A 144,179-nucleotide genomic window follows, 5' to 3' on the forward strand; every position below is an offset into this window, starting at 1 on the left:
TTATGTTAGCATAGTGATTTTGGTGAAAAATAATTCATGCAGCTGAACTTAAGACAGATTGCAGTGGAAAGAGAAGGCTTGCCGGCAGACCCATGAGGAGCAGGTTGCCATAGTCTAAGCAGGAGGAGATGAGAGAATGGATAAGGGTTCCGGTAGTTTGTTCAGAAAGGAAAGGATGGATTTTGGCAATGTTATAAAGAAAGAAATGACTCGTTTTAGCAGTGTTTTGGATTTGCGTAGAGAAGGAGATAAACACAAGAGACAAAGGTAAAGGTAAACAGATGATACACAAGAAACAGGACAACACAATCAAATAATCGATTAATAAACTCCTCTAACCAATGCCTACTAGGGATGTGAATCATTTTTGAACAATTAAAATTATCGTCAGATAATTTTAAAATCGTCCTAAATAGTTAGAGTGCAAGATACAATAAAAATGCCCCCGATTTATCGTCCTAAATTGTTAAATAGGGCACTGGAATTATTTGGGGGAGGGCGGGAAAACCGGCACACCAAAACAACCCCTAAACCCACCCCGACCCTTTAAAACCAATTCCTTACCCTCCCCCATTCTCCCGAACCCCCCCAAAATGTTAAATTACCTGGTGGTCCAGTGGGGGGGTCCCGGCGCGATCTCCCGCTCTCGGGCCATCGGCGCCATTTTGGCTGCCACTAATTAAAATGGCGCCGATGGCCCGATTTAAAAAAAAACAAAAAAAAACCCACCCGACCCTTTAAATCGACCCTCCTTAGCCTCCCCCACCCTCCCGACCCTTTTTTTTTAGGGAGGCCCACGCTGCTAAAAAAAAAAACAACCCTCCCGACCCCCCCCCCCACCCCCAAAACCTTTTAAAATTACCTGGTGGTCCAGGGGAGCCTCGGGGAGAGATTTCCCGTTCCCAGGCATCAGCTGTTCTAAAAAAAAATGGCGCCGATGCCCCTTTGCCCTTACCATGTGACAGGGTATCCGTGCCATTGGCCGGCCCCTGTCACATGGTAGGAACATTGGATGGCCGGCGCCATCTTTACTCATCAGCCCCTATTATACTATACTCTATAATAGGGGCTGATGAGTAAAGATGGCCGGCGCTGTGAATTGGAATTGGAAACGATTCCAATTCACATATCTTAATGATCAGATCCCCCCCCCCCCCCCAGCCGAATCTGATCATTAAGACGATCTGGCACACGATTCACATCTCTAATGCCTACACCTCCAACTACTCACCAAACTCCTCTCCTTCTCTAACTCCTGACACACCCTCAAAGAGGCAGCTGCAGGAAACCGGTAAATATAAACAAAGAAAATAACTTTAAGATAGCCTCTACATTCAGTAGTGTTGCTGCATTCCAAAATTAGCCAGAAAACTTTATCCAGCTAACTTTGCTATCTGGACTATGTCTGACTATGTTCCTCAAGCTTTTCACAGAAACATCTTCCTACAGATTCCCTGCTTTCTCCTTTCTCATAGTGTCACTAAGGATAGAGTAGGCAGATGATAAATCTGTTCACTTAACAAAGTTTCAAAGATATGTATTTTTTTCTCTTGATATAGTAAGAAAAAAAAAAAGATTCTTCATGCTTGCTGTAAAAGTTAGATATTATCAACAGCTTAAGCATATCCCAGATACCCATTAGAGAGACAAGCCAAGGAAAGATATGTCTATATAGCCTGTCTGGAGAACGTTATATAAGTGTCCAATCTTAACACAGTTTGGTGATCTCTGGTGAAGGGTCCAGCATGGAATCCTCTCTACCACTGTGTTTGTGAAGCATTAAAATCCCAAGGTATGAGAGATCTGTCCTTGCAACTCAAATAAGGAAACCATCTTTCACATGTTCCTGCAACATTCTAGGTTAAAATCAGAATTTTCTTATATGGAGTGCATGTTCTTCTTATTTGCTATACATTTCCACACTGTATTTATATTTCGGATTCATTATCAGTCTCAAAAGAGAGATATTGTGTGTCTTGCAAAAAAAAGCAGGGAAAAAAACCATTTCTGGCTCAGGACTGGAGGAATGCTCTAGCTTTTTTCCATTTCTTGTTTCAAGAATTAAATTAGAATATAAGCCTTATAAAATCAAACAATGACACTAAAAATGTAGAGCAAAATGGGCTGCAAATAATGTACTTTGTAAAATTGTGAATGGTTCTTTTTTTTATTGAATTTGTAAATATTTTTTCTTATACTTATAGAATTCTATATATACTATATATATTTTATTACTTTGCTTTTGTACTGAAATAAAATCATTTTAAGTCTCTCTCCTATCTATATCTATGTATCTATAGCTATAGCTATATATATATATATATATACACACACACACAGTATATATAGTTTTACACTTGCTTAAAGAACTTTTTGCATGTTTTCCATGCTTACTATATAATAGTATTAGAGCACTGTTTCCGCAGTATTGTAGTAAGTCTCAGGTACGGTGGTGGCCCTGTTAGAAGAAGGGACATATCGTTTTGATTTGCCAGCACTCTTTACTGCACATTTCTGGATTTCCACCTCTAATAGCACCTGTCCTTACTCAGCCAAGGCAGCATGAGCTGTCATACACAGCTTCCTGCGCTTTCTTCCTCCATTTCTTGTATGCCTAAACAGTCACTATAACTAACAAAAAACAAGAAAAAAAATCACTTATCTTTTCCAAAAAAGGCTAGAGCAACGAGCTCATCAGCTCAGCTCAGCCAAATGCCCGACACCGCTGGTGTTTCGAAAGTTTCTTCTTCAGGGGCTTTGAGCACTAAAAGATGAAACACAAGCCATATTTAGTTCAAAAAACGCCGGCATTCAAATTATGCAAATTTGCAAACATTAGCTTACATGTCCAGAGTTGAAAAACAGATCATCTGTTGTACGGCATAAAACACTGTTCCAGTGTAAATGTATAATTGCTCAAATATGAGGGTGTACCTTATTCAATTGTTCGCGTTAAATATATGTGATTTTTTTCTTGTTTTTTTTAGTTATATTTCTAGCACATATCTCACCAGTTTTTTTGGAAAAGATAAGTTCTTTGTCCTTTCACTAAAATTGAGTTGAAGTTATAAAGTTTTTTATAAAAAAGTGTTCTAAGCAGAAGCTTTTCAAAAAAAAAGTCTCTTCAAAAAATGTTTTTCTTGTGATTTAAAAAGACGGCATACTTCAACGTGAAATAAAAAAAAAGGTTACCCATGATTAATATAAATGAGCAGGCACGTTTGAAATAAGTGCATGAGAGTTAAAACACTGTTCCAGTGTAAATATATAATTGCTCAAATATGAGGGTGTACCTTATTCAATAGTTCGCGTTGAATGTATGTGATTTTTTTTTCTTGTTTTCTGTTATATTTCTATCACATATCTCACCAGTTTTTTTGATATTGGTTAAACAGTCACTATAGCAATGATCTTCAATGGAAAGACAAGGACCACCACAATTCCCTTTGGAAACTAATACAAGTGAACTCTGAATCCAGCTGGTAGGAGTGACTGATGCTAACTGACTGGGACTTCCTCCAAAGGGCTGTGGGCATTGACCCATAGCATCCCCAGCTCTGATTATTATCCCAATCAGTCAGGAATTGGATCTGAAAGTTAAACCTTCGATTCCTGCATGGCAGCATATAACACTGGACCATAAACCTGCCCCTCCCCCTTTTTTAATATATGTAATAAGGATGTAATCATTAATTGATTTTTAGCTGTTCAGCAGGAGATGATGTATTGGGTTTTTGCACCTTCAGATCTTATTGGGTTTTGCAGTTTTGTTGACAGTGGAATCTGAAATTCTATGCAGCCTGATGTTTTTTGAAAATTCTGCATTTTGGGCATTTTTTGAATAGGCCAAAATTTGACTTTGTGCCACAATACAAATTTCTAAAGAAGCCATGAACCATAACAAATCTGTATTGAACAGAATTTTCAAGTCCACTTAAGAATATTCTGAATTAACTGATTCTGGAGCCAGTGCTTGGAAATGAGCTGGATCACGGCTGAGTGCCAAATAGGCCTACGTGAATAGCATGAATGTTAAGTCAAACCATGGACACATAACCAAGGTCCCTCATTTTCTGCCATTCTATGGCTGCACAGTTTATTACGTAATCAACCCACTGGCTGAGCATCTTTCCTTTTTAACAAGTTCATATTAAAATCTATTTTCACATTAAAATTTGTGTAAAGAAAAATTAATGAAAATAGTCCACATTCAAAAGCATTTTTAGATAGAAATCACATCGTATCCTTTGATTACTGTAGACAAGTTTAGCACAGATATCAATACATTGAGCAGGCCTATCGATAATTATTATCTTAATGGGATACTGAAAGATGTTGTTTTCTATATAACTAGCCGTTAAGCCCGTAACAACGGGCTACATTTAAAAAATGTTTTCGGTCCATTTCCTTCCCACTTCCTCCCCTCCCCTCCCCTCACTCTCTCCTCCCTCACTCCCCCTCTCTCAATCCCCTCCCCTTTCAGCTCATCCACAACCGGCAGAAGGGGGTGTCCCTCCCTCCCTCCCTCGCACGCGCGCCGCCGCCGCTACTGCTCCTCCCTCCCTCCCTCGCACGTGTCGCCGCCGCTGCTCCTCCCGCTCCTGCTGCTGCTTGTTGTCATTGCCGCCGCTGCAGCGACTGCTCCTCCTGCTCGATGCTGCTGCTGCTCCTGCTCCTAAGGAGCAGGTGCCATTTTTTTTTTTTCGGGCACGCTCCGCTCTGGCCGACGTGCTCGCCCGCGCATGTGCGGTAGAGTTGCTCTCTACTGCGCATTTGCGGCACGTCGGTCAGGGCTCCCTTATCTAGTAGATATTTAGAAACAGAGAAAATTGAGCATAAATGCTTGCAGGGATGGTAACTTTCAAACTGGTGCACATTTACATGCATATGTTGGCCCATGACCAGGGACACTGCTATTTTATAGCTTGTACGCGTCTGTGTGCATGTTATAAAATAGCCTGGTCGAACGCACATGTCTGCTGAATTTTAAGTGGGTGTGTGCATAGGCATGCATATCCCACTTCTACCGCTTAAATTGGGGATTTTAAAAGGGGTGCACGCCGTCGCCATTCCCATCATTACCAGTTCATCCCCCAGTTAGCCCCGATCCTTAAAACCCCTCAGATCTGCCTAACTTTCTTTATTTTAGAACTTACACCTCCTCCATTGCAGAAGTAAATTTACATGGCAGGGCACTTTGATAACGCTGGGGCATGTAAATATTTACTTGCGCATCTCTGGTCCGGCCCCAAAATGCCCATGTCCCGCCCCTTTGTGAAACTTTGGAGATGTGCGTGCTGTGGGAGATATGTGCGCATCCGGGCAGCATTTAAAATCTGCTAGGTGCATGCGAGTTTAATTTATTCACACATCTCCTACTTAATGCGTGCGCTGGGCTTTTAAAATTCATCTTTGAGAAAGTAGATGAATGGAAATCAGGATTTAAAATAAAACATTGCTCAAAAAGGGCAGGATTTTAAAAAGCTTACACGCGTAAATCTGGAGGATTTATGCACGCTGGGCCTGTTTTTAAAAGGCCTGGCGACGCGCATAAAGCCCTAGGACGCATGTAAGTCCCAGGGATTTACTAAAGGGGTGGAGGCGAGGTCAGGCTCCCGGCACAGCGGCCATATTTGCGGCTGTGCCGGGGATTGTGCGACGGCAGTTGGCCGGCGTGCGCAACTTGCGCCTGCCCAGAGACAGGCGCAAAAGGTAAAATAAAGGTCGGGGGTGTTAGAGTAGGGCTAGGGAGGGAAAGGTTAGGGGAAGGGGTGGGAAGATGAGGCTGGGGGAACGGGGGAAGGCAGCGTGGCTTGGTGCACCCCCTTGCACGCGCCGACCCCTGATTTTATAACTTTTGTGTGCGCCCATGCGCACAAGTTATAGAATCGGGCGTACATGTGTGCGTGCCGCTTTTAAAATCTACCCCTGTGTGTTCAACATGAGTTCTGAGCATTTAAGGCCGGGTGAATATGGATAAGTTAAGCCAATCTGCTTTTATTGGAGATTTTGTTTAAATATTTAAGCAGTGTTCCCCAATACCAAAAGGAAGACATTTTAAAAAAGATCTATGCCAGGTTGCCATTATTTAAAGATAATATAACAGCATTTTTTAAAAATATCAAATAAATTAATGGAACATTTTCTTTCTTTGTGCAATATCTTTCTTCATTATCTATGCAACAATATGGGGTAGATTTTATAATGTGCGCGGGCTTCCTGGTGCGCACATACGGACACGCCGATTTTATAAATGTGTGCGCCGGCGTGCACGTGTTATAAAATCCGTGGGCCACGCACACATGTGCACTGGGGAGGGGACTTCTGTAATTTCCGCGCAGCGACGCATTCCGGCCTTCCCCAGTTCCCTCCCAGTCCACTACAATTAAGGAGCGGACTGGGAGGGAACTTCCCTTCCCCCTTTCCCCCCTACCTAACCTTCCTTCCCCTCTCCTCTCCTCCCCACCCCCTAAACCCTACCTTTTTCTTTTTTTATTCTTTGTTTCACATCTTACTTCAGCTCGAGAGCTGAAGTAGGTTGCGTGCACCAGCAGCCGGGTCTTCGGGGACAGCTATCAATGGCGCTGTTCCGGCCCACCCCTTCGAAGGAGCCTGGCACTTGTGCGCATACTGGGCTTTATGAGCATGGCCAGGCCCCTTCGAAAATTCACTCGGTGCATACAAGGCCCAGCCACACACGTAAAGCCCAGATTTTGCGCATGCAGGGCTTTTAAAATCCAGGCGTATATTTGCATTTTTCACTGTAGACATTTCACAGAACTGCTGTAAAATGCCATACTTTCAGCAAAATCTGCCCTCTGACTGCGGCACACCACCCAGGTCTTTGTACAACATATCTGGCTATTCATTTGCACTTCACATTCATAGTCTCATGTCAATATGCCTAATATATCATGAAATTTGCCTTTTCATTTATTTCACCAATATTTTGTGTTATCAAGTATTTTTTTTTTAAATGAAATACGAGTCTTGGAAGGATGGTTTTCTCAATCAAAAATTCATATATTTGAACAGCCTCCCTAGCAAATAATTATCAGAACAGTAAAAGGCACAGTTCCCATCTGCCTTGCAGCTCAGTGTTTCTTCCAGACTCTGGGAAGTCTGTCAGTAAACTGTAATATGATCTTGCAGTTAGATTGACTAGCAGAGCTCTTTCAACTGCTGAACTGATAGCTAACCATCTGGTCAGAACATGTCTCCTGAGTTTTGGCATTCACTGCCAATGAACTTGCACAAGTCATGTAAATCATCCTTTCTGTTAATAGAAACAAAAACATTTTAAAAGATTCACAAGAGCAGTCTATACATCATTGTATAAGATCTCTATGCTATGCCTGCCATGTTAGTTTGGACAGCCTGGGCATTGCAAATACCTCTGAATATTCTATATTAATCTTCTCTTTAAAATATATAAAACATTTATTTTCTCTTAGGTTTAGTTCTGTGTGGGTGTGTCTAGATATAGATATAGACAAATAGTATAGAACCATAGAAAAGAATGTTCCAGCTTTTTCTCCCATGGACTTCAATTCACCCCCACTTATGTGACAAAAATGTGTTTGATGCATTGTGAAAATTAAAAATAATAGGATCCTACACTTGAAAAAAGGTAGTTGAGAGGTTCAGCATATCTTAGAATAGTCAAATAAACCTTCTTTATGCAGATTTTTAGCTCAGCCCCTACTCTCCCTTGTGTGCTGCCATATCAGGCTCATTACTATATACTATAAATGTGTATGGGCCTCATTATCCCTTTTGAAATATGTAAAATTGCTCTTCTAATGGCACTATCATTTGGAATAGGGCAGAGGAAGCAAACAGAGCACGTTCATGAAGTGATATCAGTGTAGACTAAAGGGCAAAATGCTAAAAATTATTGCCAATACTTAAATCACCACTCGGCTGGATTTAATTATGCTCTCAAACAACTATGCATCCCTGCTCCATAGGAAATAATAGGGAAAAATTGAAAACAAACATACAGGTCGATCCAGTAAGGCCGCGGTAGAAACAGTGCGGTAGTGTCAGGTAGTGTCAGGCGCACCCTTCCTCCCCGCACGCACAGTTCTCTTCACTAACTCCCCGATACTCTCCTCTAATCGCATGCAAATGCATGCCGCGGCTTTAAAGCGGTAGGGAAGGGTTATGCCCGCGTAACCCATTTTACTGTATAGGCGTTTAATACAGCGCCTATACATTAACCTGGGTGCGCTGGTACCTGTCATTTCAAATGACATTTGAAATGACAGGCACCAGGAAGTGTAAAAATCAAAATTTTTAAATACCTGTCGGAGGGCCGCGTGGGTCCAGGCGGCCGGCGGGATCCGGGGGGCCGGTGGTCGCGTGTTAAATCTAGGCCGCGGGCGGGTGGGCGCCTGTTCCGGGCGGCGGGGGGCGGGTGGACGCGCGTTAGTTTCAGACGGCCGCGTGGGTCCAGGCGGCCGGCGGCGGCGGGAGCCGGGTGGTCGCGTGTTAAATCTAGGCCGCGGGCGGGTGGGCGCCTGTTCCAGGCAGCGGCGGCGGGGGGACACGCGTTAGAGACGGCCGGCGGGCGGCAGGTGGTCGCGTGTTAAATCTAGGCCGGGTCCGCACAGGCGCGCATTCATTCATCCAGGCGGAGGAGCCGGTGGCGAAAGCAGCCGGCTCCTCCGCCTGGATGAATGAATTCATTCACTGCCGGTGGGGGCTGCCTCTCCGGCAGCCCCCACCGGCAGTGAATGAATGAATGTGCGCCTGTGCAACCCCTGCGATTTGGCGCTCAAGGCAGTCACATGCCGTGACGTCACGCCTTGAGCGCCGAATCGCAGGGGTCGCACAGGCGCGCATTCATTCACTGCCGGTGGGGGCTGCCGGAGGCAGCCCCCACCGGCAGTGAATGAATGCGCGCCTGTGCGGACCCGGCCTAGATTTAACACGCGACCACCCGCCGCCCGCTGGCCGTCTCGAACTAACGCGTGTCCCCCCGCCGCCGCTGCCTGGAACAGGCGCCCACCCGCCCGCGGCCTAGATTTAACACGCGACCACCCGGCTCCAGCCGCCGCCGGCCGCCTGGAACCACGCGGCCCTCCGACAGGTATTTAAAAATTTTTATTTTTTCTTCTGACAGGTTTTATGTGTCCCACATCATTACATTTTCTCGATCATCTCTGTATCGCTTTTTTTTTAAATTGTGTTTTCTTGTTTTTGAGTATCTTAAGCGGTGTCGATGGATTTGTTACTAGACTCACAGTCCTAACTCCTACTAGGGGGAGGCGGTAAACTAACACGTTACCGCCGCGGCAAAACAGTGCGTTACTAATGAGAGAACCTGAGTGCCCGTTACGGTATCGGAGGGGAATAGCTAATTCCTTCATTATACAGCTAATTCGTTCATTTACATGCCAGGTGCGGGAAGGGTTACGCGTCTGTTTTAAGAAGCGCTACGGACGCGCAAAACTGGAGACTGTATCGCTGGTTTGCCTTAGGCGTCCGAATTGTGCGCAGCGAGCTCGTTACAGACGAGAAATCTTCAACTGAACTTTACTGTATCGAGCTGATACTTAGAAAACCTCTTGTTCCCTGTCAGAAAATACAATCTTAAGCCTGATAATCTACAGTAATGGAAGGCTAGTATACCACGCAAAGAAAAAAGAAACTACTTCCATCTATCTATTTTTATCTTTCTCTCCATTGCTTAAATGCTGCCTTGCCATCAAGATATCATACTGGCTGCTCAGATGGAAAAGAACACCCTTCTCTTGGTCAGAAAAGTAAGCATTGCATCTCTCCAATCCTATTGATAGATCAACACAATAACATTGTACACAGCAACCTAGCACAGGACAGGTAGCGGCTGTCAGAAATAAAACCTCATCTGCCATATTAAGATGGTAACTTTAGTACAGGCATGCCTGCACACAAGTGCATGCATTTGCCAGAGACGCATCCATTTTATAACATACAAATTGTAAATGGACGCCTGCATGTGCGCGCAAATCCCGCATCTACCGCATAAGTGGGAGAATTTTCCAAGGGATGCGCGCCAACACCATAGGTGGTTTTCCCAGCTCGTTCTCAGTTTGTCCAGGTAAGGGATATAGGACTTCCTAACCCCTCTAGTTAAACAGCTTTCCTTCTCCTCTATTAGCTCCAACCCTTAAAATCCTGCTAATCTACCTTTTTCTTTTGGTTTTAGTTCTTGCACGCTATTCACAGCAATAGTAATGTTACGCAGCAGGGGACCCCCAGTGTGCGCCTATGTGCATAAATATTTACGCATACATCTTTTAGCCTTCCCCCGACATGCCCATTCCTCACCCAGACTATGCCCACTTTTAGAAACTTTTGGCTTATGCAAGCTACAGGAGATCAGGGCCGGTGCTAGCTTTTCTGCTGTCCTGTGCAAACTATTACTGTGCTGCCTCCCCGCTCATTCATTCAGTCTCTGTTCCTGTCCCAGGCCCTTCAGATAAAGCCCAGCTCCCTCTTGCAATCTATGGGGGTTATTTTTCAACTCGTGTTATGGCCTTTTCGCATGCGAAAAGCACCATAACGCATGGTGCGATGCTAATTTGGAAAAGGGGGAGGAGTTTGGGATAGGATTTCTGTCAAAGTGGGATGGCTTTGCAGTTTTAACACCAGAAATAGCTACACCTTTTTCTTTGGCATTAAGCTGTGCGATATGGCTGGATCGCACTTTGCGCAAATAGCATTTTGGGTATTTTAAGGAGAGAGAGAGCGAGAGAAAGTGAGAGAGACTGACTAGCTATAAGGCCCTTCTAGTACTTAGGTATTTCTACCTCTATAGGAGGCTAGTGATGTGCAGAGGGACTGCATACATTGCATTCGGTATTCGTATTCGTCGGGGGGCAGATACATTGCATTCGGCAAGGGGGGTCCCCGATACGTTCATGCGTTCATTCTTATCCGTTTCCCAGCTAAAATTTAATTAACTACAACCCCCTACCCTCCTGACCCCCCCCCCCCCAAATTTTGTTGGAGGGCCTGATATAGTAAAATAGTTGCTTTTAAAAAGGAGAAACTGAGAGCGGTCTCTGTGGGCACCTGAATGAATCATAGGCATGTGTTAAGTCTTTTTTTTTTTTTTCATTTTTATTTCATGTTATTCCTTCATGGTGTAGGTATGGCTGTTTTATCAGTTAAGCTCCTACTTAAATTTAATCTGCACATAAAGACATTCTGCAAGCAATTTTATATTTATGCTTTCAGCTGACTACTCATGTCTTAACTACTTCTGTTTAGTATGGAGATTATATGAATCTTTCCCCAGGAACATGTTTTGATAACTGCTCTAAGGATAGTATTTTTAGAGTTAATAATACACCTTTTATGTCAGCAGCCACTATTTTAAAAATATTATCGAGTTCCCTTTTGTCAGGTTCCTACTAAGCTTACTCAGAGGATGGGAAGTCCCTTGGTCAAGGTCATGCAAGTGTCAGAATTCCTTAGTATCCATCTGTAGGATAAACAGCCAGAAGACACTGAAGAAAAGAACACAGGGTTTCCTGGAGATAGCCATACTGAAATTACTGAAGATAGGAACACTACAGTAACTGGAAAGAGCAGAATTGGATTCTGTAGTAGCATTCATTAGGCAGGCTTTTGATGCTGGGAACAATTTCCTGTGGCTCAGTCTGATCTTATGTACAGTTGTCTGCAAAAGTTTAGGCATCCCTGGTCAAACTGTTCAATTCAACCTTTTCTAAGATATAATTACAAAAATCATTGTCTAAACTATCAGTGTTTTGTTTACCTACTTTAGATGATGACTCTTGTGATGAGGTAGTAGAAAAGGTTTCCTTCTAAAAATTCTCCTGTGCAGGTCATTTTTTCAGTAAACATCACTGTACTGTGAACTACTTCAGTGACAGCTAAACTTTTCAGCAGCTCATTTAAAGTGATCTGCGGGTTCTGTTTTATAGATCTGATCAGTTTTCAGGTAGTTCTATCAGAGATTTCCTTGGTCGTCCAGATCTTGCTTTGACTTAAACAGTCCATGTAACTTCCATTTCATAACAATGTTTCCGACAGTTGAAATTGCTAGCTGAAAATATTTAGAGATTTTGTATAGCTTTCTCTTATTTTGGAAGAGTGAATTATCTTCATTTTCAAATGCTCAGAAAGCTGATTTGAGGAGCCCATGGTTGTTGAAAGTGGACAGAACATGTATCACATGGCCTGAGAGGTTGGAAGAGTGTGAGTATTTATTTAACGCGGAATTGTCCTCACCTGATTAAATGAAGTCCTAATGAGTCAATCAACTTTATATTAACAACTTTTTTTTTTAGATAGTAGTAATTAATCAACTGGAAGGGTATCCAAACTTTTGCACATGCCATATTCACTGTCTGACACCTAAGTACATAAGAAAATGCCATACTGGGTCAGACTGTGGGGCGGATTTTAAAAGGAGCGCGAATAGCCTACTTTTGTTTGCGCCTGGAGCGCAAACAAAAGTACGCTGGATTTTAGTAGATACGCGCGGAGCCGCGCGTATCTGCTAAAAACCTGGATCGGCGCGCACAAGGCTATGGGTTTTGTATAGCCGGCGCGCGCCGAGCCGCGCAGCCTACCCCCGTTCCCTCCAAGGCCGCTGCGAAATCGGAGCGGCCTTGGAGGGAATCCTCTAACGCCCTCCCCTCACCTTCCCCTCCCTTCCCCTACCTAACCCGCCCGCCCGGCCCTGTCTACACCCCCCCCTTACCTTTGTCGGGGGATTTACGCCTCCCAGAGGGAGGCGTAAATCCCCGCGCGCCAGCGGGCCTCTTGCGCGCCGGGCCGCGACCTGGGGGCGGGTACGGAGGGCACGGCCACGCCCCCGGACCGCCCCGGGCTGTAGCCACGCCCCTGTACCCGCCCCCAAAATGCTGCCGACACGCCCCCGAAACGCCGCGACGACCGGGCCCGCCCCCCGACACACCCCCCTCGGAGAAACCCGGGACTTACGCGAGTCCCGGGGCTCTGCGCGCGCCGGTAGGCCTATGTAAAATAGGCGCACCGGCGCGCAGGGCCCTGCTCGCCTAAATCCGCCCGGTTTTGGGCGGATTTAGGCGAGCAGGGCTCTTAAAATCCGCCCCCAAGGGTCCATCAAGCCCAGCATCCTGTTTCCAACAGTGGCCAATCCAGGCCATAAGAACCCAGGCAAGTACCCAAAAACTAAGTCTATTCCATGTTACCATTGCTAATGGCAGTGGCTATTATCTAAGTGAACTTAATAGCAGGTAATGGACTTCTCCTCCAAGAACTTATCCAATCCTTTTTTAAACACAGCTATACTAACTGCACTAACCACATCCTCTGGCAACAAATTCCAGAGTTTAATTGTGCGTTGAGTAAAGAACTTTCTCCGATTAGTTTTAAATGTGCCCCATGCTAACGTCATGGAGTGCCCCCTAGTCTTTCTACTATCCGAAAGAGTAAATAACAGATTTACATCTACCCGTTCTAGACCTCTCATAATTTTAAACATCTCTATCATATCCTCCCTCAGTCGTCTCTTCTCCAAGCTGAAAAGTCTTTCCTCATAGGGGAGTTGTCCCATTCCCCTTATTTTGGTAGCCCTTCTCCGTACCTTCTCCATCGCAATTATATCTTTTTTGAAATGCAGCGACCAGAATTGTACACAGTATTCAAGGTGCGGTCTCACCATGGAGCGATACAGAGGCATTATGACATTTTCCGTTTTATTCACCATTCCCTTTCTAATAATTCCCAACATTCTGTTTGCTTTTTTGACTGCCGCAGCACACTGAACCGACGATTTCAATGTGTTATCCACTATGACACCTAGATCTCTTTCTTGGGTTGTAGCACCTAATATGGAACCCAACATTGTGTAATTATAGCATGGGTTATTTTTCCCTATATACATCACCTTGCACTTATCCACATTAAATTTCATCTGCCATTTGGATGCCCAATTTTCCAGTCTCACAAGGTCTTCCTGCAATTTATCACAATCTGCTTGTGATTTAACTACTCTGAACAATTTTGTGTCATCTGCAAATTTGATTCTCACTCATCGTATTTCTTTCCAGATCATTTATAAATATATTGAAAAGTAAGGGTCCCAATGCAGATCCCTGAGGCACTCCACTGTCCACTCCCTTCCACTGAGAAAATTGTCCATTTAATCCTACTCTCTGTTTCCTGTCTTTTAACCAGTTTGCAATCCACAAAAGGACATCGCCACCTATCCCATGACTTTTTACTTTTCCTAGAAGCCTCTCATGAGGAACTTTGTCAAACGCCTTCTGAAAATCCAAGTATACTATATCTTACCAGTTCACCTTTATCCACCTTTTCAATTATTTATACTGTTGTCACCCCTTTCCCAGTAGTAGAGGAAGTATGGGCAAAGCCATATCAGGAAATCATAAACAGGCTGATGCAATATGGATGCACTAAAACAGTGCACAATTCCTGGACACCCAGGCGAGGAGCGGGACCCAGATGCCCAAGTCAGAGATTCTCGCATGGAGGTCCAGGATTTGGCCAATCATGCATAAGGCTGTATATAGCTGAAGTCCCTCTTTCATCACAGACAGAATAGTGGTTTGCAAGCTTAGCTGTTCTTTACGTTCTCTGGGCAAATATCTACTTATTGTTCCATCTTTCAAAGAATGTAGGGGCCAATGCAATAATTGTGCGCAGTGTTGAGGGCCCATTTTCCTAACAAGCGCCCAGCCACCTCTCTTGGGCTCTTAATCCAATATCAGGATGAGGGGGTCATGCTAAAAAGGAGGTGCTAGGGATAAATGTGCATCCCTAGCGCCTCCTCAGCAATGGGCGCACAGAGGTAGCTGTCAAGCCGGTTGGGAAAATACTCAATGTAAGAGTATCCGATTTCTCCTACTACCAGCCTATACATGCACAAGATTCACGACCTGGACCATGTATCTTGTGTGTGTATTGGATGTCCAAAATTTTTTTTTTCAAAGAAAAATGTTTTTTAAAATAAATATCTCTTTATTTGGTTCCTCCTACATAATATCGCTATGATACTATTAGGAGAAATCTCAAAAAGCAGGATTTTTCTTTTTTTCCAATGCCACTTGAGCGTGGGATACCTTTGCCACACTGCAAGGGCGCATTGGCCGCATGTAAAATTTATTGTATCGTGGGGGTTAGCTAATGGCCTCATCTTTATGGATTTCTATGTGATGATTGCTGTTAGCTAAGTGGAGATCTGAACACGCGATTTGGATGCACTAATCTGGATTGGAAATTATGGATGTGTGTCCAATCTTCACGTCCAATCGCATGTTAGGCTGTGTGCAACGGCTAGTGCACAGTATTGAATCGGCCCATAGTCTTCAAACTACAAGGAGAAGAGCATTTGGAATGAACTCCGGCCTGAATTGCATGCCATGGTAAATTATAAACAGTTTTGAAAACATTTGAAGAAATATCTGTTTTAATATGTTTTGTTTTAATACCTAAGTAAGTGTTTTATTGCTTGTAATTACACGTTGTATGTTATATTGTACCCCGCTCAGCAGGAGATTCTATAAATGACAGTAAATAAATAAATAAATAAAATAGGATAGTAACTGCAAGTTTCCCCTGTGCCTTCTGTTTAGGACTGTAACAACTATGTTCATACACTGTATCTTATATGATCTGAATATGAGAAGCCTGAAAATAGCAATAACTCTTGCAGTATGTTCAAAAGGGAAACCCCCCATAATTTTTATACCTTAGTTTTAAAAACTATCAGGAGGATGCATCAAGTCATCGTAGGGCTCTAACATGTGTTAAACAGTGTATTTTGTGCAATATATATGATATTTTGTATATCTCTGCCCAGATTCCCACCCCTATTACAATGAGCTGCATTGTTTGGGATTTGTGTGCATGAATTTTGCAAATCCATGCAAAGCAGCTAATTAATAGGCAATCTGATGTTAATAAATCAATGCAGCCAACCTAGAAAGTAATCAGCTGTGTTCATTTAACACCACCTCCTGAGGAAAATGGTAATCCTAATGTGGGAGCCTCGGGGAGTGGGAAACCCCACTAGAAACCAACACTTCCATGAAGGTTCCAGGGAGGGAATTTAGAGGATGAGGAGGTCACTATAGACCAACAAGGTCTTGGTTGAATTTTGGAACTTGGGGGAGGGGCTCCGGTGGGGGGGGGGGGAAATCTAGCAGATGTGTTTTTATGTGAAGGGTGGAATGGGGGTTACATTGGTTGGGGTGGGGGTTGGGGACCAGTCATTGCGGAACCACCACATATTTACTTTTACAATTGGTTGTCAGGCAGGTTTGATCCCCCCTGTACATTTTTAAAACTTTAGACCAATTTTTTTTAAACAGTGTAGGTCTTTTAAGGCTATGGTGGCCCCATGCTTTGGGGGCCACCATCACACAAAGGGTCAATGCTGCGTTGTTTTGCCATGAGACAAAACAATGCATCAATACAGCGCAATGCTTTTTTCGGGGGAGGGACCCATTATCATGAATACACACTGCCCCCCCTTGTGATAATGGGACCCCCTTCCATGAAAAAACTTAACAGTGTGATACATTTAGGCCTATATTTTCCTTGCACACATGGTATTAAAGGATTAATCCAATAGAGTAAATCCAAGAGAAACAGGCATAGTTTTACAACCAAACAATATGAAGTCTGGGAATTCAACTTGACCACAACCTTACAACAGAAACTCACATCTCAGAGGTTAAAAGCACCTGTTTTATGCACCTATGACAGATTCATAGGCGGCTTTTCAAACAAGCCTTCCCCCAAAACCCTTAACAGCCCCCTTGCCTTTATCGCCCTCCTGTTACCCCAGCTACTCCTCCTTGTACATAGTCATGTTATAATTGCTCTTGCACTGGTTTTTTTACTGTCCTCTAGTTTGTCCGTTGCGATTGTTCTCGCTCTTTCTTCGCTTTTCCTTGGTTCTTTGTATCCCCTCCCCCATTTCCCTGTTTTTTTGTAATTTTCCATTCTATAGTTTCACTGTAAACCGATATGATGTCTCTACTAATATCGGTATAGAAGACTCTTTAAATAAATAAATAAATACATTCATCAACTCCGAAAATTTTTTGATAAATACACACTGGCCACTGTGAATAACGCTTTACGCACCAATCAAACTGATATACTGTAATTGTCTACGCCTCAAAATCTGACAACACTGAATACCTCCCATTCCCACAAAGTACAGCTGCCAGAATTTTAGTAGGAATCAAAGCTCCAGACCACATAAGTCCTATTCTAAGACAGTTACACTGGCCCGGAGTTGAAAACAGAATCCAGCTCATAACTTTCTGCTTTGACTTCAGGTGTGTTAACAGTATAGCCCCTGATTACCTTTCCCGGTTTCACCCCTGCAAGAGAGCTCCATGTTTCCCAAATGCCTCTTCTTTCCTCTCCCTCTCTGCACCAGACCAGACCACGTGCATTCAGCTGTTTTGCCCCCAAACTCTAAAATTAAGATACTGTTTTCCTTACGCCAAGAGACTTCCTGCCTCACCCTCACCGAGCTGCATCTCCAATCTGTGACAAAGCAACTTGAGTCAATAAAGAGAATTCCTGTTATCCTTTGACCACTGGAACTCTGACTTGAGACCCAGCATTATCCTCTATTGACTACTCCTACATAAGGTCTTCTCTGCTGTGGCACTAACTTCCTGTCCCCCTTTGATTGCATTATTGTATTTTTCACTTACACTGTCGCCATTCAGTCCTTTTCCGTTACTACCCTTAATTATCTTCATGTTACCCTATCTAGGTTATGTAGATTATACACTTTGATTACTATAGTTGAATCTAACTTTAATCAGATTATAATCTGCCTTGATACCTTCCTGTTGCAGGCAGAATATCAAATGTGTATAAGTAAATAAATCAATATATACAACAAAATGCATTATTAAAAGCAAAAATAAGCAGCTCATTGCAAATAGACCAATCCAAATTCCTATTACCACCAAATCAGAGGTCAGGTAGTGAAAGAGATCCTAACACATGATCACGTGACAGAAATTCATCAGGTTTGGTCATTATGTGTATGCCCACTGTGATTCCATTGTGAATTTGAAACACCAGAATACATCATGTGGATTTCTTTTGCTCTCCTAGAGTGTACTGACTGTTTTTGGATTGGTTTATTTTTGAAGCTTGCTGTTCACTGCCTTATTTACTACCTGTGCATCTTGCTTGAACTTTGAGTGCCTGCTAATTTAAGTTTGAGACTATTTTTTTTTTTAACATATATCCAGCACTAACTACAGCCAGAAGAATGAACATTGCAACAAATTGACATTTATAATTAAAAACACCACTAGAAGCTTTTTTCTATTGATAGCTGTTTTCCAGCCTAGATTTTCTCCTGAATGTGCAAATTTGTTTGTGTCTAGTAGCAGTTTAGAAATAAGTAGTAGTAGTAGTAGTAATATTTTGCACAAGAAGAAATATAGTGAACAGCAGATTGCGCAACAAAGGGAGAAAAGTAGGGAGAGAGGGGGAAGTTTGAGATGAGATGAGTGGGAAAGCTGGAAGGATAAGAGGGTGTGAAGAAGGGAAGAGGTGCAGCGGTAGGAGATGTGTAAGAAAAGGGGCCACTAGAGGGGTGATAGATGGAGGCTATAAAGGAATCAGCAGTACAATGCAAACAGATTTGGAGAATGGATTGCAGAGTTTGGGGCTGAACTGGGCACATAAATGGGGCCCAGAGACATTGTCAGGGAAACTGCCCTCTCTTGGCGATGCCTGTGTGCTTGTGGAGTAGAAGTGTTTAAGGCTCACTTCTAGTACTGCACCAGGAGATGGCACTCTAAGAGCACATTAGGGAAACTTTAGAACAGTTCAGTGGTTATACCTACAAGAGCTAACTCCAAAGCAGCAAACTGAAATCACATTAACACCAAAAAGCAAGGAACTTTGTTGGAGGCTAAAACTCTTCCAAGATATATATAAGACATTTGTATACAAGTATTCTGTGGGTCCTAAAAAATAGTGTTCTATATACTAAGATCCTAATGTGTATACTAAAAGTGTTTCCAATGATAATATTAGTGTGTACCTGCATTTAAATGTAGGCATATGACATGCTAATTAAGGCAGATGGGAGGGACACATAGATACTATTGTGACCTTTGTGTGTTTCAATGTGTTTTTATACTGCAGTCTACCTGGGGTAGGGGGCTTAAGAGATTTCTATTATTCATGCTTTTATTATTTATTTATGTTCATTTGATGGTTGTTTCTTTTGTGTGTTGGTGATTTTGTGTTGTGGTAGGGCTATTTGGGGTCTGTCTCTGGTTGCTGATAGGTATGTGATTGGATGATTATATATTAGAATGGATTTGACATTGATAATTGTTGTGGTATGTCCTAGCTGAATTATTTGTGTTTTATTTTACAGTGGGTTTTTGGCTGAGATTTTCAGCTGTTTTATGTTTTTATTTGAGGTAATCCATCTTGTTTAGTTGATTGTCATAAAGGATGAATAAAAATCCTAGAAACTAAACTAATTAGCTTTTAAGGGACACATAGAAATAGCATGGTATGCTCTCCTCCATCCATTATTTCCAGCGAACCTCTTAAAACCTAAACTTTCACACCTGCCTCAGACCAGATGTTAAGTTAGCATGTTGGTGAGGCTGACATGCTAACTTGTCACATTGGAAGGAGGCCATTCCCTTGGGGTCTCCCTGATACCAAATTCAAGGTGCCTCTATGGCCCAATCCCCTGCCTATCCTCCTGGCATATGGATCCCCAAGCCCCAATCCTCCCTCTGTCCCAGCCTCCCAGAATATAAAAGAAGGGGCCATCATGTCCTGATCCCCCACATGTGTGAGACAAAGGAACACATGAAATTATCCAGTGCCATTTTGTTTGTCAACTGGCTTTGGGGAAGGAGGTAATGGGGATTTTTTTTTTTTTTAGCACACACACACCCTACTTAATCTGAGTATGTCTGAAGTACTAGGAGCAGGAGGGAGAGAACCCAGGCCTCTGGATTTTATTGCAAGGGGAGGTAAGGACTGGAGCATGGAGGCCCCCTTTTTTTATTAGGAGGATAGTGGTAGAGGTGGGACGTATGGCAGCCTGCCTTTATTTGAGGGAGAGGAATGAAATCCCCTCTATGCTAACTTGCCTTTTAACTTTAGGAGGTTTATATTGGAAACTTCTAATGTGCACATTTTTGTGAGGTAGCATTCATATTTTACTATATACCCGTTATTTTAGTGCATTCATGCAAAAATGTAGAGCATTGTGTATAAAGTGAACATTTAGCCTGTATCTGAAATTGTTATTGCACGCACACTAAAACATATTCTAGTGCGGGCTTCAATGTATAGGCCCCTATATCAGTGTGGTACCTTTGTAGAAGGTCTATGCAGTTAGATAAGGAGAAAGGAACATACCTTCTAAGCCACAACACCTCAGTTTGAGGCTGCTGCAATGGTTGTTTCCTGTATCTTATATAAGAGACAGATCCCTAGAGGAGTTGTGCATTTTTGTGTTGAAATTTTAAGGGAAAGGAGTGTGTTTTTTGCCAGTTCACATTTACCTTGAGAAGCCTTGGGACGCAATTAAGTGGAACAAAAAAAAGGGGGGACTTTCTGGCCCCTCTGCTGCTACCAGGCCTGACAGGGGCCTTCCCTGATTTCTCCTATACCTTCCCTACTCTCTCCGGCCCCCCCATTATACCTTCTGTGGGGATCTTCAGTGAAGAAAAGGGAAGAAGCAATTCCCAGTAACTCTTACCTCGCTGGCCCCCCTTGAAAAATTGTGCCAGCCTCAGTGTTGGCCAGAGCCTTGCTGTTTTATGGCTGTAAAGTAATATGGCCTAAGGCTTGTTTTATGGCCATGTAAAACAAGCCGCATTTGACTGCTTGTTTTATAGTCATAAAACAATATGCTTTACAGTCATAAAACAATGTGCACCCTTTTTTTAAAGTGGCATTTTGGACTGAATGCCTTGTGTTGAATAGCTTGAGGCACTAATTGAAGCTATGTGGAATTGGAACTCTTAATTTAACTTAATTTTTCGAGTAGAGATTAGTTTTGCCCTTTGTTATTTTTTTTTTCTCCCTTTGTTATGATGTAGCCTGAATAGGAAATAATCAGCAATCATTTTCAGGCCTTTCTTCTATCATTTTAATAGAGGCCTATCATTATGTGTTGAGGGATATCTTTTATATTGTCAAATTTTGAGACGACTATGCAGAACCTGCTCTTTATCTGTCCAAACCTGCTGCACTGCCTTGTGGCTGTCAGTATTATCTAAGACATAGCTAAAAACCATACAATGTCAATGGAAGCCCATTTCCCAGTAGGTAAATCTATCTTGGCATTAACACACTTTCACAGCTAGGCAACATCAAAATGGCATGTATTCCTTAATATGGGGAACTGGTGGAGCATAAGAAGTGCTTAAAAAACTGTAAGTCTCACAGGGCAATTTGGTACTTATCTTGCTGCTATTACACATTGCTCTTTATATCTGGTGACCCTGAGCCTTTCTATGAACTCATCCTGCTCTCTCTGCCAGACGCAAATTGAAGGGGTGGGGGGTAGAGCCAGGATGCTCCACCCCCTACTTGCATCATCATCAGCATCTGCCCTCGGGGCTGTTAAAAACAATGGCCCTGAAGGTAGGCCCCTGCCCCTTTGCTGGCTCCTTCACTCACAACTTTGCATGCGCTTTGGACTATACAGTTTATTGTATTGGAGATGGCAACAAATTGTGTTCCTGTTCTTATAAGAGTTTTAAAAAGCATATATCAATTAAATTGAAGGAGGGCTATTATAAACTTCTTACTCTTAGACAGTTGAAACATCTACTTGAACAAAAAGATTTTAGAACAGTACTACAGTCACTGATTTTTTCCAGTATGGACTATTGTAACTCCCTGCTATTTGGTCTTCCTTTATCCACAATCCGCCCTTTACAAGTGCTACAGAACGCAGCCACCGGAGTTTTGACTGGTAGCAGAAAATATGATCACATAACACCTATCCTAATTTCATTACACTGGCTAGCTGTCAAATATCGCTCACAATACAAAACAGCTTGCATTCTATACAAAATTATTTATAGCGAACAAACTGACTGGATAAATGCGGCCATCTGTCTACATACTCCCCAAAAGAACCTTAGGTCAGCCAATAAGGTTCTTTTGGGGAGTATGTAGACAGGAAGCCAATAAGCCAATTCCTTCAGTGAACTCAGCACACCTTAGTCAAGTGAGAGAGCCTGCAGTATCTTTAGCAGGCCTCAAACTCTGGAATACATTGCCAGTCGAGGTGAGATTACAATCCGATACCAAAAAATTAAAGTCAGAACTCAAAACATGGTTAATCTGCTGTGCATATGCAGAACTCGAATGAGAATGGCCTCGTAACCCTTGCTTTTGCCTTTTAAGAGCTGTTTTATCTTTTATCTATACCTTTCATTTTAATTTGTTATCTCTGATTTTTATCCTTCCATTATTTATTTGTTATTTCATAGTTGTATATTTGTTTTAAACCTGTTTTATTGATGCTATACCTATAATTGTATTTTACTCTTTTATATTGTAAACTGTTGTGATGGAATACCCGATATGACGGTATATAAAACTTAATAAACTAAACTAAACAAAACTAATCCCAGACATGAATCATGGCATTGCGGGCCCCAGTGGGTGAGTTGCAGTGTGGCCCAGTCGAATTGTAGGGAATGCTGCTGGAGCCAGAGAAGCTCCAGCACAATTGGGTGAATAGCCCATGGCTATGACATGGAAAGCTATTAATTTCTTTGGAGTAAGCCATGCATACGGTCAACAGTCCTGTGACAAGGGTGGTCCAACCAGGCAAGAGATCCCCATAAATGGAGGAGATAATTAGGGGGGACTTCTTCAGTATGGTGGGAATCTGTAGATGATCTACCAATTCTTTCATCAGGAAGTTTCCCCCAGCACCAGAATCCACTAGTGCTAAGGAGGAGAAATCCTGGTGGTCCATAGTGATTGTCACTAGGAGAGTCAGTTGAGGAACAGATGTTGTGAAACCTAGGATCACCTCCCCACCAGATCCTAGGCTTGGAAGTTTCCCGTTTGAATGGACATTGAGCAAGTTAATGACCTGTGCCCATATAATAGAGACACAAGCCTAGCTGGTGATGAAGCAAGATGGCCATGTCTAAGCTGCATGGGTTTGTCTGTGTGTACTGAGGGGGAAGGAGTTGGCACTAGCAGCAAAAATTGACACTGGAAGCGAGAAGCCAGCATTATGGCCCTACAAGGAGGGTGGACCTCCCTAGCCCATTGTTGGAGGCAGCAGTCGATCCTCCCAGCCAGGTTGATGAACCCCTTTCATGGATGGCCAGCTCATCCTTAACCCTGGAGGACAAGCCTTCAGGAAAATGCTACGGAGGCAATCCTTCCTCCAGTTGAGTTCGGTGGCCAGGGTCCAGACCTCTATGATGTAGTCCACTGGAGAACGGATGCCCTGGCATAGATGTAGGAGGTCAGAACGCATGATGGTCTTCCAGCCCTGCTCATCAAATGCTGTCTTAAAAGCAGATATGAAGTATTGTAGGACTTGGAGGAGCAGATCAAAGCACTCCCATAGGAGAGAGGCCCAGGCCAGAGCCTTACTGTTGAGGAGAGAGAGAATGAAGGTTGCCTTCACCATGTCATCTAGAAAGAATGCTGTTTGGTGGGAGAAATGCATATAGCATTGATTAAGGAATCCCTGGTACTGATTTAGATCTCCAGCATACCAAGATGGAGCAGATAGATGCAGAATGGGGTGACTTAATGCAGCAAGCCTGGGTGGGGCAGCCGGTGGCTGAACTAGTCTGGCTGAGGCTGCATCCAGTTGGGTGGTCACTCGCTCTATGGAAGATGCTAGAAGTTCCAGGAACAGCTGCTCTCTTGGAGCTTGTGAGAATGGCCTGGAGAGCAGTGGCATTTACTGAGTCTATGGTCTTGGCAATCTGTTGCGGGCATGGACCCTTGGATAGAGGTGGAGTTGGCACAACCTGCAGGTCCCTACTAGCTAAACTGGCTGTGGCAGAGGCTTAACTGGAACTTAACCTATACCAGCCCTCGATTCCCTTAGATTGAGCTTTTGGGTGCCGGGGTGAGCAGGACTTAGGCGCAAGGCTCTATAGATGAGGTGGAGATCCATGGAGATGTTTGAGCCACAGGCCAGGGTCCAGGGCAGGCTGAAAACAAGCATAGTCAGAGATTGGCAGCAGTCAGGGCAGGTGGCATTCATGTGTGGTCAAGAGTCAGGCAGTGGTACGAGGCTGTCAAAGTTCAATCATAAGCGAATATCAGACAGTGGTCAGTGGCATGTGGAGTTCAGTCATAGTCAAGTGTCAAGCAGGCCAAAATCAGAACTAGAGATCTATCCAAGGGAAGGCGGGTCAGATATACAGGTGGGGAAGCAAGGAGATGCACAGACGGGCAAGAGGAGACACTGAAGGACTGAAGACTGACCACAAGGACAAAGATGAAGAACCCTGTGGGCCATCAAATGGAACAGTCATTTGTTGGGAAAATAATGTGACAGGTTTTTAATATCTACATAATGTGAATTTGATTTATTTATTTATAGTTTTGACTAATAATTTTATATTTTTTATTTAATATTTAGTTATTGATTTTATTTGTGATTGCTAAGAACATAAGAGCATAAGAAAAAAAACCAAACAGAATGTTGGGAATTATTAGAAAGGGAATGGTGAATAAAATGGAAACTATCATAATGCCTCTGTATCGTTCCATGGGGAGCCCACACCTTGAATACTGTGTACACTTCTGGTCGACGCATCTCAAAAAAGATATAGTTGTGATGGAGAAGGTACAGAGAAGGGCGACCAAAATGATAAAGGGGATGGAACAGCTTCCCTATGAGGAAAGACTAAAGAGGTTAGGACTTTTCAGCTTGGAGTAGAGATGGCTAAAGGAGGATGTGATAGAGGTGTTTAAAATCATGAGAGGTCTAGAATGGGTAAATGTGAATCGGTTATTTACTCTTTCGGACAATAGAAGGACTAGGGGGCACTCCATGAAGTTAGCATGTAGCACATTGAAAACTAATCAGAGAAAGTTCTTTTTCACTCAATGCACAATTAAACTCTGGAATTTGTTGCCAGGGGATGTGGTTAGTGCAGTTAGTGTAGCTGGGTTTAAAAAAGGATTGGATAAGTTCTTGGAGGAGAAGTCCATTACCTGCTATTAATTAAGTTGACTTAGAAAATAGCCATTGCTATTACTAGCAACAGTAACATGGGATAGACTTAGTTTTTGGGAACTTGCCAGGTTCTTATGGCCTGGATTGGCTACTATTGGAGACAGGATGCTTGGTTTGATGGACCTTTGGTCTGACCCACTATGGCATATTCTTATGTTCTTAACTTAGAGAAGGTGACCAAGGACTGCCAAGATGAAGATCAAGGACACAGGAATGAAGACCAGGAACACAAAGTGGCAACTAGCACCACACCAGGTAGGTGACCTTTTGCCAAGGCAAGGAAGTGTTACCAATGTGAACTTTTATAGGCCCATGCTGGTGATTTCATCCTTGGACGCCACTGGCATTTTCCCACCATGGGTCCTTTAAGAAAGATGTCGTCAGGTTAGCATGCACAATAGGAGGGGACCAGAGCAGCAGTGGCGTTAGAAACATGCTGGGCGCGGCGATTTGCTGTGTGGCTGAGGCCTTCCCTAGCATCAGAGGGAGCAGCGGAGGATGCTGTCTGGATGTGCCGGTCTGCTGTATGTCTATACAGATGCCTTCCCCAGTGCAGGTAGAGAGCTTGGGGCTGGAGGTGGCAGTCTGTGGACCTGCCTTGCAGACCATCAAATGAAACAGTCATTTGTTGGGAAAAGAATGTGACAGGTTTTTAACATCTACATAATGTGAATCTGTTTTATTTATTTATAGTTTTGACTAATAATTTTATATTTTTAATTTAATGTTTAGTTATTGATTTTATTTGTGATTGTTTATATTTATTTATTTATTTTTAATTTTTTTCTATACCGATGTTCCTGTATACAATACATATTGCACCGGTTTACATGGAACTGAACTGTCGCCTCAGGGGCGGAATACATTATAACATGCTGTCATAGAACTTTAAAAGGAGAACATTCATGAACAAGATAAACTGAGGCAGAGTACAAAAACTATGTACAAAATCAGGGTATGATCAGGTGATACAGGGTACGCAATCAGAAAGGGTATGAAAGTGATATGGATACCGTCTGACTCTTCATCAGGTTTTAGCTCTCAGGGAAAGCTTGGGTGAAAAGCCAGGACTTTAGCTTCTATTTGAAAGTTGCTATGCAATGTTCTTGGCGGAGGTCTGGCGGAAGCTTGTTCCAAAGGAGGGGGCCTGCAGTGGACAAAGCTCGTTTCCTCAGTGAAGTTGTTGCCGGGTGGGTGTGCAGCATGTTCTGGTATGCACTTCTGATCGGTCTCTTAGAGGTGTGCTGTTGTAGTCGAAAAGATAGGTTGAGGGGAGAGATGTTGTGTAGAGCCTTGTGAATCATCATGAGTGCTTTAAATAGTATCCTGAATTTTATTGGCAGCCAGTGAAGGTTCTGGAGGATAGGGGTACTGTGTTCTCTCTTATTGGTGTTAGTGAGGATTCTGGCCGTCACATTCTGGACCATCTGAAGTGGTTTGATGGTGCTGGCGGGCAGGCCCAGGAGGAGAGAGTTGCAATAATCCAGTTTTGGGAGGATGATGGCTTGTAGTACCAGGCGGAAATCTCGGAAGTGTAGGAGTGGTTTTAATTTTTTTAATACCTGCAATTTGAAGAAGCATTCTCTGGTGGTGGTGTTTATGAACTTGCTGAAGTTGAGTTGGTTGTCTAGGAGCACCCCGAGGTCTCTTGCTTGCAGCATGTGGTCGATCAGTGAAGGGGAGAGTTGGGAAGAAATCGGCGTGTTGAGCAGGGTGCGATTATCTGGAGCTATTATGAGAATTTCTGTTTTGTTGGTGTTTAGTATAAGGTTGAGGCTACAGAGCAGGTTGTTGATTGCTGTGAGGCAGTTGTTCCAGTAAGACCAGGTTTTGTGGAGGGATTCAGCTATCGGGATGAGTATCTGAATGTCATCTGCATATAGGAAGTGAGTTAGCTTGAGGCTGGATAGTAGATGGCAGAGAGGGAGGAGATAAATGTTGAATAGTGTAGGTGAAAGGGAAGATCCTTGTGGTACTCCATGCTTTGATCTGATAGGATGTGACTCTTTGTTGTTAATCCTAACCTTATAGTGCCTGTTTTCAAGGAAGGATTTGAACCAGTTGAGCGCCACTCCTGTTATGCCGATGTCTGCAAGGTGCTGGATGAGGTACGAGTGGTTGACAGTATATAAATCATGATTGTGCTTTTTAGTTTTTATATTGTTTTTATTGGTCCTGATTTTCAAAAGCATTTACCTGCTTAAAATGCCAAGAAGTGCAAAGTCATGCATATGGGGAGTGGAAATCCGAATGAACTGTATTCGATGGGGGGGGAAAGGCTGATGTGCACGGAGCAGGAGAGAGACCTTGGGGTGATAGTGTCTAATGATATGAAGTCTGCGAAACAATGCGACAAGGCGATAGCAAAAGCCAGAAGAAAGCTGGGATGCATAGAGAGAGGAATATCGAGTAAGAAAAGGGAAGTGATTATCCCCTTGTACAGGTCCTTGGTGAGGCCTCACCTGGAGTACTGTGTTCAATTCTGGAGACCGTATCTACAAAGAGACAAGGACAAGTTGGAAGCGGTACAGAGAAGGGCGACCAGGAAGGTGGAGGGTCTTCATCGGTTGACATACGAGGAGAGATTGAAGAATCTAAATATGTACACCCTGGAGGAAAGGAGGAGCAGGGGTGATATGATTCAAACTTTCAGATACTTGAAAAACTTTAATGATCCAAAGACAACGACAAACCTTTTCCGACAGAAAAAAATCAGCAGAACCAGAGGTCACGAGCTGAGGCTCCAAGGAGGAAGACTAAGAACCAATGTCAGGAAGTATTTCTTCACGGAGAGAGTGGTGGATGCCTGGAATGCCCTTCCGGAGGAAGTAGTGAAGTCCAAAACTGTGAAGCACTTCAAAGGGGCGTGGGGTAAACATTGTGGATCCATCAAGTCTAGAGGAGGCATATAAAGAGCAGGTAGTAAAACACTGCACGGAGCGGCAGTAGCCACAGAGGCATTCACGGAGCGGGATGCCAGTGGCCAGTGGTAGGTGTCCACCTTCACGGAGCGGAAGGATGAAGGGCAGCCATCTCCCAATTAAAAAAAAAACAAAAAAAGAAAAAAAACAGGGATGGGTTCATGGGCTATAGGTATTACCAATTATTAGGCTTTTCAATATTTGATGATAGTTAATGTGACTTTCAAGGCATACTTCACTTTCAATGCATATCCAGCATAGCTCCCTGCTTCAACGACAGGGCAAAAGAAAAACTAATACTTCACACATATCCAGCATTGCCCTCTGCTTCATGGCAGAGAGCTATGCTGCCGCTTACCCGACTAATCAAACTTAATATTTCACTTGGAAGCAGCTCCATCACTGCTCTCTACATTAATAGTGGGGGTGAAAGGGAATTAGAACATAAGGTTACTAAGAGCCAAGAGAAACAGATAAGTATGAGAAAAAATAAGTGTGAAGCTTGCTGGGCAGACTGGATGGACCGATTGGTCGTCTTCTGCCATCATTTCTATGTTTCTATGTAAAACTGGGTTTTACACAAGTAAATGCACTTTACCCATGTAAGTAGGCTTTTGAAAATTGCTATGATATATGACATTGGTCCATAGGATTTACCCACTATAGTATGTCACATTTACATGCAACACCCGACACAGCAGGGGCCTGACCACGACAGCAGCAAGGGCCGGCAGACAGAGGCCCGACTCCAACATCGGCAGAGCTCAGCAAGGCAGGCCCCTGATCCCGACGCCAATGACATCTGGCACAGCAGAGGCCTGACCCCAACGCCACCAAAGACCAGCAGACGGAGGCCAGAGCCCGACGACACCAAGGACCAGCAGACAGAGGCCAGAGCCCAATGACACCAAGGCCCGACAAGCTGAAGCCCAACCCCACCATCAACAAAACGGCATAACCAGGATGACAGGACCGCCCCCTGACATCAGAGGAGGAGCCGGGTGAGTGATTCAAATCTACACTCACCCAGGCGCTCCCCCCTCTAACTCCAGAAGACCGTTTTTGGTTAAGCATACTTACCAGCACATGGGGACCAGGACACCGCATGGACACGGTCAGGGCTAGGGCCTTGCCACCTCTGCACCCGACATAGCAGGGGCCTGACCCCGACAGCGGCAAGGGCCGGCAGACAGAGGCCCGACTCCAACGTTGGCAGAGCTCAGCAAGGCAGGCCCCCGATCCCGATGCCGATGCCGACGACATTCGGCACAGCAGAGGCCAGAGCCCGACGACACCAAGGCCCGACAAGCTGAAGCCCAACCCCACCATCAACCAAACGGCGTAACCAGGATGACAGGACCGCCCCCTGATGTCAGAGGAGGAGCCGGGTGAGTGATTCAAATCTATACTCACCACAGGTGCCGTGCACCATGTGTCACGCGCCAAAGGAGCGCATCCAAAGGAGCAGGCCCCTTTGCGTGCCCCTTCACGCAGCCCATTCAATGCTGCCTCTAATCTCCTCAACTAGACTCATTCCCCTTACCTATGTTAACTCTAACAAACCACCTTCACATCACGTACAACCACTAAATTCCCTCTAACAACCCATCTTACAAACAACGCTCACAATAGACTTACAAACAAATGGAACCTCAAACAAAAGACATGAACATGACAAATGAACTTCCAACTCGAAACAAAAAACCCACGCTCTCAAAAAAACTCAGCACAAATGAAGCACACACCCTCTAATCCTCAAAACAAACAAAAAAACCCCAACAAACATCAAAAACAACACATATATCCAATACTCAAATAATATGCTACTCTCATTCATACTCGTCAATGCTCGATCAATAATAAAGAAAATTCCTCTAATCAACAACCTACTCATAGACACTAAACCAGATTTCATCACAATAACTGAAACCTGGCTCAAAAACACCGATTCCATACTAATTAACCAACTAAACAACCAAGAATACAACACTTTCTCAATTCCCAGAAAGAAAAAAAAAGGAGGCGGTTTAATGCTAATCTCCAAAAAAAACTTACAGTTGATACTTCGTCCAACAAACATATCTGCACCCTTTGAAGTCGCATTATTTGATTCTCCCAAACTACAAGTTTGCCTCGTCAACTGTTCACCAGGATCACTCGACAAAAACTACTCCCCACTAATTGAATACATCATGAATAATATATCACTCAACAAACTCATCATCATCCTAGGTGACTTCAACATACACTTTGACTCACTCACCCACTCAAAAACCTGCCATACCATCATTGATGCCCTGTCAACACTACATCTAAAACAAGTAATTGAAACTCCAACTCAAAAAGCAGGTCACACCATCAACCTCATATTCATCAACACTGAAGATTGGCAAACAAACGCAATCCACACCACAGATATACCTTGGTCTGATCACCACCTAATCCAATCCAGCTTATCTATCAACTTCAACCTCAAATCACCTCAAAACACTCCAAATAAAATATCATACCGTCCTCCATTCAACACTGAACTTCTACAGAAAACTCTTCAAAATGAACTAATCAACATAATTCTATCAAACTCCGAATATGCAACAGCATCATGGCTAAACAACACAAAAAAAATAGCAGACAGCATCAACCCCACTGTTACAAAAACAATCAAAACACATCAACCAATGGTATAATGATAACATCAGAGCAGCCAAATGTATACTCCGGAAAAAAGAATGGAGAAGGAACAAAACTGCAGCCATACTAAATATATATCGGAGCTACCTAGCACAATATAAAAACACCATCAACAATGCAAAAAAAGAATTCTTCTCTAACAAAATCACCAAGTTTCATCACAACCCCAGAATGTTATTCTCCATAGTACAAAACATCTTCACCAAAGCATACACTTAAATTCTCCTTACTCTCATCTATGTTCCCCCCTCGACCTTGCTTTTACTAATAGTGTGTGAGTCTCCCCTCTCGACCTGGCTTTTCACTAAAGCATACACCCAAACTCCCCTCCCTCCCTTCTGTGTTACCCTACCCCCCTTCCTATCTCTCCTCCCCCCCTTCTCCTCTCCTTCTCCCCCTCCCTGCACAATTGTTAAATTTTGTTTATTCCCTATAATTGTACATATTGTATATACCTGCAAACTTTGCCTACAATAATTTATTAACCTAACTTTTATCTTCTGTCACTTCCCCCCCTCCTTGTTTCCTCTTTTACCCTTTTGTAAATATGTTATTTTAATTTTAGTTTAAATCTTTATTTCCCCTACCTTTCCTTTCCTCTCTAGTTATAATGTTTCAATATGTTTCAATTGTATTATGTTAAACATGTTCGATGTAAAGCGCCGCCACAGGCACTAGTTTCATGTTACGCTGTGAACCGATGTGATATCATTGATGAATGTCGGTATATAAAACTTTTAAATAAAAATAAATAAAAAATAAATAAAACCTCACTAAAACTGCCCGGGAAACTACATGCACCAAACATGGAAGTAATGACTTTGCAGAATTCTTCAACAAGAAAATATCAAACCTAATACATACCAACTTAATCAACAACAACCAAAGAATCAGACTGAACACTAAGGTAACCTCAACATGGAAAACTTTGACACCGCCTCCACCCTTGAAATTCAATCAGTCATCAAAAAAATGAACCCCACCAACCACCCCCTAGACAGCATCCCCATAGCAACTCTCAAAACAATCGAACCCACCATATCTAAAACTCTCACCAAGATCGTCAATTTATCCCTGACTGAAGGTAATTATCCCAAATGCCTCAAATCTGCAGTAATCAAACCGATACTAAAAAAGAACAACTTGGATCCTGAAATCCTAGCAAACTACTGCCCTATTTCAAACCTATCTTTCATAGCCAAGATCATTGAAAAAGTCGTACACTCCCAACTTGATGATTACCTTGAAACAAACAACATCCTATCACCAACCCAATACGGATTCAGAAAGAACCTAAGCACAGAAACTCTCCTACTCTCATTGAATGACACGATACTAAGAGGATTTGACAAAGGAAAAAAATACCTACTCATACTCCTTGACCTCTCAGCTGCCTTCGACACAGTAAACCACACTATACTCCTAGATCAGCTGACTGAAATTGGTTTAACTGACACTACCTTACAATGGTTCTCATCTTATCTAGCCAACAGAATCTACCAAGAATCAATTAACAACAACCCATCCAAAAAAATTAGCCTCAAACTGGAGTTCCCTAAGGCTCAGCGCTATCTGCCATTCTGTTTAACATATACCTTCTTCCTATATGCCAACTACTAAAAGATAGTGGAATCATCTACTTCCTCTACGCTGATGACATTTGACATTCAACTTCAATTCCCATCCAAAATTCAATTGAAGGAATGTACAAAGAAACCTCTGCTCTACTTGTCTCAATTAAATATCTTCTAACATCCCTGAAACTCATAATCAACATCGACAAAACTGAAATAATCCTCATGGACAGAAAACCCAATCCAACTCCACCACTCCAACTCATACTTTGCAATCAAATGAACCCAATACTCCCTGTCACCCACACCAGAAACCTGGGAATAATTATTGACAAAGATCTTTCCTACAAGAACCATATATCAAACAAAATCAAAGAAGGATATCACAAACTATTAACCCTAAGACGTTTCTTAACCCTTATGATTTCAGAACTGTACTACAGCAACTCATATTCTCAATCATCGACTACTGCAACTCCCTACTGATCGGAATACCTTACTCCAACATCAAACCTCTCCAGATTCTGCAAAATTCAGCAGCCAGAAGTCTGACTGGAACAAAGAGGAATGATCACATAACGCCAATACTGATTTCACTACACTGGCTTCCAATCAAATCCCGAATTGAACACAAATCCATGACCATCATACACAAATTACTACACAATGAACATCAAGGTCAAACTGGATTAAACATAACTCCCCAGAATCCACAAAGAAACTTACGTTCAAATAACACAGGTCTTTTAACAGTCCCCCCCCCCATCAGAGATGCTCACTTGACAGCAACCAGAGAAAGAGCATTTTCCATTGCCTGCCCTAAAATATGGAACTCCCTCCCAGACAATTTGAGAACCCAACCTAACCTCAAAACATTCAAAAAAGATCTAAAAACATGGCTGTTTTACAAAGTCTACATTGACAATCAAGTATCAAAACATCCAAACACCTAACAGAATTACCAACCACGCAAACCACACAAAAACAAGACATAGACCAGCACCAAGCAAACCCATCTCATTAAAAAACGATTTTTTTGTCAGACTTTAAAACGAATAACTTTCCGTTTAACTAATTTCCCCGCCCCTGTAATCCTCCTTTTCCCCACTCTTTCCTTTTCACCCCGTAGCACATCCACCCCCTCCCATCCCCCCCCTTATCTTTTTTCCCTCTCCGTTCCCCTTATCCGCTCATTTTCAAATATAATATGTATCCTGTTATACCCTTAATTCGCTTATGTTAAGATAATACCTTTTGAATCTTGTAAACTGTTGTGATGGCTTCACCAAATGACAGTATATAAATCTCAATAAATAAATAACTCCTTTGAAAATTCACCTGTTAATGTTTAGATTTATGATGTGCTTAAACATTTATGATTGCGAGTTTTTGTTTTCAAGTGGTGTTCTTTGCTTTGTGCTTAGAGGAACAAGTGAGTTACAAGTTTTTAGATAAATATATACATACGTACCAGACAATCACAACAATGAACAATTCAAAATCACACTTGCTATCCAAGTATGGCTTAACGAAATCAAACCTCAGCATGTGTAAATCATGCTTGTGGAGCTCTCTGTCCTCTCTTCCAACTTGCAGATAAAGGGGATTGAAAGAATGATGTAGCCTCCATATTTTGGTTTTCATTCAATTAGTTAATTTTGGAAGCACTATGCTTCAGTGAGCATTAATTAAACGTAATTGAATATGACTGGTAAACTGTAGATAAGCAATGTAATTTGAATTTCTTTTTAAATTTTAGCTTGGGCTTAGCATTTGAAATTAAAGAGTATAGCCAGGCATGACATACATTTTATTTTTTTGTTCTGCTTTACCATTCTTTCTCCTTATCAAGTCAGCATACTTGTCCAAGATAACCATGCCTTTGGCAAGATGTCCAGTGCAATGTACAAAAGAAACAGATGTTTTGATTGAGAAACAGATGTTTTCTCAAAGTTGAAATGCAAAGCTTTTTCTGCATCAGAAAATCTACCTTTTCTATTACTTAATAGGTTGCATGAATGAAGATTGTACATGTACTGTGTGTGTGTGTGTGTGTGTGTGTTTATGTATGTATATACAATCAGTTTTGTCTTCTCCTGAAATGTGGAGGTTTTCCCACAAGAAAACTATAAAATTTATGGCTTGCAGCCCTAAATCTGAGGAAGGAACAGCAAGCTGAATGTTCTTGAATTCTGAGAAAGAAATAGCATCTGAATTGTTTCTAGATTTCTGTTTCATGTTAGAGCAGGGCTTTGAGACTGTCCTTGATATGTTAATAATGTATTTACATTTATTATTCACTTTTCCTAAAGGCTCAAGGAGAGATACAAAAAACAATATATCATTAAGGATAAAATACAAGCCTAGACAAGGATAAAATACAGTTCATAAAATCTAATCATAAAATGAATAAATCAGATTTTAAGTTCAGCATACCTCAAATTGGATAAACAATATGTCCAAAATAAAATATAAAACATTTAAGATGAGAAAGATAATAAATAAAACCAGATATAAAATCTAATAACCAACTACTAGAAATTAAATCAGGAAAGTCATTTTAAAAGCCATTTCTGCAGGTACAACAGTGCCCTACCCACAGAAATGGGCTTTTAAAAATTGTTTGCACTGTATGTGGGTAAAAGTGCCTGCATATGACCTGAAGTGTGAAGAGACATTCTTGTGAATGTGCTTAAGGTGGGGTTTGAAATTGCATGCACACTTTTGTATTCTCAAAAATACGTACGTAATTTTTCTCAGAAAAACTACCAGTATACTTGCAGGGGAGAGGGGAAGTGCGATTCATTTTCCTGGTTTCATTTGCAAAAGCATTTGTCTTAGAGATGCACAGGAGATATGTGGTATATTCATTCACTGTGACTGCTTTTTGCTGTGGTAAGTTTGGCATAACCTACAGGAAGGGTCCAAAAATCCTCACAGATAGCTGTCGGATCTACTCTGGTAAGAGACGGATCAGGAGCTTCACCTATACCAACCCCTTTCCCCTCAGGTTGAGCCTGTGGACTCCAGGGGCTGGTAGGTCTTAGATGAGTCTCTAAGAGGGAAGCAAGGACATAAGTTCAGTATCAGACTAGGGTCAGAGGCAGCTGACAGACTAGAAGGGTCAGTGTCCAGGCAAGGGTCAGTGGCGGGTGGCAGGCAAGAATGGTCAGTATCCGGGCAAAGATTAGAAGGAGGCTTCAGGCAAGGGAGGTTGAAGTCCAGGCGAGTGTCAGAGCCTAAAGTCAGTCAGAGAGCAAGTGTAAGAGACAAGGAGAAGGATCAACATGGAAGGGCAGGAAGGAAGGCAAGGACTGGAGAGACAAGACATGCTGGACTGGAGCTAGGAGGCAGGCTGGGCTGGAGAGACGAGGCAGATATAGGAACAGGAAGCAGAAAAAGCAGCAACTCACTCTACACTCTACAACGTAGGTGACCCATTGCTGAGGCATCTGTTGGTTGCATGTCTGGGGTTTAAATACCCAACTGCGTGACATCATCTCTGGGTGCCTGTAGTAGAGGTTCCTGCTGCGGGGCCTTTAAGAGTAGGCACATGCTATGTGCACATAAATAGGGAAACTCCTGGAGGGAGCACGGCTGTGGCATTCTTGCCGCTGCAAAGAGGAGTGTGGCGTCGGCAGGTCCCAGGGTGAGTGTGCCTGCTCACGGGAACATCCCACAAGCCAGCAAACGTAACACACATTCTTTTTCTAATAACCTGAAGGAAAAGTCCATAACCAGTTATTAGCCAGGTAGACATGGGAAAGCCGATGCTTAAACCTGCACGTCACCTGGCTTGCTGATGCGGTTCTGATAAATATAGAAAATTATTTATTCATGTATAAAGTTGGTGAAGAGCATTGAAGTAGTTGGATGATACCTTTTGTAGTTTTGGTGTAATTGCACACAGGATCGTGTAGTGGCTCTTTGTTTGTTGCATTGATCTAACCTAACATGGCATTTCTTAATGAATATAACAACAAAGCAGAGTTGCTTATGTTTTATAGATAAATTCTGAGATAGGTGTCTACCATACTCAGATGTATCTTGCATGAAGAGAGCAATATCTTAATAGAGATAACATGATCAATAGCAATAGCTAGAGATCTTGCTTATTAATTGATCTTTTTTTTTCATGTGAAATCCTGTTCCCTCTGCTTATGTTTACAATCATATTTGATTTATTAGATTATTCCTGGTTCTACTAATTTTAAGCAACAAATTCCTTTATGCTGTATTCATAAATTTCCTAGAAGCAGACCTCATATGTGTCCAAAATATATGTTGAGTTTGAGGCACAAGAATATACTAACTGCATATCATGTAGAAGAACAAGACCTGAAAACTGTTGAAAAAGAAAGAGATCTAGGAGAAATGTGTTTTGACCATCGGTTGCAGACGGCTGTGACCACTTCTACTTACATCTTGTGCTGCCCTTCTCTCCTCTCTGCTTTCCCCACAACCTTTTTCTATTAGCGTTCCTCCTTTTTTTTCAATCCATATGAATATATTGGTTGCCCTGGCTAACAGGCCACATCCAGTGTTATTTTTGCATTGCTTGCTTTAAAATAAGAAAACTGAGGGTCCCATTTCATATTCTGATTGGATTTTCGGTCTACTTACAAAATACTAGTAAAAAGGTTAATTACTGTTTTATTCTGGTGTGATGATTTTGTCAGGTCTGTGGTGCCACAAGTGAAAGGGCACAGAATTGTGGTGTCGGGGTGACCAGGATGCTGCTTCGTCCCCTACTCAGGCTATGAACCCAAAGATCAATCATATTAGTAAATATAATTTCTCATGTACTACTCCCCACCCCAAGCAATAGGGGTAATTCATAGTCCAGCCCAGGTGGGGGGAGGGCATACTTCCATAGAAAAGGAATTTCAAGAACAATAAGTCATGAAATGAAGTTGAAGGGAGGAAAGTATAGAGGAATCATGTTTTAAGGCAAGCCAGCTGGAGGCTTAGAGCTTGCCCCATTGGTTTGCAGCTCTCTTCATTGAATAAGGAGTTGACTCTACTCAAATTAGAATTACAGAAGCTACAATTAAAGAGGATAAACAGGAATTGGCAACCATCAAAGAAGTCTCCCCCACTTTACTGCATTTAGAGAACCTATCCCACCTCACAGAAAGGATTCAGAATCCCAGAAATACGTGGTTTACAGAGGGATCTGGTAGGATAAGACCTTTGACCCAGAGGCACCCTCTTTCCCCAGTTGTGCAGCCCAGATATCTATGCCCACTTCCACAGAGCATCTAGAAACCTAGGAACAAATGATTACAGTGGGCTCTGGTAGGACAAGATCTGTGACACAGAGACTCCCACTCTCTAAAATAGGGATGTGAATCGTTTTTTGACGATTTAAAATATTGTCCGATATATTTTAAATCGTCAAAAATCGTTAGAGGCGATATACAATAGGAATTCCCCCGATTTATCGTCAAAAATCGTAAATCGGGGGAAGGGGGAGGGCGGGAAAACCGGCACACTAAAACAACCCTAAAACCCACCCCGACCCTTTAAAATAAATCCCCCACCCTCCCGAACCCCCCCAAAATGTCTTAAATTACCTGGGGTCCAGTGGGGGGGTCCCGGTGTGATCTTCCACTCTCGGGCCACGGGTGTGTTTATAGAAATGGCGCCGGCGCTACCTTTGCCCTGTCATATGACAGCTAATAAATATATTGTGACATCGATCTAATTTTTCAATCTTTATTAGTGAAAATATCATAAAACACATCCCACATTTAATCCATAATACCCCACACAATAGATATTATATTTTTATAAAACCTATTACATCATATTCATACCACCCATACATCCTACATACCACTCATACAAATATCATTCAGCCTCATATAAAAAAACAATTTTCAAACATTCAAGTTAAATATCAAATATAAATTCTTCCTCAACACTTAATCAAATGTAGATACAATTTGTTTTATAAGCAGAAAGAGTTACATTGCACATTAATTTATGCGTTACAAAAACGCCAATCCTCTTGATCTCTCTTTATTCTCTCTACATGTTTCGCCTTCCCTCAGGCTTCTTCAGGAGAGCTTTTTCAAACAATCTCCCTCTGCTCATGTATCCAACATCTATCCACAGGGTTATCTGCACGTCCCAAAGAACTTTCCCAGACGTACAGCTTGGCACATCCCCGACTCTTATTTCATAGCGTCAAAAATCCGTTGATTCACTCGATGGCAGCGTTTTCTCTGGTATGAGGTGATGGTGTTTTTTTTGCCTAAGACTAGAAAGTTTAAACATATTTGAGGTGTGGTGTTCCATGCATTTGAATGATTGAGACGCTATGAAATAAGAGTCGGGGATGTGCCAAGCTGTACGTCTGGGAAAGTTCTTTGGGACGTGCAGATAGCCCTGTGGATAGATGTTGGATACATGAGCAGTGGGAGATTGTTTGAAAAAGCTCTCCTGAAGAAGCCTGAGGGAAGGCGAAACATGTAGAGAGAATAAAGAGAGATCAAGAGGATTGGCGTTTTTGTAACGCATAAATTAATGTGAATGTAACTCTTTCTGCTTATAAAACAAATTGTATCTACATTTGATTAAGTGTTGAGGAAGAATTTATATTTGATATTTAACTTGAATTTTTGAAAATTGTTTTTTTATATGAGGCTGAATGATATTTGTATGAGTGGTATGTAGGATGTATGGGTGGTATGAATATGATTTAATAGGTTTTATAAAAATATAATATCTATTGTGTGGGGTATTATGGATTAAATGTGGGATGTGTTTTATGATATTTTCACTAATAAAGATTGAAAAATTAGATCGATGTCACAATATATTTATTAGCTGTTAATTGGTTTGTGATATATGAATAATTTGCCAGGATTGAGTATCCTGTCATATGACAGGGCAAAGGTAGCGCCGGCGCCATTTTGGTTCATGTCCCCCGATGTCACGAGCGTAGGAGATCGCTCCCGGACCCCCGCTGGACCCCCAGGGACTTTTGGCCTGCTCCTGGGGTTTAGATCAGAGGTTCATAATCGTGGTCCTCAAGGGTGGTTTCAGATTTCCACAGTGAGAACTCATCTAATTTGCATGGGTTTGCATCTAGAGCCAGGTTTATTTGTATAAACTGATTACTTGAAAAATCAAATCTGTTACTGCCTTTGGACCAGGATCGTGCAACTCTCCTTCAGAAAATTCACTGTATGGGAAAACTTGCTAAGATAGGTCTAAAGGCAACAACTGTAATTGATCAACAAGAAGAAAATTCTCTAATAGTAGATGTACTATCATCTTTCCTGAGCTGTAGTTCTTTGCTTGCCACTAGCAGAGATTCATTACTATGGCATGACTGATGAAAAATAAAACAAACTACACATGTTTGTTTACAATTAGCTATAATGATTATATTGTAACTTAACTACAATTTGCATGTATAAAATGTTTACAATGTAGATCTATACTCAAGATCTCTCTAATTCTTATTTAAAAAAACAAACAAGAGTAAGACATACTTAAGTTAATTATAACCTTTATATAATAAATATTATAAAAATGTTCTGCATTAGTGATTTAACCATTTAATTTATTCACCAGGACAGTAGATGAGAAATCATGAGATGATGATGCATTATTTTAATCATAAATCCAGCATGGAGGCCATGGGATATTGGATTGATAATTCTACTATTTTGATTAATTGCTATCAATGACATTGTTTTCCCGATGTTCATCATGGTAACACACTCATGTGAGGTTCATTATATTGTAAAGACGTTTGAGTAGATATTTCCTGTGACAATATTGCCCAGCATCTTAGTGGCTCTTGAATTTGCACTAGAACCTTTCTACTCTGGATATAATTACACAGGAAATGAATGGAAGCATTATTGCTTAATTGGCATATGGCAGGAATTCTGATTCTGGTCTATATGTTCTATATGTGGATGAATTGTGGGTCTTAACTGCTATTATGCTCATGATATTGTTGTAAATAAATGAATAATAATATAGTTGAAAACAAATAAATGCTGCCTAGATTGAGTCACTTTGCATTTTTAAGGTATCCACCAGTGATCATTTTAGATTCCATTTTCAAAATGTTTTGAGATGAGCTTCTGTCCAAAAGTTCTACATGAGAAAGCACTTACTGAATTCTTATCTCTGGCAATGAAATTGATAGGCTTCAGTGATGGGTTTGAGGAAGCTCCCATGAGTGCATGAATTTCTGATATTTTCTGGTTTTATAAAATAATGTATCTCACTAACTGGAGCAGAGCTGATAAGAGCCTCTTGAGAAGAAAATGAACAACATATCACTGGCTTCATTGGTAGTTGCTAAAATACCTACTTTTTAAAGTTGGCAGGGCCAGAAGAAGCACTAAGCAGACTAGGCTGCCAAAAGCACCATAGGTTTGGGGGCAGCGGCAGTTGCCTAGTTCTTCTACAGTCCCTGCTCAGATGCTTTCAGGCAGCAGAACTGCATGGCCTCCTACATCCCACCTGTGTGAGCCAGAATAGGAAATGGTATCCAGTAGTCCCACACTGGCAGGAAGAATCAGGTGCATGCACATAGGCCCCTCAGGGCAGGAAGAAAGGCTTAGGCTCCGGTGGTGCAGCTAATAAAAGGAGGAGTCTGCCGTCCAAAGCATTAGGAACAGTGTTAGGTGGGTCCTGCAACTGAAAAGAGAACCAGCAGCATCTATACTTACATTGGGTCCGAAGGTGCAGGAACAGTGTTGGCTTGGCCCCTACAGCTGAAAAGAAGAGAAGCAGCATCAGCAGGCACTGGGGCAAAGAAGCAGGAGCAATGTTGGCTGGGCCTACATGGCTGAACAGGAGGAACAGTGTCTTCCCCGCAAATGGGAGAGCAGGGAGAGAGAGAAGAGATGTCCAGATACTGCATGGGCCGCATAAGGAGGCTACTGCTGCTGAGAGAGAGAGAGAGCGTGTATGTGTGTGTATTAGCAAGTGAAAGAGAGAGCGAGAGAAAGTCTGTGTGTGTGTCTATGGGTGGAGCATGTGGGAAAGAGAAAGTGTGAGTGAGAGCATGTGGGAGAGAGAACGTGTGTGTGTATGAGCATGAGGGAGAGAGAACGTGTGTGTGTATGAGCATGTGGGAGAGAGAACGTGTGTGTGTATGAGAGCATGTGGGAGAGAAAGCATGTGTATGTGTGAGGGAGATAGCATGTGTGCCTGTGTTTGTTTTTTTTTGTGAGAGAGCATGTGTTCATGTGAGTTAAGTGACTGTTAGTGAAAGCAGAGTAAAACCTGCATGCACTAACGAAAGGGGTGTCGATGCAATAGTGGGGCTCCTCCCCTGAAAAAGCATTGTGGCTGCATGGTTCATTCTTTTTGTTGGTTTGTTTGTTTATTAAAATTTCTGAATTGCTTTATGCAAAAGCTCTAAGTGATTTACATAAAAACGTGCATAATAATCAGCAAATAAAATTGACATAAAATTAAACTTAAAAGGAGAAAGTCAAAATTGAACAAAAACAAATATATAAATTAGCAGAATGTAAAAGCCTATAAAACTGTTAAACTATGCCCAACTATTCTCCATAGTAACATAACATGAGGATGGGAACTCATGCTGCACAGACCAATTAAAACTGTATAGAGGTTCTACTAAATAAACGCTTGGTTCAATAGGTATACCTTCAGGTCAGCTCTAAATTTCTTTGAACAGTCCTCAAGCCTTAGTGACAAACAAACAATGATAGCATGTGAGAGAGAAAGCATGTACATTTGTGTGTGTGTGAGAGAAAGAAAGAGAACATGTGTGTGTATGTGTGAGAGAGCATGTATTTATGTGAGTTAAGTGAGTGTTAGGTGAGAGATAGCAGAGTAAATTCTGGATGCACTATTGAGAGGAGTGTCGCCGCAATAGTGGGACTCTTCCCCTGAAAAAGCATCGTGGCTGCATGACGTGTTCTTTTTATCTCGCGGTGAAACACCGCAGGTCAAAAGAGCAAGGTGAGCAACCCTTTAACACGATGGCAGCCCCGACCTCATGAGACGCCATTGCTTTCAAGGGACGCAGGTCCAAACTGTCAGTTCCATCTTTAGACTAGAGAAGATCCTGATGCAGTAATGAAATATAGGACTTTTCACAGGCCCTACGATCACTGACAAGCTACTGCCATCATGCTCTTAGCAATTAGTACTACAAATGGCTCAAACGTTTCTCTCACTGTGAGAAAGAACTTGTTTAGGGGATAGGAGGGCCCTGTGTTCCTAACCTGACTCTCTCCTCCTAATACTGGCCCAGACTACAGTGCTATCTAAAGGCCTGTGTGTGCTACGACTGTTATGAATCCCTTCCAGCCATGGGGGCCTGGTGCAGTCACACCATTCACACCTACCTAAAGATGGCTCTGGGAGGTATAGCTGTAAGTGCATCCTTCTTTCCTGCTTTTTACTTGCTACTTTCTGATTTGTCTGTGAGAAACCCCGAGTGAGTATCATTTTCCCTCATATTCATCCTTGCTGAGACAAGTTCATACTTTGCCTCAAGGAGCAGAAGAAGGCGCAGGAGGAGGATAAAAAAAAGCTCCCAGGAAATAGTAGAAGGATCCTCACCTCACCCATAGACCCTGGAAACCTGAGCCTGACCCCCCTCATTCCAAATCCCTTCAATACATGTCTTCTTATTTGTTGCCATTTGGTATCTTTAGTGGTGAGTGAGTGTGCATAAGTTTGAGGTCATGTGTACAGAGTTGGTCTCAATATTCCACAGAGAGTGACTATGAAAAGAGGTATGGATGTATGTGTGGGGAGGGATGCATGGATAATGTGTTGAGATGCTTGGGTAGTAAGTTGGGTTTGTCAGAGATGCTTTTCAAAAGATAAGCACTGTGAAATGCTGTGACCGTCTCATTACTGTCTCTTTAAAGATGGCCCAGAATTGGACTTTTCTTGAATCTTTTTCTGGAGATCTTTTCCCCCAGTTCTGTTGGAAAAGAGAAATAGGGTGGCATGAACTGATGCCCATAATTTTTCATGGAAGGAAAAGAAAAGAAATACATTTTTCCTCTCATAGGAAATAATATGAACTATATAGGAATAGGGGAGTCAGCTGGACCTATCCTTGTTTTACACTGGAATAAACATAGTTGGAGTAGAGACCTTGGACGGATGAATTAAAAATGTGTATCTAAGGAAGCAAGAGTCATTTGTAGACAAAAGCAAAGGCAGAGAAGATCCTGTCAATGGAAAACATAGCTAGGCTCCACCTCCTGTGTACTAAAACTACCTTTATTCAGGCTCTTATAAATAACTTGTGTAATATTTGAAAAACACAAGAAAAAGTGACAAAATATCTCCTTTTATGATGGTAGCTATTAGGGAAAATCCAATATTTTCTGCTGTTATTCACCTACTTGAGTCCAAAACTGCTGGGCTTGAATAATTTCTTTAAAAAATTGGATCCTTTCGATCCTAAATATATTATAAATAAATACATGGTAATTGTTTTTGCACAAAAAGGGGAAAAAAGTGACAATAACCAAGAAATAGGAAAGCCATGATTCAACAATGGTTATGTTATCAGAATGCTCCATTCTAGATAAGTCATGTTTTCTGTATTTAGAGGAATTTGTATAGCGATTTGTATAGGGTTGTAGATATCCAGTCAAAGTCTCCAGTTGCTGATGGATTCTCAGGTTAGAACTGATTCTATCAGCACACAACAAACCGTTAATAAAATGCTTTGCTCTTAAGAAAACATCACATAGTTTTCTTGAAGCATGGCAAGCAGGACGCAGGAATTATTACCTTTCAGATAAGGGTCCCTAGAGGGGGTTTGACTTTCCTTGAATGAGCACGATGACAGTGTTTGGTAATAGGCCATGACATTGATGTATGTTATCTCATACACCTGTGGACCAAGTCTCGTTCCTCTTTGCCTCTTGTATAGTTAGTAGCGCCCTCCCCATGGACCTGTTGTAGCAGGAATGCCATGGGGGTCATATCATTGGTATTTTAAATACTAGGACTTCAGTTTGATAGGTTGACAGACAACATCATTCTGTGGTCCTTGCTGATCTAGTTAGATGTAGAAGTGAAATTCAGCATAAGAGATTTAGGGATCAGTTTGTTAGTCCAAAAAAAAAAAAAAAGTTTGATCTGCAAAACGTATCACTTCCAACTCATTTGCTTACTTTTGCCATTTTATGGGTTACAAGCAAACTGAAAATAATTCTCCCTGCTATTCACAAATGTGGAAAACCTGGTGTCCCAGTCATGGCAATCAACTGCGTGAAGCTATGAATGTAAAGCCAAATGATTTGCTAAGCTTTCTTCCCATAGACACGGAATGGTAAAAAAAAAAACAAAAAACGCCCGGCTTTAGTGAATAAGGCCCCATTAATTATTCTTTAAGCCCACCACTTCCCTCTGTTTTATTCTCCCCCACACTGCAGTAATGCACATCAGTCCCTGAATAAACCAGACAGGTAGCACTTTAGTATTATGACACAAAAATTAGAATTACAGTAAAGGGAAAATACGATATTAAGAAGGGGGAGGTGGGATGCACCTGTGTCAGAACCGAGCAGGCTGTGTTTGAGGTAAACAGGTAAAAGCCCAGCACTCACAAGACAGAAGGGAGTCTTTATAAATTAGGAATAAAAGTTCAGTCGAGGATCTCGTGTGAAATGCAGTTTAGGAAGTTCCTTTTTTAAAACGATAACTATAAAAATAAGAAAATATGTAGGCTGCAGAGGTATCTTTTTTTTCCTTAAAACAAAAATAAAGTAAAACCTTTTTGGCAACAGCAAAAGTATGTTCCTAAAATTCAAAATGCTTTAATGCATGTCATATTCAAACGTTCTGTTTAGTTAGTAAAAATGTAATGAAATGTACATTGAATTGTCAACCCTCTGGAAAAAATAAAGGCCAAATAGAAGTTTCCTTGTTCATCTGAACTGAAGTCACAAATTCCGCTGGGTAAGAAAAAAAAACAAAAAACATTTCAGTTCAGTCCATGCTCTGAACTACCAGATAGCCATTTTGCTTGGGGTCAAAGTGCTTCTCAGTGTGCCCTCCTTACACAGTTTAAGTGCAGTGCAGGCTCTTACCCGCCATCCCAAGCCCAGATCATGAATGCAGCAGCATTAGCAGCAGCAGCTTCTAAAAACACAAGACTTTCCAGAAGATCTGCCCACTGGCTATCCAAAGCGAAACTTTAGTTTGTATTTGACAGGGTTGGTGCTCTTCCGAGGAACCGCCAATGAAACCTTTGGTTTTGGGGGTACGACCGGAGGCTTTTTCTTTTCCGGAGCGGTGACCGTGAAGGAAAGTTCGGGTGGCTTGGGCTGTTTGATCCTGGGAAGGAAATGGGTGGAAATGTGCTGAGGTCTCACTCTGGGGCTGCAGCCTCTCTTTGCTTTCCCCCTTTTGTTCAGAGCCACGTACCACTCCCTGCCAGTATCTGCAGTCCTGTAAGTTGCTGAGGCATAAGTATTGTAGCTGTTTTCTTGGAACCTCTCCCTGAACTTGCAGTCGTCCGTAAATCTGGCCTGAAATGTAAATGGAAAGCTTGTTAGATCACCGACACCCCGCCTAAAAACATGAACATTTCTCGTAGGACCAATAAAAAGTTTTAGTGTTTAATCCTTCTGTTGTCTTTCATTTGCCCTTCAGTTAATGTCTTAGGCATAACAGACTCATTCCCTCAGTCTGTCATGTATGAGGATGATACATTTTACCTCATTTTCTCTCTGGACCCTTTGATAAGGACTAGAATTCAGGAGGGGGCACTTCAATGGCTAGAAGACCAGAGGAAGAACTCGTCTGATTTTTTTTTATTCAAGTTGGCCCATCTTTGTTAATCATACTCCTGCCAGCTGAGATGTGCCACCTCCGCTGAATACACTCTATACCAGCCTGAAAAGGGAGCGCGTCAAGATCATCTTTCTTTCACTTGCCACATGACAGCTGTTGGTGTCTACTTCAGCGTGTGCCGTCCAGAGGGAAACACCAGGCCATGATCACCCACAAACACTGCTAATTTAGGAAGGATCAAATCCCATTCTCAGCTCCAAACTCCTGACACATGTCAACAGTTTGCACCTAAGGACGGGAATATTATCTCCCCAAAACTAGTCAAGAAATGTATTCAAATATATTATTTTTCCATGTGTTGACCCTTATTTCCCTGCAGCAGTTTAACATAGATTGGAAGCTGAGTGGATCATGCTGCACCCACGTTACTTAGAATGTCTTAGACAATATGGGTTAATGAAATCATTGTTTGCAAGGATATCTGCAGTAGTTATGGCTATGGCCACTCCCAGGGGCTCAGGGGAAGCAGCTTGAAGGATTTCAAAAGTTTCTAAATAAAATTGGTACAGGGTAGTTCAAATTACGTGTGGTGTGGATTTCGGAAATGCATTACCATGTGCAAAAATATAGTTTTGTTCTAAGATTTACACTCAAACTGCTTTGTTGTGGCAGATCAGAGGGCAATGTGTGACATGAAGATCTTTCATGAAATCGTCAGCATAACCTGAGACACTAACCAGTGACAAAGCCGCTTTAACACTGTAGAACAGAGATGGGGATCTCCATCTCATGGAACTATCTTGGCCTGGATATGCTTCAGGGCCATTTCACATTTACATTTTACTAGTGGAAAAGATGAGCAAGCTAGAAGTGGGTTAGGGTCATTCCATGATGGGGTTCAGAAGTATATATGGTAATTGCTATTTTGTAAGAGATATTCCATATATGTATACTTTACTGCAGTGGTTATCAACCTTTTTTCTGTCGGGACACACCTGACAGATGGTTCTCACATGCGTGACACACTGAACCCATGATTGTCACGGGGCTAAATGTAAACATATAGGGGTAGATTTTTAAAAAATGCGCATTTGCGTACTTTTGTTGGCGCACCAGTCGCAAACAAAAGTACGCTGGATTTTAGTAGATACGCGCGTAGCCGCTAAAATCCAGGATTGGCGCGCGCAAGGCTGCCGATTTTGGGCAGCCGGCGCGCGCCAAGCCGCGCAGCCTGCCTCCGTTCCCTCCAAGGCCGCTCCGAAATCGGAGCGGCCTCGGAGGGAACTCTCTTTTGCCCTCCCCTCACCTTCCCCTCCCTTCCTCTACCTAACCCACCCCCCTGGCCCTATCTAAAGCCCCCCCCACCTTTGTCCACGGATTTACGCCTCCCGGAGGTAGACGTAAATCCACGTGCGCCAGCGGGCCGCTGGCGCGCCGAGACGCAACCCAGGGGCGGTTCCGGAGGGCACGGCCATGCCCCCGGACTGCCCCGGGCCGAAACCACGCCCCCGGTCCCGCCCCCGAAACGCCGCGTCCCGCCCCCGAAACGCCGCGTCCTGCCCCCAAAACGCCGCATCGATCGGCCCCGGCCCCGACACGCCCCCGACAAAAAACCCCGGGACTTACGCGAGTCCCGGGGCTCTGCGCACGCCGGCAGGCCTATGGAAAATAGGCGCGCCGCCGCGCAAGGCCCTGCTCGTGTAAATCGGGCGGATTTACGCGAGCAGGGCTTTTAAAATCTGCCCCATATTCTGTTTCTACAGGATCCACCCTGACCCCCCAACAATGGCTACAGAACAGAACTAGGACATTCCCCGTTCAATTTATCATACAAAAAAGATATTTCTGGTCATCTCAGTAACAGCAACATAAACACTCTCACCTACCAAGTGCAATAGCCCTCCTTATGAAAAAACAGAAATTTACCCCCAATGCATGTTCTATTGAGAAAACACAACAAATAATATTGATACAAATGCCTACATGCTAGAAAAATACTTCACCTCGGTCACACAAATAGAATCAACCTTCACCAAGTACAGAAAGACCACAAATTAAAAATATGGAAACAGAAACTGGAATGGAAACCCAAAAAGCCACTCTGCATTCTGTGCAAAACAGAAATATAGCACCTATCAGACTTCCAGGATCTGCAATAATGTACACAAACTAATGCTCACAAAATTACACCTGCATTATGGAACTCAAACAGTAACAATCCTACCTATGAAAAGGCAGCACTGCAAAAATTACACCAGGCCCTAAACAGCAATACACTTCCTATTAGGAAAACAGAACAAGCCAAGCTGCTATAGATCCCTACACAGAAACTACAAGCTCACAGAACACCCTTAGCTGGGTCACACATGCAGAACACAGACATACCCTCACCAAATACAGGATAAAATGACCATAAAGCTAATGTTTTTGTTTTTGTGTTGTTGCACTGCATACAGAGTTTGGCTTCTTGCTGTTCCAGTTCAGTTTTTGTCTCCACATTTCTATATATACATTCCTCGAGAAATATAAAATAATTCTAAAACTAGAATATAATAAATGTTTCAAAACAACTGATAATGGAATAACATCCAAACATTAAACATTTTCAAACACCAATAAAATATTTCTAATAGCAGACACATCACATAATACCCAATAATTAAAATGGCTGCCAATCAAGAAAGATAAACTTAAAAAGCCACCATTACTTACTCTCTCCAGTAACTCTCCTACTCCTTTTCCTTGTAGGCTAATAGCACATACCAGAAGCAGCAAGGGCTGCTGAAGCTCTGTCCTTACACTCTTCTTCCTTAGGGCCCATGACTAGTCTATCTCACATACACACATTTTCTCTCTCACATACACCAGTCACCTCCCTGACCAATCTCTTTCTCTCTCACACACACATACCAGTCATCTCCCTGACCAATATCTTTCTCTCCCTCACACACACCAGTCACGTCCCTGACCAATCTCTTTCTCTCACACACACCAGTGACTTTCCTGAGCAGTCTCTTTCTCTCACACATTTTCTCTCTTACTTACACACACATTCTCTCATACACTTACACACATGCTGGCTCACTCTCTCTGTCTCACTCACTCATCCCCACCCCCACCCACAGCACACATGGAGCTACAGCGCAAGGTAGCCGGTATGTTGCTATTAAAAGCAGAGTCCTGACAGGCTGGAAACTGTAGGAGCAATATGCATTCATTTTCAACAAAATAGACAATGGTAACTAAATTGTCTATTTTGTCTTGTTTTAGGAGTGCCTGAAAATGAAAAAAAAAATTGACAAAAAATTTTGTGAAAATTAGTATTTCTTGTTGGTGCACACTGACATGTAGTTAGTGCACATTACATCCCATTAGTACGCACTAAGTATAGTTTTTCTATTTATGGGCTTAGTGCGCACAAACAGGACTTTGGTGTGCACTAACTAGAAGTTAGTGTGTATTATGTCCTGTTAGTGCGCACTACATAGTTTTCCTAATTTTGGAGTTAGTGCGCCCTAATAGGACTTAGGGCTCACTAACTGGATGTTAGCGCGCACTAACTAAAGTTAGTGCACACTAACAAAAAATGTTACCAATAAGTTAAAAAGTGACAATTGGGGAGCAGTTCGTTAGCTAGAGATATGGTTTTGCATTCCCATTGGCTCTCAAAGCCCAGTTAGTGCACACTAGCTCCAAAATTAGGGAAACCCAAAATAAATACCTCCAGAACCATTTTAAAAATGAAATTTAACAGAAACGAAAATGACACAAAAAAAATCAGTGCACATCCCTAATATCCAGGAACAATTTCCCAGATAACTTTAGACCTGCTGTTAGGTACATCTAGAGTTAGCCAAATAATTTATCTGCCTAACTCCAATATTGGAATTAGCCAGATAAGTTATTCAGCTGTCTCACCCCTGCCACAGCATGCCCCCCAAACACCTCTTTCTTATTTGGCTAAAGCTTAGCCAGATAATAACTTATCCATATAACTTTGAGACAGATAACAAAGGGAATATTCAAAACTTGCCATTTTGATGGGCTCACTCACCCCAAGATGCCACGACTTCAGCGAGCGGTTGAAATGCCGCCATCGGGATACTTGGACGCTGCCCCATTTCCTTCTAGGTGCACGTGCATATGCCTCAGCCAGCTATGAAGGCCCTGTGGTGGGAATAGTGCCATGGTGCCCCACGATGATGAGAGTGTGGCTGGGCATTGAAATCCCAACCTCTCTCCTAGCCGGCAATGGATCCTCCTGCCATGTCTTACCTCCTGTAGTGCATTTGCTACTCCAATCACTTGCCTTGCCTGATCCAGTCCTCCTCCTGGCCTTGCCTCCTCCAGCCCTAACCTCCTCCTGGTCTCTTATCTTCCTCTCAATCTCTTGCTCTCTGCCTCTTGGACTTTGAACATTGCCTGGATACTGACTCTGCCTAATCTCTGCTTGTCCTGACCATTCCCTGCATACCGACTCTTCTTGTCCTCCATCAGACCCAACCTTGGTCTGGATACTCACTCCTCCTGAGTGATCTCTATAGGACCCTTGCCTAAGTCCTGCCAGCCTCAGAACCCAAGGCCTCAATCTCCTGGAGAAGATGTTGGTACAGGTGAAGCCCAGTCCCCTGCCCCAGCTTGAGTGTGTCCACCTGCTGTCAGTGGGAGTCTAGCTGGTTCGTCAGCTGGGCAGTAATTTCACCACAGGGCTCACACTCCGTGACACCAAATAGTGAACAAAGGCAAAATCCTGCAGCTGATTAGTTATAGCCTTTTTTTAATTAACTTACTCAAATAAGCAATGTTTGAAACTACACAACAGTTATTAAAATGAAATTACACTAGATCTAAATTCAGCATCAAAAACAATGGATGGACATCCACCTGTTTCAAACATGAAGGAAGATAACCTTCCCTTAATGATGTTTTAATAATAGACCTAATTCCTTCTTTCATTCCCTCACTGGCTGTTTTTACTAGCCAAGCTGAACAGGGGTCCAAAGGGCTAGAAACATGTAACATGAGATCCAACATATTCTGTTTAATTTCATGAAATTCCAACAGGCTAGTTTCTGGTGCAAAGCCAGATATCTCATCCTACATATTTAATTCCCTCTCTTCTCTTCTCTTTCCTATCTGATTTTAATGTCCCAAGATCCTGTTTAACTTCATTGTTTAATATTCACTGTCTTAAAAATAAGCCACAAAACTATTACAGATTTCCTTAGAATAAGGAAGATTATCTGACCAACTAATTAAGAGTAATAATAAATCTTTAACCTTCTCAAATAACAATTTAAGACTATTTTGGACCTTACCAAGAATCTCTGAAAAAAAACCACCTTTTTTCCTAGTTAAAATAGCCTCTTTCAACTGTTTAGCATAAGTTTTCCAGATATTTTTATTTTCACGAGACGGATCTTTCTACCATTTTCTTTCAGCTCTTTTATTTGACTGCTTGAGAATGTGCAGTTCCTGGGGAAACCAGGGAGAACTTTTATTTCCTGGAACTTTTCGGTCTTTCAGTGATGCAATAAAGGACTGTGGTAGTTCTCAATTCCCACCAATTATTTTCTCATCAAGAGAGGAAACTGCAAAAGTTCTTTTACATCTGGCAGGTTATCAATATGTAAGTAAGTGACTGTTTAGAAGCATTTATAAATTCAAAATTGTTGCTTCCTTGCTCAGCAAAACCCAGTTCAAAAGAAAAATGGTGATATGTAAATAACAGGTTGTAGTTTTTTTGTTTGTTACAGAGGAACAGAAATGTCAAATGTTCTTTGAAAGACAATGGAAGGTATAATAAACTATATTTATAGTGTACTTGTCTTCCCAGCAGGGTTTGCACCAGAGGCTGGAAGCCAGTGCTGTACTATTTTCTAGGCTAATAGTGACACTAAAAGGACATTACTCAAAAAGGGGGATACTAGAATTTGTTATAATTGACTGCTCTCATTTAAGCGGTCGTTTTCCAAAGCGATCGCACGCGAAAAGTCCCCAGGACGCGTGTAAGCTCCGGGGCTTGCAAAAAGGGGGCGGGGAGGGGGCAGGACCAGAGGCCTCCAACACAGTGGCCATTGCCACGCCACGAAGACATGGCAGACAGCGAAAAGGTAAGAACCCTTTTCGCTGCCAATTTCGCACCCAATAGCACCACCTTTTATGATGGCGCTATTGGGTGCGAAAGCCGGCCTGCCCCCTATACCGCGCGATTCAAAGAGCCCGGCGGTATTAGTGAATCTAGGCCTTAGTCTATTATATACTGGTTATATTTGAAATGATGAATGGTATATCTGAGCTGGAGTGGGCGATACCTGCCTGGAGCCAATGAGGGGCAGAGGGTCAATTACTAATGAGCCTTTTTAATTAAGTAAAAAAGGCAAGGTTGTCTTAGTTTTAGGGAGACAGAGGGAGAGATACAGGAATGTTGCTATTAGGTAAAAGATGTATATATAGTTTGGTTGCAGACTGAGAAAAAAAAAAAAGTAAAATAGTTTTTGCTTGATTCTTTCCTATTCTGGCAGCCGCAACAAGCATAGCCCTTCGTTGTGTTTTTTTTTTAACAAGAGAATTAAAGTGATTTTTAGATATATTTTGTTTTGTTTAGACTAATTTAGTACAGGGAAGCTTCAGAAGATTTGTCAGGATTTAATTTAGAACAGAGAGTGTGTGATGAAGTAACCCTATTTCCCCTCTTTAACCTTTATTTACCGTGATCCACCTTAAATCCTACAGAGAGAGGGAGCTCTGTAGGCAGGACCCTGCTGGGAGAAGAATGTGAGCCTAGCTGGGATCAGGAAGCCCCCCATGTCTCCAGAAGTAGGAGCTCCTGACCCTCTCTGGGAAATTGTACTGGAAGTATACTGCAAAGGTAGGCATTTAGGGCCAGATTTTAAAAGGGTTATGCGCGTAAATCCAGAGAATTTAAGCGTGTAACCGTGTTTACGCGTGCTGGGCATATTTTAAAAAGGCCCGGCGACACACGTAAAGCCCCGGGATGCGTGTAAGCCCCGGGGCTTGCAAAAAGGGGTGGGGAGGGGGCAAGGAGGGGGCAGGGAGGGGTCGGGCCCAGAGGCCTCAAACACAGCGGCCACTGCCGCTGTGTCAAAGGATTGCGTGCTGGCAGCATGCCGGCGCGCACAACTTGCGCCTGCCCAGAGGCAGGCACAAAAGATATGATAAAACTTTTCAGGAGGGGTTAGAGTAGGGCTAGGGGGGGAAAGGTTAGGGGAAGGGGTGGGAAGGTCAGGCTAGGGGGAAGGGAATGGGAGAAGGCAGCGCGCCTTGGTGCGTGCAAGGTGCACAATTGTGCACCCCCTTTCGCATGCCAACCCCTGGTTTTATAACTTGCGTGCGCCTGCATGCGCAAGTTATAAAATAAGGTGTACATGTGCACGGGCTGGGTAGTGCGCACACATATACGCCTGTGCACACCCTTTTAAAATCTACCCCTTATTGTTAGTAGTATTTGCTGTTTATGTTAATAAAATTTTAAATTGCATGAGAAAAGACGAGTCCACATGGTTCTTGCTCCAGCCCACAAGCTCCTTCGTGTAGTCTTTTGTGTTTGTTTGTTGTTTTTTTTTCTCTGTGGATTGCTGCATTCATCCTCTTGGCATTGCGTATTCCTTGTATAAATCATAATGCTAGATGTGTGTACTATTCCAATTTGTGTGGGAAATGGAAAATATTCTTCTAGGAGCTTTTACCCAAAAGTCTACACTCCAAAGGCATCTACCCTCTCTATTATCTCACCTACTTTTACTATCTTACCCTCCTTCAATAAACTGTCTCCCTCCTCACTCTTAAAATGTGCATTTTTGAATGAACGCTCCATCACAAATAAAGCTCAGTTTATTTGTGATCTCATTTTACATGGATTCCATATCTTTTTCTTAACTGAAACTTGGCTCAAATCAGGTGATGCTTGTTGCCTCAAACAAGCTTGCCCTCCTAATTTCAATTTCCATCTTAAATCCAGGCCAAGGAAGAAAGGTGGGGGCATTGCTGTAATTTTTCATTCTTCACCTAAAATCAAAGAATTATCCACTCCCTCCCATGTCGTTACTGAATCTCTCTTTCTTCAATTGGATAGTGATTCAAAATTGAATCTCCTTGTGATTTATCGCCCCCCTCCCCCCCTTTAACAGTTCACATTTTCATGATCTGATTGCTCTTGTGAACGACTGTTTCACTAGAAGCTCTCACTTTTTGGCCCTAGGAGATTTCAACTTACACGTGGACAAGGCCCACACAACCTCTTGAATCTATGTTTTTCACAGTTATGTCAGATCTCTCACTTACCTAATAGGTCAACATACCGACTCATGAGGATGGACACACGGTGGATTTAGTTTTTTCTACAGAACATGTTATTCCTTCTGCTTTGACTTTTAAGACTACACAGTTCATATGGACTGACCATAGTATGCTAACCTTTTCCTTATATGGTCAATTTTCACAATCCTTATCATCTAAGATTAGGGTCCCAGTTAGGAAAATCAAAGATCTGGACTAGTACAAGCTTGCCTCTGCTTTGGAATTTTCTTTTGAGTTTTTTGATTTGCCATTAGAAGATAAAATTAATTTGGAATCACATTTTATCCTCTGCTTATGAGCAGGCTGCCCCCATTCATTTTATAACACTAAAATCTACTGGTGATGACACCTGGTATCCCTCTGGTTTAAAAACTTTGCAATGGCAGACACATCAATTAGAAAGGCGTTGGCACAAAAGCAATTCATCTAAAGATTAATTAATGCTGTGAACAACATTAAGAATTATCTCAAGGAGATTAAGTGCAATTAAAAGATCTACTATAAGAACCTCTTGAGTTGAGAATAGATTGAAATTTCCCTAGCAAGTTTGAAGAGAAATTTTGGAGACACAACATTCTGTATCATCACATACAGAGAAACTACTTCCAGAGAATTTTGCATATAGTTTTGAGGACAAGATTAGACATATTCAGGCTGGATTTAATTCAGATTCACCTCCTTCTTCTGCTACCATAGGTTTAACATTATCTTCTACCACAATTAATAACGTTTCTACAAGGAAGCTTTCCACGTTCATCTCAATTACACCCATAGGCTTAGCCTTATTGCTGAAACAGATGAATCCTGCATCATCTATTCATGATTTTCCTTTTAAATCCATTAAAAATGTTGATTTTGGTCTCCTGCCTCCATTAGCAGCAACCATTAATAATCGTCTAGAATTAGGTATCTTACTTCCCAGTTTAAAAGCAGGGACAGTTCAGCCATTTAAAAAAAAACAAAACAACACACAAACACATTTTGATCCTACTAAACGTGAAAATTACAGACATGTCTCCAATTTGCCTAGGCCATCGAAAATCCTTGAGAAAGTTGTACACATACAACTTCTAAATTTTCTTGACCAAACCCTGCTATTACACCCTAGGCAATCAGGTTTTTTTGAAAAGGTTTTTATACTGAAACACCCTTACTGCACCAATTTCGGAAATCAATTTAAATTTGGACAAAGGCTTGCTGTTTGTGTTGTTTTCCTCGACATAAGCGCCACTTTTGACATAATTGACCATCAGCTTCTTCTCAACAGTTATTGGCATTCAAGATTCTTCGATTCTTTGGTTCAAATCCTTCCTAGAACAAAGAATGTTTCAAATACATTGGAATTCGACTTCATCTAGTCACTCACTTACTTGTGGGGTACCCCAGGGATCTGCTCTTTCTCCTACACTTTTCAATTTGTTTCTCTCCCCATTTGCTACATTGATACAAAGTATTAGTTTCATCAGCTACATTTAAGCAGATAACGTTCAGGTTCTTGAAGTAATGATTTTAAAAAGAGAGACTCTCTTTCTAAATTCAATCATTGACTCTCTGAAATAGCCACTTGCCTTCGGTCCTCTAAACTTAAATTTAATTCTGAAAAATCTGAGGCTATTTGGTTCACATGAAATAGTGTTTCCTTGGACTTACCTACTCCTATCATGATTGGAACTCCAAATACCTCTGAAGAATACAGTTACTTCTTTAGGATTCAACTAGATTCTTCATTTAAATTTTCTTCATATGTTTATACTCTAATTCAGCGTTCTCTTATGCTTCATCAGAAGACTCAGACAATTTTTAGTTATTAATAACTTGAAGACGCTCACCTATTCTCTAATACTCAACAAGTTAGTCTATTGTAATGCCATACTACATGACCTCTCTTCCATCCAAGTTTGCAGACTTCAAACAGTACAGAACACAGCAGTGAAAATAATTTTTAGTAAGAAAAAATTTGATCACGTCATGTTATTTCTCATTGAACTTCATTGGCTCCCAGTTTCTTACAGGTATTTAAGTTTTACTTATTTTTATACATGTATTTAAGGTTACTTACTATAATTACTATGATCTGAATTTGTATTTTCATTTTATTTTCTTGTTGTGTTAAGATCCTGAATTTTAATTTGTTCTATCCACTATTAGCTTTAATGTATAGTATGTTTGTTTTTTGACCATGTACATTGCATTGATATACATATGTAAGAAATGTGATTCAGCAAAATTAATAAGTAATAATAATAATTAGGAAAACAGAACAAGCCAAGCTACTAAAGATCTGTATACTGAAATAATTGTAAAACTATACTAATAAATGTTTCAAAACTGCTGAAGAACAGAATAATCTCCAACCATTAAAAACTCATAAAAATTATTAAAAATTCTCCAAATACCAATAAAATATTTCAAAACAGCAGACACATCACATAATACCCAATATTTAAAATGGCAGTGAATCAAGAAAAATAAACTTAAAATGCTACTTTTACTTAGCCTCTCCAGCAACTCTTGTACTCCTTTCCCTTGCAGGCCAGTAGTACCCACCAGAAACAGTAGTGGCTAATGAAGCTTTGTCCTCATGGTCCTCTTCCTTAGGGTCCAACCAATCTCTCTCTCTCACACACACACGCACACCAATTAGACCCCATGACCAATCTTTGTCTCTCACACACCAGTGACCTCCCCAACCAGTCTCTCTCTTTCTCTCACATACACCAATCACCTCCCTGACCCTTCTCTCTGCCTCACACACACCAGTCTCTCTCTGTCACACACAAAGACATCACCTCCCTAACCAGTCTTTCTCAATCACACACATGCTCTCTCTCTCTCTTTCAATCACACACATGCTCTGTCTCTTACACAAATGCTCTCAATCACACACATGGTCTCTCTCTTACACACATGCTTTCAGTCACACAAATGCTCTCACTCACACTTACAGAAACACGCTCTCTCTTACTTATATAGATGCTCTCAATTACACACACATGCTCTCTTTCCCTATGGCTTTCTCTCCATCATGACCCCCACTCCTCCCTAGCACAAATGGCAACTGCAGTAGTGTAGAATTTGAGTAAAATACTTTTTTCTGTGTTCTTAAAGGTCTCTATATTTGAGGGATTGACTATATGGAGAAGCACATGGTTACATAAAAATGAAAAAAACATTTTAGATTTTGCAGCGCTTAGCAAGCATGTTGTGTTCTGAGTTGCTGTTATCTCAAGAAGTAAATGTACTGTTAGATTTTGTTTGGGCACATTGTAGTCAAAATATGGAGCAGGCTATGTGCTAACTTGAAAGGTGGGTTGTGTAATATTGCATCAGACTTGGCAACTGACACTTAGCATGATGTAATTGATGACACCTAGCATGTAAGAAAAATGGATGTGGTTTCAGTATTTGGACTTGGCTGCAATGGAACAATAAATGATTGGCAGCAGAACCTAAATAAAGTTTGTGATTGGAACAATTATGTGACAATAAGGATAATGATGTGGTGTAAAAATGCTTGTCGTCAGGGAATGAAGCATTGTTTCGTTGCATGTCCTGTTAATGAAAAATATTAGAGATGAGCCCTGGGGGCCAAGGGGCCAAGGGGAAGATCAGAGCAACTGTGCCATAGCCATGTAGAATTTTTTTTCTCTTATAAAGTCAATGAAAGATGAAGTGTTGAATATCATTTTTTTCTCCTCTGTGAAATGGAAACTAAAAGTTGCTTGTTGGAGATGTTTAAACAGCCAGGTCCTCCAGCAGCTGTGAATAGGCTGCGAAGTTATTTTTTGTTTGAATCGTTAATTCAACAAATTTGTGCCTGAAACCCGGTCTCGACTTCACTTTTTGGAGCTCTTTATCTGGTCTCATCTCCATATAAGTATTTTTTTTTTTAAAGAAACTTTTATCTAATTGCTGGTTATTTTTTCTCTTCCTGTACCTAAATCCTTTATTATTATCTCCTGATCATACTGTGCTATCTACATTTCTGCTTGCCAGTTTAGATGCCAGGCTAATATACCGTCAAAAGGGGTGACAAGTTGGTGATTTAGGAGCAAATGCCAGGCAAGTTTGTGCTTCATCAGTGGGAGAGGAGTATGAAGTCTCTGGCCCTTCGTTGTTGGTTGCTATGGTGCTAGGGGGAACCAGATTTAGCCAGCTTCTGTTTTATGTTCCTCTCAAGGAGAGAGGAAAATGATTTTATTTCTAGATTGAAGCTAGAAATAGATTTATGAAGGGGGTATGAAGTCCTCCTGATGTGCAACCAAACATACACTGATTTAAGTCTTCGGAAAGTTAATTATAAATGTGATTTACAATCACGTGTACACTGACGGTACAGAAGCTTTTGGTAAAGGGCAATTTGCTGTAAAATCTTGAGTGGTGATTTTATAGATGGACAGTAGAGAGCAGTAGAGGAGAAGATATGAGAAAAGGAGATTTTTTTTGGCTAAGACATGAATTTTTTTTTATTAGTTTGGGTATGATTCTCATTCAAGCCTTTAGGCTATTGAAAAGTACTTCAATGAGACTAATAAATATAGCCACCAAGAAATTCCTGAGTGAGGTAGTAGCCAGGAGAGAGCCAAAGTGAGAGAAGAAGGCAAGTAGACAGGCCAGATGACTATTCAAGGTGAAGCTGCTAGAGATGTGAATCGGAACCGGAATCAGTTTGGATTCTGGTTCCGATTCACATGTGGGGGTTTTTTCATCGGGCCCGATCACGGTTTTGTTTATCGGCTGCGCCCGAGCCGATAAACTAAAAACCCACCCCGACCCTTTAAAACTAATCCCTTTGCTTCCCCCACCCTCCCGACCCCCCCCAAAAACATTTTACAGGTACCTGATGGTCCAGTGGGGGTCCCGGGAGCGATCTCCCGCTCCCGGGCCGTTGGCTGCCACTAATAAAAATGGCGCCGATGGCCTTTGCCCTTACAATGTGGCAGGGTATCCGTGCCATTGGCCGGCCCCTGTCACATGGAGGGAGCACTGGATGGCCGGCTCCATCTTTAAAAATGGCGCGGGCCATCCAGTGCTCCTACCATGTGACAGGGGCCGGCCAATGGCACGGATACCCTGTCACATGGTAAGGGCAAAGGGCCATCGGCGCCATTTTGATTAGTGGCAGCCAACGGCCCGGGAGCGGGAGATCGCTCCCGGGACCCCCACTGGACCACCAAGTACCTGTAAAATGTTTTTGGGGGGGTCGGGAGGGTAGGGGAAGCAAAGGGATTAATTTTAAAGGGTCGGGGTGGGTTTAGGGGTTATTTTTGTGTGCCATTTTTCCCGCCCTCCCCCAAAATGATAAGAGAACCCCCATGATCACTATCGTGGGGTTTTCCTACCGTTTCGGGGGAGCCCCTGATTTCTGACGATTTTGAAAATATCGACGATATTTTCAATCGTCTGAAGCCCGATTCACATCCCTAGAAGCTGCACTGCTCCTGATGATATACATTGGAGGTCTTGCTACCACTCAGCCTTCCTGCCATATCCTAGACTCTCCACATCAGGGGTCTTGATGCCACTCTGCCTTGCTGCTATACTGTGACACTGTGCCTTACCCTTCACTGTACGTCTTGGGGGTCTTGATGGCACTCTGTCTTACTGCCCTGCTCCTGACATTAGAACTTGAGGGTTTTGCTGCCACTCTGCCTTGTTGCCCTGTGCCTGATGCTACACCTTGGGGCTTGCTGCTTCTCTGCCTTGCTGCCATACCCCTAATGTACCAACTTGGGGTTCTTTTTGCCATTCTGTTTTGCTTGCATTTCCCTGATGTACCACTCACCTTGTTGTAATACCCCAGACTCTAAACCTCATGGGTCTTGCTGCCCCATACTCTACACCTTGAGGCGTTCATGCTACTGTGAATGGCTGCTTTGCCCCTCCTATGGTGATTTGGGGTCTTCATGCTGCTTTTTATGCTTTGTTCCTCTATTAGTGCATGAGGTTTTTTTCCCTGCATCTTTTCTGCTTTGATCCCCCTTCATTGTGCCTTACAATGTTCATGCCACTCTTGGTGCCATTTTACTCCTCTCATGCTGCCTTTGGTGGTTCATGCCAGTGTTATTGGTGCCCTCTTTAAAGACTTGGAGTATTCTTGCTACTCTTTCTGCTGCTTTGCTCCTTTAATGGTGCCTTGGAGAACTTGTTAGCACTAGTACTCTTTTGCCCCTTTACAATGCCTTGGGCTAGTCATGCCACTTTAAGTACCACTTTGCCACAATTTTAGTGCCTTGGAGTTTTTGTCCCCCAGTTTCAACAGAATTGATTAGAAAACCTCAATTTTGAAGTTCAAAATAGGCTGCATTGCTCCCCCATTGACTCTAATAGGAAACAAAAAAACAAAGGGAACAAATGTTTTCATGTGAAACAAACCAACCAAATGGAGGTGACCTACAAAACAACCAAACACACCAAAATGAAATTTTGGCCTCTGCTCATCCTTAGATGGTAAACTTTTAAACAGCCATGCGGGCACACTTATGGGCACATTTGCTGGCTCGTGCCTCGGATGTGGCCATTTTATAACATCTATGCTTATATGCATGCATGGTATAAAATAGGCTGTACGCGCGCACATGTGTGCCCAATTTTAACTGGACACGCGCCTATGCACGCAAATACCATGTCTACTGTGTAGGTGGGGGGATTCTAGTAGACACGTGTGCCAACGCAATTACCAGTTTTCCCAGTTCGTTCCTTGTTCACTGAGGTAAGGGATAGGACTTCCCAGTTAAAATACTCTCCCTTTTACTCTGTTAACCCTGACCTTTAAAACTCCACTCACCTCTTTACTTTTTTTGTTTTTCTGACTTGCACGCCGTCCATAGCAAAAGTACAGTTGCGCAGCAGGAGGCCCCGGCAAGTGCTTGTGCACATAAAGTATGTCCATGCTGGTTTCACTGAGAAATTCTGATCGCTCTTGCCCCACCCAGATCATGTGGAAGATAACGCGTGTATTCGGGCGCCTTATAAAATCCACGTGGCACACTTCAGCCCGAATTGTGCATGTATCTCCCTGTTCTGGTGTACGCCGGGCTTTTAAAATTCACCCTTTAGTGTGCGGGTCATAAAAACAAATGGAATGTTAGGAATGAGTTGGAAAGCAACAGAAAATAGGGAATTACATAATGCCCTTCCATTGAACCATGATTTGACCATACTTTGGGGCAGATTTTAAAAGGCTTACGTGCATAGGGGGGTTATACGCACTGGGCCTATTTTCAAAAGGCCCAGCGACGTGCGTAAAACCCCGGGACACGTGTAAGTCCCGGGGCGGGGCCAGAGGCCTCCGAATAGCCGCTGTGCGGGGGGATCGCACGCCGGCAATTGGCCGGTGCACGCAAGTTACGCCTGCCTCTGCAGCTTGGAGAAGAGACGACTAAGAGGATATGACAGAGATTTTTAAAAGCATGAATGGGGTGGAACAGTAACATAGGGGATGGTTATATACTCTTTTAAATAGTACTAAGACTAGAGGAACCTCCATGAAACTAATAGATAGCAGATTTAAAACAAATTGGAGACAGTATTTTTCAATCAACATACAATTAGGCTGTGAAATTTGTTGGCAGAGAATGTGATAAAGACTCCTAACATAGCTGAGTTTAAAAGGGGTTTGGTTAAGTTTCTGGAGGAAAAGCCCATGAACTGTTATTAGGCAGGTAGATTTGAGAAATAGCAGCTTAGTACTGGGTTTTGATGTTTATCCCCTCTCACACAGTAAATTGGGATATTTGCACACTAATCGGTATCTTTTCATCTTTATGGCCTTTGCCCCAACTAGATTTCCTCCAGCTCAGAATACATCCAGGCGGCCTCACCTTTGCATAAATATGTTTTATTATTTCTTGTGAAAGGGCATTTTTTTTCTTTCTTTTTTACATCACCTTGAAAATCAAGGGGAACCAGAATTTTGTTTTATCTGAGTCCATTGGAATGGAAACTAAATCAAAAAAAATGTCTCAAGAAAAAGTTGTGGGCAAAAAGGCTCATTTGGAGATGCTACTCATTGATTTTAAAGATGATGCTGTGATGGCCCCAGCGCGCCGAGGTACTTGTCTGTTGAGAAGCAGCAGTGTTAGTCCCCATCCACTGCACAAGCATTTTAATACACTATCCACATATGCCACCCTCCCCAAACACACGCGTTCATACTTCTCTCTTGCTATCACTCTCACAAGCATACACAGTCTGGATCTACTATGTAAGCCTAGGAAAAACCATAAAGAGCAGTAGGCATCAAACCAAAAGAGCAATCTTTATTTCAGAATTAACAAATATTATATTAAATGTTCCCTTTCCCAGACGGAAGCCAGGAACCAGGTTAAAATGTTTCCAAATGCAGAGGCAAAGTTCAGCGTTCTGCCTCTACTTTTGGCTGGCCTGCTCTTCCTGCTGCTTCCAGAAGCAGAGCCATCAGCAGCTCTGGGCAAGGCTGAAAGAGACAAAAAAAGGACAACCATTCAGATATTCACCCTGGCAGACAAATATGCAAGCATCAAGTGCAAAGCAGGGAAGACGGCAGCTCATACACCTCCAATAGCAGCATTTTTTCCCATTCAGAACAAACCCCAGGGACCATCTGTTGTGCATACATGTATCCACTGGGGTCATGGCTGGTCTGAAGAAACAGTGTTTGAGAGTGTCAAATGCTCTGGATAGTCAGAGGAAAAGAGAGGAAATGGGAAGAAACTCAGTACCAGGGGTAACAGTTATACTAAAAGGCATGAACAAGGAATGGAAAGGCAGGATGCACAAAGGAGAGAAGACAAACTGTATGGGGCCTAAATCACTTATAGGTGAATTTTCAAAACATTACATGCATAAAAATTAGCATATACATATGTAAATAGCATGTACTCGCACACATGCTATTTTATAACACCAAACATACCATGTAAATAAGGGTTCGAGTGCAAATATAAGCATGTAAGAAAGGAGAGGTTTAGAGGTGTTCTTGGGCAGAGCCAATATTTATGCATGTATGTTGCTATTTTAAGAGGGATTTATTTGTGTAGATTTGCCAACTTAACTTGCGTATTTTCACACCTGCTAATTATCTTGCGTGAGTGTTATCAAATGCATTTATTCTGTCTTATTGGCTGGTGGAAGGTCTGGATGAACTGTGGGAAGATCAGGCTGAAGGACCAGGAGGGCCTCAATGACCTGGAGATGGACTGGGCAAAACTGGTGGAGGAAACAGAAACCTGATTAATTTCCTCGATGCACCCATGTTAGAAAATATGCTGACTTGTTTGCAGAAATAGGAACTTACGTGGGTAAATCCTGCTTAAATTTTGCAAGTAAAATCTTTGCTCACAGGGACGGTAACTTTCATACAGGTGCACATATATGTGTGAGCATCGGCGTGCATCCAGCTACGTGGCCATTTCATAACATGCATGCACATACATACAGTATATTATAAAACAGACCCGGCGCACGTATGTTTGTGCCCAATTTTGCAAATCGGGTTTGAGCCACTACATCTCTTGGCCCCGCCTATGCTCACACCCCCTCACACCATGCACAAGCCATGTCCCTTTTTGGTTTGAAGTGAGATATTTGAGCATCAGCATTTACACACGTAAGTGGACACCTTTTAAAATTGGGTGGATGAGTGCATGTGCTACATGCACGCATACCACCTAATTTTGGCACGGGCACGCTTTTTAAAACTACCTCATAACTTTAAAATGGAAAGTAAAAATACACACATTTATTGCTTGTATACACATTTACAGGTGAATATTAAAAGCCCTATGCGTACCAAAGTCAGGAGATATGCAAGTATCTCAAGCCGGCGGTCACTGCGAGTATTGTAAGAAGCTCCTGAGTACATGCATATCTCCTTGCACCTTGCATACCACCTTGGGGGTCTTACTGCTACCGCTCTACCTGCCTACTTGTCAGTCACCTGAAACCACTTTACGGGTCTTGCTATAACATGCCTATCTGCCATACGTCTGATATGCCACCTTAGGGGTCTTGCTGCTACTGCTCTGTATATCTTCCTTTCCCCTGATATACCACCTTGTTAATAAAGAGAAATAAGAAACCAATCTCAAGGGAGGTGACTGATAAAATGAAAGTAAAAAGAACAGCATTCGAGAAATATAAAGGTTCCCAAAAAGAGGAACACAAGGAAGAATATCTGGTGAAACTGAGGGAGACAAAGAAAGCAGTCAAAAAAGCAAAACGTCAGGTGGAAGAAAGGATTTCCAAAGAGGTAAAGAGATGTGGTTAGTGCAATGAGGATGTGGTTAGTGCAGTAAGTGTAGCTGGGTTCAAAAAAGGTTTGGATAAGTTCTTGGAGGAGAAGTCCATTAACGGCTATTAATCAAGTTTACTTAGGGAGTAGCCACTGCTATTAATTGGCTCAGTAGCGTGGGATCTTCTTAGTGTTTGGGTACTTGCCAGGTTCTTGTGGCCTGGTTTGGCCTCTGTTGGAAACAGGATGCTGGGCTTGATGGACCCTTGGTCTGACCCAGCATGGCAATTTCTTATGTTCTAATTTCTTATATAAATGAAAAAAGCAAAAAAAAGGGGTTGGGCATGGGCAGTCCGGGTCTGTAACATGAAATGTGCACATATTTACATGCACAAGTGTGCTAAGTTCCTCTACTGTGTAACTTTACTTTTGCTATGGGTGGCATGTAGAGCTAGCATTTGCACACACTTGCGCACATCCATATAAAGTGACGCACACATGAATGCTCATACAGCCAATGTTATATCATAGCCTCATATTCGCGTGCATGTTATAAAATGGCTGCATCTATTGCCACGAGCTGGCATACATGTGTAAATGTACTCCTATGTGGCTTTTTCAAAGTTACTATCCCTGTGGTTCAGCATCACTTAATTGAATAATTTTCAACTTATCTGACTAAGTAACAGCGTTGGGGGGTAGATTTTAAAAAATTGCGCGATCGCGTACTTTTGTTCGCACACCAGGTGCGAACAAAAGTACGCTGGATTTTATAAGATACGTGCGTAGCCGCGCGTATCTTATAAAATCCGGGGTCGGCGCGCACAAGGGGGTGCACAAATGTGCACCTGCCTGTTCCCTCCGAGGCCACTCCGATTTCGGAGCGGCCTCGGAAGGAACTTTCCTTCACCCTCCCCTCACCTTCCCCTCCCTTCCCCTACCTAACCCACCCCCCCCGGCCCTATCTAAACCCCCCCCCCCTTACCTTTGTTGGCAGATTTACGCCTGCTAAAAGCAGACGTAAATCTGTGTGCGCCAGCGGGCTGCTGGCGCGCCGTCACCCGACCCGGGGGCTGGTCCGGAGGCCTCGACCATGCCCCCGGGCCGGCACCACGCCCCCGGGCCCGCCCCCGAAAACTTAGTATCAGGCCCATAATGTAACCAAGAATGATAAAAACAAACAACTCGACAGATTCTGTACAGGAAACATAGAACAGTTTGTGTCATTCAGGATGATCAGCAGATGACCACACCCAATGTACAGAGAGGAAACAATGCTCCAGCACCCACAGAAAGGAACAACAGGGAGGGACAGAAGGAAGGATTAGGCAGTCTGGAAACATTGGACCAAATGATTTGCATAAACAAGGCAAGATCAATCATCAAGTTTCAACTCAGCATGCCGAACAGAAACAGACACCACATTTCTTCACATCTGGGTCGCCAGTTGTTGTGGTTCTCTGAAAACAGTTGATTAAAGCCAACAGCTGTAGAGAAAACAAACTTCTTTTATTAACATGATACAAAATAGTATAAGGTATACCTTGGAGAAAGAGACAGTGTGCTATGCAAAGCACCAATATAACACTCTCCAGTGATTTTACTGATAGCAAGACTATTTATAGGATTTCTACACTTGTTTTGTCCACCCCTAAGCAGGGCCAGTGCTGTTTTTCTGCCCTGTGCAAATTATTATTGTGCTGCCCCCACACACACCACCTCCCCGCCACTACCAATACCACTACCAGATTCAATTGGAGCCCTTCACGGGCTTCTTTTTTTTTTTTTCAGCAATAATTTTGAGTGTCTTGATCCCATTTATAGGGAGCTGTGATAGCAGGGTTAGAACAAGGCTAACAGATTCCTGTCAGGTGATTCTGGAACACTTGTTCCCTGTACCAGTACTGAGCAAGCATTCATTGGGAGGGACGAGGAGGGGGTTGTCTAGTTGTCTGTCTTCATGGAAAACTGCAGTAATTTACTCTCAAAATGTACTTAAAAGCATAGAGGCTGATATTAAAAAACAGCCAAGCTCCTAAATTTAAGATTCCTAAATTAAATGCTTACTTAGGAGCTTAAGTTCAGTTGAAAATAAGCTTCCTATGTTTTTAGATGAAAATTCACCAAAATTTAGGCCTGCTGTTCATTTGCCTTGACTTAGGATTCTAAATTAGGTGCCTAGAGCTAAAAATCAGAGCTAAGCTCTTAACCTTTTTTTTACCTGCCCCTACTCTGCCCCTGTAGTCATCCACATTTAGGCTCCTTAAATGTAGGATCCTAATGAAATTAAAACCTTAAAAGTCAGTCCCAGTTATTTTTCATAAAGGCCAATTTATGAGCCTAACTCCAAAAGTTAGGAGTCTAAACACTATGAAAATCGGCCTCACAGTCAAAGTTTTAACACAAAATATTTCAGATCCAGTACAAAATTCTCAGGGATGCCAGGTATGTCCTGCACCAGAAAAGTCAAATCAAGTAATATAATTCTGCTATTCCCAAAATGTAAATTCAGTGCAGAATGTCCTGGTCCATTTTGAACTAAGTCCCATAATATTTTACATAATAATTTATGTCAAATAAAATAGTTCCCACCAAAACTCCCCTTCCTTCTTACAACTCACAATACAACAAAGTATTCAAATTTTTGTGTCATCTCAGTAACCGCAAAGCAAGCTCTCTTCTCTTCCAGGTACTCTGTGAAATACAAAATCCTGCTAAATAAACCCACCAGGCACATACATAGCAAACCTGCCTTACCAAAACAACAAAACCTTTACTAGGAAAAGGCAACACAGCAAAATTACACCGGGCCTAGAACACTAATACACCTCCTCCTGAGAATACAGAACAAGGCAGACTGCGATAGATCCCTACACGCTAGCAGAATCCCTTACCTCGGTCATACACGCACAACATGGATAGAATCTCACCAAATAAAGAATAAGTGGCCACAAATATGAAATATTCAGACAAAACATGAAATGGGACCAGGGGCGGATTCCCGATGACGACCGGCCCGGGGATTCGCCGTCCAGGCCGGACCAGGAGATACCACATGGTCTGCCGAGCGCGGCTCTGTCACAGCCGCGCTCGGCAGACCACGTGACTAGAGCGACCGGCCCACTGGGGGATGCTCGATCCCCCGATAGGGCAATCCGCCCCGGAATGGGACCCACAAGAAGCCCAATTCTACCCTGGAGAAATACAAATAGAAATGCATTTTCTCCTGTACTAAAAAAGTAACAAAAATAAAAGACATACACATTCCCAAAACTGACATATTTTAATCACCAAGTGAAAAACAAAATGTTCTGTCTTTGTTTTCTGGACATTTTGGTCCTACTCTCCAGTTTTCTGCTTTTCTCATCTGTCTTCTGTTTTTCCTGTCCATTTTCTATTTCTTCTCTTTCCTCTTATCTTTTTCATTCCTCTCCTACATCACCTGACAATTATCTTTCCCCCTGCCCTGCATCTCTCTCCCACCCCATCCCCTACTCAGCATTGCCCCTCTCTTTTCTCACTTCCGAGCATCTCCCATCGTTCTCTCTCTCCTCCCAGCATCTCCTCTTCCCTCCACAACCACACCCGGCACCTCTTGTCTTTCCTCAACAGACCCCTTCCCAAAATCTCCCATTATTCTCACCCCTTACCAGCATCCTTGCTTTCTCTTCCAAAACCTCCTGTCTAGCATCTTCCCTCTCTCAACAACCCTCTTCCTAGCATCTTCCACTGCTCTTTGCCCCACTTCCCAGCGTCCCCTTCACAATACCCTTGCCCAGCACCTTTCCTTTCTCAACAAACCTTCACCCAGTATCTCCAACCATACTCTCCTCCATAATCCCCACTCAGCACCTCTCCCTTCCTAGCACCTCCCACTACTCTCTGCCCCCTTCCCAGTATCTCCCCTCTCTCCTCCACAGCCCCCACCCAGCACCCCCCCCTCTTTCAACAACCCCCTTTCCCAGCATATCCCAGCACTCTCTCCCCATCCTTCCCAGCACACCATTCTCTCCCTCACTATTCTCATCCAGTACCTTTCCTCTCTCCTCCACAACCACCTTTCCCAATATCTCCCACCACTCTTTCAACAACTCCCTTCCTGACATCTCCCATAGCTGCCTCTCTGCTCATTATCTCCCTCGGGCCACAATCCTAAGTGCTCCCCCTCACCTGGCTGATCCAGGAAGACTCAAGACTAGAAAGTAGGAAGGATGCGCTTGCACATACACATTGCCAAAAAGCAGCAGCAAGCAAACAGAAAGTAAACATGGAGCCGATCTGTGAGCAGGAGCACTCAGCACTGCTGCACAGTGGAAAGGGGAATGGAACTAGGGTGGCAAGCAATTTTGTTTAGGGGAACACTTGCCACCTTTTGCAGCTCCACGATGGCAGTATTTACTGGGGGTATTTTCAGGCTCCAGCAGTCCCATCTTCAGTTGTGCAGGTAAGCAGAGGCTGAGCATGAACAGCACAGGCAGCTGACAGGGAATATGTGGGGCGGGAGGAACTAGAGAAAGAGAGAAAGGCAGTAATCTAGACTAAATTTCCACCATAGTGCGTGGCTACTCCTGCTGCTTGTGTAGAGGAGCAAGAGAAGAAGAGGACAAGCAGAGCTATTATTCTTACACCACTGCACATGGCACTGACCTGACTCTGATATGAGACACTGTCCCCACAGAGTTTCCGCTCTGTGTAAATGCACGGTTTGCGCACCCTGTAGCACCGGCTTTGCCCCTAAACTAGAATACATACTTGTTAAAATGTCTATGATTGTTTTTCTATTATAAACAATTGATCTGAATTAACCTATGGTCATTTGCTCTCGGCTTCCAAGCTAATTATTCTTGCCTCATAAGTAGATTAGGTTATCCATGGCTTGCAATTAGATGGAATGTAAACTGACCTTGTATCTGTTTAAAAATGTTCTTTAACCTTGTAGCTTAGCATCTTTTATCTAATTTATAGAGTCTTTGTGTCTAGGAAAACAAATGTAAGTGTTGTTATTACTTACAAAACTGCTTATGATCAAAAAAATCAAAAACTGAGAACAAATTAATGACTTTATGTGTGACATGTCAAAAAGTGTTTAACTGCTTCTTCACTGCTTTGATGTCTGTAATGGGGGGCTTGTAAGCATGATGGACAACAACATAAATGTACAATACTCACTGGCTGAATTGGTTCAACTAGCCACAGCTGGTCCTCTGAGCTTCATACATGTGAAAATCTTTCTTTAAATATCAGGGCACCTTTGCCCCTTCCACCTCAGCCTATTTTCGAGGAGGCATGGTGCCTCACTTTGACCCCAGGACACCTTCGGTGTCTAGGTCAGTCTGAAACACATAAAACAAGAGGAGCACCTATTAGTGGAATGAGTCTAACAAGTGCAAAGCATTAATCTAGAGAAAAGACTCATTCTCGCTCTAACAATACACTCTTAATGGACTGGCAAAGAAATGGACTTGTTACTCACTTCCCTTCCTTCAATGTCTATGGCCAATGAGGTGTAATGCTGAAACAACATACAATATTATATTTGTCTGCCAGGATAACGGCCTGTAGCTTATTTTGTCTAAAAGCAAAAATGGTCTTCATATTTTTCTTCAGACCCATCTGCTAGGCATCCCTTTTGATGAAGACAATGTGTTCAGGTCTTGTTAAGGCTCTGGCAGAGGACAGCCATGCTTTTCTTCCTCAAGACATGTCAAAAGAGACATTTCAACTTCAGATTCCTAGATAGAATTCGTGATTCTTTCAGGAGACCTCAGTCCAACTCCAGCGTAATCTCCTCAAGGGGAAGCCCCACAGGCATGAGGAGGCTATCAGAGCAAAACAAATAAAACAAAAATTTGACCCTGTCCAATAACTTTAGAAGGGCAAACGTTTCAGATTGTCTAGATCAGTGACAAACAACTGGTCATAGATATCATCAAATAACGTTAGCTTCTCTGTACTTCATGTCCACAAGAATTCCAAAGGAAATAAATAGTAAGGCAGCCCACCTACTCCAACTGAGCACCTAAGAGAAATACTTGCCTCTAAAGATGATATTTTCATAGATTTCTTCTAATCACTTCCTTATTGCAAAGCAATCTGGAGGTTTCCAGCCTATACAAAATTTGAAAAGGTTAAATAACTGTATTAGTATTCACCTAAAGATGAACCCTCTAAGAACTTTGGCCTAGCAGGTAAATTCAGGAGATTATCTTTCCTTTCTGGATCTACAAGTGACTTGCATGTACATTTTGAAACTCAAGTGCCATCACACGTTCATTCAGTCTTCTAAGGAAACCTATAGTGTATCTGGATTTTTAGAAAGCAACAGGTACTCAATGATGGGTCTAGGTGAATTGGAGAAGGAATGGGTGAACTGATGGAGGCGATATTGGCAAACTGGTGATTTCAAATATGTACGCAAGTAAATATTTTCAAAATGGTATATGTATATACTTTATAAAATACCTGCCTCCACACATAAATTGGGGTTATTACGCATACATGTTGTACTTTTTATGCATCTAAAATATATACGGTACTTGTATGTTTATAAAATAAGTGGAGAAAATATGTATTTTCTTGCATTGGAAATATTTGTGCATATTGAAACATACATGTACTTTTGGAACAGAACTACGTGGCATTTTATAAACTTTACAGCTCCTACCACAGTTTATAAAATACTAGCATAGATCTCTGCACATCCTCTTACATGTGTAAATGCTGTAGCACGGACAGAGCCTAACTTTCAGACATATCCATATGGCCCCATATATGCACATACATGGGTCTGTGCAGATTTGATAAACTATTATAGAACTTGCACATAGCAGTCTATGCAGATTCTAATATACATGTATCTCCGCCTCCCAAAGTATACATGGACTTTTGAGTACACACAATATTTGGTGTGTATTTGGCATGTTTAGTACGCACATGTTCTTTCTTGCATGCACGCATGCTTCTGCTAGAGCAGGCTCATTCCAAAATAGCCTCTCAAAAAGGAAGTCAAACTTCACTACCAAGGACATAGCTAGGCTGATCTCCCTGGTGGTCAAAAATGAGCATCTGCTGTTCCCCACTAGGGGTCCATCGTAATTCCACAATCATAAGCCTGGCTTGGCAGGCCTCTACCAGCAGTGTAATCATAAAGCCTCTTACCAATGGGAAGTAAGTGACTCAAGGGAACTAGGCGTTAAAAAAATAAGTGAGGACAACCAGGGTGCATATGTAAAAATGCATGAACTATGTATAGGTTCTTGCCCTCTGGATTCAGTTTTGCACAGAAGCCAGGGAAAAGGTTGCACATCATGAGGTGCTTCCTCACACATGGATACACTAGAGCAATCTACAGCCCCTTAGCCACAGCTGTTGGAGCAGCACAGCCTTGCACGGAGCTTCAGAGGACAGTACTGATGCCCTTATGGAACTAGCAAAACTCCAGGGCTGGTAGCACTGGGCAAAGTGCTGCCATGGCTACAGCTCTTAACATTAAAATGTCACTTCCTGTGATAAGCTTTTGGAAGGGGTAGGAAACCTTACAGCATAAATTGATGTCAGAAGGGACAAAGAAGGGCCACAGTTAGAGTGGGTCAATGGTTAGCTGGTATGAATAGAAACATGCCAACATGGATGTCACTGAAAATGCATTATACAACTATGAGCATTGTATTCCATCTTCTCATTTGTACAGATTGAGAATCTCAGGAAGAAGGCTTGGGAGCTGTGCCACCTGGAGGGGGAATGGCTGGAGCAGTCGCGTGCTCAGCTGTAGGAGGTTGGAGGTAATTTCCCTAAATGCCCATCAGGAAGATGTCAACATAGTCTGTTTATTTGCAGCTTCCATCACAGATCCCAGTATTGCTCAGCCAGTCAACAATGCCCTGTGTCACCAGTAGCTGGAAGTATCCTCATGCACATAAACCTTCTTCCTTCTAGACCCACAAGCATCCATCCAGCGGAATGGTGGACACATCAAAACCCCTGGGTCATGGCCTGCAATGTCATGAGCCACTACTTTTACTGCACTCACATGCCAATTATATAAGTAAGTAGGGAGTTATCCTGATGACATCCAACTTTAGGCTTATTTAGAAAATTTACCTATAGATGTTGTGAATAATTTAAATGTATGTCTTCAAACCATTGCTCAGTGGTTTGTAGAAAATAAATTGGTTCTTAATTCGGAAAATACAGAGTTGTTGAAAATTGGATTAGGGGAGATTCCAATGGGTCTTACTTTGAATGGAGCCCTGTTAATGCCAAAAGACCATGTGAAATCTTTAGGGGTGATCCTTGATGCAGATTTTTCTTTTGAAAAACATGTCGCATATGTGGCACACAATGCTTACCCCAGATTGAAAATGTTGAGACAATTAAAACCATATCTGGGGTTGACAGCTCTTAAGGCGGTTGCCTTTGCTTTGATCCTTTCATCTCTGGATTATTACAATGCAATTCTTATGGGCTTACATGGTAAATTAATTTGTAAACTACAAGTGATCGAGAATACTGCAGCAAGAATCTTTCTAGGCAAATCTCGTAGAAGTTCCGCCAAACCGTTGTTATACGATTTACATTGGTTACCTATTATGGATAGATCTGTGTTTAAGAATTTGGTGATGGCATTAAAAGTCTTAAATGGCTTGGGCTCTTCTTCTTTAAGGGGTACTTTGGAATGGAATGTCCCTAAAAGAAATTTACGCTCCTCAGGAGGACGATATTTACAACTTTCTTCGGTGAGAAAATTTAAACATTCATGTCTGGGCCTCAGGTCATTTGTAAATGCCATCACAAATTTATGGAATAGTTTGCCGGTGAGGTGAGAGGGGAGGACAATTTGTTAAGATTTTGTAAAAAATTAAAAACTTGGTTTATGTCAACCAAGATGTTTTAAATATCTATAGGGATATGCTGGTTCACCCTCTCAAGAAATTGTCTTTCTTTTCAGGATGAATATTAATTTTTAAATTGCTGCATATTTATGGTTGTATTGCTGTACTATTTGTGATCTCATGTATTTTATGTTTTGATTATTTTTGTATTATTTGTTTTTATTTTGTACATTGCTTTGGGCGATAAGATTCTTATCTGGAAAGCGATTAATAATTGGCAATAAATAAATAAATAAAAAGTGTTAGGTTAGTTGGGGTTTTGACTGCTGGCCCTGATGGTGGTGGACTGGAGCTCTGCAGAGAGCTATCCTAAATGTGGGGATTTTATGGACTGGGCAACACCCAGCCAGGCTCTGATTGGCTATAAGTAAACCCACCCTGTTCACCCAGCTGAGAGTTCTCTGTGGGCGTGTCTCCTGAGCTTCCATTGCTGAGTCTGAACAAAGCTGCGCTGAAGTACGGTGAGCTGGACTGGGACTCTTTCCCAAGATTACCCAATAAGGGACACTGCTTCTTTTTCAGGACTTTGATTGTTCCCCTGCAAGTTGTAAGTCAGAACGTATGTGTTTTGCTTTCTACCTTTTCTTTTTCTGTTTTAAAAAAAAGTATCAATTCAAAGCACAGCTACAGTGTTGTCTTTCAGACCCTGACATTAAGGCCATATCCAAATGCCATTACCAGGGAATCTCTATGCCTCCTTTCCAGAAGAACTCTCTGTCTTGTGGCAGTGTCACAGTTGTTGAAGCACTGGAATCCAAGACACAGTCTAACACCTATCACCCACCCACTGGGGCCACCTTAGAACCATTATCATTAGGTAGGCATCATGCTGTAAAGAACAACTATATAGAATCCACCATTTCTAACAGACCCTATATATATAGCCTTGCAACACCCTACAGCAGGTAGGGTATTGCAAGCTGTACCACAGCTAGAATCACATCCTATTGCTTCCAACTCTCCCATAAATGGAATGCAGTTTGTATGATGCTGCACATCAAACCCCAGTGCACACCATCTGATGGCTTGCCACACAATTTTTTCTGTGTTCATAGATATCATCAGCTCTAAGGAGAAGGAGGAGCAGGAAGAGGAGGAAAATGCTCTGGATCCAACCCCTCCTGCTAATGCAGCTGTTGTGTTGGTTTCAGGTGACCATTAGCCACTACCTGAAATGGCATGCCAGCAAGATCCTTCCTCCGATTGGCAGCCCCAGACCTAAGCCTCCCCTTCCTGTCTCCTCCTCTGTAGGGCCTCCTTTCTGTTTTCCCCTGGGACCTCAGGAGACAGGTCCTGTTTTTCATCAGCTGTTGCTGGGAGAGGAAGACGAGCCTCTTGCTAGGCAGCTTGCCATTGAACCTGGCCAGCACCATCTGGCTGCAAAGGCTGAAGCTGCAGATGCAGCAACTGCTCCAAGTCCACAGGCCTAGTTTCTTGTGGCTATGGAGGCTACTATCCAGAGGAAGGGGGAAGATGTCTGTGAGATGTGAGGGGACCTCAGAAGGTTGGTGGATGTCTGATGGCTGGTGGAAGTACATGCTCAAAAGAACCTCATGGTCGCTCTTGATCTATTACTGTTGCAGTGTCCACCACAGCCACCAGCCCCCTAGGTCTATCAGAACCTGTCCTCCTGAGCTCTCTGGGGCCTTTTTTTTAATGTAAATTGTTATGTCTCTAGTTTGTCCTTTTCCTCCCCTCAACATTCTGTTTTTAATTTGTACATAGATTATTTGTTTTACATTTGTATAAATATTCTAGACTTATTACATTTTGTGTGTGGCTTCTTTATTTGCATACACAGTGCCATGTTATCTTTGAATTGTGCCCTTTCTGGACAACTTACCACACTCACTCTCACACCCACACACCGGACTGCAAGTAGCAACACATCCAGCGCTTTCCAATAGCCTCCATCCTCCATTCACCTTCCCTTACAGCCACCTCAGTTTAGCTCTAGTTTATTAGGGTCAGGATTCTAAACCCTGCCTCCTGAAGGTCTGTGCTGTAATGGCTACAATACAACAGAGCTTGAGGTCATCACTTTGGTTGTGCTTCCTCTAAGTGTTAGAGATGTGTATGCAGCAAAGCCATTAACACTGATACAGCCTTTAGAGGGGAATGTCAGATTCATTACTACTAGCATTACACAATGGGGAAACAAGATGTAGAAATTTAGTAGCCCTTTCACCAACAGGAACGCTTTCAGCAGAGAAGAGGTATCCTTATCCTATAGATGTGCAGGTATGAGCTCTTTTCTACAGAACCAACTGCATCAAGTTCTAATCATCCACCTCTATCACCCCAAAGCTGGTAATGTCAATGCAAATAAGGCACAAATTCAGTCATACCCCAGGATGGCCTCCCTACCTTCTTTCTGCATAAACTGGCTCTCCTCCCAGAAAAGGGCCCGCTATCTACTACATGGGTCTCAGCTCCCAGTTAGAAACCCCTTCATTGCCTTGCTAACACTATCATCTTTGGAAGCACCACATGCTAATGATGGTCAGCTTATCAGTACAGTTGTTCTTCTTTCAGCCCTATCTTCTATCAGACATATAGGAAAATTGAATATTTGAAGACTTTCTCATTAAAGCTCCCAGCAAAGAGCTATCAGGGATGCCGAAATGTTACTATTAACTCATCACCTCATCCACCTGCATTCTATATAAAGGAGAAGGACCCACACATAGCAACACTTCAATCATCTGAAGCAAGGTCAGAACTTTCAGTCTGCTCAGCTGTTTCCCATGCAGACATAATTAACACTAAATGAAGTATGTAGGTTACAAAGCAACAAAAGGAATGATATATTGAAATATCAACCAATTCCCATAACAAAATTGTAATATACAAATCTTTACCTTTATCAAAATAATAATACAAAAATGATATTGCAATACAATATCACCACAACAATACAACATATATAACATACAAATCATAAATACACAAAGACTAGAACATGAAATGAAAACAATACATAAAAAAACAAATGACAAAAAAATTTCCAAAAACTCATCCCACTATGTCCCATACATATCACAAAATGCTGAACAGACAGACACCATTACTTCACAACAGAAGCATGTGACCCAGTTCCCCAATCACAGCAATATATATACAAAACTTTCAAAAAGATGGTACTAAAATTTAAAGAAATACCACCAAATCAATCTTCTCATTTAGACCAAAAGGTGTCACAGTATTTAGATTGAAAATCCAATGTTGCTTAGTTTGCAACAAACGTTGATTCAAATTCCCACTTATTTATTGGTAATATGTTGTAAAACAAAAACTGAATATCGTAAATCAATTGACCCTTTTCATCCCAATGTTGAACATAAGAACATAAGAACATAAGAAAATGCCATACTGGGTCAGACCAAGGGTCCATCAAGCCCAGCAACCTGTTTCCAACAGTGGCCAATCCAGGCCATAAGAACCTGGCAAGTACCCAAAACTAAGTCTATTCCATGTAACCATTGCTAATGGCAGTGGCTATTCTCTAAGTGAACTTAATAGCAGGTAATGGACTTCTCCTCCAAGAACTTATCCAATCTTTTTTTAAACACAGCTATATTAACTGCACTAACCACATCCTCCGGCAACAAATTCCAGAGTCGAATTGTGCGTTGAGTAAAAAAGAACTTTCTCCGATTAGTTTTAAATGTGCCCCATGCTAACTTCATGTAGTGCCCCCTAGTCTTTCTACTATCCGAAAGAGTAAATAACCGATTCACATCTACTCGTTCTAGACCTCTCATGATTTTAAACACCTCTATCATATCCCCCCTCAGTCGTCTCTTCTCCAAGCTGAACATGAACAAGCAGGGCATCCATATAGCCCCATGAAGCTCACTGCAACGTTGATGTTTTCTTTCATTTTGGAAGCAGACAGGTCAGACCTGTAAAAAAAAAAAAAAAAAAGAGATGCCAAACAAACTTATGGGCCATGACAATGATTTCTCAATGAGTCTCCACACTAGGGATCTGCTATTAATCAAGTTGATTTAGGGAATGACCTCTGCTATTACTGGCATCAGTAGCATGGGATCTTAGTGTTTGGGTACTTTCCAGGTTCTTGTAGCCTAGTTTGGCTATTGTTGGAAACAGGATTCTTGGTCTGACTCAGCATGGCAATTTCTTATGTTCTTATGTCTTTATGTTCTTATGCATTCATTTGAAACAAATAGGTAAAATGCAATGAATGCATGCATTTTTTGTTTCATTCATGTATCCCTGAAATGAATAGAGGGTGCCCACAAATGAAAGAACATTTTTCATCTAATTTGTTTATGTTTTCCATTCAAGCATTTAGACCGCAAAAACCCATGGAAGAGAAACAATATTGGAGGCGAAATTCATCTAAACATGAAAGAAGAGCAGGATCTGGGGTGATTGTATGTGATGATTTTAAGGTGGCCAAACAGGTAGTTAAAGCATCGGCAAAAGTCAGAAAGATGCTTGGCTGCATAGGGAGAGGAAAGGACAGCAGGAAAAGGGAGGTGATGTTGCCCTTGAACAGGTCCCTGGTGAGACCTCATTAGTGTACACTTCTGGAGAGCTCACCTTCAAAAGGATAGCAACCAGCTGGTGGGTCCAGAGGGTGGTTACTAAAATGGTCAGCCTCTCGATTCCCAACCTTGCTATCATACTCAGACTTTACACCTTGGGGTGGTTGGTGCCACACTGCCTTACTGCCATACCCCTGACTCTACACCTTAGGATGATGTTATTTATTTATTTGATTGTTTTTTAATAACAATTTCTGTTCCGCTGAGCCACGAATCTCAGCGGAGTTCTTGTCAATGATGTGGGTAAGCTGCTTTGCACTTCTCATGGTTGCTTGGAGTCTTCTGCTTTTTGTGCTGTTTTGTTTCTCTATAATGCCTTAAAATGCTTATGCCACTCTTGGAGCCACTTTTCCTCTCTTGTGCTACCCTTGGGGTTCAGGCCACTATTATTAGTGCCCTCTTTTGAAGCTTTGGCGTATTCTTGACAGTCTTGCTGAGGCGTAGTGAGAGTCTCTGACACCCAGGGATCAATGCATTTGTGCTGTCTCCCATACACCCCCCCCTTCTCCCCCACCATTGTATCACTGCATGACACAACTGTGTGGATCTCTTTTCACATGGTGCTGCCATGCAGGACCAGTGCTAAAGTTTTTGCAGCCCTGTGCAAACAATTACATTGCTGATTCTTTCTCATTCTGTTTTTTTGTTTGTTTTGTTTGTTTTTACATTTTATTTGTATTCTTTTTCTATTCAGGGTCAGTGCAAGGGTATTAGGCACCCTAAGTGAATCTTACAGCTTTATGTCCAGGCTTCCCCCCACCATGGCCCTTAACATACACAATTTCAAATTATGCATTTATAATAAAATTTTACATGAAAAAATACATTCAAAGTACAGGCTTTTGAAATAAAAATATCAAAATAGAATGTATAATATGCTTATATGCACTGCTGTGGTGTCAACCAGAAAACCCTGTATAAAAGCCAGAAAGAGACCCTTGGATGACCTATGATATTAGGACTAATGTAATGCATGTTGGGTGTGGGCTTGGTCTTCAGAAAGCCATGAACAAGCTAAATTACAATTACAATATAATAACCCTCCCATTCCAAAACAGCACTAACTGCCAGCACTCATGAAAAGGTGACACTGCAAACATTACATCAGGCCCTAAAACACCAATATACCTCCTATTAGGAAAACAGAACAAACCAAGCTTCTATAGATCCCTACATAGAAATGACACATTAGCAACCTCAATCACACATGCAGAACACAGACAAACCCTCGCCAAGAATAGAATAAAGTGACTATAAATTATAAATGGGAAAGTACAGACATAAAGGGGTAGATTTTCAAGGGGTACGCGCGTAAGATATGTGCGTACTCCCCCGAAAACCTACCCCAACCCCCCCTGCGCGCGCCAAGCCCCTGGGACGAGCGTAAGTCCCGGGGCTTGCATATAGGGGCGTGTCGGGGGCGTGCCGGGAGTGACGCTCCGTTTCGGGGGCGTGTCGCGAGTAACGCGGTGTTTCAGGGGCGGCACAGCGGGCGTGGTTTCAGCCCGGGGGCGTTCCGGGGGCGTGGCCGCGGCCTCCGGACCAGCCCCCGGACCGGAACATGGAGCGCGGCAGCTGGCCTGGCGCATGCAAAGGTAGGGGGGGTTTAGATAGGGCCGGGGGGTGGGTTAGTTAGAGGACGGAAAGGGAAGGTGCGGGGGGGTGGAAGGAAAGTTCCCTCCGAGGCCGCTCCGATTTTGGAGCGGCCTCGGAGGGAACGGAGGCAGGCTGCGCGGCTCGGCGTGCGCAGGCTGCCGATTTTGGGCAGTCTTGCGCGCGCCGACCCCAGATTTTAATGGATACGCGCGGCTACACTCGTATCTATTAAAATCCCGCGTACTCTTGTTCGCGCCTGGTGCACGAACAAAAGTACGCATGTGCGCAGATTTATAAAATCTGCCCCAAACTGAACTGGAAACTGCAACAAGTCAGACTCAGTATTTAGTGCATGCATGGAAAAACTAAAGCATCATCCTTCCTCAGAAAACATCAAACAATGAAATCAAGAACTATACAGCATCAATCATAATAGTGAAACCATACTAATAAAATGAATTATGATTTCAAAACAGCAGATGAACAGAATAACAACCAATAATTAAAAACGCATATATTTATTTAAATTTCACAAATACTAATACAATATTTCAAAACCGCACACACATCAAATAACACCCGATTAATTAAAATAATTAAGAATTTTTAAAAAATAATTTACTCTCCATACCTGGGAACTTTTGACTTCCGGTCAACCTGAGATTGTCGGAGTAGTGGGAGGGAAAGGAGGTACACAAACTTTCTCCTACCTCATATGCATACACATTCATCCTCATGCTCACACTGACACACACAAACACTCTTTCAAAACTCACAGACACACAAAAGCTGGCTGGCTCCCTCTCTCAGGTTCACACACACACTGGCTCACTCTCTCTTAGGCACATGCATGCTGGCTCTATCCCTCTCTTCTCCACACACATACACTGGCTCCATTCACTCTACTCCATACACACTGGCTCCACGCCCTCTCCCCCCCCCCCCCCCCACACACACACACAGAGGCTCCATTCCATCTCCTTCATATATGTACACACATGCTAGTTTCACTCCCTCTCCTCTACACATGCTGGCTCCACTCCTTTTCCACTCACATATACATGCTGGTTCACTCCCTGTCCTTCTTACATACATACACACTGGATCCACTGCCTCTCCTCCACACATGCTGACTCCACACCCTCTCTGCACACACACAAACAGGCTCCACTCCCTCTCCACGCAAACTCATGTGGGCAGGCTCTGGCTCCAGCTCCTGTCCCTCAACTTCAGTTAGGCTCTTCTTCTGCCGCTGGGCGGAATATACATCAGCCAGCGACCACGGGCCTCCTCCTCTTCTGCCTCTCATACCAAAACAATTCTAACTGCCAGCACTCAAACAGTGACAACCTTATCCATAAAAAGGCACATATTACAGCAGGCCTAGAACACCAATACACTTCTTATTAGGAAAACAGACCAAGCCAAGCTGCTATAGATTACATGCCAGCAAAATACCTCACCTTGGTCACATATGCAGAGAACAGAATAAAGAGACCAGAAAATATAGATAGAAACATGCTGAAAAGTTCTGAACTGGAACTCAAAACAAGCCAACCTCTATATGCAGAGCAACAATGGAAAAAAGGAAATTTATTTATTTATTTATTTATTTTTAATTTTTATATACCGAAGTTCTTGTAGGGACTACAAATCACTCCGGTTTACATAAAACGAAGAACTGCTCAACAGAGAGCGGAGCTTTACATGGAACCGTAGAACATAAGGAACAGTATAACTGGTTGACAATTTAACATAATACTAAATAAAGTGATAATAAAACATTAAATAATAAAATCAAGAAATATAAAACATCAATCATAATAGTAAAAATCATATTCCTATAAAGAATAAATATATCAAACCAGTTAATGAACAGAATAACCAATTTCTAAACCAACAATAAAATATTTCAAAACATCTGATGAATAAAAAATCCAATATTTAAAAAATGTCCTAATATTTCCCCCCAAAAAACAAGATTTCGGAGCGGCCTTGGAGGGAACTTTTTTTTTCGATTCCCCCCCCCAACACACTTTTCCCTCCCTTCCCCTATCTAACCCACCCCCCAGCCCTAACTAAATCCCCCACTACATTTTTTTCAGGAGTTACGCCTACCCAAGGCGTTACTTGTACGCACAAGCCACTGTGCAGGAGCATTCGGGACCGCCCCTGGTCTGCCCCCACGCCCCAAGCCATGCCCCAGGACCTCCACCACGCCCCGGCCCCGCCCCCGGTCCGCCCATTTTGGAAAGCCCCGGGACATATGCGTGTCCCAGGGCTTGCACGCGCTGCCGAGCCTATGCAAAATAGGCTTGGCATGCACAGGGGTAGGTTTTCGGGGGTTATGCACATATCTTCCGTGCGTAATTCTTTGAAAATCTACTCCTTTGGGCCAGATTTTTAAAGGAGCGTGCGTGGTGGGGTACATTTGTGCGGGCTACCCGGCGTGCACAAATATACACCCGATTTTATAACATGCGCGTGCTGCAGCATGTTGTAAAATCCGGAGTCAGCGCGCACAAGGGGGTGCACACTTGTGCACCTTGCGTGCGCCAAGCCCAAGGGGAGCCCCGATGGCTTTCCCTGTTCCCACCAAGGCCGAAATCGGAGCAGCCTTGGTGGGAACTTTTTTTTCGATCCCCCCACCTTTCCCTCCCTTCCCCTAACTAACCCACCCCCTGGCCCTACCTAAATCCCCCCCCACCTTATTTGACGGAGTTACGCCTGCCTCTGGCAGGTGTAACTTGCGCGCGCCGGTGCGCCATCCCCCGGCACAGCTGCTGTGCCGGAGGACTCGGGCCCGCCCCCAGACCGCAGCCACGCCCACAGCCCCACCCCCGGGCCACCCCTTTTTTGAAGCCCCGGGACATACGCGCATCCTATGCAAAATAGGCTCGGTGCGCACAGGGGTAGGTTTTCGGAGGTTTCACATGTATATTACGAGCATAACCCTTTGAAAATCTACCCCATTATGTTTCAGAATATATAAATTTATGGACAGTAACTAATAGACGAAGCTGAGATCTGCACCTTAAAGCTAGCCAATGTAAGGAATATATGATTGGCATTATGCAGTCTGAAACAGTGGTGTACCTAAAGTCTTTGGCACCCCCCCCCCCCAAATATATAATTTAAAATGTTCCTAAACATTGATAAAATAGTTCAAAACAGCAGACCCATCAAATACCACCTAATGATTAAAACTAATAAGGATTTTAAAAATCTCCTGCTCTCCATATCTGTTGACCTAAGATTGTTGTAGTCTGGGGGCACACATGTAACACAAACACTTCCTCTATCTCTCTCTCTCACTCTCTCTCTCTCACACACAGACACACATGCATACATGTAGACAAAATCTGAAATGGAAACCACAAGCTAGATTCTGTATGCATTGCAACAATGGAAAAGCAGAAAATCAATATTCCTCAAAACAATACAATCAAGAAATATAAATCAGAATAGTAAAACCATACTAAAAATATATATATATTTCAAAACAGCTGATAAATCAATAATATTCAATAATTAGAAGCTCCTGAACAAATTTTAAAAAATGCCCTAAACATCAATAAAATATTTCAAAACAGCAGACATCAAATATCACCCAGTAATTAAAACTAATAAGGATTTAAAAAAAAAAAAAACAAACCCTGCTTTCCATACCTGTCACCATGAGATTGTCGTGAACTGCAGGTACACAGACACAGAGACACAAAAAAAAAAAATAAACTCCCTCTGACTCACACACACATACATGCTTGGTGAGAGACAGAGGGAGCTTGAGTGTGTGATTGTGAGACAGACACATACATTTCCTCCGTCTCTCTCTCTCTCTCTCTCACACACACACACACACACACACACACACACACACGCTTCCTCTCTCTCACCTCCACTCCCACACACACACAGTCACCCTCTCCTACACACACACCACACACACACACCCTCTCATACACACACACCCCTCTCATACACTGGCACTTACTCTCACAGGGCCGCTCTCTCACACACATTTTGGAGCTCTTCTTGGGCTACTGGCTGCACAGCGGAGTCTCTTCTTCTGCTGCTAGCTCCGAGAAACGCTGGTGGCTCCACAGGGCCTCTTCTTCTGCAGGAGCTCACTTTGTTGGCGGGAGGTGGGAACCCCACCAGCACATCATTGCTCCATGCTGCCACGGGACCTTTCTATTGGCAACAATGGCACTCCTCCCCCTGTTTTCACCCAAGGCGGACCACCCCCTTCACCCCACCCTTGGTACCCCAATGGTCCGAAATCTCGGTTCTTGTAATTTATTGTGCAATAGACATACTGTATCAATTACAATGGGTAGAATAACGATCTGGGAAACCCAATAAAAAATTGGTTAGCACAAAAGTTTGTACTACTGTTCTGAATAATTTCAAATCTAGAAAAATGTACACAGATACACAGGCACTCACAAAGACACATTCACACAGGATCTCACACAGACACACATAAGCTCCCACATAGTCACACATGCATAAAGGCCCTCTCTCTCTTACACACACACACATACACACACACACATATAGGCTCTCACATAGACACACACACACATGCACACAGACTCTCACACAGTCGCACACACACACACATATAGGCTGTCACACACACATACATACACAAGCTTCCACACAGACACTTACAGGCTCTCACACAAACACACACATGCACATAAGCTCTCACACAGTCACATACATGCATAAAGACTCTCTCTCTCACACATACACACACATTATTTCACACAAACACACACAGGTTCTCACACAGACACACATATACACATGCACACAGGCTCTCACACAGTCACACACATGCATACAGGTTGTCACACAGACATAGATACACACACAAGCTCTCACACAGACATGCACATGCATATAGACTCTCACACAGACACATGCACACAGATACATAGATACTCACAGCCACACACACAAAGATATGGCCTCCTCCTCACTTCAGGCCATGGTGGGATGGCTCCACCATGGATCTGGGGGCCCTCTTCTTCTTTCAGTCCATGATGGGATGAGTTCCACCTCGGCCCCAGGGATTCTGCCTGACTTCAGGCCATAGTGGGATGAGTTCCTTAATGGCATTGCAGGCCTCCTCATCTCTTCAGGCTGTGATGGGATGAACTTCACCATGGTCCACAGGCCTCCTCTTCTCTACAGGCTGTGGTAGGATGAGCTCTGTCATGGCACCGAGGGCCTCCTCCTGACTTTGGGAAGTGGTAGAACGAACTCCAACATAGCTCGCTAGTCTTCGTCCATGAGAAGGGGCAAAGGGGGGGAGGGTAGAGTGGAAGCTGTGCATGGGTGCACACACATGTAAATCAATAGGAAACACCATGGCATCTCCTTATTTTCAGCCACTGGTAGGTTGGGCTCCATCAGCAGCCTTGTGCCCTCTCTGCTTTTTTGGCCACTAGTAGGTTGGGCTCCATTGGCTGCTCAGCAGCCTCTCCTGCTGTTGCTGCCCCTCCCCCTATTGTGCTGCCCCATGCAAATGCACAGTATTTACACCCAGTTGTGCTGGGCCTGGAATTACCTTACATTATAATTGAAGGTAGCTGGTCCTGATATTGAATTTGTTATAACCCCTGCTAGAGGAGAACTTGCATTTCAGTTGTTAAGTGGAAGAATGTCTTAGTGGTTAGAGCAGTGGGCTAAGAAGCAGGAAAGTCAGAGTTCAAATACCACCTCTTCCACTGATGCTCCTTGTGATCTTGGGCAAATAACTTTACCCTCCCAGGGATCTACCTACTTCACCTGAATTGTAACTTACCTTGAGCATGGGTTAGGAAGAGTAAATAAATCCAAATTGAAACTTGATGGTGAAGTGAGGCTACATATTTACGATATCCCTTTGTTTAAATAAAGTTAAGCTTAGAACCTGAAAGAGACTGGGGTTTTAATGGGGCCGATAGTCCAAAAAAGCTGAGAGGTCAATTTTCAAAGGATTTAGGTCCCTATCTTTTGGAGTTAGGCTCCTAAACTGGCCATTTTGAAATTTTTCTAAAGCTGAATGCCTAAATTTCAGTCCCTAAATTAGATCCCTAAGTTAGGCACCTATATTTCAGTAAAACTTGTTTGCCTAAGTTTTCAGCTGAAAATTAATACAAATTTAGTACCCTAAAAATTTGGCACCTAAATTTAGGAGTGTGATTCATCTGCCTAGATTTAGGAGCCTAAATGAGGTACTTAGTTCTGAAAATCCGTGCTAAGCTCCTAACTTTATTTCTCTGCCCTAACTCTACCCCCATAGCCACCCATTTTTCTGGCTCTTCAATTTAGGATCCCTATGAAACTAGGAGCCTAAATTTAGGTACTCAGCCCCAGTAAATTATTAAAAGGGCTAATTTAGAAGCCTTAGTCCAAAAGTTAATAGCCTAAACTCTTTGACAATTGGGCCCTATATACTCAGGCTGACATCCTGATAACATCACTACCGGTGAACCATTTTGGCTACACCTATAATGTTTATTTTATGGTTAACTTGGAGTTTAATGGCATTCTTTATATGCATTATTCTCTCTGCAGATACCAACCTGCAGGGGACAAGGTATCCACAGCTGTGGCCATTGTGTTATTCCTCTTTTAAGTGGCTTAGGATTGGGTAACTGTTTCCTTTAAGGATGTAGTTTAATTTAAAGATGTGAACAATGATGTAGTCTCATGTTTCCCCAAAGGGCTTAAAATCAGAGATAAGCACTTTTTGCTCTTACAGAATTGTGTATGTTTCTGCTGATTAATGGTTAGACCTTTGCTATGCTGACTGGTGACATCTATCCAGTATTCATAAACTGATTTTAATATTCTACATCTTACTAATATATCATATATTAGGATTGACACTAAGTTGCTGCCTGTTCCATTATGCCTTGTCAACTTTTTAAGATGGAAAGAAATAGCAGCAATGCTGCTTGACCCTAATTACACAGTTAGCTGATATAAGACAGCTGCACTCTGCTTCCCAGCTCACTGACCCTCATTATAGCTTTCTTTTGTTTTGATGACTCTTAACCCCGAAAATGTCTGGCACCCAGAGAAAGGCCTAGAGGGATGGGTCAATGCAATGAGTATCAGAACAAAAAGAATGAAAATCTTCTGAAGTAGGGATCAGTGTTTGGTTGTGGCTTGTGTGCAAGACCTTCAGCGAAGCCCCTACTGAAGTGTTTTGTGGAGTGCAATCTAAATTTAAAGGCGTGAATTTCCAAAAACATATATACGCACATAAAAGTCATTTGGCATGTATATATAGGCCTTTTGAAAATTATCCCAGGGGTTGACCATGCAAAAGTATGCAGGGATGCAATTTTGCATACTTGAAAAAGAGGTGCTCTGGGGGAGGAATGAAGTTAGGATGGGAAAACCCATTGACACACATAGGCACATAAATGTATGTTTGAATGTTTGCACTTGTTTCCAAGCAGGCGTGCGTATGCCGCTCAAGGGTTTGCACATTTCCACTAATTTTTGAATATGACTTTCCCAGACTTTGAAAATTCTACCTGAAGCAATGTGTTATAAAACTGGCATCTCTATGAAGCAAAGACAGAAGATATTTATAGCTTGGCAGCTGCTCAGGTGCAGATAATCATATAGGGTTCTTTTACAACTTTCTATTCATTTCACTTTTAAATCAAGATAATTTTCTCAGAAAAACTGGACAAAGGCAAACAGTAAAATCATAGCTATAAAAATATGTTTAGAAATACACACAGACCTACTACCAAACCAAAACAACATTCTTTCTATCTTGTAGTCCAGTTAAGGCCCTAATAGACATGGACTAGAGGCAAGAGGATCACAAAAAAGATAAAATGTTAACTTTTGACAATTAAATTTGACAACTACAAAAAAACCCCAATCAATTAAACTTTCCCATTTATCAGATAATCTTTATAATACAATAAGATGGTAACTTTTAAACAAACGCGCAGGCACATGTGGGCACATGTGTCAGCCAACGCCCAGGAACGTGGCCATTTTATAACATATAGGTGTGCATGCGTGAATTTTATAAAATAGCCTGAACATATGCGTATGTGCTCGTTATTTTAAGTGGACGCGCACCTATGCGCGCAAATGCCACTTCTATCGCATAAGTGTGTGTGTGGGGGGTGGGGGGTGGGGGGTTAAAAGATTTGTGCGCTGACGCCATTACCGGTTTCAGCCGTTTGTTCCAAGTTCACTCAGGTAAGGAACAGCAGCTAGGTAGAGATTGCATCAAGCTAGGGCGAGAATACATTGTACAAATCTCATCTTTTGTGTCCCTTTCCTCATTCCAAATCATAACAAATCTTCACTGAGGTGTACTGTGTTGCTTGTACCTCTAACTGTGCATGTAAAACTGTCCCCCCCCAAATCTAGACCACCACTAAAACCTCACCCTACATTACTAGTTGCCCCTCCTACAGTAGTATACATAGTTTATTTATAGGAGAGATTATAAAGAGTCTTTCTCTCTCACACTCTCTCTCTTTTTTCCAGGAGCAGCTCAAAATGTGAAATGCTTTGAAAATATCACAGGTGCGATAAATTTAACATGTGTTGTAGTAACTCAAAAATTAACCTACCCACACCCCTTTTTTAAATCATGGGCACTAGCAGCTAGGTAGAGAGTGCATCAAGCTAGGGCGAGAGTACATTGTACAAATCTCATCTTTGTGTTCCTTTCCTCACTCCAAATCACATCAAATCTTCACTGATGTGTACTGTGCTGTTTGTACCTCTGACTGTGCAGGTAAAACTGCTCCCCAAACTCTAGACCACCAGCAAAACCTCACCTCGAGTTACTAGTTCACCCTCCTACAGTGGTATAAATAGATGACAAATATGTGTGCCACCCCAGAGGTGCTCTCTCTTTCTCTCTCTCTCCTGCCAAAACAGAATTTGCAATGCATTAGGGCTCTAGCATATTTTGATGAATGTGAATTATCCAGCTAACTCCAATATTCAGAGTTAGCCGGATAACTTATCTGGCTAACTCTGGTTTTGCCAAAGAGCTGCCCTAAAATTAGCCATAATTTATCAGGTTGCTGCAATCTGGATCCGATGGGAAGCCTCACTTAAAGAGCATTGTAATAATCCAGCAAAGATAACACCAGGATATATTTCAGTCTTCACAACAATCTTAGTTTAAGGAAAGCTGATTTCCAATCTGCACTCAGCTGGGGTTGTAATGAATCAAATATAAACCCAAGTAGTGAACTGTGGCCAAAAAGGAATGTCTAATCATTCACTGTCAGATCATTAAGGTCCATAGAGCTCTCCCTTCTGCTTATCCAGTTAGCTTCTGGTTGTTTTTGTTTTTTTTTGTTTGTTTTTTTTAATTTAATGCTTATTTGATATAATGCATCCACTTATCTATTTCCCTAATATATCCTATTAATGATGACATTGATTTATCATGAACAGTACCAACTGACACATATAGCTGAAGACTATCTGCATACATTTTTTTTTATACTATATGATTTTATAATCTCACCTAACTGGCACTAGTAAATATTAAGCAATACTACAGATGTTGCTGCTGAGCTCTGGGGCACTCCTGAGGTAATGACTTTTTTGTAGGATATATTTTCACCTAGTCTTGTTGAGTCTGATATGTCAGAAAGGATCAGACGTACTGCAAAACAATTCCCCCTATCCCCAGTGATTCAAGTTGACTAAGAAGCAAATTATATGCTTATAGCACTAATGCTGCAGATATATCAAGTTGTACTTCAAAACTGATCTCCATCCAATCAGCTAGTTCCCTAAGTCAAACATCAGAGGCAGATACTAATTATATCACTGTACTTTGTCCAGTTTGAAAAATCACACTGTTGTGGATCTAGTACATTATGTTCCTCCATAAAATCTTATAAATGACACAGCACCCTTTTTCAACAATTTTGGATAATGTATGATTTGATATAGGTCAATAATTAGATAAGTCATTTTTCTTTTTTTATGATTGGATGAATACATGCCCTTTCTAAGAACAACTTTACAAAGAAGCATTTACAATTTTAGCTATTGGTCCTACCAGATGATATTTCAAACTCCATAGTATTCAGTGAGGACATAGATTAAAGCAACAGGTTAACTACTTCAAACATCTTACTTCTAATATTTCCAATGATCCACTAGAACTGGAAGCCTGTAAATAATAAACACTTGAGATAGGTGATAAAGTCTTCTGGGTACTTATACAAAATGTAAATTAAATAACATATTTTCTACCTTAAGAAAAATTTGAGTTAACCTATTTGTAATGCAAAAGCTTAACTACCCTTTAGGCATTGTAGTTAAGTTTTTGCATTAACTGCTGTTGATGACTAATGCAAGCCCTGATGAGCAAGAGGCCTCCTAGGGTCATAATCCCCTATCCACTACCCCAGTGCAATATCAAGGACCCTCCTGACTAAAATTCTGGGATTATAGGCATGCATCTAGCACTTGCACGTATCCACCTGATTTTATAATCTGCCCACATACATGCACAAATGCTGATGCGCAAATATCTTGCATCAGGAAAAAAAGGTGCAGAAAGTGGGAGGGGCATGACCATTCCCAGGTGAGACCAAGAGATATGCGCAATATGGGGTAGATTTTCATAGGTGCAGCGCGCACATGATATAAAATCGGGTGTAGATTTGTTTGCGCCAGGTTGTGCGAACAAATCTATGCCCGCGCGTATGTTTTAAGATCTGCCCCTTTGTGCATTAACACTTTAAGCAAGGTGGTACCACTCCAAATCACATGCAAATATTTTTCTGCAAGTACAGTATATTAATGCTTAGGTCTCCTCCGAGAGGTACAGTGAGGAAATTGGTTTGATGTGAAAGATGTCTGTAGGTCGACTCAGTCAGGGAACAGGTGAGAAAGGAATTGGTGAGACTTACAAACATCTGTGACAGCAAGGACTACATCAATAAAATGCTTCTTGAGGCATTTAAGATAGAGAACTCCAGTAAGGAGAACAGAAACTGGACCCAAGGTGACAGCTGGACACAGATTATCAAAACCAGTAAAATCCTCATCCAAAGCTCACCTTCAGTTGAGCTGAAGAATTGGTAAGGATCCCTGGAAATTGAAGAAAAGAAAATCATTCCAGGTTGAGGAGGAACCGAGGCTTGTGAATTACAATATGAGGATCAGCAACCTCTGTGTCTAAAAAGTGAAGTATAGTGGTAGTTGGTAACTCTGTTCTGAAAGGCATGGAGACATCCATCTCTCAACTAGACATGTTGTGCCGGGAGATGTGCTGTGTGTCAGGTGCCAAGATCCAAGCCATCATGAAGAGTTTGCCAAAAATCATCAAGTCTGCTATTATCTAATGCTGCTCATCCATGTTGGCATGAATGATCCTGCTAGGAACATCTCACAAGTGACTTCATGGCTTTGGCAGAAAGGGTCCAGCAGATAATTGAGAAGGTGGTCTTATTCTCACTTCTCCCAGACAAGGCATTGAAGCTTGCATTTTGGAGGTGAATGAATGGTTGCCCAGGTGCTGTTGATGAGAGCATTTTGGCTTCCTGGACCATGGGATTGCATTCCAAAGACTGCTGAACAGAGATGGTGTCCACCTCAGTGGCGTAGCCAGAATTGATTTTTTGGGTGGGCACAAGGTTAACATGGGTGGGCTGTAGGCATGCAGGTCTACTAGTTGTTTTTTTACTGATAAATAATGCCAAAGTATGCAGCATAGCATTCACATCTACGCCTAAGTATGAGGTTTACTTAATGATACAAACATAATTCACGGTGATTTGTGGTACTTTAGCCTTCTTATTATTACGATTTTATACACGGCTCCTACCTGTCCATAAATTTTGAGAGAGCGGTTGTGTTGCTTATATTTAAATTGCTAACATCTCAAAATATAGATATATATTTTTACCTTTGTTGTCTGATCTTTGTATTTTTCTAATCAGTTGGTCCTGGTCTCTTTTTCCCATTTTTTCCCTTATAGCTCATTTCCTAATTCCTTTTCAGTGTCTTTCTTCTATTACTGTCTTCTTCCCTTCCACACACATACACACACACACACACACACACACACACATACACGCTTTCTCTCACAGACTCCCTCTCACACACTCAAGCTGTCACTCTCATATGCTCTCCCCCCCCCCCACAAGCTCACATTCAAGTTCTCACTTTCTCACCCCTCCCCAGGCTTATATTCTTATGCACACACAGACGCACATCCAGGCACCCATTCTCACCCACACACATAAACCCAGACTCCCATTCTCACCCACAAACCCATGCTCCCAGTCTCACCCACACATATTCAAGCTCCCATTCTCATCCATACATATACACATTTAAGGTACTATTCTCACCCACACATACACACATTCAAGCACCCATTCTTATCCACATATTCAAGCTTCCATTCTCACCCACCCACACAAACCCAGGCTCTCATTCTCAACCACACATACACACATTCGAGCTCCCATTCACCCACATATTCAAGCTTCCATTCTCACCCACATACACATCCAGGCTCCAGTTTTCACCCACACACACTCCCATTCTCAGCCACACATACACATTCAAGCACGTGCACAGCTTCCGCTTTCTCCCCCAGAGCAGGAAGATCAGCTGCCTCTCCTGCTGCCACCGGCCTCCTGCTATCTTCGGGCGTCGGGCCGTACTGCCCGCCGAACTTCCTGTCGGGGGGGGGGGAGCGGAAGCGCAGCGCACAACGTCCGCTTCCTCCCTCCCCCTCCCCCTCCCCCCCCAAGCAGGAAGATCGGCGGGCAGTACGGCCCGACGCCCGAAGATAGCAGGAGGCCGGTGGCAGCAGGAGAGGCAGCTGATCTTCCTGCTCTGGGGGAGAAAGCGGAAGCTGTGCGCAGCGCTTCCGCTCCCCCAAACAGGAAGTTCGGCGGGCCGTTTGACCCGAAGATAGCAGGAGAACGGGTGGCAGCAGGAGAGGCCAGCTGATCTGCCTGCATTGGGGAGAGGAAACGGAAGCTGCGCGCGGTGCTTCCGCCCCCCCCCCCCCCCGAACAGGAAGACCGGTTGGCCATACGGCCGCAGCAGCGCTTCCCCATGTGTGCCGTGATGGCGCGCGAGGCGTGGGTTCTCTTGTTCGCTGTCGCGGGGATGGGATCCCGCGACAGCCTTGCAGTTCCGGTGCCAGTTGGGTGGGCCTGGGTCTAAGTTGGGTGGGCACCTGCCCACCCAGGCCCACCCGTGGCTACGCCACTGGTCCACCTATTGAAGAAGGGGTGAAGTATCTTCCAGAACAGTCTGAAAAACCTATTGAGGAGAGCTTTAAGCTAGGATTGTCAGAGATGGGAGAAAAAGCCCTCAGGTAAGTAAAGCATTAAACACTTCTATAGAAATGGAAAAAAAGAGCAACATCTGGAAAGTTATATATACTAATGCACAAGATATGGGAAATAAAGCCTCGGATCTAGAGGCCTGATTTGAATGTAGTGGTTGACAAGCTGTTACAGACATGTGAACCATAAAAAAAACCATGATTGAGATATAGTTGTACCTGGCTACAATTTATTCAAGAAAGATAAGGTAGGAAAAAATGGAGGAGGAATGGTGCGCTATAGATTAAAAATAATAGTAATGCAAAAGAACTGCAGGGTTTATAAGATGAGGAAGCACTGAGGATTAATCTGCGAAAAGGAAATAGAACATCTATTTATATTAGTGTGATATACAGAGCTCTTTTGCAGAGTAAAAAAAGATAGGGGTATAATGGAGCATATTCACAAATATTACTATGAAAGGGGATGTGCTATTGCTAGGTTATTTCAATCTGCCAGATGTTGATTAGGATATCCTGGCTGTAGTTTGTTCTAGAAGCAGGGAAATCCTCGATTTTCTGCATGGAGAGCTGTACTGTCAAACTGGTAATGGGACCTACACAGGAGAGGGGATGATACTGGACCTGGTGCTTACCAATGGGCACAGTGTTTTTGATGTCGTAGCGGATGGTCATCTGGGATCCAGTGTTCACTGGATGGTGTTGTTCAATGTAGGCAGTAATGGTTCATTCTAAGGCAAGCGTCCTAGATTTCAGGAAAACTAACTTTGTGAAAATGAGGGAGCACCTCAAGGAGTTGTTAGCTGGATGGGAAAATTTAGGGGAAATAGAAGAGCAGTGGGCAAAATTGCAAGTAGATATTGTTAAGGGCAATAAACATTTTTTGTCAAGAAATTAAGTAAAGGTAAGAGGAAAAGGAGGCCACCATTCTTTTCTAAAGAATTAGCCGTAAAGCGAAGGGATAAAAAGGTTAGCATTCATAAACTACAAGAGACTGCAGAAAGAGGATGACAAATGGCAATATTTGGAAAAGCTAAGAAAAACTGAGAAAGCAGTCAGGTGCCTGAAGATGCAAATGGAAGAAAAAAATAGCAAATATGGGAAAAATTTTTTTTTTTTTTTTTTTTTTAGATGTGTTAGCAATAGGAGGAAGTGCAAAAGTGGCATTGTGAGACTCAGAGGTAAAGGAGAGGAATAAGTGGCGTGGAACTGCTTAATAAACATTTCTCTTCAGTGTTTACTGAGGAAGGTCCAGCTAGGAGTGGGACTGCAGAAAACAGACAAAAATGGGATTGGAAGAATCCATAAGGAGCTAGCTAAACTAAAAGTAGATAAAGCAATGATGTCTATGCTGGATACATTCAAAGGTATCAAGGCAACTTAGCTCTAGTAGTTCTGCTGGCTGACTTTTCACTGCTTCTTTAGACTCAGAAGTAGTTCAGGAGGACTGAAGACAGGCGAATGTGGCTTCTCTGACGTGCCGATAAAAATCTAAATCTAAATAAATAAATAAATAAAAATAAAAATAGATGCAAGAGGCTGAGAAATACAGGCCAGTCCTCTGTAGTGAGTAAATTAATGAAATCACTGCTAAAACAGAGGATAGGGCGATTTCTGAAAGCCAACGGATTACAAAATCCGAGGCAGCATGGTTTTACTAGAGGTAAGTCTTGTCAGACATATATTCAATTTCTTTGAATAATGACCACAGAGTTGGATCAGGGGAGAGTGATAGATGCAGTACACCTGGATTTCAATAAGGCACTGGATATGGTTCCTCACAGGTAACATAAATAAAGGGCCGGATTTTAAAAGGGTTACGCACGTAAATCCTCCGGATTTACGCGCACCGGGCCTATGTTAAAAAGGGCCGGCGATGTACGTAAAGTCCCGGGGCTTTACAAAAGGGACACTCTGGGGGTGGGGTGGGTGCCATGGGCCTCCGACAGAGCGGCCATTGCCGCTGTGTCGGAGGATCACATGCTGGCAGGCTGCCGGCGTGTAAAACTTGCGCCTACCCGGAGGTAAAATAAAAATTTGGGGGGGGTTAGAGTAGGGCTAGGGGGAGGAAAGGTTGGGGGAAGGGGTGGGAAGGTCAGGTTAGGGGGAAGGGAATGGGAGAAGGGAGCGCGGCTCAGCGTGTGCAAGGTGCACAATTGTGCAACCCCTTGCGCGTGTCGACCCCTGATTTTATAACTTGCGCGTGCCTGCGCGCGCAAGTTAGAAAATCGGGCGTACATGTACGCGCCAGGTCGCGTGCGCACATGTACGCCACATGCGCTCCTTTTAAAATCTACTCCAAACTGAGTGCCCTTGGTATGGGCACTAAAGTGACTAACTGGGTTAGAAGCTGGTTATGTGGGAGGTGGCAAAAAGCAGTTCTAAGTGGAGTTCACTCCAAGGAAAAGGGTCTTAGTGGTGTGCCACAGAGATTGGATCTTGGACTGGTTCTTTTCACTGTTTTTATAAATGATATTATGGAAGAGCTATCAAGAAGTCTGTCTTGTTGTAAATTGTACCAAAACCTACAAAGTGGGAAGAGACACCCACGAGGGTGTGCAAAGCAAGAGGAGGGATCTTGTAAAACCTGCAGAATTGTAATGCCAGAAAATGCAAAAAATATGCAATTGGGCTGCAAAAATCCAAGGGAACAGTAACGTTTAAGGGATGACATTTTTCTATGCATAAAGCAAAAACAAGATCTGGGGATAATCACATCTGATTATTTCAAGGTGGTCAAACAGATGGATAAAGCAACAACAAAAGGCAGAAAGAGGCTTGGGTGCATAGGGAGAGGAATGGTCAGCGGAAAAAAAGGAGGTGATATTGATCCAGTTTAAGTCCCAGATGAGACCTCATTTGGAAAACTGCTTCAGTTCTACAGACTGAACTTTCAAACGGATATCAACAGGATGGAGTCTGTCCAGAGGGAATTACTAAAATGGCTGGTGCTCTTTATTATAAAGCTTATGGGAAAAGACCTAAAGATCTAACTAAACATGATAACCCTAGAAGAAAAGTGGATAGGGGAGATTTAACACCTCTGAGATACTACTGCACAGGAGGCAGGACTCTTTCAATGGAAAGGAGACTCTGGAATGAGGGTCATGGGATGAGGGTGAAAGGAGTAGACTCGGGTGTAATCTAAGGAAACATTTCTTTACAGAAAGGGTGGTAGACACACGGAACAGCCTCCCAGTGGAGACGGTGGCAACAAGGACAGTATTTGAATTCAAGAAAGCCTGGGATAAGTCAGAGGATCTCTGAGGGAGTGGTAGGGATTGTAGAGCTGAGCAGTTGTGTGGATGGACATGAAAGTTGGGCCGTACGGCCTTTTTCTGCTGCCACACCTTTATGTTTCTAGGAATTATAAAAAAATACTATTTTAAATATGCTATGGAGGATTTTAATTGAGGATGGTAGGGAAAGAAAACCGCTGTGCTTGGAATTGATAATTACTAGAATTAATGCTATTTCTGACTTCCTTTACAAAAAAAAAAAGCCCCTTTGCAATTTAATGAAGTTGCCATCTAAAGAAGGAGGCTGAACAAAAAGCACTAAACAAAGATAAGAGAAAGCAGGCCAAGAGAACTGGCTTAGAAAGCCCCCAAATAATAGGAAGACTCGTTGGTTTTTATCTACAGTTTAGTCCAACGTCATCGGAATGACTTTTATATCAAGGAGCTTTGGTGAGTGACAGGCACAGAATTTGTATTATACTGGTTAAAACTCATTAGGCCATGAAATAACTTTATCCTACCAAGGCAGGAAAGAATAGCAGATGCTGTTTTTGCATTATCTGCATTATTTAGACCAGCAGTCTTTATAGGTCAAGTTTCTATAAATGTGTTGCTTTCGTTTGACAGAGGAATCATGTGTCCTAACCTTTTAGCCCAACCTGTCTAATTGGAAACTACTTATAGCACTGTGCTCTCTGAAAACTAACCATACGGTGGAGAGTCTAATCTTATTTCAGCTAGCACCCTTGACAGAAATTACGACACTGCACTAAAATGAACAGATCCAGAAGCATATCAAATGTAACAAGAATAAGGTACGGACAGCAGGGCAGCATCAGAGTATGTGATTTATTAAGTCTCTTTCTGCCCGCTTTATTTCTTTGATGCAAAAAAACTGCTCTAGTCAATGAATGGATTCTAGGCTGTGGTAAACATTATACAATGTGCATCCTGCACTCTGTGTTATAGTTAGAATGGTACATCTGTTTTAAATCACAATTTTCACCTGTTCAAGGTTTCACCGAGAACAGTAAGTTCTGCTGAAATTTGACACACTATGGGCCAGATTTTAAAACATATGAGCGCGTAGATTTGTTCGCGCAACCCGGCGCGAACAAATCTACGCCCAATTTTATAACATGTGCACGCTGCCGTGCACATGTTATAAAATTCGGAGTTGGTGTGCGCAAGGGGGTGCACACATGTGCACCTTGCGCGCCGAGCCCAAGGGAAGCCCCGATGGCTTTCCCCGTTCCCACCAAGGCCGCTCTGAAATCGGAGCGGCCTTGGAGGGAACTTTTTCTCCGGCCCCCACCACCTTCCCCTCCCTTCCCTTATCTAACCCACCCCCAGCCCTAACTAAATCCCCCCCCCTACCTTTGTTGAAAAAGTTACGCCTGCCCGAGGCAGGCATAACTTGCGCATGCCGGCGCGACATGCCCCGGCACAGGCCGCTGTGTTGGAGCACTCGGCCCTGCCCCTGAACCACCCCCAGATCGCCATCACACCCCCGGCCACGCCCCCTGACCGCCGTCATGCCCCCGGACCGCGGCCCTGCCCCCGTCCCCAGACCGCCCCTTTTTCGAAGCCCAGGACATACGCGCGTCCTGGGGCTTGCGCGCGCCGCCAAGCCTATGCAAGATAGGCTCGGCGCACGCAGGGGCAGCTTGGGGCAGCTTTTCTGGGGTTACGCATGTATCTTGCGTGTAACCCTTTGAAAATCTACCCCTCATTGTCCATCCTAGTCCTTGCTGGTGTGCCAGATTTCCGATAAAAAATTAAAGTAAGGAGATGTGTGAATATTTCAAGATGCTTAGTTTCCTTCTTTGGAGGCTTACACATAGTTATGACAACATTTGCTCTGTGAATTTCTGTGTAATAAATACATCTTTACACATAAAATACAGATTTTCTCACTCAATAAGGCTAAAAGTTTGTGGATTGTTCTACAATGCACACACGTGCAGCTACATTGAGCGGCAACTCACCCGAGGCGTGCTTGGGGGGAGGAAATGTATTCTATGTGGCTAGCACTTTATAATCCTTGAGTGTACTTTTCCAGCAAAGTTCTACCCACATCAAAAAGCAAGTGGAAGTGATCACTCAGACTTTGTATCTGAGGCAAGTTTCAAAGTGAGAGGGCATGCACACCTTCGCTTTGAGAACTGGTAGCAAAGCCCACCGCTGAATGTACACATAGACTTTGCCCCAAAGGTGACATCTTGCAAACTGCTCCCCAGAATGATTTGTTGGTAAAACCTCACTGATTTTAGGGCTCTGAGATGGTTGACTCAGTTTCCCAAGGCACATCTGCCGTCTTAAAACTCAGACACTTCCACTATCCGTCCCAAGATTTCACCCCCATAGAATCTTTTCTGGCAGCTGCCATCTTCAACCCCCTCAATGCTCTATTTTCTATTTTAAAATACCACTCTATTGCATTTCAATGCTCATTTATATAGGGAGGGCAATTTACCAAGCTCTTCGCACAAGTAAAAATCATTCAACCCTCATCCATCAGCTGCGCCTCAATGCAGCTAAAAGCAGGTTTGTTGTTCCCACAATGTATGCACTTTTAGCTGTATGAAGAGGAGGAGCTCCTGGAGATGTTTAGGTTAGGGGAGGGAGAGCGTGTGCACAGATTGTGTTTTCAACTCTACGTGCCTTCGTTTCCAGTGAAATTCTGCCCACACGAAAAGCAGGTGCAATTGTACCTGCTGCAAGTTTCAAATCCAAAGTACACGCGTGCTTTTCCCTTTGAAAACTGGTGCAAAATCCACAAGCTAAACGTGCTAGCAGAGCTTGTCCCAATGCTGAAAGTTTGAAAATATAGAGATAATATGGACCGATAGATTGGAATCCGTCCCCTCTGAGATGACGTGTGGAAGACAAATGAGTTTAATAATTTATTCCTGCTGGGGGAACATTCCAGAACTGACACAAGCTGGATGCCTACCTCTGCTCTTGGTAACAACTGTTGTCTCCACCTTAACAACCTCCCAAAGTCTCACCTTAGACTTCAAATATGTCTGAGAAAGGAAAACCTGGGAGTTAAAAGACTTAAACAAGATGCACCAACCCCTGAAAAAGAGAAAGTGAAGCAACCTATAAATGGAGACTCAGTTCTAAATGAACAACATGAAATAAAAAACCGATGGGGGTTACACTTTCAAACAACCAGAGATATTAAATCCGATTTGGAAAAATTGGCCAATTTTGTTGTCCCTCTCCGAGTCTGGTCTGCAGACCACATCAGTGAGGGTTCACTTCATAGGTATGCCCTACCCATCAGAACCCCAGTGCCATCAGGGCATACCACTGGGGTTCTGATGGTTCTGCAATTTCTTCCCATCCGCTAGTGGGCCAATTCATGAGGTAAATGTGAAGTACAATTGGCTGAAGTAGTTGAAACACCAGATAAAGTAATGAAAAATACTATTTTCAAAATGCCCAGCGATGCACGCAAAGCCCCGGGACGCGTGTAAGTCCTGGGGCTTGCAAAAAGGGGCGGTCTGGAGGCAGGGTGGGGCGGTCCAGGGTGGGGTGGGCGTGTGGCCAGAGGCGTCCGCATGGCCACTGTGCCGAGGATCGCGCGCCGGCAGTTGGCCCGGGGCTAAAGTAAGTTTTGTAACAAAAAAAAAGAAGACGAAAAAGGTAGGGGGGATAGGGCGGGGGAGGTAGGGGAAGGGAAGGGAAGGTGGGGTGGGGGTCTAGGGAACGGGGGAAGGCAGCACGGCTTGGAACAGGCTCAGCGCGTGCAAGGTGCACCCCTTGCACACGCCGACCCCCGATTTTATAACATGCGCGTGCCTGTGCGCGCATGTTATAAAATCGGGCGTACATGTGTGCGTTCCGGGTAGCGCGCGCACCTTTTAATATCTACCCCATAGGGGTCTAAAATACTACGTCTGAAATTTGATGTGCGTTTGAGGTGGAAAATGTGCACCAAGTTCCTTAACATCCAATTTCCAATTCAAAATTCCCAAGGCCAAATGTCTTCAAAACTCTCAGATATCTCCAAGCTATTGAATTTTTTTTCATCAGCTCGCCAGAAAATGACAATTATATTTGAGGGTAAGAAAATCTTCATTGCCCTAACTTGGCTAAAACAGTGGCATTGAAACATAAGCAAATGCTTGCAATGAGTCCTTAAAACACTGGGGTGAAGATACGGTTTACTGAATCCAGCCATATGAAAGTAATCTACAACAACTTCATATGATGATCCCACTGATCTAGAAGCCTTTATTTTTATTTTTATTTTTTATTTAGAACTTTTTATATACCGACAACCGTTTGCATATCGTATCGGTTTACAAGTAACTCAACTTTCCGGCAATGCCTTTACAGGGAACAATAACTATGTATACAAGAACTTGCAACTAATATAGAAATGGGGTAACTATTTACAGGTACGATGGTAATCTACAGCAGCAATTTACAGTTTCCCAGGCACGGTGGCATATAAACAATAAACTGAGTATAGAGCTGGAAAGACAATAGGAAGTGATGGGAAGTATGAGGGAAAACAAAAGGGTGGAGAAGTGGCAGTTACGCCTGCTTCAAGCAGGCGTAACTGCCTGCTTGAAGGCGTAACTGTGCAGGCGTAACTGTGCAAGTTACGCCTGCTTCAAGCAGGCGTAACTTGCACAACAAAGGTAGGGGGGGATTTAGGTAGGGTTGGGGGGTGGGGTAGATAGGGGAAGGGAGGGGAAGGTGGGGGGACGCGGAAGGAAAGTTCCCTCTGAGGCAGCTCCGATTTCGAAGCGGCCTCCGAGGGAACGGAGGCAGGCTGCGCGGCTCGGCATGAGCAGGCTGCCGATTTTGCACAGCCTTGCGCGCGCCGACCCCAGATTTTATAAGATAAGTGCGGCTACGCGCGTATCTTATAAAATCCGGCGTACTTATTTAAGATCTATCTCTTTGTGTATGTACTTGAGTTTTCAAACATACTAAGGTTGATCTTTGTTTTTTGGAATCACCAGCATACTACTTTTAAGTTAATGTACTGATAACAGTTTATTGTTAAATATCTTTTGTTCCCTCCTACATTCCAATGCATAACTTAAAAAATTGGATCCCATAGTCAATTAACTCTTGTAAGTTTGAATGTTCATGATATCAATCATCCCAGCAAAAGAAAAAAAAAATCTATCTTATGTTAAGAAATGTGGTACAGATATTGCTTTTCTACAAAAGACGCATTTAAACACAAATGAATCTTCTAAACTACAACAGGATTGTTTAGAAAATTGTATTCACTGAGAGGCCTTGGGGAAAAAGAATGGGGTTGCAGTCCTACTCAAAAAAAATCTATTCTATTGCAAACTATATCTCAGGAATCTGATCTACAGGATAGATGGGTGCAACGCATTCTATTTTTAAATAGCTATGCTCCTAATATTGATTGCCCTGATATTTTTTAATGAGGTTGGGCAACTCTTATTAGGATATGGAAATGCCCCAATTGTTTTAGGCGGGGATTTTAATCAGCCTCTGGACATGATGCTGGATCAGCAATCAAAATGCAGACCAGCTAAATTCAAGTCACTGCAAATATTGAAGGATCTTAAAAGTGAAATGGGGCTAGTGGACCCTTGGCATAATCTCCATCCCACCGAAAAGGATTATACTTTTTTTTCTTCCCTCATCATTCATATTCTAGAATTGATTTATTTTAACATCCAAGCCTCTATGTCAAATTAATAAGGTGAAAATGTTTCCACTTTTGATCTCAGATCATGCTGCTGTTAGCATATCAGTCTCCTTTCCACAAAGTAAGAAGAAGTCACTTACTTGAAGACTAAATCTGCTTTAGTAGAGGATGAGGAATTCATAAGAAAAATACCCCAAATAATTCTGGAACTTTTTGATATTAATGATGTAGACGATACTCTTTACTATATTGTTTGGGAAGCTTTTAAAGCCACTTTGCATGGTGAAATTATTAGTTACACCGCTTATAAAAACAAAATTAACAATCTAGAATGATTTAAATTGGAACAAGGTATTACTTCTTTAGAGGCAGAACACATCCAAAAGGGTTCACAAGATACTTTGACTCAGTTAAACAAATTAAAATATAAATGTAATATTTCACTAAGCAAAAATGCTGGAAAATGCATTTTTATGCAAAAATCTAGATACTATGCAGAGAGTAATAGGTCGAGTAGATTTCTAGCACAACACCTTGCTATTAAAAAAAAATAGAAATCATATTCATGCTATTAAAACCCCTAATTCAGTAACCTTACTAAAAAAATACTGAAATAGCAATTTAGGAAATATTACCAATCCTTATATTCATCCGAGGTAACTGATAATAACAAAGTTATGGAAGACTGTGAATTTTTTCTAGCCAAATTAATACTTCCTCATTTGACAGATGATGACCATGACTTCTTACATCCCCAATTACCGAAAAAGAAATAGGGGAGGCCATTAACTCTCTCCCCTTGTGCAAGTCCCCTGGTCCGGATGGATACTTGGTAGAATTTTATAGAAAATTTCAACCTTGTTTAGTACTCAAACTGAAGACCTTATTCTCTCACTACATCGATTCAGGTAAAGCATGTGGAATCTTCTTAGAAGCTACAATAGTATTTTTAAATAAGCCTGGTCGTGATCCCTTATTAGTGCAAAATTATAGACCAATATCACTTCTAAGTGTGGACTATAAAATTTACTCCAAAATTATCATGTCCAGATTGAAATTTTAGAAATTTTAATCCATCCTGACCAGGTAGGATTCGTAAAGGGCAGACAAATAACTGACAATTCTAGGCTCTTCCCCAATCTTATCACTATTACTAAAAATCATCAACATCCTTTGTTGGCTATATATATTGATGCTGAAAAGGCATTTGATAGAGTAGAATAGGGTTATATGTTCAAAGTGCTAAAATGATTCGGTTTCAGTGACAAATTTATAAACTATGTGAAATTGGTATATAGTAATCAGTACTCAAGGACATTAATTAATGGTACCCTCTCAGATAATTTCCAACTGAGTAGAGGTATTAGATAGGGCTGTCCTCTATCTCCACTACTCTTTATTTTAACTTTAGAGCCACTTCTGATTGCATCCAACAAAATATAAAAATTAATGGGATAAGTATCAGAAATTGTAATTATAAAATCGTTGTTTATGTTGATGACCTGTTAATATTTCTATTGAACCTAGAACATACTTTGAATGATTTACTGACCTTAATAAGGTAAATTGGGATGACTGATTTAGCACCACTAAATATGCAATGTACTCAATCCTCATTGTCCATCTTCCTAATTAATTGGTCTCTTGGAGGTTTTAAATATTTGGGAATCAAATTTGTTCCTGACATTGATTTGATGTTAGATTCTATAATGTTACACACCACAAAACTATTAGAATTAGCTACTGGTTGCTGGTCCCCATTATACTTGTCCTGGTGGGGCAGACTTGAAGCTATAAAAATGATTCTGGCTCCACAAATAAATTTTACCTTAAGCACGCCCCCCTCCCTTTTTCCTAACTTGTTTTGTGCCACAATCGATAACATAATTACATATTTTTTATGGGGAAAAAACACCATGCATTGCTCTTTGTAAACTGAAGCTTCCCAAAGAGCAAAGGGGTGTAGGTTATCCTGATTTTTTAAGTTAGCATCATGCCTTTATTTTAAGATTTGGATCCCATTGGCTTTTACATGAAAAAGAGTTAACTTATGTCCCAAACTGGCTTATTCTAGAAACATAATACTGGCATGAAAACTCCTAAAGTTATGATGAAATTCCCAACAATGTTAGCCACACATCATGCTCTATATAATCTTGATAAATTGTGAAAGAAAAACTGGAATTTTAGTGTAAGCTCCCCAATATGGTACAACCCAAAATTAACATTTAATAAAAAGATAATATATTGGCCAATATGGCAATCAAAAGGGATCTGGAATAAGACCATTTGATGATCTGGTCCTGATTTATCAGATATTACGATCACAATAATACAGTTGCCTTCAGTTATTTCATGATTGATTCCCTTTCTTGACATAATTTCAGATAAACCTGAACTTTACAATTTATGTCTTAAATTTTACCTGCAAGGTCATGAAGCCTCCCATTTCTATACACAGCTTTGTTCCCATTGTGATCATTGTTTCTTAAAATTGGAAAGCTCATGGGAAAATGATCTGTCAATCTCTCCTGGAACACTAAACTGGAATGAATTGTGGAAAAGCACTTTCAAAATATCTCTGCCTGCTAGTCTTACTCAGACCTTACATTTTGTCCTACATAAGGTGACATGGACTCCGATGAGGTTGTATAGAGCTGGAGTATATACTTCTAGTTTATGCTAGCATTGTTAGCAATCTGATGGCACTTTGCAACACATGATATTTAGTTGTGTTAAAATAATGCCTCTTTGAGAACAGATTTGGGAATTTATCAGTAAAGAATTATCTCTGAATCAACCCATAACTTTTAGAATAGTTATTCTAAGGTCCAAAGCTTTCTCTGGTGAACTTAACATTCATCAAGGCAAGTTGCTCAATATCACCCCGATTTTTAAAAGGCCATATGCATTAATTTTGGGGGTTACACGCGTAGCCGGGCCTTGCACAAGCCGCGCGCATTTTATAATGGGCCCGGCCATGCGTGAATTCCCCGATACGCGTCTAAGTGCCGGCCTGTGTGAAAGGGGTGGGCCGGGGGCATGGTCTGGGCAGGGAAGGGTGGGGTGGGGTGGCGCTCACCAGCTGGCTGCCAGCACGCGGAATCTACTGCTGGAGCAGCAAGATAGAAAATAAAAAAAAATCTAAGAGTTAGGTAAGTGGTAGGGGTCGGGGAGGAAATTAGGAAGGTTAGATAAGGGTATAAGAAAGTTCTCTCCCAGTCCGTTCCTTAATTGGAGCAGATTGGGAGGGAACTGGGGAAACCCTACTCGCGTCGCCGCACGTTGCATTGTAAAAGTCCCCCCCCCCCCCCCCCCGCACGCACGAGTCGCAGGCCACTCACACATATGCACGCTGATTTTAAAATCCGGCGCGCATGTGTACATGGCCATCGGATTTTATAGAATGCACGCGCCGGGAACATCGACCCCTATATTATTAGCTCATGCTCTACAAATGATCCTTGGGAATTAGAAAAACAGTAGATTACTTAGTTACACTTTTTGGTGGAACTCAATTTGTATGGTGCATAAATATGAATTAGCTGTGGCTAGTAAAGAACGATAGAAGAAAAAAACATATGTAACTTGGAAATACATTTCTGATTACCTTGATTCCTAATGTATTCCTTAATAATTATATAAGATATAACAACATTGTGAGAAAACACCTATACTTTAGTTAGTTTTTTAAAGTTTTTATTGTATTGTTTTATTTGATACAATTAATAAAAAGATTGAACACAAAAATAATTTATTCCTGCTGACCCTTTGTTCACTCGGGACAGGGAAATTTAGTGTCCTAGTGGGAGCAACTGAGAAGCTGCTAGTGCATGGCTTGATTTAATTTCATGTTTCAGATTTTCAATGTGGCTTTAATCCTTGCTCTGTAGAGAGTTACCTGTAATTTTGACCTAAGCCATGTGAAAGAGAAATACATAAACCGAGTCATATAAATTTAAAACAGTGACTAGTACACCAGTCTCTGTATATGGTCAACTGTCAAATATATTTTCTTGAATGCTTCATAAACTAAAAAAATAATAATGGGGCCAATTTTCAAAGAGTTTAGGAACCTAAACTGGACCTCTTTAAAATTTAGTAGGGCTGCCTAAATTTGGGAGCCTAGTTTCATTAGGCTCCTACATTTAGTATCCTAAAAAGTAGATGGGCATAGTTAGGTTGGGGAGACAAAGTTATGAGCTTAGCACTGATTTTCAGAAGTAAGCACCTCATTTGAAACCTTAGGGGCAGATTTTAAAAGACCTGCGCGCCGGCGCATCTATGTTGCATAGGCCGCCGGCGCGCACAAAGCCCCGGGACGCGCGCAAGTCCTGGGGCTTTGCTTGGGGGGGGCATGTCAGGGGTGTGTCAGGGGGGTGGCGCGGCATTCAGGGACGTTCCAGGGGCAGGGCCGAGGCCTCCGAACCAGCCCCTGGGCCGGGGAATGGCGATCCGGCCAGCGCGCGCAATTTACGCCTGCCTCGGGCAGGCGTAACTTTCTGAACAAAGGTAGGGGGGGATTTAGTTAGGGCTGGAGGGGTGGTTATGTAGGGGAAGGGAGGGGAAGGTGGGGGGGGGCCGGAAAAAAAGTTCCCTCCGAGGCTGCTCTGATTTCGGAGTGGCCTTGGAGGGAACGGAGGCAGGCTGCTCGGCTCGGTGTGCGCAGGTTGCACAATTGTGCACCCCCTGCGCGCGCTGACCCTGGATTTTATAACATGCGCGCAGTAGCGCGCGCATGTTATAAAATCGGGCGTAGATTTGTTCGCACCAGGTTGCACGAACAAATCTACACCCGCGCATAACTTTAAAAATCTACCCCTTAATCTAGGAACATGAATAGCAGGCCTAAAAATAGAAGCCAGATTTTAGGACTCTAAATATATGTGAAATTTCAGCTGTAAGGCTCCTAAATTGATTTAGAAGAAAGGTGAAATCATTCCTGTTTGTTGAAACTTTTAGTTGAAATTGTTTTTGTGTTTTGTATTGTCTGTTTTAATTTCTTTGTATTTTCTAATCCTCACTGATAAAGTTGAAATGCAGAATGCAATATAAGTGAAATAAATAAATAAAATAAATACATTCAGCTGAAAATCTGTTCCCAATTTAGGAGCCTAAATTTTGGAGCTCACCTTTTTTTTTTTTTTTTTTTTTTTTTTTTAATATTGGCCCCATGGCATTTTTTTTACTTTCCAAAAATAAAAAAAAGAGAAAGATTAATGTTCCTGACTGTTGCTGCTATAGAACTCAGAGAATTGTAGACAGGGGTGGTTTTGGGTCAGTGAGACAAGTGGGGAAGGATGGAAGGAAAAAATATGCTTAAAGAAAGGCCAGTAGTGGACTTCACTGAACTATTAATTGGCGGATCTCCATATGCTTTAACCTTCCTGCCCACCATTGCTTAGAGCCTTAGACCATAAAAATCAAACTAGGCCCAGCTCCCTCTTGCTCCTTGCCTGTTTCCTCTCCAACTGTGATTTATATCATACTGTGGTTTTCCCACTGCTAAGTGACATCACAAAAGCACTGTTAAACCCGAACAGCCTGAAACAGTTACAGTTCATTAAGAATGAATGTATCATCTTTTTAAACAAAAAGCTATTCATATATAGGATAAGCAAAACATACAACAGCTCTGCGATGTGGAGTTTGTTTCCACGTATTACTTAGGGGAGGTTTCCATAAATTGATGTGGCGTTTGTTTCCACGTATTATTTAGGAGGGGTTTCCATAAATTGATGTGGAGTTTGTTTCCATGTATTACTTAGGAGGGGTTTCCATAAATTGATGTGGCGTTTGTTTCCACGTATTACTTAGGAGGGGTTTCCATAAATTGATGTGGAGTTTGTTTCCATGTATTACTTAGGAGGGGTTTCCATAAATTGATGTGGCGTTTGGTTCCATGTATTACTTAGGAGGGGTTTCCATAAATTGATGTGGGGTTTTGCTATTCATAAAGCAGAGAAGCACCTCACTTCACCTATGTCGGTGTGAATAAAGCCTCTGTCCAATGGGCAGCCATGATATATTCTGCCTAGATAATATAATACTTGCTGGCTGCCCAGTCGATAAAGGTTTTGTTCTCGTCAAACATGTAAAAAAAAACCGTGCGTTCAAACTGTGCGCTGAATTCCAGTGCACAATTTTCTAATGTGCAAGCTCCTTTATTTGTTCAATCCCAGATACAGTAAGCAAATGTTATGCTAATGCATCGGGCGTTAAGAAGTACAGGCTGAACGCACATTTTAACTCGGGAGTGGGGTGAGGGAGCATGAGGTGATGGCAGCATTATGAGCACCTCAGCCATGGCTGAAGGTTCTTTGGCTGAGGGCTTTTATTTCCTGGCTATTGGCTCTTGAATTTTAGAGCTTGAATGTAATGCCTTAGTTATCATTCAGCTCCTGTTATGCCTCTGAATGCTGATTATGGATGCTCCCACTCTGCACAAAAGTTGTAGGCTCAGCTCCTTGCCACTTTGCTTGGGACCAATGCAGACAGCAGGCTGGAGCCTGATGAGCCGGCCAGTAAGCACGGGGCCAGGACGGGTATGGGGTGAAGCAGGACCTGGGCTCTGGGATAGCATTTCCTACGTAGTTACTGCTGCAGACATCCCCACAGTCTATTGTATATTAAAATGTGGTTATGGCTTTTCAGCACTGGCTCCTGGAACTGGCCCAGCCACTTCTGCCACTAACGCTAGAAACTTTGTCACCTCTGACCAAGAGTAAGAAAATGCGAGTTAAGCCAGTGCATCTCTCTGCATTGAGAAGAAATTGCTAATGCCCTCATTAGTCATTAGCATGGAATTTTCATGCCAGGGTGCTAAGCAGTGTTGTGTGTTTTACCTAAGGTTTATTTAGTGTATTGTGTTTTGGGGGGATTTTTGTTCACCACTTTGGGTGTTTTATTTTTTTTTAATTGAAAATCAGGGAAGCAGCAATTAAGAACATTAAATAAATACAACTGTAGGTATCATTTGTGTGCTATTGCATTTTGTATTTTTATATTGTTTGCTGCCATTGTTCACTACCTTGAGCTTTTCTGGAAGGGTGGTTAATGTCTAAATAAAGAAATAAGCAAGTTTGCCTAGGATAAACTCTTCTGCCATTGAGTACTGTTGCTGCATTATTTAACTTTCAGTACCAAGGTAATAGAACCACTTTGGTATAAATGTAAAATCAGGTACATTCCAGAGCTGCAATTGTCAGTTCTGGGGGTAGCACTTACGCTTTTCCTGAATAGTAGATCTATCTACCCTTAATGAGCTGTTCTAAGTAGCATGGGATCTATGTAATGCTTGGGTACTTGCCAGGTTCTTATGACCTGGATTGGCCACTGTTGGAAACAGGATACTGGGCTTGATGGACCCTTGGTCTGACCCAGTATGGCATTTTCTTATGTTCTTATGTTCTTATCAATGGGCCTAATAACAAAAGGAGGGGAGCATCCCCAGCAAAGAAACCTGGAAGGTCATTTTTTTTGGGGGGAAGGTTGGGACTCGTTCAACTTTTGATGTAAAAACATAGGTCTTTAAAACTCTAGATAAGATAAAACAGGAGAATGTGGAAATGAAGTGCAAAAGCACAGTTATGCTGAGAATTACTCTGCTGTTTCCCATTCTGCCCTTGCAAAAACCTGCAACTTCCCATCTCTCAGCACTAGCCTTCAGCAAGTAAGGAAGGGAGAATGAATTTTGTGTAAACTCTGAGTCCATCGCCAGCTTTTAAGGTGATAAATGATATAGGCCCAGATTATTGAGGGTATCATACTCGCTTGCTAGGAACACAGCTTTTGCCCAGGAGGCATGGCCTAATCAACAAAGATTAAATACTGATATTTTCTCAGTCTCTAGGAATTTTTCTTTTGCTTTGATTTATTTCAAAAGTCAACACAAGCACTCATTTGAGGTACCTATTACCAGTTTTCTTATGTGGGGTTTTTTTTTGGTTTTTTTTTTTTTTTTGCAAAGCACATTAATTATTGCACGACTTGTTGCTACATTAGTGAAGGAAAATTATGGATGCCATACTCCATACTTAATTTCATTGGTGAGACATATTAAAAACAAAAAAAGATGCTGGGCTTAAAGATTTTAATACTTGAAGTAAATGTGTCGATAGCAAATTTTCATGTACTTATCCCTGTGTTTAGCAGAAAATCCTGAATAAGTAAAACAATAAGTCCGCAAGCTTCTACTGGATGAAACAAGCAATCAGTTTATCAATGGGAGGAATCATGGCATGGAATACCTTTACAGTAGCTTCTAGATTTCAGTCTTTGGTGCAAGTTCTTAACGCAAGAGCTACCTATGCTGGCATGAATTTGTAAAGTCCATTGGGCTCATTTATAACAGGTTTTGCACTGGTGGTAAAGGGACAATGCCGATGCACAAAATTGAAACATATTTACAATCCAGCCTTAACACTGTCAGCACCAGGTTTCAAAATCTAATTACTAGATTCAGAAATCTGTAACGTGATAGCAAGTCTGACTGGTGAAACTTGATTGTAACACTAAAATCCATTGCTGGAAAACAAGATGTAAATGTGGTTGCCAAGTTTTAAATAATTTTCTCCCACTTTGAAAATAAATTATTTGCTGTTTGAGATGGTTTTACAAAATGTCCATCCTGTTCAGAAATCGGTGTCAAAAGTCCTGTTTTTCCACCAAGCTCTTACCTGCATTGTTAGCCTATAAATCATGTTGGCAGCAGACTCAACAATGAGAGAACAGTGCACTCCTCAAATGCACTACATACCATTAATTTGTATCCTGGTTATAAATGGCCGGTGTGCAAATGTTAATTAACACTACATCCGCCTCTCATTTTGTAAACGAATATCTTTGTCCGTTTTTAGAGGAATCTTTATTTTGTTTGTGTGTGTGTGTGTGTGTTGCCCCTTACCGAATACCCCTCTTTATTTGATATTTTTCGACACTGTTGACCCTACAGCTTAGTCTCATAAATGAGATCCTTTTAGTGATATCATTATATATACACTATAGGTAACGACACACTCATTTCCTCCCCAAGAAAGCAATTTAAATATAATTACTTAAGGCTTCTTTTTTTTCAGATTCTTAACCAATAAATACTGATAAAACATCCCTGGTGCAACAAATATTGACGATACGTTGGGACTACACTACTGCTCCGGTTCTCTCTCACAAAAGCGGGATGGGAGAGTTGACAGTGGTGGAGAGAGAGCAGAGCACGGGCTAGAGAGAGAGAAAGATCTGAAAAAAAATCCAGCGTACGCACATAAAAATCTAAAATGTCTTAAAACCAAATATTAAGGGGGAAAGGCCTTGCTTACTTGCACGCCCCACAATATTTCTTACTTCTTGTGTCTAAACGGGCACACGGGGGCGTGTGGCTTTACCGCGCCGTGCATACCTTACGTGTAGTCCCAGCTTGATAATGAAAGCAGATCTTTTGCTAATAATTGCTAATAATTGTAGTTGCATCGTTTACACTTCTGAACCATGGAATATTCTCCGAAACAGACTCAGAAACCCCCAAACACAACGTGCTAGTTAAACGCCGCATTTCCAGCGTAATTGCAGGTGGGGACTGCCAGCCCTTCCGCGGAGCAGAATGCGCGAACGAAAGCTTCTCAGCGCGGACTGCAATCCAAGCCTGCTTCTTTTTATTTGCCTTTCTTTAAATGCACCTTTGAAAAAGCGTTAAAGCATGCTCCCTGATAAACCCTGCTTTCCCGGGACCCTGGGCGTTAAAAAAAAAAAAAAAAAGAAAGTACCACCCGGAGCATGGAGCGGAAAACCTTCACCCAGGGAGGCTCTAATTGTAATTGCGTTTTCACCTACATTTCTGTCCCCCCCTTCCTCCGCGCAATACCCAATTTTTCGGTAGCTTGTGATGCCGGATCATTAAGTTGTGACATCAATCGAATATAATTAAGAGGTCGCTGTTCCTGTTGCTAAACTCTGAAGACTGAGAATTTTCAAAGTTTTGCATAAATTCTGGTCGAGGCTGCGAGTTTTCCCCCACACACAGAGAGAGAAATAAACAAGGTACATGAAGATATAGTAGAGTTACGTTAACTTCATCTCTGGGCTTGTAAGATAAATCGTACTTTAGTTTTCAGAGCAACATTTTTTCTCACCCACAGATAGAAATGCTCGCAGCCTTCCCTTTCCCCGATCACCCTTGCTCTGCTGTACAATCTCGGGAGCCCCCCCATGCAGAAACGAGAAGGAGCCCCAGTTGTACTTACGCTTGCGTGCAGCTTGCCTTTTCTCGACATGGCTAAAAATTTGTTGCTGAAAATTCCTCGAACGCCCACGATCCCCTGGGAGACAGCAAATATTTCCAAGAGACCTAGGAGGACAGAAATCTCAGCGTAAAAACAGCTTTTCTTCCGCAGTATGGGGAGAGCAACACAATCCGCCGCCTTCCTGCGTCCGGCTTCATCTCTCCTCCTCTGCCCCACCGGCTCGCTCCTTCGCCGCTTTAGTTTAGGATTTCTAGATCACTAAGATCATAGTTTAGGCTTTCAGGAGTTGGCTGAATATATATATATATATATTATTTCCTCTGGTAAGGAAATACAAACGGCTGAAAACGTACGTGTGTGTGTGTGTGTGTGTGTGTATGCGCGCGCATTGGCAATGCCCTTTCTTTTTAAAATCTCGAGTTGTAAATGTTCGCATTTGCACCCATCGTGCGGAAAGCTCCTCGGTCTCCGCTGGCGACAACAAGGCGCCCATCTATCTAACCAGTGGGGGGGAGGTGCGTTATGTGGGCGCTAGATTCCGAGAAAGAAAGGCACAGGGGCAATCAGAAATGCCCCTTCCCCAGCCGACCCCGGGGCCAAAGGCTTCGGGAAGCCCCGCGCTGCACTGGGACGGAAGGGGAACTCAGTCCTTACTTACGTCGCTTGCCCAGGGCCTTGACATCTCGGTTAAAGTTTCCTTTCCTTTCTCCTTTTAGGAACCTGCAACTTGGCCTCCAATCTCAAGCCGCGGCGGTGGAACTCCGCGGCCCAGCAGAAGCTTTTAAACGTATTCTTTCTCTTGGTATAAAATCTACTGCTGGCTCTTAGACGCCTAACATGGCAGTAATTATATAAAGCTAGAATTAAAATGTAGGTGTGGGTATGTATGGTTTGATTCGGGAATCCTTAGGCAAACTAAACAGCTCCAAGTCGACGTTGCCCGTTCGCACGGAGGCACCCGATTCGGATCTTCTGGGAGGGAGGGGAAGCGGTGTGGCCAGCGAGGGGCAGCGGAGGGGAGGAGCTGGAGCTGATCCCGACGGTGCCAGCGGCGGCAAGGAAAGGTGGCTGGCGCCCACTGGAAGCAGGGAGGCGGCAGGCCCGGCAAGGCAGCCTTCTGCTTGTCCTGCATCTCTGAGATTTAAACCAGGTCCGAAATGTATCCTGAAGAGGAGGCCAGGGGCAGGAAGGAGAGGGGCTCCCGCTCCGCGCAGGCCGTCGCCTAACCAACTGCCTTGGGTGCACTTCCTAGGACGCCTACGGCCTCCTGTGAAAACGATCGCCTTCTAGTCCTAGACTCGTTCTGTTTTGATTATTTCGTTTTGCTTGATGAAATGATACCCAAGATCTGGCAGTCTGTGTGTTGATACCTCAATAATAATGTCATGTTTAGATCGGGGGAGGGGGGGGAGAGGTGCTATAACTCCGAGGGGTGCCCGGGATCCATTCTGATCGCAAGATTGTACTTGGTTATGTTAACTGTCATCTCTTCCCGCGCGGTTCCGTAACATTTCGTTTGTTTCGGATGTTCTGCAGTGCTGGGTTATGCTTTCCTCTCGGTCAGTACTATCACAGCACTGTGTGTTAGTCTGGCTACATTACTGCTAATCGGAGGGGGGAAGAAAAAAGGCAGACAAGGCTTTAAAAAAACCCAACAACAATACAAAACAAAACAAGAGCTTTCTTGTCCTAGGTCATTTCTAATTCGCCTGAGGTAGGGGATCAATTCTACGCTCCTTGAGTCCGAAAGTGTGGCAAGAAGCTGAATCCATCCCGAGCCTCCCACGCCTCGATCCGCTCGCTGGAAACGCAGCCTTGGCTTCGGGAAACGGGGGATCCCGGGGGGGGGGGGGGGCTGCGTCGGAGGAGCTCGGCTCGGGCTAAAGTGACTGCGAGCTCTCCCCGGAGGGCGCCCGATCGATGGCGCGCGAGCGCTTTCCTGGAAACCGGAGGCGCTTCCCGGGCCCGGCCCTCATCTGGGGGCGCGCAGCCGGGCCCGGCGAGCCGAGCCCGGCTTGCACTTCCAAAGTCAGCCTTCATTTCTTTCGGGGTTTTTTTTTTTTTTTTTTGCCCTCGCTCTTCTGGCGGATTTGCTAGGAAGACATTTCACAGGTTTTTATTTGCCCCTTTTTTTTTTTTTTACGGTTAATCCTGGGCTTCTCGTCCGAGTGCGGGCAAGGCCTGCAGCCCTTTCTGCTGGAAGCAGGCGGGATCCGCTGCTCCTTTCGGGAATCGAGGTGGAGGTGTAAGGGGTGAGGTGAATCTCGCCCCCCTCCCCCCGCTAGAAACGGGGGCTCCCTAACCCCCCCTAAATGCAATTTAGCAAATCTCACCGCCCGCTTTACCCTCGGCCGCCAGCCGGGAAACATTTTTTTGGGGGGAGGAGGAGGAGGAGGGGGTTCTGCCAGACATTAAGATCCTACTCTAGCAGTGAGCGGTGCCCCCTTCTAGGGGGGGGGGGGGGGTGAAATTAAAACCCAGTAAGAAAGCCATTAAAAAAATAAAAAAATCACACGATTAAAGCAACGTGCTCTTTCCTAGTTTTATTTTTTACAATTCCCCTAGGCTCCTTCCTGGTTGATTTGCAAGCAATAGACAAAAGCAAATTGGAGCAAACGTATTGTTTTTCCAGCCCGGCGATTGCGGCCGGTGCCCTCTTTCTCCCTGGGGCGAGCTGGAAAGGCTCTCTCTCTCCCTCTCTCTCTCCCTCTTTTCCCTCCCGCTGGTGCAGTGGAAGGAACCCCCCCAAACTTACTCAAAAGAGTGGCTTCGTGGGAGCCACTGACCCTGCCGTCGGGGTGGATCTGCAGATGGAAGCCGATGCCCACCGTGCAGTACAGGCTGCCCGTGCGGCGCCCCGACGCGCTCCCCCGGGGGCCGCCGCCGCCGCCCTGCAGCCCTGCCGGCGAGGCGAGGCGGAGGTGCCGAGCGCCGCTGGGGCCCGCCCGCTCCGCCCGCGCCGCGGCCAGGGGGATCAGGTGGCCGCCGGACGAGAGGCAGAGGAGAAGCACCAGGGGCGCGCTCATCCTGCCAGCCGCAGGGCTCCCCCGCGCATTTTGCTGCTTGGCCCGGCTCCCCGCGGCAGGCGGCTGGGCGTGGGCATCGCCTCCCCCCCCCCCCCCCCCCACTCCGAGCACGGGCACTGCCGGCGGCGATATTAATAGCCCGAGGGAGCTGACGGAGGGGGGGGGGGGGGGCTCCTCGCGGGCTGGGAGTACTGCAGGTGCCACCCTCCCTCCCTCCCCGCCAACTTCCCACCAAGATGGGGGGGCGGGGTGTTGCCCTCTTGTCGGGAGCTGCAGCCTGAAGAGACCCCCCCCCCCGTCCGGATGCCTCATCCGGATCATTGCAAAGGAAGGGGAAAAACCGTTCCGGGCCGAGGGGGTGGGGGGGGGAATGGCTCGTTCGGCAGAGATCCACCCTGGGAAGGTTAAGCTCGGGAGCTCCCGTCTGTCTGGCTGCAAGGCGTCCGTCGAACCCTTCCTCTGCGGGTCATAGCAAACGGGCACCGGGAAACCCATGGCTCCAGCATCCTCCTCGATTTCTAATGCCACTTAAAAGTGCGGTGCAGGAGACATGAACTGCGCGCGCTGCCTCTCGCCTCAAAAGTGCCCGCGCACTGCGCTGGGAGACGGCGCCTCGGGCCGTTCAACCTTCCTCTTTATTATTCTTAGGGCCCCTGTTGTCTCTGAATTGGTTCGAGTTTGCAGAACGAATGCGCCAGCTTCTCTCTCCAGTTGCCCCCCTCTGCCCTCGCAAAGGGCTGGCAGTGGGTGATTAATTGGGAAACTCGAGCCGGCGGAATTTCTCTTCTATCGCGACGCTCCTGCTGTCATTTATCTTAAGCGATCTCTCTCTCTCTCTCTACCTTGCCTGCATTCTTGGAATAGCTGCGCCGGTAAAACATGTTCAAAGTTTTAAACCCTAGTCGGATGCATTATTCATTGGGGGATCTAATGAAAAGGAGATGTTATTGGCTCACCCCCATCTGGTTGATAGCAAGGTATGGACGGGCCTCGTGCATTATTAAGCACGCATTTAAGGTTTTAACCATCTCGGTAATGAAAAGCGTACACAGCAAGAGCTACAGATGTTGCAGAATCCGGGCACTGGTAAAGTACTGGCCACGACCGAAACCATGAAACGAGCAAGGGCTCCGGAGCTCACCGTGCCAGGCAGGGAAATCCGAATGGCAAATACGGCACCAAGTCAGTGCGGATGATGTCTATTCCGTTCGTGAAGTCCCGGTGCTGTGCTTGTACTTTCCGTCCGAGCAAATCACAAATTACCGTGTCTCTTGCATATGTTTCGTCCCGTATATAATTTGTTGTTGTTGTTGTTGTTCCAGAGGTTGTACAGTAAAGGGGTTGCCTCTGTGTCGCGTTGGGGGAGGGGGGGGGGGGAGAGGAGGAGGTGTTGCACTGAAATGGGAAATTCACTTGAACTTTGTCGAGTGGTGCTTTGTATTTGCTTTATTTTATTGTAGCTTTTAGGGAGTGCGATCGATTCCCACTGCTGATTGTGCAGGAGTATAGTGTAGTTTAAGGATCTTTTCTTTATCCATTTTCCATTTATACTTCGTCTTCTGGCATAAGCCATGTTGCCGCGGGCAGAGGAGAGCAGCAACTTCAGCTCCCACTGGTGAGCAAGGCATTTCGGGACTGGGTCATCCCAATATTAATATTTATGATTGTGACTTCTATTTTATTGTATGTTGATTGATATTGTGGATCATCATAAGCGGGCTATAAAAGATTTAAAATTAAAATAAATACATAACCCCCCACACACACACACACACACACGGATTTTTCAGATACAGGGGCTGAAAGGCTCTCTTAAGTTTCGAATAACCAGCAAGGAAGGAAGGAGAAGAAAAAGAAACGCCTTAATTGAATTGCAAGAACTGCCCTGGCATTTTTTTTCGTTGTGGCTAACATCACAAATTTTAAAATATTTCAGAACTAAATTGAAATCTTCTTAGGAGTGGAGTCGTCTTGTGCAGAATCATTAATATATTTTTTATGCCAAGTTTTATCATTTGCATGCATCTTTAGATATTTAAAAATATCCATGAATGCAAATAAACATTTTTAGGCTGTAGCTAAAGAATATACAACCACATTGTGTGATTTATTAACGACTTAAATCCAATGCTACAAGATAAGTCTCAACATATGCTACTGTCCTTTGTCATTTCACAGAATATATACATATATATTACATACATTATTATTACACAGAATATGTATTTTACGTAATTACAAAGGACAGTAGCATATGTTGTCACTTATCACACACACGCGCGCAGACACTTACAGCGATGCTGGGCTAGGGGGATCATTTGTTTTATGCTCATAATCCGAAATTGTATTTTGAATTCAACTTTAGAAATAGCCATGATTTCAGAGAAAATTATCGAGGTCCATTGAACTGGTCGACTTGCAAGTTCAAGAAAAAAAATATTTCCTTAGAAGTTTATTTTTAAACAATGCGTGTCCTCCTTCTGCATTCTGTGGGATGACTTCTCAAGTAACACGGTTTACGGCACAATACAGATGCACAGGAAAATATGAAAGATGTCAGCATGCAACTATTTAAAATGATAAATTAATGTGCAATGGCGACTTTCTCAACACTGCCACCTAGAGACAGTAATGGGAATGAAGGGATGACTAATCCGCTGAAATAATAACCGGTAGCAAAGAAACATGCATTTCTAATCAAATATTTTCTCTTCATAGACTAATATTGTAATATGATTTTTGATAGATGTTGACATAGTACTCTTTAGTCATTTCTTAATCCAGAATGGACCGGATGGTATACACCCCAGAGTTCTGAAGGAACTAAAAAATGAAATTTAACACCTATTAGTAAAAATTTGTAACCTATCATTAAAATCATCCATTGTACCTGAAGACTGGAGGATAGTAAATGTAACCCCAATATTTAAAAAGGGCTCCAGGGGTGATCCAGGAAACTACAGACCAGTTAGCCTGACATCAGTGCCAGGAAAAATAGTGGAAAGTGTTCTAAACATCAAAATCACAGAACATATAGAAAGACATGGTTTAATGGAACAAAGTCAGCATGGCTTTACCCAAGGCAAGTCTTGCCTCACAAATCTGCTTCACTTTTTTTGAAGGAGTTAATAAACATGTGGATAAAGGTGAACCGGTAGATGTAGTATACTTGGATTTTCAGAAGGCGTTTGACAAATTTCCTCATGAGAGGATTCTAGGAAAAGTAAAAAGTCATGGGATAGGTGGCGATGTCCTTTTGTGGATTGCAAACTGGCTAAAAGACAGGAGAGAGTAGGATTAAATGGACATTTTTCTCAGTGGAAGGGAGTGGGCAGTGGAGTGCCTCAGGGATCTGTATTGGGACCCTTACTTTTCAATATATTTATAAATGATCTGGAAAGAAATACGACGAGTGAGATAATCAGATTTGCAGATGATACAAAATTGTTCAGAGTAGTTAAATCACAAGCAGATTGTGATAAATTGCAGGAAGACCTCATGAGACTGGAAAATTGGGCATCCAAATGGCAGATGAAATGTAATGTGGATAAGTGCAAGGTGATGCATACAGGGAAAAATAACCCATGTTATAGTTACACAATGTTAGGTTCCATATTAGGTGCTACAACCCAAGATAGAGATCTAGGCGTCATAGTGGATAACACATTGAAATCATTGGTTCAGTGTTCTGTGGCAGTGAAAAAAGCAAACAGAATTTTGGGAATTATTAGAAAGGGAATGGTGAATAAAACGGAAAATGTCATAATGCTTCTGTATCGCTCCATGGTGAGACCACACCTTGAATACTGTGTACAATTCTGGTCGCCGCATCTCAAAAAAGATATAATTGCGATGGAGAAGGTACAGAGAAGGGCTATCAAAATAATAAGGGGAATGGAACAGCTCCCCTATGAGGAAAGACTAAAGAGGTTAGGACTTTTCAGCTTGGAGAAGAGACGGCTGAGGGGGGATATGATAGAGGTGTTTAAAATCATGAGAGGTCTGGAACGGGTAGATGTGAATTGGTTATTTAGTCTTTCAGATAATAGAAAGACTAGGGGGCACCCCATGAAGTTAGCATGTGGCACATTTAAAATCAATCGGAGAAAGTTCTTTTTTACTCAACGCACAATTAAACTCTGGAATTTGTTGCCAGAGGATGTGGTTAGTGCAGTTAGTGTAGCTGTGTTTAAAAAAGGGACTGGATAAGTTCTTGGTGGAGAAGTCCATTACTGCTATTAATTAAGTTGACTTAGAAAATAGCCACTGCTATTACTAGCAACGGTAACGTGGAATAGACTTAGTTTTTGGGAACTTGCTAGGTTCTTATGGCCGGGATTGGCCCCTGTTGGAAACAGGATGCTGGGCTTGATGGTAGGGATGTGAATCGTGTCCTCGATCGTCTTAACGATCGATTTCGGCTGGGAGGGGGAGGGAATCGTATTGTTGCCGTTTGGGGGGGTAAAATATCGTGAAAAATCGTGAAAAATCGAAAAATCGCAAAACCGGCACATTAAAACCCCCTAAAAACCCACCCCCGACCCTTTAAATTAAATCCCCCACCCCCCCCAACCCCCCCCCCCAAATGACTTAAATACCCTGCGGGTCCAGCGGCGGTCCGGAACGGCAGCGGTCCGGAACGGGCTCCTGCTCCTGAATCTTGTTGTCTTCAGCCGGCGCCATTTTCCAAAATGGCGCCGAAAAATGGCGGCGGCCATAGACGAACACGATTGGACGGCAGGAGGTCCTTCCGGACCCCCGCTGGACTTTTGGCAAGTCTCGTGGGGGTCAGGAGGCCCCCCACAAGCTGGCCAAAAGTTCCTGGAGGTCCAGCGGGGGTCAGGGAGCGATTTCCCGCTGCGAATCGTTTTCGTACGGAAAATGGCGCCGGCAGGAGATCAACTGCAGGAGGTCGTTCAGCGAGGGTTCCGGCGCCTCGCTGAACAACCTCCTGCAGTCGATCTCCTGCCGGCGCCATTTTCCGTACGAAAACGATTCGCAGCGGGAAATCGCTCCCTGACCCCCGCTGGACCTCCAGGAACTTTTGGCCAGCTTGTGGGGGGCCTCCTGACCCCCATGAGACTTGCCAAAAGTCCAGCGGGGGTCCGGAAGGACCTCCTGCCGTCCAATTGTGTTCGTCTATGGCCGCCGCCATTTTTCGGCGCCATTTTGGAAAATGGCGCCGGCTGAAGACAACAAGATTCAGGAGCAGGAGCCCGTTCCGGACCGCTGCCGTTCCGGACCGCCGCTGGACCCGCAGGTTATTTAAGTCATTTGGGGGGGGTTCGGGAGGGTGGGGGATTTAATTTAAAGGGTCGGGGGTGGGTTTTAGGGGGTTTTAGTGTGCCGGCTCACGATTCTAACGATTTATAATGATAAATCATTAGAATCTCTATTGTATTGTGTTCCATAACGGTTTAAGACGATATTAAAATTATCGGACGATAATTTTAATCGTCCTAAAACGATTCACATCCCTACTTGATGGACCTTTGGTCTGACCCAGTATGGCATGTTCTTATGTTCTTATGTTCTTAATGATTTTAAACCGTTAAATGTGCATTTGGTTGTTTAATGTAAACATCTTTTTTGTAATGTGATGCCGTTTTTAATTGCAAGTTTTCTAATAGCAAGGAATCTGGGGACTACAATAAAACATTAAATTTAGACTGCAGTAAATAAATAGTACCCAGAATCGCAGCATGATCAGAGGCATTAAGGCTTAAGCAGATTCCTCACTCGCCCCCTGTCTGTTCTTATGCCAATGCTGTATGTAAAATAAAGTGAATACCGTATAAGCAAAGTCTCCAGAACTAAGATATGGCAGAAATAAACATACACACTCACACACACTATATGGATGAATGGCTGGATGAATGAGAAATTACGTTCTTTGTGATATAACCAACCCCTTTCGCATCCCCCGGGGGACCTGCAACTCCCATTAGGAAACTGATTGATGGGATCCTGCTGTGCTGCCCCTTGCAGCTCCGGCCCCTGTAATTCACTGTACATATATTGGGGAAGGGCCGAGCAATCACCGAGTTAATGGAGCGAGACAGGTACCCCCTACACACTGCTCCCCCGTTTCCCTCCCCAGCTGAGGAAAGTAGGGGAGGAAAACAATGGCAAAAAAAAAAATGCAACCTGCCCCCAATGTGCCTGCGCTGCAGATTCAACGCCGAAAGCAGATGGAGAGGGGAGGAAGGAGAAAGGGGAGGCAGAGGATAAATTACTAAAGTACTCTGCTCTTTTGAGCCTGTAAGCTGATCTTTCCATTTACCCGAGTGATTCCTGCAAGCTTTTCTTCTGGTCATCACATTACTGATAAAGCTACGGCGAGTCCTTTTTTTTTGTCCTTTTGCTTAAGGTCAAGGTTAAGTGCGTGCAGCAAGGTCTGAAGCAGGCCGCCTTTGAGTGACCACAGCCTGGAATGGTTTAATGATATCTTTAATGCAATAATGCATGACCTCCAACTGAGGATCCGTTTGCAGCTTTTAGTTCCTTTATAAACCGATTGAAACGGCTTTCTGCTCACCCTGTACATCCCATTCAACGCTGACGCCTTCATACTGAAATAAAGAAGAGGAATAGCACAGCCTGCACCGACTGCTGCTCTCATCTGGTCTCCGTGCCCATCTTTGGAAGGTGGGTAGTAGGTACTGAATCAATACCCTACTGCCCAGCTATTTATTGCAGTGTAAATGTAATGTTGTATTGATTCAGTGCCCTACTGCCCAGCTATTTATTGCAGTGTAAATGTAATGTTGTATTGATTCAATGCCCTACTGCCCACCTATTTATTGCAGTGTAAATGTAATGTTGTATTGATTCAATGCCCTACTGCCCAGCTATTTATTGCAGTGTAAATGTAATGTTGTATTGATTCAGTACCCTACTGCCCACCTATTTATTGCAGTGTAAATGTAATGTTGTATTGATTCAGTACCCTACTGCCCACCTATTTATTGCAGTGTAAATGTAATGTTGTATTGATTCAATGCCCTACTGCCCACCTATTTATTGCAGTGTAAATGTAATGTTGTATTGATTCAGTGCCCTACTGCCCACCTATTTAGTGCAGTGTAAATGTAATGTTGTATTGATTCAATGCCCTACTGCCCACCTATTTATTGCAGTGTAAATGTAATGTTGTATTGATTCAATGCCCTACTGCCCACCTATTTATTGCAGTGTAAATGTAATGTTGTATTGATTCAATGCCCTACTGCCCACCTATTTATTGCAGTGTAAATGTAATGTTGTATTGATTCAGTACCCTACTGCCCACCTATTTATTGCAGTGTAAATGTAATGTTGTATTGATTCAATGCCCTACTGCCCACCTATTTATTGCAGTGTAAATGTAATGTTGTATTGATTCAGTGCCCTACTGCCCACCTATTTAGTGCAGTGTAAATGTAATGTTGTATTGATTCAATGCCCTACTGCCCACCTATTTATTGCAGTGTAAATGTAATGTTGTATTGATTCAATGCCCTACTGCCCACCTATTTATTGCAGTGTAAATGTAATGTTGTATTGATTCAATGCCCTACTGCCCACCTATTTATTGCAGTGTAAATGTAATGTTGTATTGATTCAGTACCCTACTGCCCACCTATTTAGTGCAGTGTAAATGTAATGTTGTATTGATTCAATGCCCTACTGCCCACCTATTTATTGCAGTGTAAATATAATGTTGCATTGATTCAATGCCCTACTGCCCACCTATTTATTGCAGTGTAAATGTAATGCTGTATTGATTCAGTACCCTACTGCCCACCTATTTATTGCAGTGTAAATGTAATGTTGTATTGATTCAATGCCCCACTACCCACCTTCCAAAGATGGGCACGGAGACCAGTTGAGGGCAGCAGTCGGTTCATGCTGTGCTATTCCTCTATTTATTTCAGTAGGAAGGAGTCAGCGCCAAGTCGGGCACTGACCAGATCAAGCGCAGGTATGTCAGAGAGCTCCTGTGCCAGGGAGAACTGCACAGTGCCAATCGGCGAGAGGCAAAGCGGAAGGAAAGGGTGAGGCGGATAATGCGAGAAAGAGGGAGAGAGAACAGAGGCGAGCAGACCGATTTCTGGCCAGGGGAGAGTGAGATTGATTCGTTACAATATTTAACATTGGTAAGTGTGTGTTGGCTGCTGTGCCAGCTGCCGGGAGCTTTGGGTGGGGAAGGGGAGAGAGAGAGATGAAGATAAAGATGGGTCTGAGGGCGCGGGGCCGAGCTGCACTGCTCTGACTCACCGGCTCAGGATGAATTCTCAGACTTTTTTTTTTTTTTTTTTTTAAATTACGGAAAGTATTACAGTTTTAACGCAACTATCTGAGTCCTGGAATTTCCGTTTTATTGGAAAGAGGAAATGCTTCGTACAAAAACAATGGCTGTGCTAAATGAAGACCTTTGTTCGGCAGGCATGTGCGATTTGATTAAAAAAAAAACAACAACAACAGAAAGGTAGGTTCCGTATTTGACTTCCAAAAGCGAATACGTTTCTCTCTTTCGTTTCAGCACCGGCCATAAACTTCCGAACAGCAACAGTAACGGAAGAGGAGAGCCATCCATGCAGAACTGGTTGGATGGATGCTATTCTTCCTTTTCCGAGTTTACCCTTTGGTCTCCGATTTCAATTAAAAAAAAAATGTCACCGAATCAGGAAGGAAAGACATTCACACTCTGCAGGTGCACAAGAAGTGTGATCACTTGTATTTTATGCACGTGGGAGTAAGTGCGGGAGGGGAGAATAGGGGGACGGGGGGGGGGAGATTTAAGCATCATTTAGTTACGGCAGGGAGCCCTGTAAGGCGGAGGAACCCACTGGGCCAGCACTCGGACTGCAGAAAAAGCCTCTTCCAGCCCAAGGCACCGGAAATAACTGCAGCTTCGGGAGAAGTTTCACCGCATTACAAAGTTCAGAGCAAATTCCTGGCTGCCCGAGTGTTCGCGCCGCCCGCGAACCGCCTGCTCGTCCACCCTCTTTCATTTATGCCGCCCTGAGGTATAATTGTTAGTCCGCCCGAAACGCAGCTTAAGAGGAGGCTACACAATTTCATTTACCTTTGGGAAAACCGAGCTCTATATAATCTATTAAAAAAAAACACAAACCACCAAACCACGGCGATTTTTTTATGAAGCAGATTGTGCGATTTTTCTCAATAAGACAGTCCTTTTGTGTGTGTGTGTGTGTGTGTGGGGGGGGGGGTGTTTTGTGTGTGTGGGGGGGTGTGTGGTGTGGGTGTGGTGTCGGGTGTGTGTGGGGGGGGTGTGAGTTGTGTGGGGTGTGTGTGTGAGTTTGTTTGTGTGTGGGGTGTATGTGGTGTGTGGTGTGTGTGTGGGGTGTGTGTTGTGGTGTGTGTGTGTGTAGGGTGTGTGTGGTGTTTGGGTGGTGTGTGTGTTGTGTGTATGTGTGTTGTGGGTGTGGTGTGTGGGGGTGTAGGGGTGTGTGTGGGGGTGTGTGTGTGTGGGAGGTGTGGTGAGGTGTGGGGGTGTGGTGTGTGTGTGTTGTGGGTGTGGTGTGTGGGTGTGTGTGTGGTATGGTGTGTGTGTGGGGGAGGTTGTGTGTGTGTGTGTGGGTGTGTATTGTGGGTGTGGTGTGTGGAGGTGTGGTGTGTGTGTGGGGAGTGTGTGTGTGGTATGGTGTGTGTGTGTGGGGGGGGTGTGTTGTGTGTGTGTGTGTGTGTGCGCGCTTTGGATGGGATGGATGTCTTCAAAACGAAATCTAAACACGATCGCCATTTAAAGAATGCGAGAGCTAGGCCAGGGATCGCTGACTGTCTTAACTGATTTTTTATTTTTTTGTTGTTGTTGCTGCGTTGGGGAGGGTGAGGTCCCAATACGGATTTCTCGAGCTTCGATTACAATGGGAGCAGACGTGCTTTGTTTTTGCATTCTGGCTCCCCCGACCCTTGGCAGGGTAACACAATGCAGCTCCTGTTGTCTGCGGGAGAGGGGGGGACCACCTGTCAGTGGGGGCACTAAGTAGTAGTGACTCGGGGCTGTCAATAGGCCCGGCCCGAGGGAGCCTTTCCCATCTATTGACAGGAGGGAGCGGGAGACACCTGTTGGAGGCTACTGAAGGGCGAGTGACGTGTTATTGACTTTTGCCAGACGATGGCAATAGCGGGGCAGCCCCTGGGGGATGGCGGGTCGCTTGCTGAAATATCTGTTGACAGATGAATGAGCGTCACTAGATTTTATTTTTATTTTTTTTACAAAATTCCTTTAAAAAAAATAAATAATAGGGGGAGCGGAACGGATTCCAGGGTGACTCCTGGTTTAGCTGTTAATGTCTTTCACGGATTATTACCAGCTCATTTCTTTGTTTTCACATAGCACCAGGCCCTCCGAGTTACAAGGTCGGCTCTGGAAAGGGGATCCGTTTCGATGCCAAAAACACTTAACAGTTGTAATCATTTCTTTGCTCCTGTTTTCATTTCTCGCGGCCTTGTGTCTATTTCTTAAGGCTGGTAAGTGAAATGAGGTCCGGGTTTCAGATATTAAGTGTCTCATTTGCTAAAGAACTTCTTTCCAATTGGCAAAATAACCGTGACATGACAAACCAAGCCAGCGTTTAGCCTTAAGACGACTCCATAGGAAAACAAATGCAGCTTTCTGTAGGATTTCTCAGTAAGCCTTGTATTATTTTCCGCGTGAGTCTCTCAACAAAAACAGGATGCCTCCTTGCATGCATCGAGGATGCGCCCCAAGTTTGCATCATTATTTGGGACAAAACTTTATTACCCCTAAAACTGAAGACCATATTCTTTCATGTTTTACCTAAGGATGTTCAAAGTTATCTTCTCCTCCCCGAACTCGTATTGCCCCAAGTCTTTTCTCTACGCATTTTTCTGTTTTCTGGAGCCATCTGAGCTATCTGGGAACTTGCGCGGTTAAGATAAACCGCTGGCAGGAACGTCCCTTGCTCTTCCTTGCTGATGTAGCCCTTTGGAGACCTGTGGACTGGAAAACGGAAGCAGCCTCTGAAGCATTTTTTTTTTATTTTTTAATTATTTAAATTAGGATGTTAATGATAGCAGATCCGTTTATAAAATTACAGAAGTTTATCAATAATAATAATGCTGTTAAAAGAAAGGAAGCAGGAGAGAAACCAAGAGATATTTTGTACTTTTTCGTCTCTAGTGGTAAGAAGGTTCCTCTAGAGCCGTTATAAACAGGTAGACTGAGAGCCGCCATTTAATTAGCACAGAACGGTAAACCAGTGACATTGCAAAATATAAACGCATCTAATATAATATAATACACTATCTAACATTCAAGCTCTGGCTTGATTACTTACAGGCCGATACAGTACAGTGCGTTCCGACGGAGCGCACTGTTAACCTGTCATTGGACGCGCATTTTCCCTTATCCCTTATTCAGTAAAGGGGGGAAAATGCGCGTCCAACCCGCTGAACCTAATAGTGCCCTCAAGAGCAAATTCATGTTGATGGCCCTATTAGGTATGCCCGCGCGATTCAGTAAGTAAAATGTGCAGCCAAGCCGCACATTTTACTTTCAGAAATTAGCGCCTACCCAAAGGTAGGCGCTAATTTCTTTGGGCACCGGGAAAGTGCACAGAAAAGCAGTAAAAACTGCTTTTCTGTGCACCCTCTGACTTTATATCATGGCGATATTAAGTCGGAGGTCCCGAAGGGTAAAAAAAGTAAAAAAAAAAAATTTGAAGTCAGCCGGCGGCTGTCGGATCGAAAACCAGACACCAATTTTGCCAGCGTCCGGTTTCCGAGCCCGTGGCTGTCAGAGGGCTCGAGAACCGACGCCGGCAAAATTGAGCATCGGCTGTCAAACCCACTGACAGCCGCCGATCCAGGCCAAAAGGAGGTGCTAGGGACGCGCTAGTGTCCCTAGCGCCTCCTTTTGCCCATTTCTACTGCCGGATTTAATTTAAATACTGCATCGCATGCACAGGCGAATGGCCTGTGCGCGCGCTGGGAAAGCGGGCATTCGCCCGCTCTCCCGCGAACTTTACTGAATCGGCCTGATAGTTTGGTTGAAAGAGGAAATCAAGTCAGTCCAGCTTACCTTCTACTACATACTCTAAATCATGTGTTAAAATTTCTAGGACCCAAACACATCCAGAGTGATGCCTTTGTTCCTTTACTTACTGCCTCTTAGATAAGGCTCATGTGAGCAAAGGGAGGCCAACTGATCAGCAAAGTGTAAAGAGATTACAGTTTGGGCTGAAATTTAAAACTGGAAGAACTGCAAAATTTGTAACCTGCTTTCTGCAAGTAGGGATGCCTTTCCCTGCTGGAAGTATTTAAAGACAGCTAGAGTCACTAGTGTGTCATCTTCTCTGTCTACAAGTCCTGAAACAGGTGCTGGGGCTTTGAGGGCACATAAATCTGCAGAACTAACGTGTCCATCTCCTTTGAAACAAATTGGCTGGCCCTTGGCTTCAGATTACCATTGCTGAATACTTTGTAATTGGTCCTGTCCCCGGACCTCTATGGCAGAATGAACTATTTGGCCATGATTTCAACCAGAGCCCTCCTCCCCGAAATAAAAAAACAAAAACATATGAAGAAGGGTTGTATATGGAGCGGACAGATCGTAAAGGCAACCTTTTGTGGTGGGTGGAAGCAAGCAGCTGTGGAAACTTACGTTTCCCATCATGCTAGAAAGGTGTGGTTGGGCGACAGAATATTGGTTTTCTGAGGGATGAAAAAATAGGGATCCTTGAGAAAATGGCCATTATGCTGCAGCTGAGAGGCAAATGTGCCTTGTGGTGGGGGGGGGGGGGGAAGGGGGAGATTCGCTAGGAAATCAGTGGGAAGGCACTGAGCTGGAGAAGACAGGCAGAAGTGACAGGCCTCTAATCGCTACAGGCTGGTGCTGAAGTTTTGCATGCTGTGGAGTAAATGACCTGTCTCATCCTCCCATTTCTGATTAATAACCCCGAGAGATTTCCATGCATGTGTTCCAGCAGTGAGAAAATCATATTTCTTCCCAATAACAAAGACACCTGTCATGCCCGAGTTAGAGACTGGACGGAGGGAGATCTCTCAGCGACGCGTTGTTTGTCAAGGGTGTGGATCTCACGAAAGAGCCCTTTTTATTCACCAGTTAGCTCATTCTGTCTCTCTGTACTGGCTCCTTTCAACCTGGAAATTTTGACTTCTCACTGATGGAAGCATGGGTCAACCCTGCTTCCTACCACCCCAGCAGAGGGTCACACCCCAGCACAGAGAAGGAGATGCCATGTCAAAGTTGAAGTGCCTAAAAACGTGGAATGCAAATCAAATCAAATAAAGTTTGCTTTATCTCTCAAAGTGTTACGGTGAGGGCATGGATTTAGGAGTAGTCAACACAGGCAACTGCTGCCTAGTGTGCCAAATTTGGAAGGTACCAAATATCCAGGCCAGAGAGGAGCCTGCTTCTGCTTGCTTTAGAGCCATGTGCCGGCCCAGCTTTTGAAAGCTCGCCATCATGGAACTCTGCCTAAGGGTGCCACATTCTTGAGTCCAGCCCTGAAGGGGTCTAGATGTTGAAGACCGCTACACATCATAGGGAATCATGCAATATTTTTTCAAAAAGTTAAGATCACGATAAGAAAAGGAGTTTTCATTTTATAAGAATTATCTTTCAAAGAACACCAGGTCTATTTCATCTGCACATACTTTTCATATGATTAGTTTTACATATTTATACTGTTTATTTTGACTTGATATTATCATGGGACAATACTCATCAAAGCAGTCCTTTTCATACAGCTTTGTTACATCTTTGTTGTAGATGGAGAGAGCAACACAGTGAGCCTAGAAGTTTGGAGCTAGTCAGGACCAGATTTAGATTATATGCACCCATAGCAATGAGGGGATGGGAATATTCCTCCCCCTTCTTGAGTGTGTGTGTGTGTGTGTGTGTGTGTGTGTGTGTGTGTGTGTGTGGTGGGGCTTGTGGACAATCCCTCCTGCCCAAATCTTCCTCTCCTCCTCCTTACCTACAACACACAACACACAGAGATATGATGCCTCATACACAGACACACTTTCAGACACACACAGATATGCTCTCACACACACAAAAACATGATCTCATAGAGACACACACAGACATGCTCTCTCAGACACACAGATACAGACATGGTCTTATAGACACACAGAAAGACATTTTCTATCACACGCATACACAGATATACCCTCACAGACACACTCTATCTCACTCACTTGCTCCCCCCCTCCCCCACTGGAAGCCCATTCCAGTAGCAGCCTCCTCCTTCAGCCCCCACAGCAGACGGGGCTCTTCATCTTTCTTGAGGCCTCGGGGTGCTTAACGCCGTGCAGGCCTAGGTCAATGTTGCTTCTTCTTGCGAGAGCCTAGGGCACATGCTGTTTTTTCTGTTGCTTCTGATTGTGACTGCATGGTGTCTCCTTCTTCTCACTCATGCAGACTCACTATTTCCTCTTCTGGGCAGGAAGAAGAAGCCAAGCTGTTGCTGCCCCCAGACCAGTGGCACTCTAGGTGGCCACCTAGTCTGCCTAGACTACCAGTGCTTCCACTGACCCTGTATGCCTAAATCTGGGCCTGAACACTGGTCTTGGATGGCTTTCCTACCTTCTGGAACAAATCAATGCCACTACTGCAGCGATTAAACCTATAATTAATCAATCAATCAAGAGCTGCTGCTCAATCGCTGAAAAGTGAAATTATTCAGACTTTCAATACAACCTTATACAAGCTTGTTTAATAAATATTGTAAGTAATTTTATGACACCTTCTCTTTGTACAATATATACTTATATTAAGATATTGTGTGTAAGTGGCTTAAAAATGTATAAAGGAGTGGAGGGAAAGTTTCATATAAACTAGTTGGTGTCTCGGCACCACAGTTCTGTGGTTGTATAATCATTAACTGACCCCCTCCTCCTGTGAAAACTTTTTAGTAGAATAAAATGTTTTTCCTTCACCTATGTGACCTCTTCCATGCGAGCGTTAAACTTTTTTATGCCATAATAGTGCTAAATTTTAGACAGAGAAAAGTTCAGACTTCCCTGAGTTGTGTTGGCGTGCGCTATCCAGTTTTCAACGAAAATCCCGACACTGTCGATCAGTGTTTCAGACAGTTAGTCTTTCCTCAGGGGTGTAAGTCATTGTAGAGCTGCCAATTTACTGGGAATCTGGATGAACTTCATAGTAAAACCTACCTTCTGGCCATGATTCAAAGCAAGAGAAATCAAGAGAAAGAGGAAAAGTTGCCAGTGGTACATGCTTTCCCAATTGTTATGGCTTAAGTGGGTGCCACTCCTGGCTTTCTGCAGCTAAAACAATCCCTTTTAAGTTCAGGAGCAGGACTCTCTTTTTTCTATTAGTACTGCTTGTACTTCTTATTGTATCTGTGGACCCTTGGAGCAAGGCAGGATTGACACTACCTGCAAAGAGGAGCCTTGTGGTTCCCATCATTGACAGACAGATCCAGACGAGGCAGACACCCATCAGGACCTTCACCTATATCAGCCCTCATTCCCCTCAGGTTGAGTCTTTGGGTGCTGGGGCCAGCAGGACTTAGGTGGGATCTCTACCATTGGCAGATGGGTAAGCCCGTGGTTGGCTAGGGTCATAGGCAGGTGGAAGTCAGATCATGTGTGAGGTTTAGGCAATGATCAGAGGTAGGCAGCGGTCAGTCATATCTGAGGTCCAGGCAATGGTAACACCAGATATCCATCCAAAGGAAGAGGAGAGGGACAGATAGGCAGGGCAGGAGAGAGCAAGAACAAGCGAGCAACAAGGACGGACTGGAATGGAGACAGAAGACAACCTGAAGAAAGCTGAACAAAAACCAAGATAACTGGATAAGGACAAAAGACAAGGTTGGGATAATGAACTGAAGACAAGGTTGGAATGAAGACAGTGGGAGTGCTGAGAGGAGAGCATCACCTTGGTGGTGGCTGAAAGGAATCAGTAAGTTTTGCTTGGGAATTTTTTTTTTTTTTTTATTGGGGAGGAGTAAACTATTGGGGTATATTACTTAGTGTGTTTGTCTATTTGTGATTTTAATAGTCAGTAAGGCAGCTAATAAACAGAAGTTAGAGTGTTTATTTTTAAATAGTCACTAAGGAAGCTAATAAACAGAGGTTAGAGTGTTTATTTTTAAATAGTCAGTAAGGCAGCTAATACGCAGAAGTTAGTGTATTTAGAAGGACTAGGGGGCACTCCATGAATTTAGCATGTGGCACAATTAAAACTAATTGAAGAAAGTTTTTTTTCACTCAACGTACAATTAAAGTCTGGAATTTGTTGCCAAGGGATGTGGTTAGTACAGTTAGTGTAGCTGGGTTTAAAAAAGGATTGGATAAGTTCTTGGAGGAGAAGTCCATTACCTGCTATTAATTAAGTTGACTTAGAAAATTGCCATGGCTATTACTAGCATCAGTAGCATGGGATAGACTTAATTTTTGGGTACTTGCCAAGTTCTTATAGCCTGGATTGGCCACTGTTAGAAACAGGTTGCTGGGCTTGATGGACCCTTGGTCTGATCCAGTATGGCATGTTCTTAAGTTCTTATGTAATGCTGAAGGCAACACGCTCTACTCAGGAGTAGTGGGACCTGTTGCTGAGGCAGTGAGGGAAAGACAGCAAGGGCTTTTCATAGGCCTGAGCATCTGATGTCACCAGGAGGCGCCTTAGGGCTTTTCCCTCCATGGGCCCTTTAAATGCAGGGAGGTCGGGCACGCATGTGCCTAAAGAGTAGCGTGGCTTGGCAATATCAGCAGCATCCTGCTGCAAGAAGCAGTGGCACCTCTTCATTGCATCGGAGCTCAGCAACGCGCTGCGAGGACTGGAGGCATGGAGCTGCATCAGGAGCCAGCTAGAGTGGCCTGGCTGGGTGGGTGAGTGCAGTGGTCCATAGGAACAGCCTGCAGCCCGCAGCCCACTAACCATATTATTTCTGACAGTGTGGGCTGGGTTCTGCAACAACACCCAATCTGCTGCTCCTGACATTCTTCTATCTGTTGCCATTTCCTCTTTTTTTTTTGCTCGCAATGGCATGATCAAATTGGAAATGGCTATGGGATTTTTGATGTCACAAATATACTTTATTGATGCACTGTAGCATTCACCAGTACCACACTAATACTGATTGTCTGTCACACTCACTGAATCAAGTTGACAGACTGGGTTCACTTCACTGCTTAGCAAGCATTGCCATACACAAATAGCAGCCTCCCAGTGGCACAAAACTCTGTCGAACCCTCAGGAGTGTGTGCAGAAATGTATCTCTGACACAAAATCAAACACATATGCAATGTATGTGTGTGCACTGCTGACTGATACCTTTTGCACACACAAAAGAACTTTCAGAGAGAGAGAGAGGAGAAATTGAGAAGGCTGGCAAGGCTGTGCTTCGGTTCACTGCAATCTGTTTTTCTCTGCAGATAAGCAGTGCACTGCTGTTCACTGCTTCTGTCTCCTCTGCCCTGTCCCAGTGAACAGACAGAAAGCAGTGCCTTTGTCTCTCACTCACGTGAAACAGTGAAGGTAACAAAAATCCGTTTGCCAATGTTAAAATTCTTCTCTCTCATTTTTTAAAACTTTTTCCTACACTCTAAGGGGCAAATCTTTAAACTTACGTGAGGGCGCAGATTTGTTCGCTCAACCCGGCGCGAACAAATCTACGCCTGATTTTATAACATGCGTGCGCTGCCGCACGCATGTTATAAAATCCACGGTCAGCACGTGCAGGGGGGTGCACAATTGTGCAACCTGTGCGCGCCGAGCCAAGCAGCCTGCCTCCGTTCCCTCCGAGACCGCTCCGAAATCGGTCTGCAAGCAAAGTACTCACAGTGGCAGGCGTAACTTGCACACGCCGCTGGCTCCCTGCCTCAGCACAGGCCATTGTGCCGAGGCACTTGGCCCCGCCCCCGGACCGCCACCACACCCCCGGACACACCCCCGGCCAGTATGCAAGATAGGCTCGGCGCGCGCAGGGGGAGGCAGGGGTAGATTTTTGGGGGTTGCACGCGTATCTTACTTAATCCTAACCCTAATACTAACCTAACCTTAGCCATAACCCAAACTCTAATCCTACCCCTGACCCTACCCCTAACCCTAGCCAAAAAACAAATCTTAGCCTTAATCCTAGTGCAAAGCCTAACACAAATCTTAAAACTAAACCTAAACCAAGACCTGATACTAATCATAGACTTAACCCTAACTCTAACGCTATCTTAAACCCTAACCGTAACTTTATCTCTAGTCCTAACCTTAATCTTAATGCTAATCCTAACCCTAACCATGGCTGTAATCCTAATGCTAGCCCCAACCCTAACCCTAACTCTAAACCTAACTCTAATCTTTGCACTAAAATTAATGCTAGCCCTAAGTCTAAATCTAGCCCTAGCCTTAATCCTAACCCTAAAATTAGCTCTTACACTAATCCTAAACCTAGTCCTAACCAAACCCTAGCCTTACTCTCATTCCTAATCCTTATCATAACCCTAGCCCTACTGGACGAGGCGGAGTCCAGGAGACCTGGGCGCCAATAGAACTAAAGTCAGACAGGGGGTACCCGAGCAAGAACAGGCCAAAGCCTGAATAGGCCAAGTCCAGGAGTTTGACTGAAGAGGCGTCATAGAGCAAGTTGGAGTCAGGGCTGGCAACAATCAAGAAGCAATGGCAAGACAAGGCTGAGAGTTGGTAGCGTAGCCAGACAATGCAGAGATCCGGGGTTGGAGAGAGTCAATGGCGTAGTCAGGAAAAGCAGAGGACCGGGCTTGGAGAGAAGCAATGGCATAGTCAGGCAATGCAGAGTTCCGGGCTTGGAGAGAGGCAACGGCGAAGTCAGGCAATGCAGAGGTCATGTCCGAGAAGGCAATCCGATGAAAGGTTAGGAATCAGGTTAGGAATCAGGTTAGGAATCAGGTCCGGGCTTGGAGAGAGGCAATGGCATAGTCAGGCAATGCAGAGGTCGTGTCCGAGAAGGCAATCCGATGAAAGGTTAGGAATCAGGAACACGGGAACAAAGGAGAACAGGAACAGGAACTTGCGAGGAACAGGAACCAGGAATGCAGGAGAATAACCAGGAGGCAACAAGTACACGACCAGTGTGGAGACCTGTTGCAAAGGCGATCATTGAGAGCCGAGCCCGGCCTAATACCCTTATTCAATAAACATAAACACGGTTAATGCGACTAGAACATTGCTCTAAGCTTCAACGGCAAGAGGAAATGTGGAAAAAAGGATTTGCATTCACAAAAAAGTGGGGAGAAGCTTGCTTGTTACGGCGGTTACTACCCCAAACCAAATAAGCCTGATACTTCACTTTCAATGCATATCCAGCATAGCTCTCTGCTTCAACTGCAGGGGAGAAAGACTGATACTTCACGCATATCCAGCATAGCTCTCTGCTTCAATGGCAGGGGAGAAAGACTGATACTTCACGCATATCCAGCATAGTTCTCTGCTTCAACGGCAGGGGAGAAAGACTGATACTTCACGCATATCCAGCATAGTTCTCTGCTTCAACGGCAGGGGAGAAAGACTGATACTTCATGCATTTCCAGCATAGCTCTCTGCTTCAACGGCAGGAGGGAATGAAGAAAAGTGGATCTATATACAGACAAGGACTGAATTATATAGTCTGGGTAAACAAATAAGCATGGGTGTAGCTTGCTTATTGTGGCGGTTACTACCCCTAACTAATTAAGCTAGATATTTCACTTAGATGCAGTTCCAACACTGCTCTCCACATTAATGCTGGGGGTGGAAGAGAAACAGAACCAAAAGGTTACTAAAAGCCAAGAGTAACAGATAAGTATGAGAAAAAAAAAGTGTGAACCTTCCTGGGCAGACTGGATGAGCCGTTTGGTCTTCTTCTGCCGTCATTTCTATGTTTCTATGTTATCATCCAGGGCCATGGCCAAGTTCCCGCCACAGGCCCTTCATAAGAATCAGTGATGCACGCGTGCACACCTAGGGAGGGGCCACGCGGTGAGGCCCGACGCAGAGTACGGAGGTCTGTAGCTGAGTCTGAGGCACCGGGGGAGGTCTGAGGATGGAGCCGGCAGCCCACCGCCGCCAGAGATGAGGGACTAGGCTCTGGATTTGTCAGAGAGAGGTGAGGGGGCCGAGCTGCAGGTCTGCTGTGGCCGGCACACGTAACAAACTCTACTCCACCCATAACTTGAGCCTTAGCCCTATCCCTAACCCTCACTCTAACTATAACCTAGAACTAACCCTTACCCTCATTCAGCCCTATCTGTACGCCTTCCCCTAGTCCTGACACTAAACCTAGCTCTAATCCTAGCTCTAATCCTTGTCTTATTCCTAATCCTAGCCCTAACTGTAACACTAACCTTATCCCTAACCCTAACCCTGTCTTCACCCTAATCCTAATCCTATCCTTAACCATACTCCTTATCCCAATCCCTACCACACTCTTTAACTGTAGCCTTAACCTAACCCTAATCTTTACACTAGCACTAACCCTAACATTAAAATTAAGCATAATCTTAACCCTACTCCTACCCTAACCCTAGCTGTAACCCTTACCCTAGCCCTAAACTTAGCCTTAACCCTAAACTTTACCCTAACCCTCTAACCCTAATCCTAATGTTCCATCTTCTGAGTCTCATCTAATAGTCAAGATGACCTAGCTGTCAGCTGAAACTCCCTACACCCTCTCTCCTAGCTAGGATTTTGTTAGGGGAAGTAGGAACCAATACTAGTAACCAAAATGATAAAGGGGATGGAACAGCTCCCCTATGAGAAAAGGCTAAAGAGGTTAGGGCTGTTCAGCTTGGAGAAGAGCTGGCTGAGGGGAGATATGATAGAGGTGTTTAAAATCATGAGAGGTCTAGAACGGGTAAATTTGAATATGTTTTTACTCTTTCAGATAATAGAAGGACTAGGGAGCACTCCATGAATTTAGCAAGTAGCACATTTAAAACTAATCGGAGAAAGTTCTTTTTCACTCAACGCACAATTAAACTCTATAACTTGTTGCCAGAGGATGTGGTTAGTGCAGTTAGTATAGCTGGTTTTAAAAAAGGTTTGGATAAGTTCTTGGAGAAGTCTGTTAACTGCTATTAATCAAGTTGACTTACAGCCCAATTTTAAAAGGGCCATGCGCGTAAAAAAAGGGGGTCACGTACATGGCTGGGCCTTGTGCACGCTGCACACATTTTAGAACGGGCCCAGCTACATGTGTAACCCGTTATACACCGAAGTACCGGGCCCTGAAAAAGAGGTGGGGCGGGTGGCATGGTCTGGGCAGGGATGGGCGGGGGGTGGGCCGGGACAGTGCCATTAGCCACTGTTCTGCTCCTGGGGAGCAGTAAATATTAAAATAAAAAGATCAGGGATAGGTAAGGTTAGGTTAGGGGGCCGGGGAGGAGAGGGGAAGAGGCAGGAAGGGTAGGGTTAGGGATAGGAAAGTTCCCTCTCAATCCGCTCCTTAATTGGAGTGGATTGGGAGGGAACTGGGGGAGGCTCGATTGCATCAACTTGCATATTTTGCTAAAATCCCCCCACACACATGAGTCGTGGGCTGTCCGCTCATGTGCAGCAGATTTTAAAATCCGGCGCGCATGTGCATGCAGCCATTAGATTTAATAATGTTATAAAATCGGTGCATGAGTGTTAAAATCAACTCCTTAGAGAATAGCCACTGCTATTACTGGCATCAGAAGCATGGGATCTACTTAGTGTTTGGGTACTTGCCGGGTACTTGCCAGGTATTTGCAGTCTGGATTGGCCACTGTTGGAAAGAGGATGCTGGGCTTGATGGACCCTTGGTCTGACCCAGTATGGTAATATTTTATGTTCTCATGCTCTTATGCCCCCTTTCATCCTATACAAAAAGCCATGCTCCATCTTGAAGTATGCCTTCCTTTATCTATTCAGTGGTTCCCTTCAATCCTAGACACTGCTGCTCTTCATACTGGAAATTGGGGCACTTCCTTTTCACCTCATCTCTTCCTAACATACTTGGCTGGAGCCGTACTTGGAACTTCTTTCTCTTCTCCTTCTTTCTTTCAGCCCAGGGTTTCCTGCCCTTACGTGATGCTGAGAACAGCCCCCTATTTAGAAATGAAAAATACCTCTCCTAGGCTAGATTTCCCTGGCACCTCTTGGGCAGTCTATGCCCATGCTGTGACATAAGCTTCTGTTCTCTACACAAAGCCCACTGATCAAGTTCAGTCCCTTTCTAATATCAAATCAAAAGGGAGCTGATTCATCACAGTCCCTGAATCTTCACCTGCACCTCCGATGGTAGGGTAGGACATAGGTGCCCATGGACATACCTGACCATCATTATGTTCCAGCCTTTTTCATTTCTCCCCTTGTTTCCTGGACCTTACCCCTTTGTCTCCCATTGTAACATCAGAGACAAATTTGTGCCTGAAACTGGAAAGGTCTCTACATCTCTCTCATTCATGCACACTGTCTTCAAATAGGGGCTCTCCCTTGAGGAAAATTCCTGTATCTCTCCCCATTTACCCAGAGTGTAGAAGCAGATTGCTTGTGGTCAGTCTGTCCTGACATATTCTATTTCTCCATAGCATCTAAGGGATGGTGTAGCCCCAATCCCCCCTGAACCAGTCCCCGGTTGCTGGCTACTAAAAGTTACAGTGTCTGTTAGAACCCCCTCTGGGGAGGGTTTGCACCTTACCTCTCTCTGGGACACATTGGCTTCTGGTAGTATAAAGACCTCCACCTCCTGGAAATACTAAGTAAAGGAGATGGTTGTTCTGACTTAGGGGCAACCTACTTCATGACCCAGAGTCTCACCCTGGCTGGGAGGATGTTTAAGTACTGCTCTAGCATCCCTATCATTATTATCTCCATCAGTCATTTCCCTGCTGGTTTGAACCATTGATATGGAAGGTGCTTACATCTCTGAGGCCCAAGGCTTATTCCCCAGTCCATTTTGTGTTGCCCTAAAACACTAGCGGTAAGCTTCCCTTGTGAGCGCTAGCTGGTCCTTGATGGTGACTTTAGCTGTCTCAGAGTAGGAAGACTGCTCTGTGTCCAGTACTCTATATGCAACCTGAGCATTATCTGTCAGATAAGGGGCCAACTTAACAGCCCACTATAATTATATCCAACCTGCAGCCTCCGATATCCACTTAGTTTTAAGGAAAGACTCCAGGTCATCTCTCTCCCCATCCTAAACAGCTCCAAACACCTTCTCCCTTGTAAGACCATAGTCCAACTTGTCACAAGAGAACTCTGTCTTGGTCAGTCCACTGGGCAATAAGCTGTCCAGTGTCTCTAACTTGCTCATTCAGGAGCTGAATCAGGGGCTACTGCTGCTGTTCTATTGGGTCTGTTGCAGCATCTCCTGAGTCACCCCCTGTTGATGCTGCATATTTATTTTGTTTTTGCTACGAAATTGGTTTTCAACAAGAACTAGGGTTTTTTTCTCTTACAGCCCCAAAATTATGGAATTCCCTAAATCGTTTAACCAGGTATGTCAATGAAAACTGCATTTTTTGAAAATTAGTAAAATGTGGGGGTTTTTTTGCCCAGGCAGTATTATTGAAAATAATTATTTGTGTGGAGAACATTCTGGATTCAAATGTGCACATTGGCTCAATGTAGCTCTCAGGCAAGGCAATAAAGAATTCAGTGCTTTAATAGACACTGGTGAAGCAATCACACTGATTCATAACAAACCACTAGATGGCCCTCCAGTTAAACAAATCCAATTACAAGCCTTCCAAGGATACAATTCTCATGAGGCTTTGTTGGGAAAGGTTCCAGTTATCATCAAAGACCCTCAACTTTTTGGCCCAATGGTCCATAATCTGAATTGTGGGATGATATGATCTTTGGTGTGGATTGGTAGAGAGACATTGCTCTGTGGTGGATCTTCCTAATTGTGTTATCTGACAGATTATCTCTCAAATTACTGGTAACTGTAATTGGAAATCATAATTAAAAAGTAATCAAAGATAGTAATAATCTATTACAGTTTGATTCTTGTTGATAAGGTGTGTGAAACTGATGTTGCATGTGAAAAGATTCTAAAATTAAAGAAAGACAGGCAATTTATCTACGCATCCAACAACACATGATCAATAAAACAAAGAAAATAAGTTGAATAATAAACATAACAGCAATAGGATGAATTTGATTTTGGAGCAAATCCGTACGATACTTCCCACAAGGAAACTCAAGCATCTTCATAGAAATCATGCACAGCATGAGAAATATGTCCATTTTGAATGGAGATGTTATGTTGAACTTGAGTTTCAATCTTTTGCAATGGGATAATGCAGTGAATTGACTCTGTAAATTTCACGAGTTGGTGAAAAATGTCCTTATCAATGCCAAGATGACTGGGTATATTGAAAAGAAAAGGAAATTATAGCATAAGTTCACAGTGGAGTTCGTAATAATGGGTGCAAATTGGGTTGAGTTGTGGATTGCCTGGCTCACCCCTGGGCTGCCACTTGAGGTGGCCCGCGTCTCCTCAAAGTCAAAAAAAGATTACAAGAAAATGCACTGTGGTTCAGGGTCACCCTCAAACACCCCCCAATATTAAATTGAACTCATTGGGGTATAGTGTTCCCCTGGGTACCCACGCCTGCCCACCAAAAAGCATTGTGATTCAGTGGGAGTCCCCCTCTCTTTCCCTCCCCTTTCCCCAAATGTATAATAAACCTCATTGGGGTTTTATGCAGGCAACTTCTTAAAGCAGCTGGCCATTTAAGGTGATGGTGGCCCCTTGAGCTTGGGGGCCCCCATCGTACCTAAAGGGCCGCTAGCCATATTCTTTTGTCTCGAAGTGTTTAGCTGCAAGACAAAATAATTCTCTATAGAGCCACAATGTTTGTTTGGGGGAGGGGCTCAATATCACAGTGTAATTCATTCAGACCTTAGCCAGATAACTTTGAAAATCGCCACTTATCTGGCTATATTATCTGGATAAGTAGCCGTGTCCTAAAACACCCCCATCCCACCCACCACTTAGATGGATAACTATTTAGCCAGATAATTATCCATCTAAGTAGAGGCTGGTGAAGATAACCAAATAGTCAAACACCACTACTTAGCCAGATAAACCTGTAATATCAATCCCTAAACATACAAGGTAATCAAACATTGCATAATTGATCATAACAACAGGAATATTGGTAGAACCATGCCATAGCAGCAAAGTAACAAAAGTACAAACAGGAAAGGAACAGAATGGCAGAAGAATGAAAGGATGGATCGGTAAAAATGGACTTTTATTGGAACTTGCCCGACTCTGGCCGAGTTTCGCTCTGCCGAGCTGCCTCAGGGGCTTGTTGAGCCAGAAACTTGGCTCTATATACTTGTGCTGATTTCCTAGGATGAAGGAATATGAGTGAACACACCGAATCCGGGCTTGTCACTTGTAATTCATCAATCACTTGTGTGAACAGTATTGAAGCAATTCTTTGTTGAACTTGCACCGGTCACATACTGCTCTGAACTTCGGTATATAAAAATTAAAAATAAATAAATAAATAAATAAATAAATAAATAAATATAGTCAAACTTGCCATTTAGATGGAAAACTTGTAAGGGCCATGAAATTATAGGGCCACATGTTGCTAAATCGTAAAATTAGTGTCAGCAAGTAAAACACGGGTTAATACTACATTCAAGTTCCATTTTTCATTGGCTGTAAGTCACAGAATATCAGAGGAAAGGGAACATTGATTTACATCATCAAAACATCAGAACAAGTTGGAAAAATGAGCCTTTGCATCATCAGTAGGCTCGCATGAATAATTCTATCAGTCACAAGTGAATACTGTATGAGAAGTGGTGCCAAAAGAAAGAGCAAAGGGGTAGTTAGGAAAGTGGTGGTGTGGAGACAAAAAAACACAAAATATTAGAGAACAGCAGAAGACTCATTGCAAGAGTAAAAGTCCACATTGGAAATGCCAGGTGTTTGGAACCGAGATAGCAATGGGATATTCACTCTCTGGTTCAGTGTACATGATTGTTTTGGAAGTGTTAGATATGGGTCCATTTCAAATTTTTATTTAGTAATGTAATTTGGTAAATAACAGATTAAACCTTTGGTTCATCAAAATGCTATGAGAGAGAGAGAGAGAGACTATTTAGAAGGCCTTCATAGTTGGTGAAGATTTGACATCATTTGGAGTGAGGAAAGTCTCACAAAGATGAGATTTCTACAGTGTTCTCTTGCCCTAGCTTGATGGACTAAAAAACAGGGTTCTTATGTACCAATCATTGTGTGATAGCAGCATGGGATCTATTTACTGTTTGGTAGCTTGCCAGCTATTTGTGACCTGGATTGGCCACTTGTGGAAACAGGTTACTGGGCTTGATGGGATAATTATCAAAAAATATCTAACCTGCCTTTCATCGCTAAAGTTCTTGAAAAAGCAGTGTTATCACAGTTAGAGAGCCACCTAGAAGACAATAATATGCTATACCCAAACCAATTCGGATTTAGAAAAAATCGTTCAACAGAAACCCTACTCAATTCCTTAACTGACTGTTCTACAGGGGTTTGACAACAATGAATGTTATATCCTGGTACTAATTGATCTATCCATTCCTTGCTATGCCATCAGCTGAGAAAAATAGTAATAGATGGAAATGTTAACAAATGGTTCTCGTCCTTTCTAGAAGATAGGACATTGCAAGTCAAAATGGGCAGTCAGATTTCTAACACCTTCCCAATCGATATAGATGTCTCCTAGGGCTCAGCACTATCGGCTATACTATTCAACATTTATCTGCTGTCTCTATGTATACTACTAGCAAACCTAGGAATCTTTTCCCTTTATGCAGATGATATTCAGTTCTACAGCTCTAACACTAAACTATCAAAAGGGAAAGTTTGATAAAATGAGGAAAATAGAAAAAAACTGAAAAGTGCAGATGCAAAGGTTAATGCAGTCCATTTGCAATCCATGCATTAAGAAAGATGGAAGGAAGCAAAACGACTACCGCCATAGTTAAAAGGTGAGGTGAAAGAGGCTATTTTAGCCAAAAAAAAACCATCCTTCAAAAATTGGAAGAAGGATCCATCTGAAGAAAATAGGATAAAACATAAGCATTGTCAAGTTAAGAGTAAAACATTGATAAAAGAGGCGAAGAGAGAATTTGAAATGAAGTTGGCCATAGAGGCAAAAACTCATAATAAAAACTTTTTAAAATATATCCGAAGCAAGAAACCTGTGAGGGAGTCGGTTGGACCATTAGATGACCGAGGGGTTAAAGGGGCTCTTAGGGAAGATAAGGCTATTGCAGAAAGACTAAATGAATTCTTTGCTTCCAAGTTTACTAATGAGGATGTTGGGGAGATACCAGTTCCGAAGATGGTTTTCAGGGGTGATGACTCAGACGAACTGAATGAAATCACTGTGAACCTGGAAGATATAGTAGGCCAGATTGACAAACTAAAGAGTAGCAAATCACCTGGACCGGATGGTATGCATCCTAGGGAACTGAAGGAACTAAAAATGAAATTTCTGATCTATTAGTTAAAATTTGTAACCTATCATTAAAATTATCCATTGTACCTGAAGACTGGAGGGTGGCCAATGTAACTCCAATATTTAAAAAGGGCTCCAGGGGCGATCCGGGAAACTATAGACCAGTGAGCCTGACTTCAGTGCCGAGAAAAATAGTGGAAACTATTCTCAAAATCAAAATCGTAGAGCATATAGAAAGACATGGTTTAATGGAGCACAGTCAACAACTTGCCTAACAAATCTGCTTCATTTTTTTTGAAGGGGGTTAATAAACATGTGGATAAAGGTGAACTGGTAAATGTAGTGTATTTGGATTTTCAGAAGGCGTTTGACAAAGTCCCTCATGAGAGGTTTCTAAGAAAACTAAAAAGTCATGGGATGGCAGGCGATGTCCTTTCGTGGATTACATACTGGTTAAAAGACAGGAAACAGAGAGTAGGATTAAATGGTCAATTTTCTCAGTGGAAAAGGGTAAACAATGGAGTGCCTCAGGGATCTGTACTTGGACCGGTGCTTTTCAATATATATATAAATGATCTGAAAAGGAATACAACGAGTGAGGTTATCAAACTAGCGGATGATACAAACATATTCAGAGTAGTTAAATTACAAGTGGATTGTGATACATTACAGGAGGACTTTGTTGCGTCCGTCGCCCTCACTCCGCCCTCTTTACCTCTGTGGTGACTCCTTCTGGATCTTATGGACGGTTAGCTGCCGCGGCATCTTCTTGCAGTCTCCCTCTGGCGTCCCCGGACCGGCACGACACTGTGGATCCGCCATGTTCCTGATGACATAGGGCGCACGCGCGCGCTCCGATTGATGTACCAGCAAGGGCGCAAACCTCAGGGGTGTCCCCTGAGATGACATCATCTGCTTTCAATATAAAAGGTCTCAGTATTCGCTAACAAATCGAGTTAGCAAAGGGGAATTGCTTCGACTTTACTCCCAAGCTACTCTGCCTCCTCGGACTTACCAGAGGTACCCGCTCTTCGGGGGCCTCGCTCTCTTTTCTTTATTTTAGATTGCAGATAGGAATCAATACTCGCTCCTCGAGGGCCCATGTTCCTGAACACTCTGAAGATTCTCTACTGCCTAGAAGCTATCGCAGATACAGACATTTGTGAGTTACCATCACTCTTTCAGAGCTTTCCCTGGAACCAGGTACTCGCTCCTTGAGGGCCTAACCCTTTCCAGCTACTGAGTTTCCTAAAGATCTTATGTGAGTTTTGTCATCCAGTTCTGGCTATGAACACAGCCTAGCCTGTCTACTCACTATCTATAGTTTCTCTACAGCTCAACCCTGGGATCGCTGTTCTAGTACCTAAGGGACTTCGGCCCTGCCGGGCAAATCAGCTCACTACTGCCACCTCTGGTGGTTCTACTAACCTGTCTAATAAAAGAATTATCTGTGTCTGTCTCCGTACTCAAGCTAGCCGGTG

General features: G+C 43.1%; 1 protein-coding gene across 1 annotated transcript; it reads right to left on the minus strand.

The window, feature by feature from the left end:
• Window positions 1-45,331: 45,331 nt before the first annotated feature.
• On the minus strand, window positions 45,332-115,315 carry FGF5 (fibroblast growth factor 5). Its single transcript, XM_029585206.1, has 3 exons — window positions 115,008-115,315; window positions 112,253-112,356; window positions 45,332-45,934 (listed from the first exon to the last, which is right to left on the minus strand). Exons 1-3 carry the CDS (start codon window positions 115,276-115,278, stop codon window positions 45,584-45,586), a joined length of 726 nt encoding a protein of 241 aa, XP_029441066.1. The 5' UTR covers window positions 115,279-115,315; the 3' UTR covers window positions 45,332-45,583.
• Window positions 115,316-144,179: the final 28,864 nt, after the last annotated feature.

The sequence above is a fragment of the Rhinatrema bivittatum genome, chromosome 1 (genome assembly GCF_901001135.1).
Source record: "Rhinatrema bivittatum chromosome 1, aRhiBiv1.1, whole genome shotgun sequence".
Taxonomy (NCBI): domain Eukaryota; kingdom Metazoa; phylum Chordata; class Amphibia; order Gymnophiona; family Rhinatrematidae; genus Rhinatrema; species Rhinatrema bivittatum.

Bases quoted from the DNA above. Each gene is read 5' to 3' on its own strand.
- FGF5 (XM_029585206.1), bottom strand. From the start codon at position 115,278: ATGAGCGCGCCCCTGGTGCTTCTCCTCTGCCTCTCGTCCGGCGGCCAC. The intron at 112,357-115,007 runs GTAAGTTTGGGG...CTGTCCTCCTAG, and splicing joins CCACGAAGCCACTCTTTTGA to GTCTCTTGGAAATATTTGCT. The intron at 45,935-112,252 runs GTAAGTACAACT...TTTACATTTCAG, and splicing joins AAGGCAAGCTGCACGCAAGC to GCCAGATTTACGGACGACTG.